We start from the raw sequence: 137,497 nt of genomic DNA on the forward strand, positions 1-137,497 counted from the left end.
AACAATGGGCAGAGGACATGAACAGACATTTCTCAAAAGAAGATATGAATATGGCCAATAGACACATGAAAAGATGTTCATCATCGCTAATCATCAGGGAAATGCAAATCAAAACTACACTAAGATATCACCTTACACCCGTTAGATTGGCAAAAACATCCAAAACCAAGAATGACAAATGTTGGAGAGGTTGTGGAGAAAAAGGAACACTCATACACTGTTGGTGGGAATGCAAACTGGTACAGCCACTATGGAAAACAGTATGGAGATTTCTCAAAAAGTTAAAAATAGAAATACCCTATGACCCAGCCATCCCATTACTGGGTATCTATCCTAAGAACCTGAAATCAGAAATCCCAAGAGTCCCTTGCACCCCTATGTTCATCGCAGCATTATTTACAATAGCCAAGACGTGGAACCAACCTACATGCCCAGAAACTGATGATTGGATAAAGAAGATATGGTATATATACACAATGGAATACTACTCAGCCATAAAAAAAGACAAAATTGGCCCACTCGCAGCAACGTGGATGGACCTCGAGGGTATTATGTTAAGCGAAATAAGCCAGTCAGAGAAAGACGAACTCTATATGACTCCACTCATAGGTGGAAGTTAATATATTGACAAGGAGATCTGATCGGTGGTTACCAGGGAAAAGGGGGGGTGGGGGGAGGGCACAAAGGGGGAAGTGGTGTACCCACAACATGACTAACAATAATGTACAACTGAAATCTCACAAGGTTGTAATCTATCATAACATTAATAAAAAAAAAAAAAATGCTGGGCTGCCGAAGCAGATCACATGATCTTAACCACTTGGTCACAGGACCGGGCCCCCTTCTTTCTTTCTTTCTTTCTTTTTTTTTTTTTGAGGAATATTAGTGTTCAGCTAACATCTGCTGCCAATCCTCCTCTCTTTGCTGAGGAAGACTGGCCCTGAACTAACATCCATGCCCATCTTCCTCTACTCTATATATGGGACACCTACCACAGCATGGCTTGCTGAGTGGTACCATGTCTGCTCCTGGGATCTGAACTGGTGAACCCTGGGCCACCGAAGTGGAATGTGCTCACTTAACTGCTGCACCACTGGGCTGGCCCCCTCCTTCTTTATTTCTAGTAATGCTTTTTGCCTTCAAGTCTACTATATCTGTCATTATATAATTTTCTTTTGGTTTATGTTTACATAGTATATCTTTTCCCACTCTTTTACTTTCAACCTTTTTGTACCCTTATGTTTTGGATAGCTTCCAGTATTTTATATTAATTATGATTGGCTATTAATCCATACGGAATTAATTTTGGTGAAGGGTATGATGTCAGGATCCAACATTTTCTCTTTGGATGTCTCTTCAGATGTTTCAACACCATTTACTAAATAATGCATATTCTTTCCACTGATCTAAGGTGGCACTTTTATCAATACAAAATTTCCATACGTATTTGGGTCTATCACCGGGCCTTCCATTCTGTTCCAACAATTTGTCTATTCACAGGGCATTACTCTACTGATTTAATCATTGCAGCTTTATAACAAATTCTTATTATCTGGTTGGGCTAGCTTCTATTCATCACTTTTCTTTTTCAGAATTTTCCTTTTAATTCTTCCTTATTTTTCCATGTGAACTTAAAATAAGCTTGTTTTATTTTTAAAAATCCTGCTGATATTTTGATCTAGATCATATAAATCTATAGACAACTTTGGAAATCAACATCATTATATTTTCTCTCTACCCAAGAACATGATGTTACTTTCCATTTGTTCAAGTTTTCTCTTATATGGGTAGCATTTAAAAATTTCATTCATACTGATCTTGCACATTCTTGTTAGGCTTATTATAAGGAATTTTGTTTTGTTGCTATTGGGTCTTCGATTTTATCTTTAACTTACAGTTTGTATATATAAAGGATATTCACTTCTGCATGTTACTTTCCCCCCACTTGACTAATTCCGTTATTATTTGTAATAATTTTTAAGTTGATGCTCATGAGTTATCTAGTTAAACAAGCTATCATCTGCAATAATGATAATTAGATTATTATTTTAGCTACATAAAAATGTATAAATAGCTAAAGCTTGGAAGAACACACGAAGAAATGAGGTAATGCAAGGAGTTAGGAAAATCCTTTTTGTTATAAGTTCATTAATGATTAAAATAGTAACAGGATTCTTAGCATTTTAAATGAGTTCAGGGCCTGAACACATGCTATTCTAGAAATAAAAAGTATAAGTAAAATTGTGTCCCCTTTAGGTAATCTGAGGAACTCACAATATGGCAAATGTCCACATTTTCAAAGAGGAAAATTCTAGATGGTGAACTCTGGGAACTAAAAACCTAAGATTATTAGGGGCCGGCCAGGTGGCACAGCAGTTAAGTGAGCACATTCCGCTTTGGTGGCCTGGGGTTCTCCGGTTCAGATCCCAGGTGTGGACATGGCACTGCTTATCCAGCCATGCTGTGGCAGGTATCCCACATATAAAGTAGAGGAAGATGGGCACGGATGTTAGCTCAGGGCCAGTCTTCCTCAGCAAAAAGAGGAGGATTGGCAGCAGATGTTAGCTGAGCGCTAATATTCCTCAAAACAACAACAAAAACCTAAGGTTATTAATTCTTAGTAAAACTATAGAACAGGTATTAAAGGGCGATGACAAAAGAAAGCAGCAATCCCCAGATGCTTACAGTGGTTCATCACTGTGATTCAGTCTCCCAAGGTGTCCGATCTTCATTGCCTCCCGGCCTTTTGCAGGTGTCTGCTTATCCTAGGGTACTCCTCCCCATTCTCCACAAGATGGCTGCCTCCTTCATGTCCTTTGGGTCTCAGCTTCCATGTCACCACCTCACAGAGGATTTCTGGATCATTCATTTTTCTGTCACAGCATTCTGTTCTTTTCCTTCATAGCACCTATCTCAATTTAGAATGATGTATTTATTTTTTCCTTAGTGTCTGTCTACCCACGTAGTGAGCTCCATGAAGACATGTCTGTTTTGTCCACCATTGTGTATCCTATCCTATATGTCTATCACAATACCTGACATTAGTAAATGCTTAACATACTAAGTAAACGACTGAATGACTTTCCTCACCAGTGTTACTAGATAAACAAACTAGAAGAACATTATAGAGACAGTATATCTTGATTGCAGGAAAACATAACAGTTTCCTGGTATGTTTTTTGAAAAAGATAGACAATGGGCTAGAATATAGAAGCATTTTTATTTGATTGAACAATCAACCAAAGAAGAACTGACTAATTTTCTAATTAACTGGTGTGGCTGGTGAGACAAGGCTGTTTTTGTCATGGCCTGCAGGATAACCAATGACTTGGAAAAAGTCATCCCCACGGGGGCAGCAGAGAGCATTGATAAAGGACCTGCTGAATTTCTGAAACCTGAAACATATATATCGTTATATACAAATACTAGGTAACATTTACCCAGCACTTACAATGAGTTAGGCCCTGTGTTAACAATTCATATATATTATTCAACATAATCATTAAAACAATGACCTATCATGTGGATGTTATATTTGCCCCTTTTACAGATAAGAAAACAAGCTCAGAGAAGCTAAGGAATTTGCCCAAAGTCATATTAGTGAGGGTCAGAGCTGGCAAATGAAGAAAAGGAAACAGGTTAAGGAGAATTTTGGATAGCAGATAGTTAGGATTCAGGGACTGATTGTGGTCCCTATTTTTCTATTCAGGAGCCAGGAGACATCAGAATTCCAGCTCAGGGCTTACAGCTAGGTCTGAAGCTCAATTGAAATTAGGATCCAGGATGATGCCTGGATGAAAATGAATAACTGGGGGGCCGGCCCCATGGCCGAGTGGTTAAGTTTTCACGCTCTGCTTCGGTAGCCCAGGGTTTCGCTGGTTCGGATCCTAGGCATAGACATGGCACAGCTCGTCAGGCCACATTGAGGTGGCATCCCACATACCACAACTAGAAGGACCCACAACTAAAATATACAACTATGTACTGGGGGGATTTGGGGAGAAAAAACAGGGAAGAAAAAAGAAGATTGGCAACAGTTGTTAGCTCAGGTGCCAATCTTAAAAAAAAAAAGAGGGGCCGGCCCAGTGGCGCAGCGGTTAAGTTTGCACCTTCCGCTGAGGCGGCCTGGGGTTCGCCAGTTTGGATCCTGGGTGTGGACATGGCATTGCTTATCCAGCCATGCTGTGGCAGGCGTCCCACGTGTAAAGTAGAGGAAGATGGGCACGGATGTTAGCTCAGGGCCAGTCTTCCTCAGCAAAAAGAGGAGGATTGACAGCAGTTAGCTCAGAGCTAATCTTCCTCAAAAAAAAAAGAAAGAAAATGATTAACTGGAGCAGCTTGAAGTTAATGGGGAGCCAAGAACTAGAGAGGCCTGTCAGGTCAATAAATCACTGTAGGATAAAGTTCAAGAATAAAGCTCAGGCAGGGACACAGGGATCAGACTGGGCCTGGAAGAATCAAAAGGATACTTGTGACAATAACTGCCAATAGGGTATGGACTTCTTTAAGGCAATGTCTGGTTTGAAAAGATCTTAATTTGGGCAGAGGTGTAGAACAGCATGAACTGGGAAAAGCAGCCTTAATAGAGTATTCAGATCAAGCAAGATAAGAGGTCTTCTATACTTTGAATTGGTACTACCATTGACCTGGAAAAAAAATATTTAGTAGGGACATAGTAGTTATCTGAAGGGTTGACATACAGCTATGATGTGGTGATCCAGAGAGAAAAAATAGGACCAATAAATGGAAGGTACAAAGAGATAGATTTTTCTAAAGTACAGAAAAAAGGCTTTTCTCTTTTGCTTTTTTTTGGTGAGGAAGATTGGCCCTGAGCTAACACTTGTTGCCAATCTTTCTCTTTTTTTTTTTGCTTGAGGAAGACTATCCCTGAGCTAACATCTGTGGCAATCTTCTTCTGTTTGGTATGTGGGATGCTGCCACAGCGTGGCCTGATGAGTGGTACGTAGGTCCGTGTCTGGGATCCAAACTGCGAACCCTGGGCCACCGAAACAGAGTATGTGAACTTAACTACTACGCCACCATGCTGGCCCCTAAAAAGGCTTTTCTAATCACTGAGAATTACAGTGAGTTGAGAACTATAGCACAGGACACACTAGAAACAGGAGAATGTGAAAGGTAGCTGAAGGATGTCAGGTTAGAGTCTAGTGAAGGAAGAGATAATGGTGGGAACAGTGTGTTGAGAAGCAGAAAAGAATGGGAATCAGGGTCAAGCTGAAGGGGCTGGTCTTTGAAAGCTAGAGGGAGTTTTCTTAGCAGAGGCTCCAAGGAAGAGACAGGAGCTGACGTAAAGGAAGGAATGTGAAAGACAGAGGACTCTGAGTAACAAAAGAATCGTACACAGGGTTCTCAGTCTTCTCAGTGGAGTTTTCTCAAGTTTTCAGTTGAAGCAACGAGAGGATGGAAAAAGAACAGAAGACAAAAGATGAAGTTTTTGCTATAACTATTGATGTATAGTTTAACCCAAGGGGGAACAGCTGTTTAGCTATGGCTAGTGAAAAATCTTTAAAGCGTTTGAAATATTTTTTCTCAGTGGTGGGCATGAGAGTGTCCATCTCCACACAGGTCTCCTTGGGTTAGCTGGCATTTATTCCATTTCACCTCAGGAAATCTGCTCAGCTCTCTTTATTGGCATTATGATCTCTTCAGCCCCTATTAAATCTCAAGTGAACATCCAGGGCCCCCCAAACAGAAAACATTCCTACAACTGCAACCATGAATGGACCAATTACCTTAGGAACAGTTGGCCAGACAATGTTTGTCCCAATTGTCTGGAATATGTAAAATTTAGTTGTTAAGGTTTGGTTCCAGGGAAAAGGACTGAGTCCTACGAGTCCTGTAGAGGAAGAGAGATTATTCTGGAAGGCTTAATGGAGACAAATCCCAGCCCTTCCTTTACCTTTCCATTCTGAGTGGAGAGGGCAATGTGTGTTTTTTCCCCATGGGCTGCAATGAGTGAGCTGGACATCACACTATTAGAAAAGGCAGTCTTCAGTATGGACTCTCCTCTCTAACCCTCTAAACGGGGTTGGGTTAGGTTTGGAGAGGAGAGGTGGGCTCACAGAAAGGAATTACTACCATGATGCCAAGACTGCTAGGTGTCAAACCGCTTCAGAATATGGATATGGAGAGAATATGATTCTATTTTAAGAAGTTGTGCCTGTGCCTGCCTCTTGTGTGGATTTACGTGGGTGGGGCACATCCCCCTTCCATACATCACAGCTACTTCTGTCCTGATGAGTCTTCCTCTAGGAAAAGCTAGGGAGCAATCTGTGAAGAAAATTAGGATATAGGGGAGGTTGTTTACAAAGGAACAGAGTTGCAGTGGGTCCAGATGGAAAGTTGGGTAGGGCTGACATTTTTGGCATTTTCTAACAGACACTTCTTCCTTCAACCTTCTAAAGTAGAGGCTGTTCATTCTCGCACTCCTGTAGGAAAGGGTGGCAGGCTATCATCCTTCTCTTTGCTATCCACTGGTACTTTCAGACTATGGTGCTTCCAACCTCTTGCAAAAACTCTTCGCTCTTTAAAGCTTCTGCTATTTGGTTCAACTACCCTTTAGCCCTCAAGTTTACTGAGGACTTTAGCACCTATTAAGTAACCTCTCTATGCCAACTCTTCCTATCTTTCAGGGTGGTTTTAGGAAAATCCATGCAATCCTTAGTTAGTTCTTGACCTTCTCAACTCCAGTTTATACTCCTACTTTCAAATCCTTAACTTCCATCATTTTGGCAACACAGGTTTTTCTTGATGGCAGCTTCAGGGCCATAGTATGGAATGGGAGAGGTAGCATTCTTGAGTGTGGAAACACTGGTGGTGCCAGAGCTGGCTGGTGCTGACTTCAAAACCCATTGAAAGACTAGGACTGCCAGTCATGATGCATAAGGGTAGAATAGCATGGGGGTCAGATTCCACATGATACTTGGGGGAAAGTTCAAAATCTCGATCTGACCTTTGTGCCAAGCTTCCAGGAAACCTGGGTCTGGAGCTAAAAGCACCTTTCCTGTTGGCTGTCTTTCTGGAGACATCTGACACTTTTAACAACTTCCACTCTCTTGAACTGCTCTCTTCCCTCTGATTCTGTGCCAATTACCACCCAGTTTTTGTTCTTCCTTATTGGCTGTTCCTTTTCAAAGATTCTCCAAGGGCTCTTCTACTTGTGCCTTAAATGTTGGAATTCTCCACAGCACTCTTCTTAGCCCTCTGCTGTTCTCTGGGGAGCTTCTAGAAATCTATGGCTTCAACTACCACTGAGATGTTCATGATTCAGAATTTCTGGCTATAGTCTAAGGCAGTATCACTCTGAATGCACCCAAACTCATCAGAATTTCTGGCTATATACACTGAAGTTTTTAAAAAGTACTTTTCTATAAAAGTAATCTATGTACACAGTAAAACAAATACCAACAGTAAAGATAGAGCTAAAATAAAAACGTATAAGTTTCATCCCTCCCAGGCCCACTCTTCATGGTTAATTTTTTAATGCCTGTGTAAATGTGCCATATGCATTCTTCTACACTAGCTTTTTTCCCATTTAATATATTTTTCTCCTACCTTTTAGATCTGTATAGTCAACTGCCATTAGGACATCTCCATCTGGCTGCCCCACAGGCACCTAAAACTCTTTCCCTTTCTTTGGAATTCTCCCTCATGCTACACCCTACTGCTAACCTCAACACCATTTAAAAATTCTTTTTTTTTTTTTGAGGAAGATTAGCACTGAGCTAACATCTGCTGACAGTTTTTTTTTTTTTTTTTTTTTTCCTGAGGAAGACTAGCCCTGAGCTAACATCCATGCCCATCTTCCCCTACTTTATATGTGGGATGCCTACCACAGCATGGCTTGCCAAGCGGTGCCATGTCCACACCGGGGATCCGAACCGGCGAACCCTGGGCCACTGAAGTGGAGCCTGAAACTTGATCTTGGCATCAGGGGTCCGGCCCCTAAAAAATTATCTTTATACATTGTGCCTTTCCAGTCACTCAATCTACCTCAGTCTGGTTTCCAGCCCACCATATATCTCTGAAACAGCTTTCTCCAAAATTACTAAATGACTTCCTTGTTGCAAAATCCATGGACACATTTTAGTCCACCTCTTACCTGATTTGTAACGTTTAACACTGTAACCAGTTTCCTTGATATTTCTCTCCTGGTTGCCTTCTTTCCTTTCTGTTTGCCCCTGCTCAATGTCCTCTTTTCAGCTTCTTTTCCTCATCTCATCCCTCAAACGCAGATATTCCTCTCACTAGGCCATCTTATCCACTTCTACAGCTTCAACAACCATCTATATTCACAGGCGCTTGAGAGCACACACCCCAAACGTTTCTTTTGCATTCCCAACCCACATTATCTAATATCCAGTTGTCTAATGGATATCCGACAGGCACCTAAAACTCATTCTCTCCCCCAAACAAAAAAGAAAATGGCATCATTATTCCTCAGTTGCCCAAGTCAGAACACGGAAATATGGATTCCTCCCTCTGCCTTATGCGCATTTCCCATCTATCTTTTCCCATCTGCACTTCCCTTTCTATAGGAGAGACCACTGTGTCTCTCACCCGGAAAAGATCTTACCAATTGTTCTCCACGCCTCTAACTGCGTCCTTTCTAATCCATTCTCCCCAATGCAACCAGTGATCTTTCTAAAATGCAAATATAATTAGTCACACCTCTGCTAAATCTCTTCAAAGTCTATTCGTTGCCCTTAGGATGAAATCAACTAAATTTGTAAGGCCTTGCGTAAACTGGCCCCTGTCAATCTCACAGGCCTCATCTATTACCTCTCTTAAAATCACATCAGGATACTAGCAGCTCCAGAAAGTACCCGGCCCCGACCCCCAATTCCCAAGAGTCCAGGATTCAGCTCAGGTGACACTTCCTTCATAAAGCGGGTGCTCAAAAGACAAATGCTCAAAGCATGAAATCCGAGAGGGCATCTCAGCAGCGCTTTCTGCTCCGGAGCCAGGTTTACGGAACGTCCGGGTTACCAGGAAGCTCAGAGCAAAGGTCAAATCCAGATCACGAACCTTCCCCAAAGGATGCGGGGCAATTTCACCCCCCATAATATTCCGCCCGTACGCGTCATGGCTGTCAGTCCCAGTCTTTCGGTGGGTCTTGAAGTCGACATCAGCCAGCCCTGGAGCCACCACTGTTTCCAAACTCAAGAATGCAACCCTCTCTCCTTACTTACTCCGGCCCTGAAGCCACCGTCAAGTAAAACTTGCGTTGCCAGCTTGCCCCAAAGCAAGATGGCTGCCATTCTCTAGCCTCTCCTCCCGACGTGAAGCTGTCCACTCCCCGTTTAATGCCGCTGCCAGGCTGCCCTCACCTAGCATGGCTCCTCCGGCTCATGCCTCACTATGGTCTCGAAGCCGCCACGAACCGGCCAGGTTCCGGGAGGCGCTGTTCAGGATGCAGCCACCCCCGCCCGCCTCTCCCCTCCCCCACGCCCGCGGCGGCGGCGGCGGCGGCGGCGGCGGCTGGAGCCCGGATGCGGCGCCGGGAGACAGGCCCGGGAGCGCGGCGCGGATGGATCCAACATGGCGGCGCCAAGCCTGAGCCGAGAGTGAGGCGGCGGGGCGGCCGGAGTGGGGAGGGGGAGTCGAGCGGGACGGGGCGGGGCCGGGCGGGGCCGCAAAGGGCTTGGGGAAGGAAAGTGGAGGGGGAGGCGGTGGCGACGTCCAGCTTGAAAACCTCAGGAGAGGGAGGTGACGGGACGCTGCGAGGTGGGGGAGGGGAGCGGCCGAGGGGGGCGTGCGGGGGAGGTGGCAACTGTGGCAGAGGGCAGGGGTCGAGGCGGGGGAGGGGACGTGGGGAGGGGCGTAAACAAGGGCCAAGGCTGGGCCGGGCTGGGGGTATTAGAGAGGCCGAGTTGGGGAGTGGGGCTGCCATCCCGCCGGGTTGAGGGGGCTTAGGAGCGGGAGGGAGAGGCTGAGCGTGAGAAGGGGAAGGGGCTGGTGGCTTGTCGTTGGGAGGAGGACTGGACTCTGAGGGGTGTTGGGAAGAGGTGAGAATTGGACTGAAGACGTTTGGGGGGAGGTTTTGAAAGTGTTAAATTTGAGGTGGGAGGGGGAAGGGCCTAGGGGAGATATTTGGGTGAAAAAGGAGAGAACGGAGGTTTGGGGAATGGAGAGCCTGTCGGTGTGACGAGGTAATGGAGAAAGTGAGAGACTAGGAGGAAAGTTTGGGAGGAAGGGGAATGGGATGGGAGATAGGACAGTGGAGCTGCACGGGTGATAGAGGTTCGGGGGTTTCCTTTTCCCCTGTGGAAAGGAAGAGAGAGCAGAGTTAAGCAGCATCAGTTGCAGCCAATTCCAATTGCCAGGCCTTTAGCTTTTAATAGGGTGGGAAGGGCAGAAGGGAATGGTCATGTGGGTTTGGAGAATTGGGGTTGGATGAGAGTTCAACTGGATTTGCCTTCCAAAGGCTCTCTAGCTTACTGCTCTCTTGTTTTTCCTGGTTACGAGAGGAAGGGAAAATGGGGAAGCTGGTGTCGCTGCCAGTGTGTGGAAGGACTTTTGTAGTTTTTAGCAATTAGCAATGCAAGAGTGAGGAAACAGCCATGCTATGTTGAAGCCCTATATACTAAGGTTGAGACTCTGGAAGCCTGAGAAAAGGAAAACAGGATGGCATCTAGGCAGCCAGGCTAATTAAATGAGTACTTTAGTTTCCAGACCGTTCTTTTGCTGCTTAAGTGCTGGGAGGGAGGGATCAGTATTCTTATACAGAAAACATTCCCTGGTGAAATGTAGATATATGAGTGGATGCTGCCCTCGTGGATATTTTGTTCTGACTGTGTGCTAGGTAAGGGAAAGGGGCGAAGGTGGAATTTGGAGGATGGTTCTGGTCTGAAAAGGAAAACAGTGAAAAGTGTCTCCTTTGGCTGTAACCACTTTCCTCCCACTTCTTCCTAAAGATGAAAGTCAAGGTTAATATTGTAACAAAATAGGTGAGTCTCATGAGAAATTGAGGAGTCAGGTGAGAAGTTGTCAGAGGATACTTGGTTTCCCACAAGTTGTTGAATTGGGGGCCTTTCGTGGTACCAGCCATTGAGGCTGGAAATTCTCAGAGTTGGTATTGTCTTGTGAATTGCCGAGTAGAGAGTTAGGGAAGCTTGGGCTTTGTTGGGGCGAGTTACCTCATTTAGCCTGGAGTGGATTATTTCAATCGAAATGGCTTTAGGCTTGTTTGTATTTTTGCAACTGAGATTGACTAACTCTTTGGGCCTGTGAGGTTTCAAAATAAAGCTTGAAAATTGACTCTCTTTTCCCCCTTGTTTGTTTTTGTTTTGCTGCTGGCTCTGAACCTTGTGCTAGGAAGAGACCTGGGAAATTAACTTTCTTGCAGAGGTAAGTCTGGAACTTTTTATTGTTTTCAAACAATGGCAGGGAATGGAAATGGCATGAGAAATGTATGGTGGGTCAGCTCAGTAATGGGGTAGATGCCAGGGAAAATGAGTTTCACCCACCCAACTGAGTACGTAAGATCTGTTGCTTGCAGTCACTGTCTCTTTGGGTAACTAGAGATTGGTGGGAGGGAAAGGAGAGCAAAAATTAGGTGTTTTGGGACAGGCCCCCAGCTTTGTTTTGTTATTATCTAGTCGTCTTGGTTAGCTCTGAGAGAAACATTTTTTTAAACATGTGCAACATTGTACTCTAGTACAGTGTCTACTAAATATTGCCCTTGGAGGGTTGCTGAGGCACCTTCCACGGGAGGGCTTTTCCTCTAGCTTATTCTTGCTTTTAGTTGTTCAGGGTTCCTGGAATCTTCCTTTTGAAAATACTATGTAATTCTGACTTTTCAGGTATTTAGTTACATTTTCCTCTCCCACCAGCGAGAAAGCTCTTTATGTGCTCTTAGCCATGTTTAAGTTTTCCACGTCGTTTCCAATTCAAGTTTCAAGACATCACTCTTTTTAGTTCTTCCACTGACTTTCCTCTCTAAGAGCTTCTGAGAGAGTCAGATACTTCTGGTTCTGTGAAAATACAAATATCATCCCTGTTGGGAGGAAACTAGACTATCCTTTTCATTTCAAGTTATCACTCTTTATTATTTCTTCCACAGGACTTTCCTCTCAGGGCTTCCAAAAGAGTCAAATACCTCAAAAAATACAGATATCATCCCTGATTGGGGTCAGACTAGATTTTGCTTGGAAATAGAAACCTAATAGAGAACGACCAATCAAGAGGAAATCCTGTAGATACATATGGACTGTCCATTGGCCCTTGACTTGTCTTGGAGCTCCCTAAAGAAAACAAACGAACTACAACTCTAGGAGATGCTGCAATTCATCAGAATAAAGAATTATTCTTGGGAAACGTAGGGGGGAACCCATGTTTTAGGATCTCAAATGGACTCAAACCAGCTAGCGGGATCAGGACTCTTGTTTACTGGAGTGTTTGTCTCTTGGTATCTGGCAATATTTCAGACACCAAGACTCAAGAGTTCTTTCTAATCTTCTGTATAGAGGGGGTCCATTCTTCTCACTACTCTGATACCTTTCATCTAGGATCACTGTATAATTTAAGCTGAGTTCCCTTGCTTCACTGCTGCAGAAAGCTGAGTATATTTTAGTTTCAGAGGAAGTTGGCCATGTTCTTTTAATGCTGAAGTTCAATAGATTCTTGGAACCCCCATCTGGGTTGCTGAGTGAGTAAACTCACCATCCTACATGAGAATTATGTGGAGAGGGCTGCTTATTAGCCTATATGCCAGCCTCCTCACATTTCTCCCAAGGACATGGACTTGGGAAACTTAAACCTCTTCAATGAATAAGTAGTATAAGTCTGATTAGCAGCCTAACAAGGGAGGGTCTGCTAGCAGTCTAGTTTCAAGACTTTAGAGATGGCTGGTGAGGGTTAAGTCCAGGATCCTTTTTGTCTGTCTTGCAGAGAATGGTATTTCTCTTATCTTCACAGAGATCCAGATTGAAGTAGGTCAAATTAGACCTCCTGGGATGGGGTAGAAGGGAGTGTAGGCCTACCACCTGCTGTTCACCTGAATGGCAACAGCAGGTGATAGAAAAGCCAAGGTTGGAGTGGGATGGAACTCCTTAGTGCTGGTTGGACTTAGAGGTTAAATGAGCCTCTGTCTGACTAGCTTTTCTTTTCTTCTGGAATATTGTTTGATAGTTTGGGTCGGAGGGAACAAATGGCTTCCTACTCCAGATATAGGGTAGAAAGTGACAATGTTGTCTCTATTCCTTTTGACCTTTCATCATGCTCCATGTAGAATAGAGTTTCTCATCCTTAGCATTATTGACATTTTGGGCTGGATAATTTTTTGTTGTGGGGGACTGTCTGTGTGTGATAGGATGTGTAGAGCAGCATCCATGGCTTCTACTCACTGTATGCCAGTAGCACTCCCCCTTACCCCCCTAGTCATGACAACCTAAAATGTCTCCAGACATTGTAAATGTCCCCTGGGGGACAAAGTTGCCCCTCGTTGAGAACCACTGACCTAGAAGCTCTGATAATTCCTGGCACCTTGAATGATCCAGCCTGGGAATCTAGGACTTAAAAGTGGCCTTTTTTTTCTCCTTCAAATGTAGGGAGTTAACCCTGAGAGGATTGAGGTCTATTGTAGAATTGCATCTGTTGATGAATAATTAGGACCATAGTGCTTTCCTGTGCTCTGCCTCATTTTCTAGTGGTCAGGTCTGTGAGGACAATATTTCTTCATTTCCTGGGCTTTATAGTCAGTACACTTTGAATTGAGGAGCTCTGGAGCAACCTGCTCTTCTGATTGGTTTAATTTGAAATCTGCCCATCTGCTTTTTCTGGGATCCTCATAATCAACAGCTGGCCAAAGGGAACAGGTGGGATAGGAAACAAGGAGAAGTTGTAGGGGTTGTAAGGAGGCTCAGTTTTCTCGTGTTGCTGGGTATGAGCAAGAAGGTATTTTCCTTCAGTCCCCTCTATTTGTACCCAGGGACTGTAGCAGGTGAAACAAGAAAGGAAGAGACGAGGAAAACTAGTCAATAGTTGAATAGCTATTTTCCCAGCTGTTTTCCATGCTTTGGGTGGGGCATTTGGGCTCTCTAACTAGATATGGGCTATATTTCCTGTCCACATATCAGAACCCATGGTATGGGGCTAAGTGATTCCAGGGTGGACCTCCCCTTAAGGCTACAAATCTCTCAGTGCTTCTATTTTAGGATTACTGAGGAAGAGAGGACCAGGTCCTACTTGCTCTTCAGTTTTCTGAGACCCCATCAGCTTTGTTCTTCTGAAGTAGCTTATCATTTTATTCCCTTTCTTAAGCTAGCCTCAGTTTCTTGGTGTATAAAATGGACAGAACAACCTGTCTCATTGTTGAGTAGGGTACTGTGGTACGGCACAGTGTAGGGGAGGCTATAGCTTGCTAGAATACAGTCATACGTCACTTAACAATAAGGATATGTTCTGAGAAATGGGTCATTAGGCGATTTTGTCATTGTGTGAACATCATAGGGTATACTTACATGAACCTAATGGTATAGCCTACTACCCACCAAGGCTATCTGGTACTAATCTTATGGGACCACCATTGCACGTGTGGTACATCATTGACCAAAATGTCATTATGTGGTGCATGACTGTATATGCATGGTAACTGAGTTGCAGGTATCTATTTTTAATGGGGTCCTCTCATTCTTGCACATATGTGAGTTAATTAAAGTATTGCTTGGACATTAAGTTCAGTTCGACAATATGTTGCTCCTACTATGTGCCAGCCTCTATCCATTGCTAGGCACTAGAGATATAAAGATGAATATGACTTAGTCCTTCTACATGAGTTGCTTAAGATCTAATGGGATAATAAATACAGAAATGATTTTAGTACACTTTGATAAATGATTTAAAGGGAAATATGCACAGTGTTCCATAGGCGCACAGAAGAGGACTACTTATCCCAGCATGGGGGTGTAGAGAATGAATTTGAAGATGGCATCTGAGCTGACTCTTAAAGGATGAGTAGGAGTTAGCCATCTGAAAAAGGGTGGTGATGGGGGTGCGCAACAGAGAAGGGAGAGGGGCATTCAGGCAAAGGAAGTAGCCTGAAGAAAGGTATAGAGAAATGAATTGCATGATGTATGTGAATGATAAACAAACTCATAAGGTTAGAGAATAAAAAGTGGGTTATGAGGTTGAAAGGTAGGCGGGAACCCAATCTTGGGATATTTGGTGTGTTGTGTAAGGAGTTTGGAGTGTTCTTATAGGTCTTAAGCAGAAAAGTGATGTGATCAGTTGTGCATTTTAGATAGCTAATTCAGCTGAATGTGGGGGATGGCTTTAGGTGGGCTAAGATTGGTGGTAAGGAGAGCCCTTAAAGAGGCTGTTGTAATAGACCAGGTGAGAGATTATTGGGATCTGAACCGTGGCAGTGGAGATGGAAAGGTGAGGCAGTTTAAGGGATATTTAGAAGTAGCATCAACAGGAATTTATAATTGATTGGGTGATTGGAGATTGTGGTCAGAGGGTAGAGCAGTATTGGGTGGTACTCTCTGGCAGGGCAGTAAGTATTAGTGACTATTTGTTAGTGCTGTCGAGTTGATTGAAACTCCTAGCGATCCTGTGTACAGCAGAGCAGAACTCTGCCTAGTCTTTTTGTGCTGCCCTCTCACCTTCTGGCGCTATGTCAGACAAATCTCCACTGCTATTCATAGGGCTTTCATGGCCAGTTGTTTTGGAAGTGGGTGGCCAGGTCCTTCCTCCTAGGCTGTCTTAGTCTGGAAGCTTCGCTGAAACCTGTCCACCATGGGTGATCCTGCTGGTATTTGAAATACCAGTGGCATAGCTTTCAGCATCAGAGCAACACGCAGCCGCCACAGTATGACAGCTGACAGACGGGAGGTTTGGTTCCCTAACTGGGAAATGAACCAGGGCCACAGCAGTGAGAGTGCTAAATCTTAACCACTAAACCACCAGGACTGGCTAGTATAAGTGACTAGAGTGGAGGTGAAAGTTGTTGGACTTCAGGATTGGATAGTGGCTGGGTCATTGATACTACCCAGGATGATGGAGGAACTTTGTGAATCAAGTGCCAAGTTATATAATGAATGTAGGGCTATGATTGGTCATGGACAGAATATTGGTAAATGACAACCATGAGGAAAGATTAGAAGGTGGTATATCCAAATGGTGTATGAACATCAAGGGTGTACAAGTCACATAGGAGGATTACAAGCATGCTCAGTGGAGGAGCTTAATAATATCTGATTTAAATCTATGAGTTTCGGTGAATATTATTAACCTTCTGAGTAGTTACGCTTCTGGACTTGGTTGGATTATAGGAAAAATGAGGATAGGCTTGTGGAGGGATGGGTCTGGCTTGCAGAGGTCAAGGATGCTTCTCTCTTTGAAATATCTTTCACCACCATTTATATAAGGTTTACAAAGTAATTTCACATGTATTTTCTCATTGGATTTTTAAGTCTGAGTAGTAGTTTGTTTCATTCCTGATGAGGGCAGTGAAACTTTGAAGTTAAGTGACTTATGGTCACACAGCTACACAGCTTGTTAATGATACAGACAAAATTGAAACTAGTTCTAATCCTAAAGATTTTCACTTTCCCTACTATCAGTCTCTAAGTTCACTTTCTGCAGCTTTCATATTAGAAGAGTGAATTCTCTACTATTCAAGTTTGCCTACATTTAAGAGGTGAACTGGTTGGGGAAAGCACAGTTCTCAAAAGCAGTGTTTCAGGGGCAGGAGGAACAACTGAGGTAATATCTAACAGCACTTTCTGCTGAGTATATAGCACTAAAATTGCATTATAACATCCTCACTTAGGGAAAGTGACTATATTTCTGCAGTAGGGTCTGGACTTAGAGCAGCATCTGCTGGGTATGGAGAGCTCTAGGCTTTTTTAAATGAACACTTTTTAAAATTTAATAAATACTTATTAAGCACTACACTGCCCGGGCATTGTGTTGGGCACTGGGAATACAGGAATGAACAAGACCACTTCTTGCCATTTAGTGGCTCAAAGGTTCTTGCCTTGTCCTTACAGTATAGTGAGGATTGCAGCTGCTGAGCAGGGATTCTGGAAAGCAGTGTGTACCTGAGCCCCCAGCATGGCGGGCCTAAAGCGGCGGGCAAGCCAGGTGTGGCCAGAAGAGCATGGTGAGCAGGAGCATGGGCTATATAGCCTGCACCGCATGTTTGACATCGTGGGCACCCACCTGACACACAGAGATGTGCGCGTTCTTTCCTTCCTCTTTGTTGATGTCATTGATGACCACGAGCGTGGCCTCATCCGAAATGGACGTGACTTCTTACTGGCACTGGAGCGCCAGGGCCGCTGTGATGAGAGTAACTTCCGCCAGGTGCTGCAGCTGCTGCGCATCATTACTCGCCATGACCTGCTGCCCTACGTCACCCTCAAGAGGAGACGGGCTGGTGAGGGTGCATTGGGGGCTGGGGACACAGGAATCAGGGAAGAGTTGTGGGAAGCCAGGAGTGAGCAGCATAGGAGTCCAAGCGGGAAGAGACCTTGATTCTGGGGAGTACCTAGGAGAATAAGTTATGAGGCCCCTTGGATGGTTGGACTAGAAGAAGGGAGGGGTATATCTTTTCTTGAATGACGCCCTTTTCCCCTACAGTGTGCCCTGATCTTGTAGACAAGTATCTGGAGGAGACATCAATTCGCTATGTGACCCCCAGAGCCCTCAGTGATCCAGAACCGAGGCCTCCCCAACCCCCTAAAACAGGTGAGAAGACATTAACTCCTCCTAATTTCCATAATCAAGAAAGAGGACACTGAACCCATCATATTCCCAGCTTTGCCAGCTTAAATGAAAGGACACCATCCCACCATATCTAACCTCATAAAAATTAGGTGAGGTGTTAATGCTTCACCTAGATCCTGTAATTGTTCCCACGTTGTGTCTTCCTTTAGGTCACATTATTGCTGTTGCTTTTAATGCTAAGTCTAAATGATTCCTCCTCATTCCAAGAGCAGTGTTTGAATTTCTGCATTTACCCTACTACATCTTCTCCCCTTGTACCCTCTGGTCAGTGCCTCCCCACTATCCTGTGGTGTGCTGCCCCACTTCGGGCCCTCAGATGTGTAGCAAGCGGCCAGCTCGAGGGAGAGCCACACTTGGGAGCCAGCGAAAACGCCGGAAGTCAGTGACACCAGATCCCAAGGAAAAGCAGACATGTGGTGAGGAAGTTCAGAGGTACCAGAGGTGGAGTAGACTTGAGGGGAAATAGAAAGAACTGCTAGGATACTGGGCAGTTTATGCTATTTAGTGCAAGGTTCACTTTGATTGCTATTTGCAAAGTGAGGTTGAATGGTTTAGTCTCTGGGGCTAGAATTCCTCTATCTTTGTGGCAGAGTACATTTCAACTCTTTGTTAGTTAATACTAGATCAGAAGAATGCTGTTATGACATCCTTATGGGAGGATGAACCAAGTCATGATAAAGTATAAAAATGAACTTCTGTGCCTGCTAATTGAGAAAACAACTGCTAGAAGCAAGGTGCTGTTTGTGAGTGATGGGAATAATCTGACCTGGGCGTGGCCCAGTTAAGGGAACCTGCTGCATTCAGGCAAGGATTTCAGAGGTACATAGAAAAGAACTAGTCCTGGGGAAGAGGTAGAAAAGGGGTCAGGTGATGTTCCTGACTTTGCTACTCTGCTGTTCAACCTTTCAAACTTGGATTGTAAACTCACCCCTCACTGCAACCTCCCTACATATCTTCTGTTCCCCACAGACATCAGACTGCGGGTTCGGGCTGAATACTGCCAGCACGAGACTGCTCTGCAGGGCAATGTCTTCTCTAACAAGCAGGACCCCCTTGAGCGCCAGTTTGAGCGCTTTAACCAGGCCAACACCATCCTCAAGTCCCGGGACCTGGGCTCCATCATCTGTGACATCAAGTTCTCTGAGCTCACCTACCTCGACGCATTCTGGCGCGACTACATCAATGGCTCATTACTAGAGGCACTTAAAGGTGTCTTCATCACAGACTCCCTCAAGCAGGCTGTGGGCCATGAAGCCATCAAGCTGCTGGTGAATGTGGACGAGGAGGACTATGAGCTGGGCCGACAGAAACTCCTGAGGAACTTGATGCTGCAAGCATTGCCCTGACCTTTTCCCCTTCTCACTTCTCTGGGGACTGTTCCCACCATCCACCTCTGGAGCTTACATACTGTTCTGGGGTTTATTCTCTACCCTTCCAACCAATCACACCCTGCCTTTTTTTTTTTTTTTTTAAAAGGAAAAGACAAAGGAAAATGGAAGTGGTGTTCCCCACCCCTCCCTGCACCCATGTGCCTGGGCTTCCCCTTTGTTCCCCCTTTCCACTTACCCCCCTAATGTGTGTCTCTACAGCCACCTTGCCACTGAGCCGTAAGACAAATGTATAGGGAGAAGCAAAGTCTATAGAACATAGTCTTTGTAAGGGATTGAAGTGAACACTGCTTTTGGGTGCACTGAGGGGTTATCAGTACTTCTGGCTTTATGAGGGCTCTTAAATTTTGTCTGAAAAACCAAAGGGCTGTGAGTAAGGGAGCTGTGTGGAAGGTGGGACTCTGAAATGTATTTTGGAATTTAATCACCACCCTCTCCCAAATTATAGAATTTTTAAAAAACAAAGAAGCTGTGGCCCTTTCCACTCTCTCCTGGCCTCTGGTGCTGCTCCTCTCTGCCTTGTTTCCTCCATTCCATGGCTTGAAACCTCTGCCTGGTGTAGCTCCTTCTCTTCCTTTGTCAAACCCTCTTCAAAGGAGTAATAGGTAAGAGGACTAGGTCAGCCTAGTCCTCTCTCCCAACCGTAGTGTGTGTGTGTGTACACACATACACAGGGTGGATGGAGAAGTTGTTGCTAATTAAAATACACTCCCCCTAAAAAGGGGAAGGGGGAGTGTGACACTTTCCTTCCATGTTCAAGTGAAAATAAATAATGTACCCTGCAGCCCTTTCCCCTTTGCTTTCTTATGATTTGGGCAAAGGGCATCATAGGTGAAAGTGAAATAATTCAATATCAACTCCTTTCTTCTTTTTCCTTCCCCATCCTCTACCCCTACTCCCACTCCCAAGCTTGGGAGCATGGGGCTGGGATATGCACTGAGTGTTGCACTTTTATTTAGGTAGGGAGGCAAATTGAATAAGCCAGGAACACTAAAACTGGAGCCTCGTCCAGATAGTACAATACCACCTCCCTTTCAGCTCCCAAAGGAGATGACCAGACACAGACTTTATGATTATTATATTTTTTCAATGCCAGTGCTGCTCAGCCCTCAGCATAACTTCAGTTTTCATGAAATAAACAGTAACTACATAAAATTCCACCTTTCTGAAACTGAAATCTGAGCTCAGGTGAAAGTTTCTTCTTTCCCAAGAAGCTGAGCCTGTGTTCCATCAAGAGAGTCGAGGTTCCCCAAGTGAGGGGAGCTGCGCCTGGGTCCTGCCAACAAGTCACAGCAACGCCAGCTCACAATGGGGGTCTCAACTCACAGAAGTCAAAAGTCTTAAGACAGTGGGTGACCCAGATTGCCATAGAGATCAGGCCTGCGGTGCTGGAATACAGGCAGGTGTTGGCGCAACTGTCGCAGATAACTGAGGTCAATTCGGGCAAGGCAGAGGCCTGGTCCCTCAGAGCAGCGGGCCACCACTGTTCCCCAGGGATCCACCACCATGCTGTGGCCATAACTTGCTCTCTTCTCATGGTGGCATCCATACTGTGCTGCTGCCACTACATAGCACTGGGTTTCAATGGCTCGTGCCCGCAGCAATACCTGGGGATGAGATATGTGTTCACTTAAGTACGTGTAGGTGGTCGTGGGGAAGTGATAGGCAATGGACTTTACAGGCCAATCTACCCATTGGGACCATTCTGATAAGTGCTTAGGAATGATTTATTGAGCTATTCTTTAACATATGAGTTAGGCAACAATCTGGAGAATGAGTTTTCTCACTAGGTGAGAAGGGGAAGAAAATCAACTGGTAGGGCCAAGGGAGGAGAATGCGGTTAAGACAAGGCCTTTATGTTTTGAAGAGGTGTCCTCTTACCTCCCAGTGGGCTGGGCCTGTTATAGATCCAAAAGCTGAAGGGTAGGTAAGTATTTCTGCTCCAGCCTGAGCCAATGCCAGAGAGAGTTCGGGGAACCGCATGTCATAGCAGATAGCGAGACCAACCTGGAAAGAAAATCAGCCTACTTAGCCCCCTAATCCTGTGTGTCACAGCATCTAGTTATACCCCCGCTACCTATTCCTTAGGGCTTTCTATCATCTACTACCACGTCAAAGTATTTCTAAATCCCCTCCCTCTTGTTGTTCTCCCACTTTCATCCTTTCACAACTCCCACCTTGCCTGCTGGTGTGCTGACAGGTGACTCGAGACTGGGCCCAGGCAGGGTAGAATTGCTTTCACGCATAGGCTCCTGCCCTGGAATCTCGACGTCACACAGGTGTGTCTTCCTGTAAGTGGCCACTACTGATCCTAAAATAACAGGGAGAAGGACTACTCAGTGCTGGTGTTCTAGAAGCCCAGCTTAGTTCCTCTCCTCCCAAGGAGGAAATAGTTTATAGGCTACGACAGAAGTACAAACACCCCTAAAACCCTTGGCCAAGGAAACAGAAACAAAATAGAATTCTGGAGAATCTTAGTTTAGGCAGAAAAGCCTGGGAAGAGGCAGGCTAAAGAGTTATGAAGTCTCACCCTTGCTGTTCAGAAGCACATGACAATTGTAGATTTTCTGAGTCTGCTCCCAGTCTTGGCCACGCTCATGGAAACCACCCAAGGACAGCCAGAGTCCACATTCCCTGGGGGGAGGGGACACTGACAACTCTTCTCAAGGCTCCACCCTCATATCTGGCAATCCAGGGACACTGCCCAACAAAGAAACTACTTCTCCCTCCCACTTTCCCTGATACCTGGCAAGCTGGGTATATTCTCCCAAAAGGTTCCCATCCAGTGGCTCAGACAGGCGTAGCGTCTCTGCAGGGTCTCGTGCAATGAAGTCAAATGCCTCAGGCAGAAAAGCCAGGCAAGCGCCCAGTCTGGCAGCCTCTCGAACCAGCTCAGCACATGTTTTAAAGTTCTGCTGTTTGTCTGGTGTTGATGTTACCTGGCACACAGCCACAAGGGGCAGTTCCCAGGAGGAAGAGGAGACAGCCATGGTTCTGGGTCTGTGAATGGCATAAGCAGGACTCAGATTTCCGAGCATGTGGAAATCCAAGTTTGATGATGAGGGGCTCAAATGGGGAGGCAGGAAGGCTGGACTTCCCTTTGATTCTGCTCTTACAAGGCAGAATGACCCACCAATCAAATGTTCTGTGGATGTTTGGTACCCCAGTGTTTCCCACCATTCATTCATTTAAAACATTTACTGAGCATCCACTATGCGCCAGGCATTGAGGACACAACAAAACACGTTACCTGGGCTGAGCACAAAGTACTGAAAGAGGAGGTATCCGGAGGCCAGGACACAAAAGAAGGGACAGGAACTGGTGAGGAGGCCTGATGATGAAGCCCAGCCTGAGGAAGATGAGAAATCAGGAAACCAACCCCTCCTTCAAGTAAAAAATCTCTCCGATTTTCTGACTTCTCTTTTCATACTGTGAGGCTAAATCAGGGCCCTGCCAGTAAAAACCCCAAGTCTTCAAAACACTCTTTACTATAAATAATTGTGGGCTACAGGGAGAGATCATAAAGTGGGAAGATGGAGGAAGGGGGTCTGCTGGGCACCTGAATACCGCGACTTCTAGTGATCTTACATTAGCCTGAAGCCCCGTTCCTCTGCCAAACGTTTCTGCAGTTCAAAAGTCATCTCCGAGAAACTTCCTTGGTTTTCCCAGCCTCTCTTCTTGACCCTGCACTTGCACAGCTTTACTGACTCAAAGCATATTTCCCTCCTTAGACCACAATCTCTGAGGGGAAGTTCACCCTCGTTCCCCACCACCCCATGGTGGGCAGGGGACACTGGCACCCGAATCCCAAGCCGCTCCCCCACTCTCTAGTTAACCCGTCCTTCCCCGCCTCTCAGGGGTAGCGTCTCTGTTGCACAAGTTAAAGCACCACAGGCGGAATTCACCGCGGCCAGCGGGATAGGGAGTAGGTCCTACATGAAGGAACAGCCAAAACCATCCGCAGGATCCGAACCGAAAAGCGGCGTGGAAGCAGAGGCCCGGGGGCGAGTGGGCGGTAACTCCGAGACCGGACGTGACGCAAGGCGGGGGCTGAGCTGCGCAGGCCGGAAGCCCAGCAGGCGGCGAAGATGGCGGAGAGCAGCGGTCGCGCCGGCAAGAGCAGCGGGAGCGGCGCCGGGAAGGGGGCGGTGTCTGCAGAGCAGGTGAGGCGCGGAGAACGCGAAGGAGGCCAACCCGGCTGGGTCCGGAGTCGATGCAAGAAGAGCGGGGAGTCCGGGGCTGGTGCAGGCCTTGACTCCAGTCCCACATTTGCGTGGCCGCCCAGAGAGGGGAGGGTCCTTGGAGAAGCTAGCCGAACCCCCGGGGAGAGAGTAGGCTGGTTGGTAGGCGAAAGCCACGCCCCCCTTGGGGTGGTGGCTGAGCGTCGGGGAGAGCAAAGCCCCAAGATGCAGGGTCTGGGAGGATGCACAGGTCTGAGGGGAGATGGGTGGTCGCTTTCTCCACCTCTCCACACCCTCACACAGGGTATGAATGGCTGGGCGAGGCAGCTCGTAACGAATCTCAGAGTATTAGTCAGCGGGCTGGTCGTGTAGTTTGCTACGTGACCCTGAAACCACGTTGACAATCGCGGGCACTCTGCAGAGCCACGTGACTCACATACTCGATCTGTCTAGTGTTCCATACTATTTTGATTTGGGAGTCATTATTAAATTGAATTTCTTTAGAGACCAGACACCCTTTTTTAATTTTTTACACCCGAGTTTGCATTTCCCCCAGTGCCTAGCATCGAGAAATGTTTGATAAATTAATTAGAAAGCCCTTTGTGGCTTGGGAAACCATGGTTTGCTAATAGTGGGGCTAGTGTTTAATAGAGGTGGGAAGAAATCTACGTAATAGAAAGAAAAACAGTTGAACAACAGCTCTTTTAGTTACAGTTTCATTTACCAGTTGTGACGGTTATTACGGGCAAAGGTATCTGCATAAAGATTTTTCACACTGACCTATGCAATCAAAGAGCTCATAGTCTGGTGGGGAAAATAAGACATACAAAGTGCTAATATGAGGCAGAAGATAAGTGTCCTAAGAGAGTTATAAAGTGCTGTGGGATTTGGGGGAGGGAGAAGAGAGAGTTTCTGACTTAAGGGAAAAAAGAGAAGTGAGAAGGAACCTAATACTTTTTGAGGGTCTACCATGTGCCAGGCACTCTGGTGGGTACAGGGAAATAGATAAATGAAATAGACTTTGTTTTCAAGTTGGCTCACAGACTCATTTGAGAAAAGACAAAGCAAACAATAAGCTGTATAGTGTTACACACAGGCCCTTTTATGGCAGCTAAAGGAGGAGCGCTTAACTAAGCCCGAGCTTATGAGATTTGGGGCATAGATGGGAAAGAAACCTGTGGTATAGTGGGGTGGCCAAGAGCATAAGTTCACTGGGGTCGGACAGACCTGTGTTTGAATCACATTTCTCCTGTTTACTATCTACAGATGACCTCCTGTGGGTTATTTGTTTTGGCCTTCCCCTCCTGTAAAAGCGTAATGGTACCTACCTCATCACTGCATTTGATTATTAGACAAGACAATGCATGCACAGTGTGTTGCACGGTGACTGGAATATACTATGTGTTTAATAAAGGCTAGTTAGTTTGTTTTCTAGAGGAAATAATCCTTCAGCTCAATTCTCAAGGATAAGAGAAGTTAGTCAAGCAAAGAGGGAAGTGAAGGATTTTCTAGCTGGAGAGAATAATGTGTTTAAAAGCACTAAGGCGTGAAACTGCCTGACATGTTTGGGCCACAGGTGGATGTAAAGTTTAGGATGGACTGCAAGACTTAAATCTGGAGAAAAACAGATAAAAGAGGAATCTAGGATCTCGCAGGTTTTTGTCTTTGATAGATGCTGGTGTCATAGGGAATGTAGGAATATGGGCAAGTTTAGGGGGAAAATAAGTTTATTTTAGGATTTTGAGTTAGGATTTCTTGTGGGACATCCAGGTAGAGACCTTGGTAGGCAGTTTGATTTATAAATCTTGAGTTACAGAAAGAAATCTGAGTTGGAGATACAGATTAGAGATTTATGAGTTTATGGCTGGTAGATGAAACCCTGGTTGTGGAGGAAATCATCTAGGATTTGTACAGAAAGTGAAAAAAGAAGCAGAACGAGGGTGGAACCAATATTTAAGGGGTTAAAGGAAGAGAGCCCTCAGAGAGACTGAGGAGATGTGATAATTGAGTTCTGAGGCTGTTCCTTGCTTAACATTCTCTGGCCTTTGTGTTTGTGTTCCAGAGAGAACACTGGATAAAAATACAAGATTTATCACTGCTGCAAATTTGAGCCACATATGTCCCTTATAAATAAGATGGAAGTGAGTAACACATTGTGCTAGGCACTTTACTTGTTTTATCTTCTGTTATTTAATTACTGCCATTTGAAGTAGGTTGTGTTGTCCTCCCTTTATAGATAAGGACATTTGAGTTTCAGAGGCTTTAGTTAATTTACCTAAAGTCAGTAACTGGAAGAGCAGGGCTTTTAATTGAGGGACTTGAGGATCAGACCTATTTTTTCCACTTATACTATGATCATATTAGAGATATTTGGGCTGAGCCTGAGGATTGGATAGATTTGAACAGGCGGCAATGGAAATAGAATGTAGGGAATAGGGTAGGAAGAGGAGAGCCAGGGAAAGCTTACCTTGACACGAAGTGCAGTGACTGTTAAATTTGTTTAGCTAAATCATGAGGTGTAAGTCAGAAAGATATGGTCCTTAAAGCAAGCTGAGTCTTTGTATAGCAGAGAATTTAGGACTTTTTAATGTAAGCAGTGAGGGAGTCACAGAAGGATATATATCATACTATGGATTTTTTCCCCATTACATACAATAATACGTGTTCATTGTAGACAATATGGAATACCCAGGAAAAAGTACAAAATAAAAAGTAAAAAACAAAAGAAATAAATTAGCCATGATGGTACTAGTAGTATCCAGAGATAGTATATCGTTTGAGAGGTTCCCCCCTCGTTTATGTTTGTGTGTGTGTGTGTGTGTGTGTGTAGATGGAAACAGAGGACATGTGTATTTTGTATATTTATATATTTTATAAAATTAGTATTATACGGTATGTACTGTTGTGTAATCTTTTTAAAGCTAATAATATATCATGAACACTTTTCTGTGTCATCCAAGTGTTAGGAAAATTAAATTAGCAGCAGTGTATAGGATGGATTTGGAGAGTCCAAAAATAGGGAGATAATTTAGAAGACTATTGCAGTAGCTCAGACAAGAGGTAATGAAGGCCTGAACTAGGGTGATGTCAGTGAGCCTAAGAAAAATTGCTGATGCAATCAGTTTGGTAGTTGATGGGATAAGGATGTGTTCAAAGATGAAACCAGGGTTTCCTACCGGGGGGCTAAAGTGGTGTCATTAGCAGAAATAGGGGAGACAAGAAGAGGAACAGTTAAAACAAGGTAAAAGATGATCAGTTCAGCTTTGAATGTCCTGAATTTAAGGTATCTATAGGACATTTAGGTGGAAATGTTCTGTAGTAATAGCAGCTACTATTTATTTATTGACAACTTGTTAAATGCTGGATGTTATCCTAAGCCCTTGATGTAATTAATTAATCCTCACAACATCCTATGAGACAGATATTATCTCTACTTTATTGGTAAAGAAACTTAGAGTCAAAAAAGAAGTAACTTGCTCATGGTCAGACTTTGAAGCCATTTCTGTCTGACTCTGAAGCTCCTTCCTCTAACTTGGAAATTGGGTTTAGAATTTCTGAGGAGGTTTGGGTTTGCAGGCAATTAGAATAAAGGCAATTGTTGAAACCATAGAAATAGCTAAGAATACCAATTGAAATAGTGTAGGTAGTAAAGGGAGAAATACTATGAACAGAATCTTAGATCCTGTCTCCACTGTAGAGGTGAGAGGAAGAACTTCCAGAAAAGAGAAAGGAGAGTTGAAAGGGTTAAGAGAACCAGAGAACTGAAGGGTCCTGGAAACTAAAGGAGGGTAGAGGACCTACACTGTATCAAGCACTTGACATATTATCTCAGTTTAGTTCTCATTGTTACCCTGTGGCAGTGGTTCTCAGCCTGGTGTGGTTTTGCCCCCTAGGAAACATTTGGCAATGCCTGGAGACACTTTGGTTGTCACAAGTAGGAGTTGTTACTGGCTTTTAGTGGGTAGAAGCCAGGGATGTTGCTAAACATCCTGTGATGCACAGGAACAGCCCCCCACAACAAAGAATTATCCAGCCCAAAATATCAGTGGTGCTGATGTCGAGAAACCCTCTCTATGGTATATTAGCTCCATTTCATAAATGAAGAAACCAAGAGAAGTTAAATAACTCAATTATATAGCAGGTAAATGGCAAAACTAGGGTTTGAACCCAGGTCAGACTCTAAAGTTTGGGCTCTTTCCCCCATACCATGTTGCTACTTAAAGGAAGAATATTTCAAGAAGTAGATTAGGGGCTGGCCCCCTGGCCGAGTGGTTAAGTTTGCGTGCTCCGCTGTAGGAGGCCCAGTGTTTCGTCAGTTCGAATCCTGGGTGCAGACATGGCACTGCTCATCAAACCACGCTGAGGCGGCATCCCACATGCCACAACTGGAAGGACCACAACTAAGAATATACAACTATGTACCAGGGGGCTTTGGGGAGAAAAAGGAAAAAAATAAAAAATCTTTAGAAAAAAAAAAAAGAAGTAGATTAAAGATTGAGAAAAGCTCGTTGGATTATGCAATTAGGTAGGAGGCCATTCATGATCCTTGAGAAATAGTTTAATAACTAATAATAGTTTAATAACTGGTATAGACAGAAGACAATTAGAAGGGAATTTAAAGTGGGTTGGGAGTCAATGAGAGGTAAGGAAGCAGACGCAGTGAGTATAGCTCAGTCCTAAAAACATTTGATGAAGAAAAGGGATGAGAACCATTGTTTGATGGAATACTGGATGGAGTAGTAAGGTCAAAGATTTTAGAGTGGAGTATGTTTGTCAGAAAGGGGGCACTGAGCTGAAAAGAAGATATTTAAGTGGAGCAATACCCCAGAAAGTCTTTTTCCAGATGCATCCTATCATAATTCTCTACCTCTTCTATTCTTCCATTGAACCCAATAAGAGTAAATATCATGTAGGTAAGAAGGCCAAAGGACGTTTTGGGGATCAAGGTAATAATTGTAGATTTTTCCTGAAGTTATCCAAACTATATGGTATAGATTAAACAAAAAAGGAAGAAAACAGGAAAATAAGTCAAATGGAAACAGTTTGACTTTTATAAGAGATTATCTATGACAGCCATGAGTAAGACATCAATAGAAGTGGATTCTTAGAGTTAGACAAACCTGGGTACCATTACCAGTGCTGCAGTTCACTGTTATTTTACTCCCCAACCCCACAACCAGCCTTGGTCTCCCAATGTATAAAATGAAGTGACGTGTCTTATAATAATGTTTGTTTGTTTTAGAATTAAATGAGATAGAGTCTAACACAGTGCCTGGCACATAAAGTGTTCCTTTACTATACAAACTATGGAAGAAAGGCAGATTATTGTAGGACTATGAAAGAAACAGGTAGTTAAAAAGAGGTTGTATTTGCATATTTAAAATTTTCAAAGATTAGAAGGCAGGCTGCATGATGGAAAATAAGGAACACAATATAAGTAGAAAAGATTTTCTATCAAAAAATTTAAGGAATTGCTAGGCATTTATATGTGAGCACATAGAAGGGGATAACATATGGGAGTAGGGGATGGCTAGAACTGCTTTCTAGAAGAATCTGAGTTGAAACCTGAGGAAGGAAATAGAGTTAGGCAGAGAAGAATGGAATGAGAGAGGTTTGGAAAAATGTACTGGGTGGCATGAAGATTGTATGCAAATGCATGATGATTAGGGGAATTATAAGTGGTTTAAGACAGCAGGAGTGCTGAGAGTAAGAGGTGGAGGGAAGGCCTGATCGGGAGAAGTCATCAGGGACCAGGTCTTTACAGGACTTTGTTCTGCTGTGTTGAGTTTGGATTTTATCCTTATGTGAACGGTAGGAACCACTGAAGTTTCAGGCATAGGAATAATATGGTTAGATTTCAGTTTTAAGTCACTTGTGCCACAGTGTTGGGAATGGATTGAAGGAGGCAGATCTGGAGGCAGTGTGGACCTCAGCTAGGAGGACATAATAGTAAAGGGGAGAAAGGAGAGTGAGATAGAAGTGGGTGGTTTGAGGTATTTAGCAGATGTGACTTAAAGATTAATTGGATGTGGATAGTGAGTCAAGAATGATTCCAAGGTTTCTGGAGTTAAGATCTCTCCCAACTCTAAAAATGATTAAATTAACAAAAATAATAAAAGCTGTCATTAGGGCTCTGGGGAAACAGGTACAATCATGACATTGCTGGTAGCACTGTAAATTCATCTGGTCATCTTGGAGAGCTTTATAGCAACCTGCAATAGAAGCTATAATAATAAACTTTGACTCATTAATCTCACTTTTGAAAATATGATTCAAGAAATATGGCTATCATTTTTGTACTGTTCTTCCAGATACTAAAAATCAGTGCTATTTATTACAGAAAAGTTGGAAACAGCCTAAATGTCCCAATAACAGAGGAATAGTTAGACAGTTTTAAAAAATATATGAATAGCGTATGAATATTATAGCCTTAAAAATAAGAAAACTGGGGCCAGCCCTGTGGCATAGTGGTTCAGTTCAGCGTGCTCCACTTCATTGGCCTGGGTGCACAGGTTTGGATCCCAGGTGTGGACCTATACCACTCGTCAGCCATGCTGAGGTGGTCACCCACATAGAAAGTGGAGGAAGATTGGCATAGATGTTAGCTCAGGGCTAATCTTCCTCAGCAAAGAAAGAAAGAAAACCATGTCTTGCAGATGAATTGATAAAGCAAATGTGACACACACACACACACACACACACACACACACACACAGGAATATTATTCAGCCATAGAAGAGGAAATCTTGCCACTTGTGACAACCTGGATGAGCCTTGAGGGCATTATGTTAAGTGAAAATAAGTGAGAGAAAGACAAATACTATATTCTCTCATTTATATATGGACTCTAAAAACTGGATTCATAGAAACAGAGAGTAGATTGGTGGTTGCTTGGGCAGGGGTGAGGGGGATGAGTGATGGTGGTCAAAGGGTACAATCTTGCAGTTATAAGATGAATAAGCCCTGGGGACCTAATGTACATCATGGTGAGTATAGTTAACAATACTGTGTTGTATACTTGAAAGTTGCCAAGAGAATAGATCTTAAAAGTTCTCCCCACAAAAAAAACAGTTAACTGTGAGGTGCTGGATGTGTTAACTAACTTTATTGTGGTAATCATTTTGCACTTTATACATATATCAAATTGTAACATTGTATACCTTAAACTTATACAATGTCTTATGTCAATTATATATCTCAATAAAGCTGGAAAAAAAAATGTCCTGTATAAAATTGTTTGTATATGCCATTTATGAGAATGTAAAGAGCTCTGTATAAGTTGCACGGATTGAAGTTACTTTCGAATAGGGTAAATAGTTGGTATTTTAATCTAGTTGAATTCTTTTTCAATAGGGATGTTTACATGTAAGATGATGATTTAATAGGGGCTGAGAGAATCAACACTGTCTGGCCATCCGTGCTCACGCCAGACAACTTTAGGAGAACAAGGAATAAGGGAAAGGGAAAGAAAGTTGGGTCTAGCTGTGGGGGAGAAGACCATTAGAAAAGTTGTATTTTAAGAGGAAAAATGTGGGAATAGATCACAGCCTCTTTGTCTTTATTACCTGGCAGACTTCAGACATGACAGGTGTTAATATCAGATTATTTTGCATTTAACTTAGTTAGGTTGCAGTTAGCTGCTAAGAGATTTCATTTCCTTTAAGTGCATGAGTGGCTGAAATTTTCCATGATAACTGTGGATAGTTCATACATTTCACTAGATTTATTTTAGTTTGGTATTTGATTAAAAGTTCCTAAACCAAACTAAGAGGAAATAGGGGTTGTTAATTAGCAAGAATGTTTGAAGAAAAGTTGGAATTTAAAGAAAATCTCTTTTTGCCTTTAGTTGTGTTAAATTGGTGGTTGAAAAGTAGATTCCTACTAATTACTAAGGAAAATAAGTTCAGGCCTCAGAAATTTTAGACAGTTAAACTCATCTCACTGACGTATTTAATAACATACATCCAGAGAGTGAGTGGGTCATCTGGGCTCTAGAAGAACATCTAGAATCTGGTTTATTCATGGAATTTTCTCAGATGAAATTATTTTGATCAGTAACATTGACAGTGGAGAAAAAGCTAACTATAAATGGAATAGCTTTGGTATAGGCAATGAACGTGAAAGAAAAACAGCCTGTAGATGACTGAGATTTCCGAGGCATTTGTGGAAATGAGTGGGTGAGATTCCCAAGGCATTTGTTGAAATGAGTAGGTGAAAGTACATTGAAAAGATGATGGATGGGAGAAGGAAGCAAGTTGCTAGAATGAGAAGTTCCTAGCCAAGTTTATTCTTTGGTTTATTGGGCTGTAGAATGGATATCGGGGTGGTACACATCAGCCATTTGGGTTATATTAGCTATATATGAACCTTGCAGAGAGAGAGCTAGAGATAAGGGACCCTGGTAAAGATGAGGTGGTTAGTCGTCAATGGCAGTGAGACTGGAGATGATGTAAATGAGAGAGAGAGATTTGGCCTGGTTTGGATGGATGGGCCCACTGCTCTCAGCTGACCAGGAGGGTCCAAAGGGGCACTTCTGGGTTTGGAGAGAAGGCCATGATAGTAATTAATGTACTTCACTCCTTACAAAGCTGTTTCACACTAATTAGTTCAAGTGATACAACAGCCCTATGAAGTAGGTATCATTATCTGCTTTTCACAGGTGAGAAAAAATCTGAGGCCTGGCCCTCACTCCAGTGAGCATGTAATTGTTCTGAGGCTCCACTATTTGTGTTCAAAATGCTCCCTTGGTGATTCTAACATGTAGCCAGGGTTGAGAACCATACGGTTAAATGTCTGTCCAAGGCCATAAAGCCAATATGTGGCAGAGACAAAACTTGAAACTTGGTCTTTCGTCTCTGAGCCTTATGTTTTTCTTTCCTTTTTACCCCCAACCCCCTACCCCCCAATTTTCTTTCCTCATTATATCTCCTACCTTTCATCTGATACTTCTTTCCAAATACAGTCATCAGGGCCTTACACTGGAAGTGATGGTGGTGGTCATATTTGTACCCAGTCTGGTTTTCACACGGTGTTCTCTGCTCAGTTTCTGGGGAACAAGAAGCTGGTAGTAATCACTTCTCTGGGCCTTTACATATGTTATTTCTTAAAGATTTTATTTTTATTTTTCTCCCCAAAGCCCCCCGGTACATAGTTGTGTATTTTTAGTTGTGGGTCCTTCTAGTTGTGGCATGTGGGATGCTGCCTCGGCATGGCTTGATGAGTGGTGCCATGTCCGCACCCAGGGTTCGATCTGGCGAAACCCTAGACCACCGAAGCAGAGCGTGTGAACTTAACCACTCAGCCACGGGGCCGGCCCCAACATATGTTATTTCTTGTGCCTCTTGCACACCACTCGCCTGCCCCCAGTTTTTCATCCTTCAGTCTTCATTTAAAGCATTATCTCTGAGAGAGGCTCTATCAGTTAGGTTTTATAGGCTATAGAAACTGACTCTGGGCAACTTATTATTTTTTTAAAGGAGTGTTTTAGAAGGATAGTCGGTAGGTCACAGAATTGAACACAATGAAAAGAAAAATAACTAGGCCACACAAAGTTCAAGAACTGGGGTAGCTTTAGGGATTTCAGCGATAGGAATGGAGGATTGTCTCTATAGGACGACTAGGCATCTTACCTCCAACCACCTTCTGTACCTGTTTATCTCTACCCAAAATTCAGTTCCTGTAGAAAGACTATAGTACAGAATAGGTCACCGCCCCTGTGGTCCAGGAGCAAGGGTCCTGTGATTAGTCGCTCCACAAGAACGCTACTGAGTTAAGGAGGGGCAGTTCCCCAATGGAGGGATGCTGGGCAGACCCAAACAAGAGTTACTTATTACAAAACCTTTCCTGACAGCCCTCTTTACCTGCAAGTCTAAGCTCCCCGTAGGTGCTCCGGGAGCTCTCCACACCCATCCCTATATTACAAATGCCTGTTTCTCACCAAACTAAGCTGCAAGATGGCCTAGCAAGTATCTCACCACCTAGAAGGCACTCTGTTGGGTGAATGGAATTCCAGACAGATGTAAGTTAGAAATTGCAAACTTGTAGGTGTCCACCTACTGCATCTTTGTAAAGCCTGCCATCCTATGTCATATCTTGACTTTCTGCCATTTCCACTGTCCCCTCTCTCACCTCATCTCTTTCTCACTTTCTTAGGTAATCGCTGGCTTCAACCGCCTTCGGCAGGAACAACGGGGCCTGGCATCCAAAGCAGCTGAGCTGGAGATGGAGTTGAATGAGCACAGGTGAGGAAGCCAGGAGACGCAGACAACAGGAGAGTTGGATGGGCCATTTTGTAAGGGAGGGTTGCAGTAGTGTGGGACTGAACTCTCAGATCCTGCCTTGTCCTGCTACCCCAGCCTAGTGATCGATACGCTGAAGGAGGTAGATGAAACCCGCAAGTGCTACCGCATGGTTGGAGGAGTGCTGGTGGAGCGGACTGTCAAAGAGGTGCTGCCTGCCTTGGAGAACAACAAGGAGCAGGTGAGCAAGAATCCCCGCATGGAAGCTCTGAGCAACAAAGGGGTAAGGAGGCCATGGATTTAGGGAATATGGTGGAGGAAAGTCTGCGTAGGAACTCACGTTGAAGACAGCGTAAATAGTCTGTTAGCTTATGTTCTTTATGCTATGCTAAACCTAACTCCTTAGACAAGAGGTATTGCTGGCTGTATGCCTCTTTCCATGGGCTCTGTGACTGGCTGATTTGGGGGAGGGGAGGTGCTTAAAGCAGTGTTTCTCATGGTGTAGTCCTTGGATACTTGCATCCAAGTCACCTGGAGGACTAATTTAAAATGCAGCTTCTTGGACCCACTGATTCAGAACCTTTGTGGACGGGGCCCATGAACTAGCAGTAAAATAAGCAGCCCAGGTGATTCTTACGTACACTAAAGGTTATAAACTATTGTGTTTGACAAAGGAATAATTTTAGTCTGGGCTCTACTATTAATACTTGGTTAAGGGTGAGGTTGGAGGTATCGTCTGTCCTTCACTTCCCCCATCTGTAGTCCATACCAGGTTGGGGGAGGGAGTCCTGAAATCCTTACATAATCCCTGTCGCTTGCCCTCTAGATACAGAAGATCATTGAGACACTGACACAGCAGCTTCAGGCAAAGGGAAAAGAACTAAATGAATTCCGGGAAAAGCACAACATTCGTCTCATGGGGGAAGACGAGAAGCCAGCAGCCAAGGAAAACTCAGAAGGGGCTGGGGCTAAGGCCGGCTCAGCTGGAGTGTTGGTCTCCTAGGGACCAAGGCCTTTGCATTTTTTTTACCCCGACTCCCATTTCTTCTAATTTCTCTTTATTGTTATTATTATTTTCTCTGCTATTGTAATATTTTTTTGTTAATTAAATGTTTTGGTCAGAATGCTTAGCTCTAGCCTGAAGCTTTCTCCCAATATTAGGGGTGGTATTTGCATGAAGCAAGGAAAAGAATATGATTTGTGGGTTTTGGTTCCATCAGTTTAATGGCTCACAATATCAGAGGAGGTCCCAGGTTTTTTACTTACCCTTGCAAATAAAAATGTGTCTACTTATTTATTGCCCTCCCCCAAAAAGATTCAAAGACAAATGTTAACTCTCAGACTGAAATTTAATAAGCATTTGAAATGAGGCAGATAGCTCTGGTGATAATACCTTATGAGTTTGCAAGAAAATAGAGACTTGGCAGTGTGTCTTGGCACCATTCTTTAGATAAAGAGGTCCAGGATGCAAACCTGTGGACTCGCTGTCCTGCCATCCTCACCAAACCCCCCAACCAGGTAAAGCTGATCATTCCAAAGGCAGGTCCGATGGCCCACGCGTTTCAGCCCATGGTCTGCACAGGGGAAGTGGAACCACAGAGAAGGAGACTTGCCTGTTGGGTAAGGGCAAAGGGTAGTTATTGAGGTAGTATCACATCGGCACCCGTGGGGCTCTTATTTTCTCATTTGATTTGTGGGCCTGATCAAAATTTAATATTCTGCATATTCCTTTCACTTGTCAACTAATTCTTCCTCCTCTCTACCCCATCACTCCATTCTCTTTCTGTCTGTAGTCTTCTATCTTCCCACCTTTTCCCCTCCTCAACCATTAAGCCGGCTCTCACGGGTATCATAGATGTAGAGGTCATTGCAGATGGTGTCTCTAGCTCTGGTCAGAGTTTCTCCACCAAACAGCACAGCAAATGGCCCCACCACAGAACATGAGTGATGCCGTAGTCCCCGAGGCCCCTGCTGGGACCCCTGCCCACTGCTCACAAGCCTTGCAAGCTGTTCCACCAAACGGGGGGCAACAGGTGGTTCCTCCTTGGGGGAGAAAGAAGGGATCGTCTGGATGGATTTGGGCATCACAAGTTTAGCCCCCTTCCCACCCTTAAGCAAGATGCGAGTAGATCATACCTTAATCTTCCCGTGACTCCAATGCCCAGCTACTTCTGGTTCCCCTGAGTCGCAACCCCCAAAAAGCAATAGCTGGTGACCTGCGTGGGGCCCAGGAGTTTGGAGCAGGGCAGCACAATGACCTGAGCGTGAGACTGTGTGGCAGCCTTCTTCCTTGTAGCTGTGGATATGCAGAAATTCAGGCCTGAGTTGGGTTTTCTGGAAAATGTAAGTGCTGTCCTACTTCCCTCGCTCCCCTAACAAGGCTAGAGAGGACGCATGGGACAGTGCGATAAGTCAGATGAGATGGAGGGTAATATTGGTAGAGAGTTCAGCTATCTTAGACATGGTAGATTCCCAGGGTAAGAGGATGCTAGGGTGACGAAGTGGATAAATGGCCTGCGAAATTGTTTAGCCTTTGCTTTTCCAGAATGTAGATGAAGGGAGGGTGAAAAGTTTTGGGCAGGGGATGCCATACCAATAGGTGCGGGCGCTGGGGTCCAGCCTTAACGTGTAGATGCTTCCATAGCGACGCTGAGTTCGGGTCCCTCCCTCCCGGCCTGCCACCCGCAGCTCTCGGTCGGAGAGGCGGGTACAAGTGTGACTACTGAGGCCGGCAGGGGGGCAGTTGCCAGGGGCTGCGGTCCACGCCTCCCACACCCCGCGGTCCGTGTCCAGGGCAGCCACTGTGGCCACGCGCCGCGACCCGTCCCAGCCGCCCACCACGCAGAGCCAGCGCCCGCCCACGGGCACCGAGTCGTGATGGCTGCGCCTCAGGCCGCCACGGACTCCCACCTGCACCGCCTGGCCCGCAGCCGGATCGAAGACCACCGTATCACTGCTTGGCTCTCTCGCCCCTCCGGCTAGGATACCCCCCACCAGATAGAACTGTCCCCGCAGTTCGGTGCAGGAGTGGAAGGCCCGGGCAAGAAGCGCGTCCCGAGCCACCGGCCGCCAGGTCCAGCCCGAGGCCCCCGCCCCACCGGGGGACGCCGCCACCGCCATGGGGCGGGCAACCCGGGGCGCGCCCCTACACGGGGGCCAGGCCCCGCCCCTTCCGCAGGCCGCCCTGGGAACCGCCCCTCGCGGAAGCCTGCCCCGGTCCCCACCTCAAGCCACCGCTTCGCTCCACCGTCGCCCGGCAACCACTGCAGCGGCTGCCGCGCGACCGCTGCAAACTGCAGGTCGCAAAGCACCGGTTACCGTGGAGACAGGAGACCTGGATAGCTACCAGAATCGTAAAATGTTGTCACCGGAGGCAGGAGCTGTGCGAGGTCAACAAAAATACTGAAAGATTGTTAACCTCGCAAAGTCCGATGACAGCCAGTTCCTCAGAAGGGTCCCTTCTAAGCTGGGAACTGTTTTAGAATGATGACGTTTGAGGTGCAGATGTTGCTCTGCTGGGGGAGGTGAGGGACCTTGTCCTTTGGCTTCGGCGGCGTTTCTAATTCGTACTGACCTCCCCAGGGATGAGCTAGGAAGGAGAGACGATAGGCAGAGTGAAAGTTGACGGAGAACTGGCCTTGGGGTTTTGCTCCCAACTATACTCCTGACTCTCAAAGTGACTGTTTCTCTAGGCCTCCTCAGCTTTCTCATTTATAAAATGTGCTGTTGGTTTATCCCTAGGTGTCTTCCAGACGGTCATTCCGTGAAAGGCTTTGAAGGTCCTGATTGATTGGGTGGGAAGGTCCTTTCCGCTCTGGCCACTAGAGGGTGGTAGAACCCAGTCTCTCGGGGCACATTGTAATTGTGCGTGTGGTTGGGTTGGGGGTGAGGGGAAATACCTAAGGCGAACCTTGGAGAACTTTCCACTACTGAGTCCTAGGAAGAGTAATTCCTTATTTCGTCTGCCTTATAGGCTCACACAACAAGGAAACTGAGGAATTGTGGCACCTGGAACTCAGGATTAAAGGCAGGGAGTTTCTCCTGATAAGATCCAGGGCAGATGCTGCCCAGCCTTAGAAGCTGGATAGGGGTGAAGTGGGGGAGGAGTGAGAAAAACAGACTCCTGCCCCTCCCTGATAGCTTCTTTTTATTCAAGCCTGGTCCCTGAGCTTCTTCTTAACTCTATCCCTGCAGGACCTAGTGAAGAATGAAGAGGCCCAGATCCAAGTTGACTAGTTTCAGCTATAGAAGGAAATGCAGACAGATTTCCACTCCCAGCACAACTGATGTGGGACAAAAACAAGACTTGTGTCCTCCAGGGCTGGGCTGTAAATGGCAGTGATGACTGCTACTTTTGCCTTTGGTTTCTACACATCGACTTGATCCCCATCATACCCAGAAATTGAGGCCATATAGAGAGGCCAGGGTTACGGTGCACATGGACATGTAATTCAGGGATCTGATAGTACAGCAGGGCTTTCTCACTCCTAATCCTAACTCTTGGTCCTCAGAGACAACAGCATGGGGGGGGCCAACCCCATGGCGGAGTGATTAAGTTCATGCACTGGCTTTGGCAGCCAGGGTTTTGCGGGTTAGGATGCTGGGTGCGGACATGCCACTGCTCATCAAGCAATGCTGAGGCAGCATCCCACATAGCACGACCAGAGGCGCTCACAACTACAATATGCAACTATGCACTGGGGGGATTTGGGAAGAAGAAGAAGAAAAGAAGATTGGTAACATGTTAGTTCAGGTGCCCATTAAAAAAAAAAAATTATGGGGGGTATGGGCAGGAAGGCACAGTTAGAGAGGCTGGAAGATAACTAAGACCTGTTCCCTACCTGTACTTAATGCTGAGATCCAATAATAATTTTGAAAGTCTCTGCCAACTCAACTTTAGCTCTCCCTGAGTCTGACAAGGAAGATCCTCAGTTTTCCCAGATCATTGTAAAAAATCTCTAAAAAGTCACTAACTTCTAATGCCAAGCCAAGATTTTGGAGAAGGCAGAAAAGAATCCAGGAAAAAAAAAAAGAAGAAGAAGAAAAGGAAGAGAAAAGAAAACAAGCTGATCTGCACTTGGATGACACATACTTTAGATGCCCCAGGACAGCATCTAAAGTGGTCTATCATGACCCTGTCAATGATACAAAAACTGGAAGGGCATTAAGATAAAGTGAAGGGTAGACCTGAGAGAGAATTGTGAGAGGTAAGGAGAAGGGCAGCCAGGGCTCCTCCTTTTCTGGATCTGCTTTCACCAGCTAATAATATCCAGGGACAACCTCTGTCTAGGAAGGGGCTGGGGGCAGATCATCCTGAAAGTCTCATAGTCCTGACATGATCCTATGAGTTTGGTCTCAGTTGGCCATTTCTGGCAAGCAAGGATCCCTACAGCCCAGCTTCCCAGACTCATGTCCAAATTTTTACCTCCTTGTCTCAAACTTTCACAAAACTCTTAGTCTATTTTCTCCTTCCCTAAACCCCATTTTCTGACCCTGGGACCATCCCTGGTTCTCAGCATTGGTCAGTACACACAGAAAGCCAATAAGTGGACCCTAGGGGTGTTAGTCACACTCTCAAGACTCCATCAGTTCCCTCTGCTTATATCTCCTAGGCTTTCCCACCCTTCAGGCCCTCTCTCTTGCCCTTCCTCTATTGTCCTCTGACCCTTCTACATTTTTCCCACAGCTCATTCTGGCCAGTTGACTTCCTGGCCCCATGCCTTCCTGATCCCAATTCTGGCTCTTTGCTCTCAGCTCAGCCAGAATAAGGACATGGACAAACAGAGGGACAGAGGAATGACCAGAGAAGGGCTGCAGGAGGCCATATCTTGAGTTCCTGTGACTGAGATGTGAGCTGGAAGGAGCTTGGGGTGAGGAGAGTGGGAATCAGGTGAGTTAGAGAATGATGGAGAGGTGGCGTTAGCGTGGGGAAGAACTTGAACTTTTGAGGGACTTGGCACTATTCAGTAGGAAAGTATCATTGGGCTGTTGCTGAGTGGTGGAAATTGAGGGCAGGAGAGGGAAGTACCTGAGTGACCCTAGCAGTGGGCAAGTAGGCATCCAGAAATTTCTCTAGGTCTTCCTGTCTCTGTTTCAGATTTTGTCTCTTTGAATTACTTCTCTTCAGTAACTGTGTGTCTGTGTCTGTGTGTGTCCTTCCTCCTCTCTCTCTCTGTGTCTTTCTTTTTCTGGGTTTCCACTTGTCTCATTGTGCCTTGAGATCTGTCTCTCATCATTTCTGCTCTTGTGTTTCTCTCTCTGGGTCTGCCCTTTTCTCTGTCTCTTTCTGTACTGCTGAACAGAGCCAACTGTCTGACTTTCCTGAAAGGAGATTTGGAAATTTCCAGGAGTGACCAGGCTTCTCCCCTTTGGCTGTATTCTAAACTGTAAAACCAGTTTGGGGTCCCTGGGCACAGTCATAGAGTATTGATTACTGATGAGCGCCTGAGTGAGTGTCAACATATGGGGGCCTTTTCAGGGAGTGGAATTTCCCCACAGAAGACCTTAGAGCATGGAGGCCTGGGCTCAGGGAGGGAAGCAGGCTGGCAAGGGGAGATTAGACTGCAGTCTTTGTTCCACTACCCTTTCCTTATAGCTCATGGACCAGTGCTTCCTAATCTTGCTAATTATCACAGGCAAGGGACTCTTGCTCTGTTTCTTGATCCCTAGCTCTTCTTTTACGCCACTTCTAGAATTGAAAGAGAAATTGAAGTTCAAAAAGATTTCAAGGTGAGGCTGGAGGAAGGTTACGAGGGGTTTCTGCAAGGAAGGTATGACGTACATCTTGGGGGGTGTGGTAGAAGATGCTCAGAAGGGAGTCAGGGGGATGCTCTATGTGGCTTCCACCCTGCCTCTCCCACAGTCTGGGGCTTCCCTCCTCCATCCTCATCTCAAAGGCTCCCAACCTCACTGTCTCTGGGACTGAAAACTGATGCAGAACAGGGTCCAAGTTTCCAGGTGTAGTGAAAGCAAGGCCAAGAACTAGTCCTGCTGCCGTGGGGCCTCTGGGGTGTCTTAAAATTGGAAGACCTAGCCCCTCCTTTCCAAGACCAGGCAGAGATAGAGCCTGGGGCACCTGAGACAAGGGCTCCTCTGCAGCTGCACCACATCCTGGCCTCTGACCAGGGCAACCACACCTGAGCGCTGACGGGTGCTGAGCACTGACGATGGAGACAGGTGGAGCTGCAGGTCTGATGTGACTTTGGGTCCCGGTGGGGAGAGAAAGGAGGGAATTAGGGTTTACAAAAGGGTTTACAGAAGTGAATACTTCGGGCCATACAGAAGGAGGATTATACTAACAAACTTCAAAAGAAAATCTGCCCTCAAATTAGGAATCCCCATGGGGCTAGCCCAGTGGTGCAATGGTTAAGTTCACATGTTCCTCTTCGGCAGCCCGGGGTTTGCTGGTTTGGATCCCGGGTGCGGACATGGCACTGCTTGTCAAGCCATGCTGTGGTAGCGTCCCTCATATACAGTGGAGGAAGATGGGCACGGATGTTAGCTCAGGGCCAATCTTCCTCAGCAAAAAGAGGAGGCTTGGCAGCAGATGTTAGCTCAGAGCTAATCTTCCTCAAAAAAATAAAAATAAAAAAATTTAGGAATCCCCAGTTCCTACCAGTTCTCCTAATTCCCACCTCCCCCTTGTGTCCTCTCAGCACGTGCCCTCTCCTCGAATGTCTTCCCTCAGGGACCGTTCAACACTTGCCCTCTCCTCTCAGGGTCTTCCCTACTCTCTTCCCTATGCTCCCACCTCTTCTAGGCTTCTCACAGCCCCTGTGTCTCATGGTATTTTCTTTGATCTGCAGCCCCATTTTCTGCTCTGCCACTGTCCTGCCACCCCCAGTGCCAAGTCCAAGGGTGATACTAGGTTGTAGGGCCCCAGGAGGCTTTCCCCTGGGGAAGCGGAGTTGGGTGGTAGCAAGAGCTCAGGCTGATGGCCAGGAAGGAGTAGTCTTTGGTTCAGAGAGGAACCACACCCTCAGCATCCCAGCTGAGAAGCTAAAGAGGCCAGGTGTTACCTGAGGATGCCCCTGGTGGTGCAGGGTGCCCCCAGCCCTGGGGGCTGCCTCGATGTTCCCCAACAGGTGGGTTCCCTGGGAGAAACCTGGTCCTTTCTGTGGTCAGGATGGAGATGGGAGAATGCAGGGGAGCACAGCTTGGGGTCCTTACTAGAATCCATTCTCTTACCAAATTCTCAGGACTCCACCTAACCTTTGCTCCTACCTCCTCTTTGCTGCTGCATCTTCTGCTGCTGTTGTCACCACCTGGAAGACTGATTTCCATGATGGCTTTTACTCTTGTCCTAGACCAGCCAGGACCTATTTCTAGACCCTCCTAAAACTGCTAGCCTATCCAGGACACTGGGTCAAAGGATAAAGGCATCTGCCTCTTAACGCATGCCCTAGTCCCTGATTTCATGGCTGTGTATTTACAGAAGCTTGGTGAGTTCATGGGGTGAGAATAAGAGGTAGGGAGCTCTGCACCCAATGGCCTACTGAGAATCAGGGCCCAAATGTGCCTTATGTTCAGCTGCTTCCTCCCCGGGGTGGTTCACTCCAGCTTGGACTCTTTAGGAACAAGCTCGGGGGACTCCAAGGGATGTTATTAGGCAACCAGGAGGTGTGGTTGTCATTAAAGGATGGGGCTGGGTACTGGGGATCAGTGGGCCTCTGGATAGGCAGATAGGAACAGCACAGCAGAGGAAAGTTTAGACGGCATCTCTTGGAAAACAGGATGCCTCCATCCTAATACTGGGCACAGTGAAGCTCCAGCTGGAGGGGAGCAAGGTGTTTTTCAGTGCAGCAAACCCTGCTGGAGCCCCTGTTTTCTTTATGGGGCTCCCTCCCCACCTCTCCATGGGTGAGGATCATGCTAGAGAGGAGCAGGAGTGACCTTGAAGCTTCTACTTGAAATAGCCTTGGTCCTAGGGATGGAATCAAGTCCCATATCAGTAATCTTCCACCACCACATCAACCAGCCTCCCAACACCTTTTCTTTACAAACTACAGAAACCAAGGCAACGAGCAGATCAGGAATAGCTTAATATCACACAGAGAAACAAAGCTGTGTAGAAATGAATTTCAGGCATTTTGTCCACACCCTTGCTTCCAACTAGTTCCACTCTGATTTATTATCCACTCTCATCTCTCCCAAAGCCTGAGGGTCTCCCCCCACCCTCTGACTCCTCTCTGACCTGAGATCTCACTGCAAACAAACAGGATGTTACTCACTAAAGAGCTCTCTCATCTACTCCTTCCCCGATCCCATCCTCCTGACACACCACCTCCAGCCCTTCACACCACTCCCCCCTTCCCCCCTCACTCAGTCTGACCCTCACTCTCACTCTTCTTCTCCTCCACACCACCCCACCCATCCTTGTCCCTCCCTGACTCACCTCCAAGTCCCATTGACACAAACAAAAATTTCAGCACAACCCACTCCAACCGGTTTGGCTTAGGTGTGCAGCCTGCCATGGGGACAGACACGGGCTACACACAGATGCTTGGACACATGGAGGTAATGAACATCTGCAGTTATGCACAGAGACAGTCCTGAGTATGGGCATGGCATGTGTATACATACAGAGACACATAGGGAGTGTGTGATGGTGGCATACAGACTGTTATAATTGTTTATGTTTGTCTCTCCTAATTGAGGGCTCCTTGAGGGCAGGGACCATGCATTTCTGTCCCCTCCCTGGAAGCTGGTACAAAATGGTGCTCACTAAATGTCTGTTGAATGAACTAAGGCATGCAGGCATGCACACAGTGATGTTGCTCAAATATACATACTAAAGATGCCACCTTGGCTCAAATTGTTCCCATTCTTAGGGCCCAGAATTTGGATGGGAAGAGGGTAGGTAGTGAGGAATGAGGGGAATGGGGGTTCAATGAAGAAGAAAGTCTTCCCCAACCAAGTACTTTCTTCCAGCCCCAGCCCTGGAATCTGCCTTCCACAGGACTCATCCTAAAAGCAGGGGGGAAAGGCCTAAGTACAAGGGCATATTCCCCAAGAGCACAGCCCTTGTGAGACATATAAGACTGAGGGCACGATGGGACAGAGGGACTTGGAGATAGATATTGTTAGATGAGAAGGAGAAAGATTCCTACTTCAAGCAAAGGCCTGAAGTGGGCTGCCTGGCTCAGGTGCTCCCTCTCAGGTCCAATGGTGCGCGTGGCCATCAAGGCCACCTCTGGTGTTTATGAGCACCTGAACATACCCATGAAAAAATGTTGGGTAAATCATAAAAAAGTCCTGACTTTAGCATCCCCTGGAAAGTCCTGCCTCCCTCAGTGCTCCATATGCCTGGAGCTGGGGGTGAGTGAGTGAGTGTCCCAACTAGGGGCTCACAGACTTCCTGACTGGTAGTGCTGTGGAGAGGTAGGGGTATATTGTGAATGGGATGGCCAAAGAAGACTTAGGGACTAACTGCTTTCCCACCCCCATGCCTCAGTTTCTCCTGTGGTCTCCTGGACGGGGAGGGGTGAATCCGTGGGAAGGAAAAGAGCTCCTCTGAAGCCATGCGATAGGATCCAAGGTGTGATAATTATAATTATAATACAGGATGCTCCCTCCCCATTCCCCCTGGCCCTACCCCACCCCTGCCACAGTGGATCTCAAAGAAGCATCGGGGTGGGGCTGCTCCCCTGGCACAGGTGGGGACCTGAGTCCTGAAGAGGAGAAGGGGTTTGCCATGATGGAGACTGAGAGAAATTGGGGAGTTTTGGCATCCAGCCTGGCCCTTGAGGCCACAACCCTGACCTATGGGAAATAGCCTGCAAAGAAGAGGTCACAACCATGGTAATGGCTGGGGGTTGGGATCTAGAGCCAGAGCTGGAGTCATGGTCCAGAGGCAGAGTTAAAGTCTGGATCACAAACCAGGTTCAGGAGAGTCAGGATTTCTGCTTCACTGACCCTCCCTGTCCACCTTTTCCATACTGACATCCATTCATTCACAAATTCCTGTCTTCAACAAAAATGTAGTCAGTCCCCGTTAGGTTCCATGGATTGTCCTAGCATGGATGACTGAGACGAGATCATAAAACAAGCCCAACTTTCAGGAAGTTCACAGACTACAGCTCTCGTCCTGTCCCTCAATTTAACACATTTTCCGAATCCCTGGCACACGTCAGACTTCAATCAATGTTTCTTAAATCGAAGCTTACAATTTAGTTAAGGAGATAAGATGTGCACAAATTATGAGTACAGAAGCTATAATAAAGGGACTAGGAGAGGCTGAGGAAGAACAGAAGGGAGAAAGATTAATTTTGGGTGGGAGGTGCTGAGAAGGCTTCTTGGAAGATGTGGCCTTTGAGGTCAGCTTTTAAAGATGAATAAGGTTTTGACAGGTAGAGTTGTGTGTGTGTGTGTGTGGAGAATATTCTACATGAAATGATTGCCCTTACTGCTCTTGATTCCTCCTTCCTGCCTCTTGCCAGACAAAAGGGTCCTGCTGCAAGATTTTAACCTATATTTTTTTTCTTCTCTTATGTCTATCTCTATATTTACCATTCTTTTAAGCCCCAGCCTGTCGGTTGTCTTGCCTCTCCCCTTCGCTCAGTTTTCAGGGAGTTCAGAGTCAGGCCCCTTCCTCTGGCTGTCCCAGAGAGGCCAGAAAGGTTTTGTGTAACTTGGTGGTTACATATTATGCATCCAAAATAGAAACACATGATCTTGCAAGTCTAAGTCTGCTTACAGGAATACAGGGACAGAGTATTTGAAATCAAGATTGTTCCTGCAAAGTCCAGACATATGGTCTTGCTCCAGGACCATGGATAAATCAGTAAAATGACTGTGGAGGTGGTGGAAAGGAACCCCTTTCCACTCAAGTAGTGCTGATGCACGTTCGGGACTCCTGGTCAGGTAACGAGAAGGTGCTGACGCTGAGAGAGGGCCCTGCCAGGGAGGCCAGGAATCTATAGGGCTAATTCCTTGGTCAATCCCTTGGCTTCCTATGTATGGCTGGGGTCCAGGGGGTCACTTAAGCTCTTTCTCAGGGGTCTTTGAACTAGCCTCAAGGCTAGTTCCTCAAGGATAGAGGTGTCTGAGCAAACCGTGATACTACCTAAGTTGTGTGTCCTCCAGTAAGCCCCTTCCCCTCGCTGAGCCTGTTTTCTCATCCGAAGGATGAGGTATATGAGCCAGCACTGTTCTCACTTCTGGTCTTCTCTGACTCTATGGTTCCAAAGCTGAGCCGTCCAGGAGATTGGGGAACAAGGCCTTGGAGGGGCAACAAGGCTGGCTGGGATGTGGGATGCTTGGGTTCTTTTCCACCCACAAAGGCCTTGCCCCTGTTCCTCCTGGCCTGGTGCCTCCCTCTTTGAACCACCCCGGGCCTTCTCTTACCCTGCACCCCCACCCCTCCCACCTTGCCTCTCCCTTCACAGCCCCTTCCTCACACTGCCAGGTAAAGCCTGGAGCTGACGATGAGATCCCACCCCGCCCCCCCCAGGTCCTTCCCTCCTTCCCTCCCTCCCTGGCGCCCATTAGCTAGCCCAGGCCGTGGGGGCGGCGGCTGCTGAGTCTCTGTGCCAGGCCCAGCCCCCGGAGACGCACCTGTTCTGACCTGCTGAGCAGGTTCCCAGGTTTCTGCCGTCGTTGTTGGCCACGGCGTGGGAAGCAGCTCTGGGGGAGCTCGGAGCTCCCAATCACAGTTTCTTGGGGGTAGCTACAGCTGAGTGGGCAGAACGGGGCCGGGTCCCCTAGTGGAGACCCCAGTGGGATAGACAGGTGCGTCGGTGCCTGAGGACTCTGTGACTTCCTGCCTTCTGGGTCGGTGCCCTATCCAGCTCTAGAGCCGGCTCCCAGGGAGAACTCGGTGGAACTTCAGAAACACTGGGCAGCTCTGCCTTTCGACCAATGCCCCTGTCCCTGGGAGCCGAGATGTGGGGGCCTGAGGCCTGGCTGCTGCTGCTGCTCCTGGCATCATTTACAGGTAGGACTGGCCTGAACAATCAGGCCCCTTACTTCTGAGCCCAAGCCGGCACAAACACACACACAGACACATACACACGCACACGCGCACGCGCACGCATACACATTCTCTTTCCTTTGAGTCTGGACTGAAGAACCAATCTCTCTCTCCCACTCCCAGCTGCCAGCAGTGCCCCAGAAGAGCCAGCATAGCTCTTCCCCTTCATGTCCCCTTCCAGCCCCAGGCCAGGTCACTATGTCTGGGGTCCATGACTACCTCTGCCAGAGCCTTGCCCTGGCTGGAGCTGCCTCTGGGGGACGAGAGATGGTGACCCAGTGCAGGTGGGCAGGGAGGTGGAACTGGTGGGGACCCTTTCATACCTGGAGGCTCCTTCACCTACTCCCTGGGCTCCAGAACTGCTGACTGCAGCTGAGGCTGACTCAGGGGCTGAGCTGGTTTCAGCAGTCATCAAGGTGTAGGAATCTTGGTGCCCAGAGAGTGGACACAGAATTTCTGTCTCCTTCTCCTCCCTCCATGACGCCTTGGAGTACCAGGACTGGAGCACCTGTTGAGGGACCATCAGGGAGCTGGAAGCCCCTCTCACTCTGGCCCCTCTCTTTGCTGGGCACACTATTAGATGCAAGAGTGGGAATGAGGTAGTTACTTAGGTGAGCGGGAGTCTAGGGTAGGGTACCTTCTAGGTAGGGTGTGGTTCCCTTTTGTTTACCACCTGTCCTTCCATTTTCTCAACTAAATGCCTTATATTACGCCTATCTAATGTATAAATAGCAGATATAAATAATAGGAATTTATCATCTGCACAGTTGGGGAGAGAATATGTATGTGTGTGTCTGTGTGTGTATAAGGGTGTGTGCGCACAATGAGACCACAGTGGGATTCCATAGGCTGTTTCCAGAGTAATAGGTGGGAAATCTTTCTCCTTGGAAAGACAGAGCCCTATCTGGACAGGACAGTTTGATTCCAGTCCCAGGAGCAATAGCAAGGGAGCCTCAGTTGTCCAGCGGGGCCCAGAAGTGACTTCCCCCAACCTCATCCCCAGCTGAAGCTGTCAGGAGGAGAGCAAGGCCCAGGTGTGTGCATGAGTGGGGGCTGCTCTCGCTCTGATCTTATAATGGAAGGGTCGTTGGCCCAGCCTCCAATCACAGGACAGTAAGCTCTAACCCTTGCCATCCCCCTGTCCTCCCCACCCTCATCTTAGTTCCCATCTTCCAGACAACCCTTCTTGCTTGCTCAGGCCAAGAGGGTGGAGCCTGGTTGCTGGGCCAGGGAACTCTGCAGTCACTTTCCTGTAGGATCTACCCACACCTAAAGAATGGAGCCATGATGTCTCAGGACTTGGAAGGGATCAAAGAGATCACCGCTCCAACTCCCTCATTTTACAGATGGGAAAACTGAGAGAAATAGATAGTGAGATCTCAAGATTACTCAGTGTTAGAAACACAACCGGGTTAGTGTCTTGATTTTCCAACTCCTAGTTCGTTAAAGGATAGTACATCTGAGTGTACACTGGGTACAGCCAAGGCACTAGATGCTGGAGACGCAGTGATGAACAGGACATGGTCCCTGCCTTCTTTTTCCATAACACAAAGCTATTCTTTCTAAGGGAAGCCCAGGGAAGGAGAGAGGAGACCCCTTCCAATTAGGGCGTACCCCGAAATTGCCCAATGCCCAATGGACAGGTGTTGTGGCAAGGGAGGCAGCCTGGCTTCAGGTTTGCCCTGGGAACTTGTGCCCAGTGAGCCACCTTGCTGCTGCCACTGCTGCTATAACCTGCACAGTTCTGGAGGGTGTTCTGAGGGCTGGAAGTCAGCCCCAGGTTCTCAGCCCGAGGATAAGATGGGCCCACCTCCACTGCCACCCCCATTCTGGTTCCTCTGTGTGTAGACATCTCCTCAATGGCCCCCAGGAAGCTGGAGTGTTTCTTGTCTCTGAAAATATCTTGGACTGGAAAGTCAGGAGTCTAGAGTTCTGGCCACATTTCTGCTATTAATTTGCTAGGTGACCTTGGACAACTAAGAGACTAGACTTCAGTAGACCAAGAAGTAGGGCCAGGTGATGTCTTTGAGCCTTCCTGCTCTGAGATTCTATGGCTGTGTGACTGTCCATCCCTTGACTGAAGGGGGGTGCTAGGTGCTGGAAGAAGTAGTCTGGGTGTGGTGATAGAAGGGGGAAAGGTCCTGGCCCCATCTCTAAGTGGGTTAGCTTTCCTTCTGTCCCTGCCCTACTGCAAATTAGTGCCCCCCCCAACCCCCCTACTCCTGGGCCATTAGAGCTCTGAGCCCGAGGGCCCTGCCCCACCCCTGACAGGGAGAGGAGCCCAGGCTTGGGAGGCGCCTTGACACCACAGCTCTTTGTCTGTCTTTAATGGGATGAGTTTCCGGGTGAGGTCCCCTCCCTTCTGCCTCCCCCATCTCCTGCCCTGGGGCTGATGGGCCCAAATCTACAGATACCCCTCCAATAGAATCCTAGTTCCTAGCTCTTTGTCTGGGCCCAGCTGGGCCCTGCAGGAGAGTAGGGTGAGGGGTTCTCTGAATTCTGAGGTCTGTCCTCTGAGGGTTAGGATCAGCTTTCCTGCAAGGTTAGTTTCCTAGAAAGGGAGGGGCCCCATCCCTGCTTTTCTACTTCTATTTACAGAGGGGGACAGGCTCTTTCCTGTAGGACCTACCCAAACCCAGGGAAGCCAGAAAGTGAGGCTACTTCCCCCTCCAAGGTGGGGAGACCTAGGGAATCCCAGGGAAGCCCTGTGGCCCTAGTGACCCTGGTCCCACCCCAGTGTTTCAAGGGGCTGGGCTAAGGGGACCCCAGCCACAGCCACTGCATTGAGGAGCTCACAGCAGGGTCCACGGCCCCGGCCTCTAGACCACAGTCTCAGGATCCTGGGGTCCTCCAGGCAGAGTGAAGGGGGCCAGCCACCAGGCCGAGCGAGCCTGGTGAGGAAGGAATGCCTGGGCTTTCTGGCCTCCAAAACTTGCCCTTGTGCTGACGGAAGTCTAGGCAGAGAGAAGCAATGGGAGTGGGGTGGGGAGCTGAGTCAGGAGGGAAGGGAGTAGAGAAGCCTAGGGGCTGGATCTGGAACAGAATCTACAATGCAAAGGTCAAGTTCAGAGCTGGGGGCCAGCCACCAAGCCTCCAGAAAGAGGGCAGTGAAGGAGGTGGTTGGGATCACTCCACTGGGACTGAGAGCCCCTGGCCTCAGGAGCTTTTCCCATACTTTTCTGGCTACCCTCCTCCGCTCTTGCCTTTAAAACTTGTGTGTCCTGAGAGCTGGGTTGAGGCTGTGATTTGGGGTGGGGCTGATCTGGCCACACTTGACGGGGGTTAGCTGGTAGGATTTGGGGTGGGGGTGGAGGCTAGGATCTCAGGAGTTTGGGAGAAGCAGAATTCTGGGTCTCCCACCCACTGTGTGGCTGTTGTGGTGACTTAGCAGGGCTCAGACTCTGGCTCCGGGGGGGTTTAGGGGACTTATCTGTGCTGGGAGCTGTGTCTGGGCCAGAGCCGGGGCTGCCTTAAGGCCTGTCCTCCCCCATTGTTCTCATCTCTCTTTGTGATTGGTGTGGCCCCCCCACCCCAGACGCTAATCTGTGGGTGGGCGCTTTGCCCGGGTTGGGAAGCTCTCACTAAGCTGGGGGGCTTAGGACAATGGGGGATAAGTGAGGGAGGTGGATGAAGGCAGAGGGAGAATCTCCTAGTTTTCAAAGTTCCTTGGCAGTCCAAGGCCAAGGTTATGGGGGGAAGGGTAGAAGGAAAAGGGCTTGCTGGGTTGTTTATGTCACTTGTCTTGAATGGGGGGCTTCAGGGCTCCCCTCCCAGGTCCTTTCTTGTCCCAGACTCACCCACATATTCCAGCTCTCTCTGGCAGAGGCTGCTGCTGTGGGGTGAGGGGAGGTAAGAGTTAACAAAGGAGAATGAGACCCTAGACAGGACCCCTCCCCCTAGCCCCAGGCAGGATCCCCCCCCTTCCCACCAAACCCACACCAGACAACCCTTACCCCAGGCCTGGAGCTAGAGCTGGTTTTTCTGGTGGTGGCTGACAGAGATTCCCAGGGAAAGGCCTCCTTGGGGGGCCAGAGGTGCTGGGGGGCCCAGGGGAGTGGCTGAGGGAGTGAGAAGGGTGGGAGTCCTTCTAGTAGGAACCTGAGGAGCAAGGGTAGAGAGAGTTTTTGTTTTGTTCTGTTGGGGAGCCCTTGATGGCAATTTCCCATCACCTGGAGGAACAGTGACCTCATCTTTGGGTCCCTCCACCTGAGATGAATCTGCCCTCAAGTCTCAGGGTGAGGTGGGGAGGGGTGCCTGGGCGATACTCCAGGCGCAGAAGCAAAGGCGCAGAGCCACACACCACTGACCAAGGGTGCCTGGGACAGACAGACATGCGGAAGCCAAGAGAAACCGACATCAAAATATTTACTATGTGTGCAGAGTTCCGCAGGACAGGAATGCATGCCATGTGTACAGATGTGTGAGATGCACATGGAATGGGGTGTGCACACATGTTCACACACACCATTCCACAGCTCTTCTCTCCGGACACAGACAAGGACACATACTCTCCTGAAGAAAAGGCATAAACACAGATATGTGCCAAACATCCCCAAGTTCATGCAAGAAGACAGCCTCACATGCACGTGAACCAGCACTGAGTCAGGCCGTAGCCCAAAGATACACATTCAGAAACAAAAGAATCACATCTGCTCCTTTCCTTTTCCTCACAGACCCAGCTCTAGGACCCCTTAATGTACTCCTATATGCACCAGCAGGGGATGCTGACAGAAAAAGGCCCCTGATAAAGAAAAGCCTCCTTCCCCAGACATGCGTTATCTGCAGCTGCCAGCCTCAGTTTCCCCTCCTGATCAGAGGCCAGGCGTCCCATAGATAGGAAAGCTGAGACCCAGGCACAATGTGGGGAGCAGCCCAAGCCAGGAATGGAGGGCCTGTCTGGGAGCGGGCGGGGTACACAGAAGGCAGGGCCCCAAAGAGGCCCGTGGGGGCCTGGCCAGGGGTGGGGGAGGCCGAGGGCAGGGATCCCGTCCGGCCAGTTGGGCCTGTTCTCTCCCTTGCGCAAGGTGGTGGCTGGTGGCGGCTGTGGCTAGGCCTGCCGCTGTGCAGCAGCTGCTGAATCACCAAGGCTCCTGACCAGCGTCCTGGTGCTCCCGGGAGGAGGGTGGGGAGGGTCAGAGGCAGGAGTGCCCAGCCAGCAGAGTCCACCAGCCTCAGCAAACAATTTGCAGCAGGAGGGTCTGTGGGCTTGGCCTGGCCTGGCCACTACATGCCCGCAGGGTGACCTCACCAGGCAAGGCAGTGTGTCTCCTTTGCTTTGGTGACATCACCATGCTGACGCCAGGCGGGCACTGGGTGGGGGAGAGAAGGAGGAGGCAGTCCTGGCCTGCCCTGGTCTGGGCTTCTGGGTCCATTTACCTGAAGACAGGGATTCTAGAGCCTGAGTTCTCTTTCACTTTTCCTTGTCTTGCAGCCTCTGTGTGTGTGTGTGTGTGTGTGTTCGAACTGGAGAAGGGTGTTGCCCCAAGCTGAGATGCTCCCATGATTAAATAGTGGATTTAGGACACTAGGGGCTGTGCGGGAGCTCCAGAAGGGACTTTCCTGTTTTACTGGGTTCCTCATCCTGCAAAGCTTGGGCTTGTTGCTTGGTTGTGGGGATCTGGGACTCACAGGTAGGGCCATGAAGGATTGGGACTCAGGCATGCGCTCGGTGGTCAATGCCTATTGTGCCCTAAGAAGGTATTTTTTTGGGGAAATATGGGCAATTAGTGGTAGGGACAGGGCAGATGGTTGGCAAGTGTAGGGATGGGGATGGAAAATATGCCATCTGACATTGTCCCAGAAATAGTCTTTAGAAAGGTTTGAGTGTCCCAGTGGAGCAGGGCTTAGGATCTCTGTGGCCTGCACAGACACCGGCATTGGAAGCAGAGGATGTGCTGGGAAACCTCTATCTCAAGCCCACCTCCAGCCCTTCTTGGCAACCCTGCTCCCTCTGGGGCTGGGAGGAGGTGCCTGGGAGGGGTGAGGTGGTTAGCTGGACTCCCAGGCTGGGCTGGGTGGGACCAACACCAGCCTCGGCAGGTCAGGGCCCTGGTATCTGGCCCTGCAAGTCTGTCCCGTCCTGATCAGGCCCTCCCAGCTCCCAACAGCATCCTCCGTCCCTCTGCCCCTGCTAGCAGGGCCACAGGACCCTCTTCCTCTGCCTCATGCCCTGCCTCGCTGGAACCCTCTGGTCCACTCTAGCAGGGCTTCACTTTCTCCCTCCATGCCTGCCCTGCTCCATCCCCTTCTTTCTCCCTATGTCCAGTCTGGAGGTGCACCCTTTGGCAGTGAACTCAGCTAGCCAGCATATCCTGCCTCCACCCCAAGGTTGCCATGCCGACCCATTCCTGCCCAGCCCAACCAGAGACTTCTCATTCTTCCTCGTTCCACCCTTTCCTTCTTCTGCCCATCTCTCATTCATTCAGTAAGTCAGTCAATAAATATTAATTGAGCACCAGTGGTGTGCCAGGAATGCAGACCACATGCCACTGAGCACTAAATCAGAAACCATGTTTCCACATGCCATATGAGACCCAGTTTCTACTCTTGAAGAGCTCGGGCTGGTGGGAGAGGCAGACAAGAAAACAGCGAATATAATCTTTGGGAGCAAGTACTATGATGGGGTAAAAGCAGGGTGCTGGGGGAAACAGAGGAAGGGCACATAACCCTGCCTGAGGTGGGGCAGGGAGGAGGGAGGACTCCAGGAGGAAGTGATGTCTAAGCGGAATCTTAAAGGATGAGTAGGAGTTATCCAGACAGTGATGAGTAGGAGCTCCCAGACACAGGGCGGAGGGCGTTCCAGGCAAGGGCACAGTGTGAGCAAGGTGAGGGACAGCAGGTGTGCGAAGTGCTGTCCAGAGGCAGGGGCTGTGAACTTTTGGGAGTTGCTGGATACACATTCCAAGGCAAGGAGCTCTTGTATCCCAGAGAGCCTACCCCTAGTCCCCAGCCCCTAGCCCTACAGTTCACATGGTTTATTCCACAACTCCAAATTTATTTCTTCCCAACCATGAGTTTCCCCAGGCTCTGCCTCCCTCATTATGAGCTGTCTTTGAGTCTTTCCTCTCCTTATCTCTCTTTCTGGTCTGTGGTCAAATCCTAACAAGTTTCTCCCAGGAAGTGTCCCCTCCTTCGCGCCCTGGTGGCACCACACAGGGCAGCAGCTGCAGGTCCCTGGTGAGTCTCCTGTCTTCAGTCTTCCTACTTTCTAGTCGGAGGGCACATCACCACTGGCCTCACACTTTACTGACTCGCCATTTCCCCTGGACCAACTCTGATTTCCTTTGCCTAGTGAGGAAGGTCCTGGGTGATTTAGTCCCAACCCTGTCCACTCCTGCTCAACACATACTCCCTGCCTTAGTTGTGTCCTCTCCTCTCTGCTTCCTAAGCCAGCCAGCCTCTCCATCCTCTTGGGATTTGCCCACGTTGGTCCCTCACCTGGCATCCCTTTCCAGGTCTCTCCTCCTCCTGATCCTACCCAATTCGTGCATGAGGCCCTCCCATATGACTCGGGTCCACAGTGACTGTCCCATCCCACATCTGGCCTGCAGCACACCACTGAGCCCTAAATCAGAAACCATCACACACGTTTCCATATCTGTCTCCATGTGTATCTCTTCTTCCTGAACAGATCTCAGGTTCCATGAGGGCAGGAAATGGATCCTTCTTTGCAGATAAAGTTACATGATAGATACCCCTGAGTGCTTCATACTGTTCCTCGTCAATGCAGAAAAAAACGCTAGCCTTTTGTCGCTGGTCCCCATCTCTGGTCCTCTGATTCTGGCTCACTGTCCTGACCCTGTTGCTGTGGGTCTGCCCTGACCTCATCTCTCTGGGCCTCTGACCTGGGGCCTTTCTGTCTTTAGTGACTTGCTCATTCCTGCCTCTGAGCCTTGATTCGTGCCATTCCTCCCACATAGAATACCTTCTTCTCTCTGGGAATCCAGGTCTCTCATCTTCAAGCCATGAAAAGAATGTTTTGAAGGGCCTACTGGGATGGACCTTTCCCACACTACGTGCCACATCCTAGACACCAACTGTTCTCGACCCTTGCCTTGGCTCCTGGCCACACTTCCTGAAAGCATTCACTTTTACCCTCTTGGTAGGTTGAGCCTTCTGTGAAAGTTTGTCGGTGCCTTTTCCTGTCTGTGCGCATAAAATCCACTTTCCTGAGAAGACTGTGAGCTCCCTGAGGGCAGAGGCTGGGCCTCTCCTCCTGTTATAGCTGCCCATCTTGCAATTGCTCAGGATACAATCCTGGGCTGGGAGAGGGTGTGACTCTTCCATGTATCTTCTGTGTGGCCTTAGGAAAGTGACTTCCTCTCTTTGGGTCTCAGTTTCCTCATCTGTTAAATGGCGATGATAACGTCCACCTCTTGGGAATGCTTTGTGGATCTAATGAGGTAATGGGCTGAACGCGCTTTGCAAGCATAAAATGTCCAGGAGTTCCGCCTGCCTTTGCTATCATTATCATTATGAATAAATGTTCCCCTGGCTCTGGCCCTAATCCTGGCTGCTTCTGTCTGCCCCCTGCAGGGAGGTGCCTGGCGGGCGAGCTGGAGACCTCGGACCTGGTGACCGTGGTGCTGGGCCAGGACGCAAAGCTGCCCTGCTTCTACCGAGGGGACCCCGACGAGCAGGTGGGGCAGGTGGCGTGGGCTCGGGTGGATGCGGGCGAGGGCGCCCGGGAGCTGGCGCTACTGCACTCCAAGTACGGGCTGCACGTGAGCTCGGCCTACGAGGGCCGCGTGGAACAGCCGCCACCCCCACGGAACCCCCTGGACGGCTCCGTGCTCCTTCGCAACGCTGTGCAGGCCGATGAGGGCGAGTACGAGTGCCGCGTCAGCACCTTCCCTGCTGGCAGCTTCCAGGCTCGGCTGCGGCTCCGCGTGCTGGGTAAGTGGGGTCGGCTGCGCACGGTGCGGGGGACAGGGTACTGCGTGTGTGCGGAGGCACCAGGACCTCAGGCCCTGGATGTCAGAGGGCAGAAGCTGGAGGCAGGAGCATGCGGACACGGGGACTGCAGAGATGGGTGGGGCAGAGGCAGAACCGGAACAGGAGGTGTGGTCCTGTAGGGATGAGGGAGCCTCATCAGCCCATCCTCCCACCCTATCCAGAAATTCTCTCCAAGTGACCCCAACAGCTGATACAACTTGGTCAGCCTTGGGAAGAATCCATTTATTAGGAAGTTCTTCCTTCCGTTGACCTGAAATCTCCCTCTTGCTTACTTTTGCCCTCTGGAGCAATAGGGAACAGCCAAGAGAGAATGAGCCTGTGCCCTATTGCTCCATATGCTTCCTGAGCCAGCCAGCCTCTCCACTTCCACCCTGGCCTGTGCCCACCTTGGTCCTCACCTGGAATGCCTTTCTGGATCTTTTCCTCTCCTGATCCTACCCAACTCGTGCATAAGGCCCTCCTACATGACTCCAGTCTACAGTGACTGTCCCACAACAGTCTTTCAAAGAGCTGAGGACCTTTGTCAGGCCCCACCCAAATCTCTTCTCTGAGCGGAACTACTGGTTTTCTGCAGCAGATCTGCCAAAGACGCTCATTCGGAGCCTCCCTCGCCATCCCAGGCTCCATGGTCTTAAAATGCGGGGCCTTGATGTGGACACGCAGGTCCAGCCATGCTCAGTGTAGCTGTGCCTGACCAGTGGGGCTAATGCCTTCTTTGATCCGCACCTTCAGTGAATGTGGTTAGAGACCACAGTCATTTTTTAAACCACCACTTTGCATTGTGGGCACCCGTGGTCAATGGCTGCCCTCAATCTATGGTCAAGTTAAGTCTTTTCCATTCTGTACTGGGGCTGTTAATGCTATAAAGATAATAATAAAGACCTTTGTAGTTTCCCTTTATCCACATGGAAGTCAGTAACACCAGCCTTGGAGTAGAAAAACCTGAGTGTGAATCTAGTCGCTGATGACCCAAGACGAATCGTCTAACCTCCCTGAGCTTCAGTTTCCCTAGCTGTAGAACAGGGATAATAATATGCACCTCACTGGTTTGTTGACAGGATTAAATGAGATAACGTTTTAAAGTGCTTAGCATAATACTTGGCACATAGTAAGTGCTTAATAAATGGTGGCTATTATCATTATATACATATCTGTTTTTTTAATTACCATTGTATAGTAATTACATATACTATATAATAAATATATAGTAAAAAAATATATATATACAGCTTATATAGATATCTGGTTAGTTTTTTAATTAAAAAAATTCATTATATTTATTAAAAAATGACCCATGCTGGGGCCAGACTGGTGGCGTAGTGGTTAAGTTTGTGCGTTCCACTTTAGCGGCCGAGAGTTCGCAGGTTTGGATCCTGGGCACAGACACATCAAGCCACACTGTGGTGGCATCCCACATAAAATAGAGGAAGACTGGCAGAGATGTTAGCTCAGCAACAATCTTCCTCAAGCAAAAAGAGGAGGACTGGCAACAGATGTTAGCTCAGGGCCAATCTTCGTCACACACATACACAAAATAAAATAAATAAAATAAGGAATTCATGTATTAATAAAGGAGACAAGTTGTTTTTAAAAAATGACCCATGCTCATTGTAAATAATTCAAACAATGGGGGCCAGCCTGGTGGCACAGCGATTAAGTGCACACGTTCTGCTTCAGCAGCCTGGGGTTCGCCAGTTTGGATCCCGGGTGTGGACATGGCACTGCTTGGCAAGCCATGCTGTGGTAGGTGTCCCACACATAAAGTAGAGGAAGATGGGCACGGATGTTAGCTCAGGGCCAGTCTTCCTCAGCAAAAAAGAGGAGGATTGGTGGCAGATGTTAGCTCACGGCCAATTTTCCTCAAAAAAAAAAAAAAAAGAATTAGAACAATGGAGAAAGGTATAAAGTCAGCTGAAATTCTATTCTCCCACTCATCTGGTATCTTTGTTGGTGAAATAAGAGAAGAAAAAGGGGCCTGAAATTTTGCACTTGTGCAAGACTGAACTGGGACAGGGTGGGGCCTCCTGACAGGGGTTGTGCAGACTGTGACCCCTGCCTCCCCCGATCTGCAGTGCCTCCCCTGCCCTCACTGAATCCTGGTCCAGCACTAGAAGAGGGCCAGGGCCTGACACTGGCAGCCTCCTGCACAGCAGAAGGCAGCCCGGCCCCCAACGTGACCTGGGACACAGAGGTCAAGGGCACAACATCCAGCCGCTCCTTTACACATTCCCGCTCAGCTGCTGTCACTTCAGAGTTCCATCTGGTACCAAGCCGCAGCATGAATGGGCAGCCACTTACCTGCGTGGTGTCTCACCCTGGCCTGCTCCAGGACCAAAGGATCACCCACATCCTCCAAGTGGCCTGTGAGTACTTGGATCTTGGGTAGGGAGCCCGCATGGGCTCTGAGAGGATTGGTGAGATGCCAAGAGACCCTGAGCTACACCAGCTGGCCAGCCTGGGTGCTGGAGGCCACCTTGTGTGGCTGAAAGAGCACTAGTCCAAAGGTAGAAGACTGGGAGCTCATCCCAGATGACCTTGGCAAATCACTTAGACCTCTCTGACCTTCAGTGTCCTCCTCTTTACAGTGGAGATTGTCCTGCTTCACAGGGTTGTTGGGAGAATCAAATATAAACATGGAATTCAAAGCGCTTTGTAAAATATACGGTTTAGGATTTGGAGACAGATAAACTTGAGACAAGACCTACTGCTATTTACCAGCTGTTATTCAACTCATTAGGCTTCATTTTCTTCATCAGCAGAATGAGGATAATTATACCAACTTTCCAGGGTTCTGATGGGAATTAGAAACCATGAATGCAAAGCATCTTGCACAGTGCTTAGTGCATAGAAGGTGCTCAGTAAACAGTAGATACTGTTTTCCTAGCGTTAGACTTTTGAACCTCTGGGGAAATAGGACTGTTTTCTACTCATGCTAACCCAGCATTTGGCGCAAAGTAGGTCCTCAACAAATCATAAAGAAGCGAATGAAATAGTAGGACTCTTAAGCTTTTGAAGAATCTGGGAGCATTTACTGTGCACCTGCTCTGTGACTAGCACTAAGCTAGGAACACAAGGGATTCAGAAAAAGTGTCACACATCGCTATGCCGAGGGACTGATAGGCTCATTGCACAGGTGAACCATTAAGGACTCTCTGAGTTTAGAGAGGGGAGGGAACCATCAGCCAGGTGGGGCCGGGCCAAGTTTGGCAGCGGATGAGTAGGATGGAGATGGGCAGGGGGAGGTTACTCCAGGCAGGGTGGGGCATGGGGCGGGGGCCCTTTGAGGAACAGCATGATCAAAGGCATCATTTCCATTCTTTCTCCTCCCACCTTCCATTCCAGTCCTGGCTGAGGCCTCTGTGAGGGGCCTTGAGGACCAAAAGCTGTGGCAGGTTGGCAGGGAAGGAGCTATGCTCAAGTGCCTGAGTGAAGGGCAGCCTCCACCCTCATACAACTGGACACGGTAAGGGCCCGGGCCTGGGGGAGGGCCTACCTTGGGAGCAGCGTCCTCCCCCCTTGGGCCAGCATGGACTCATTATGGGCTGGGACAATATATTCTGAACCCCACATAAATTGGGGCACCTGTTCAGACCAATACAAGAATATGCCTGGTCACCACATATTATTCTTGGCTTGTACCAGAGTCTAGGACACATAGTCATTGGTAGGGAATAAGCTAATAAGTCCGTGGCTTTTTTTCCTCTAATTTTTAAATTATGAAATATCATACAGTATTTAAATAATATTTTATATATTTGTGCAAGTGCCTAAAGTGCACAAGACAAAAGGTTACAGCTGACTATAACTGCTGTTAAACCAACACTCCTTATAAACACCGCAGTGTTGCCAGCACCTCAGAAGCACCCACCCGCCTCCACCAGTTCCCTCAAGGAGTCCTTGGCCTTTTTCCAGGGTCTGAGATGTCCAGGGAATCAGGGAGGGGTAAGGTGCACATGTGTGTGAGCCCATGACAGGCATGTTTTCACATGTGAGCAGATGAGCCACGCATGTGGCCTGTGCCTGGGGCTCTGTGCGTGTGCCCTGCCGCAACATCAGAGTTGTCAGGGCAGGCAGTCACGTTTTCCAAGTACATCTGAGCCAGATAGGAATGGAGTGTCCTGTTGTGTGGACTTTATACCACGTGTACCTGGTACCCAGTGCCGGATGACGTGATGCCTGTGGGAGCATGTGGGATGGCACACGTGTGGATCTTCCTTGGGTGTGTGTGGGGGGTGTCCGGGTCAAGCTGGGCGGTAGGGAGAAGGGGCCCCTGCCTAGACCTGCCTAGTGGAGGGAGGGGCACCGTGGGAACAGTCAGTGGCTCCGGGTGACGTCATGGGGAAGGCGGTGGAGAGCTGCCTGGGCACGTTGGGTGGTGGCAGCCTCAGTCCGCCCCAGCCGGCACCCATCAGCTTCCCTGTCCTCCAGGCTGGACGGGCCTCTGCCCAGTGGGGTACGAGTGGAAGGGGACACTCTGGGCTTTCCCCCACTGACGCCTGAGCACAGTGGCGTCTACGTCTGCCACGTCAGCAATGAGCTCTCTTCAAGGGATTCTCAGGTCACTGTGAATGTTCTTGGTAAGCACCGGGGCAGGGGCAGGGACCTGGTGGGAGCAACAGGAAGCAAGACAGAGAGAGCGAATTGGGAGAGTGTTTATGGGGGTGGGTACTGCGTGTATTTTGCAGAGGGTCAGGGTGAGGGGATGGTTTTGGATGTGTCTGTGAGGACACTGTGGGGGGCTGTGGGGTCTAGGGGTGGGTCAGGGATCTGGGCATCCACCTCAGACATTGGCCTGTCTCAGCAGACCCTCAGGATGCCCCAGGGAAGCAGGTGGACCTGGTGTCAGCCTCCGTGGTGGTGGTGGGAGTGATTGCTGCGCTCCTGTTCTGCCTTCTGGTAGTGGTGGTGGTGCTCATGTCCCGATACCATCGGCGCAAGGCCCAGCAGATGACCCAGAAATAGTGAGTACTGGCCGCTCCTGGGCAGGTAGAGCTAAGCTGGGAACAGAGGAGGTGGGCCAGGACCCAGGAGCAAGAAAACACTGGGTGGCCGGACATCTGGGAGCTTATGGATCAGAGGTGGGCAGAGTCTTTCGGGAGGTGAGAAGGAGCTTGGGGCTTGAACCGCAGCTGAAGGAGGGGGACCATACTGCTTGAGTGAAGGTCAGATCCACGTGCCCGGGTATCACCAAGTACACATACTCGGCACACACACACTCTGGAGCCACACCGCCACCTGCAGCCACTCACTCGCACTGCAGGGACAGCACCCACACCCTCCAGTCCCATCTCACATAGACTGGGCCAGGCTGGGTTCACCTTGGGAGGCCACTACTACCCTCAGCTCCTGACAAGGGGGTGTCTTTCCCAGCGAGGAGGAGCTGACCTTGACCAGGGAGAACTCCATCAGGAGGCTGCATTCTCATCACGCGGACCCCAGGAATCAGGTGTGTGCCAAGGTTGGGTGCATTCAGGGGGCCAGGGCCCCTCTGCAGAGCAGGAGCACACACTCCACCAGTCTGGCCGCTGACTCATAGCTAGGGCTGGGCTGGGGGCAGAGTTGGGGGGGCATAGATGCTTTGGGTCTACTGGACTCCTCTGGTAGGCCCCTTTCAGCACTGGCCTGGGGGCTGCTCTGGGAAGCCCCTATCAGCACTGATTTCAGGGTGGGGTGGGAGTGGGGGAATGAACATGTTTATATCAAGGAAAGAGTGGACCTGTCGGGTTGGGGGAAAGGTGATTAGGGAGGAGGCTGGTGGAGGACAGGGGTGAAGAGGCTGAGGGGAGGAGGCGGAGCCCTGTTCTGACTCCTCCCCCATGTCCGGGCCCTGCAGCCGGAGGAGAGTGTAGGGCTGAGAGCCGAGGGCCACCCTGATAGTCTCAAGGACAACAGTAGCTGCTCTGTGATGGTGAGGCCCCCGGCCCCACCGGTGTCCCCACCACTCTCCTCAGGCCCCTCTCCTGATCCCAGATGTGGTGCGTCAGCAGCCCCTTCACCAGTCCCTCTCGCCTCAGCCCTGGCTCACACTGACTGCCCAGCCCCGCGCCTCTGCTATGCCTTTGTCCCCATCTCCCCTTCCCCAGGCCTAACACTCCTTCCTTCCCGCCATCTCTGAGCCCCTATGCCTCTGAGACAACCCTAACCCCTGCTGTGCCTGACCTCTGACCCCACCATCCCCCAACCAGCGGCCCCACCCCCCATGTCTGGCTGCCCTGCCTTTGTTTCTGACTTGCCCTCTGTCCTTGGTTTCCAGAGTGAAGAGCCAGAGGGCCGCAGTTACTCCACGCTGACCACAGTGAGGGAGATTGAAACACAGACTGAACTGCTGTCTCCAGGCTCTGGGCGGGCAGAGGAGGAGGAAGATCGGGATGAAGGCATCAAACAGGCCATGAACCATTTTGTTCAGGAGAATGGGACCCTGCGGGCCAAGCCCACGGGCAATGGCATCTACATCAACGGGCGGGGGCACCTGGTCTGACCCAGGCCTGCCTCCTTCCCCTGAGCCTGACTCCTTCTGCTGATATGGGGGATTTCAGCTCACCTTGGGGGCCTCCCTAAACACCCCATTTCTTGGGGAAGATGCTCCCTACCCCACCGACTGCTCAACCTTTTCCTCCAACCCTTCTGTTCGATGACGGGAGGGCTCCACTGGTTGAGTCCCTCCCACCGTGTGTCCAGGTCACTGTGTGTACATTTGTGAGTGTTCACTGAAAAGTGTGTGCGTGGAGGGCTGACTGTGCCCGTGGTGTGCATCATGTTGTCGTGTAAGAGTCCAAGTAAACCTTGGTGTGTGAGCCACAGGATTCCAGAGGCTGCGTGGGAAACGCTGTGGGGTTTGGTTTGTGTGTTGTGTGGCTGCGTGACCTTTACCTGTAAACGCAGGTGTTTTCCTCAGACCCCAGAGCAGTATTAATGATGCAGAGGTTGGAGGCGAGAGGTAGAGACTGGGGGCCAGATCCAGGTGTGCGGGCATAGCTGGAGCTGGAGTCTGGCCTCCTGAGTGGGGGAGCTGGGCTCCTACCACTTGGGAGCTGTTGGGGCAAGCATGAAGCAGGCCCCTTAGGGGTCGGCTAGAGGCTTGAACTGTTACAGAAGAAGCCCTCTGCCCTCTGGTGGCCTCTGGGCCTGCTGCATGTATATATTTTCTGTAAATAAACCTTCCCAGGGGAGCTTCTTTAAGGAATACTGCTCCAAACTCTTTAATAAGAGAAAAGACTTTTTAACAAACTTTTGGTTTATCTGGATGTCTGTTGTTACCAGGATTGCTTAAAATGAGACTAGACTATACAGGAATTCAGCAAAGCTAGATCTTGCTCCACCCCACTCCAGGGAGTGAATTCTTGTGTTTCTGAAAGGTGCTCCTTCGAAGGCATCTTAATCTAGGCAGCCTCTTGGGAGGGATCCTGAGGCTGGTGGAGTCTGAATTAGAGGCCCGAGCCCTGGGTTAGTGGCTACTGGAGGACAGGGTCGGGTCCTTGGCCCTCATGGCTCTTTAGCTCTTCCCCTAGCCTCATCTCTTTTCTTACTTGTATCCACAGTTGTTTGTGGTCCCTTGGGGGGTTGCTGGGACTTGGTGACAAGGGCTCCTGGTTCAGTTGTTGGGGAGGGGAGAGAGGGTGGTGATTATAGATCAAGGGAGGGTGGGAGTTGGGGCAAGGTGAAAGAGCTGTGGGGGGCAAGAATGTCTCCTTTCCCCCAGGGGGCTCGGGGTCACTAACTCGGGCTCTTCTGGCAGTTTCTCTGGGTGGGGACTGGGGTTGGATAAGGTCCATTTTTGCCAGGCCACCCAAATGCACTCAGCCTGAATATCTAGATTTAGCCCCCAAACCCTGTGTGGCCTGAAATCTGCTGGATTTCTGGACCAAAGGAGAGACTCCCATCTCCCACTCCCCAGCCAGCCCAGGACTTTGGATGTGGTACCCGAAGATCTGGGATCCCAGTATGTACATTTTGTGTAAATATGTGCATATTTGTACATAAAATATTCTGTTTTTAAATAAACAGATAAAACCTGTTCTGTCTGGTTCCTGTCTTGCCTCCTGAACTGTGTAAGCCCCAAGCTCCTATACTCTCTGTCTCAGCATCTTCCTCCCTGTGGTCCCAGGTAGGGGAGGAGTTAGGATGCCTGCAGCTGGGAGAGCGATGGGGAAGAAATGGCCTCCACAAGACCTTCAGCCATCTCTGAGAGTCTCTGGGTAGGACACTGGAGCTAAGAGCCCCTTCCAGGATAGGCAGTGCCTTTGTGTGCTGTGTTCTAAATCCCGCACTGCATTGGAGTCTCCCCCGACAGGCCTGGGAGGTAGACAGCAGTGCACACATTTTACAGACAAACTGAAACTTGAGTGAGTTCCACAGAATGTTAGGGTTGGAAGGATTTAAAGATCATCTAATCCACTCCCTTTATTTTCACATGTGTGGAAACTGAGGCTTAGCAAAGCCACGTAACTTGACTGAGGCCCATCAGGGGCAGAGTCTGGGCATTCCTCCTCCTGGGTGTACTTGGCACAGCCATGTGCCACCATGGTCCCAAGCCAGCTTCAGGTATCCACCTCAAACCCCTGAATTCTGGTCTCTAAGGGTGTCAGTCACCTGCTCACGCCCCAGGCGCCACCACCCCACCCCAAGGCTCTGACATCATCTCCCCTTGACCAATGAGTGAAGTCCCAGCCATGAGTGAGGATGTGAATGTCAGCTACCTCCCCCACCCCAGGTCCTGTGGTTGCAAAGATGCTCTAACAGGAAGCGGGTTTGAGGAGCTGCACAGCTTCCTGCCCCCCCCCAGGGCTGAGTGGGGCGAGAAGGGCGAGTGCCACGAGACACAGCTTCTTGCCAGGGTCCTGGCAGCTTCCTCTTCCACAGCCACTTCCGTGTGGCCGGGGCCCCAGAGGCAGGAGCTGCTGCCTGTTGCCCAGGCCACCCTCCACCCCCAGTTCGGAGCCCTGCCCCCCTGGGGCCAGGCCAAGCCCATAGGCTGGCTTGGGATCCCATGGGGGACTGGTAGGGCAAAGGTCTTGGGGGACAGAGGTGGCTGGGCCAGACCCCTGGGGCTCCGGCCATGAAGTCTCGGCAGAAAGGAAAGAAGAAGGGCAGCTCGAAGGAGCGGGTGTTTGGGTGCGACCTGCAGGAGCACCTGCAGCACTCAGGCCAGGAGGGTAAGGAGGCCCCTCAGAGCTGCTGCTGGGGGTGGGGAACAGGGAGCTTTTCCTGCCTGGTCTAGTCCGAGGGGCAGAATCAGCTTCTGGGTGCTCCTGGGAAAGGGGCAGTGGCTTGGGGTCACCACCCGGGAGGCTGATGAACAGGCAAGGCAGGACATGTGGCTTGGTGAAGAAGGCAGGGTAGCTCCCTGTGTAACTGCCTGTGGATGGGGAGGCTGAGGGCATGAGAATGGGGGCAGCGATGGAGCACTGAGGAGAGAGGATGGAGAGACTGGAGACCCAGGAAAGGTAGAAGAAATAGAGGTGAAGGGTGACTACTGGGGACAGGAGAGGGAGGCTGGGGGGACAGGGTCAGGAGATGAGTGGCAAGAGGGGCATGGACAGTCCTTGGGTCTGAGTGAAAGGGGACAGGACAAGGGCTCCGGAGAGTCTGAGGATGGCACTTGGGGGACAGGGATTTCCTGGTTGATGGAGAGGCAGGGACAGGGTTACCGGGGCTCTGGCACCTCTGCAGCCTTGCTGGGCCACAGGTGAGGATGTGGGTGGGGATAGCCCCCTTTCCCAGTCTCTGTGATTCTCCTGTTCTCCCTGTGCAAAGGAGAAACAAGTTGAAAGCGGAGGGCCAGGGGAGAAGCTGCTGAAATGGGGAACACCCAAAAATTACGAGAGATGGCTTCAGGCTTGGTCTGAAGACGAGGGTGGAGGGTGCATATGAGAGTGGGTGTGGGGGCTGTCTGTGGGGCTCACCCAGCTCCTTCCTGAGTTACCTTGGAGGAGGCTTGGAAACCAGCAGGACCAGGGACAAGATTGGGCTCAGCCTTGCATAGAGTAGCCACTCAACAAATTTCTTGATTTGATTTGACATTGAATGCAGGTATCCCGGCTGCCCAACACAGCTTGGTTTTGGCACTTCAAGCTCCTCCCAGAGAAGGCACGATTCTACCCCCACCCCAACCCTCCCCACCCCAATCTGTCATTTCCTCTTTGTCCTCTCCTTTGCTCTGGGTTGTGGCGCCTGCCATAGAGGGAGGGTGATGGTGGTTCCCAGCTCATTTCCTGCTCTTAGCCCCGCCCCCAGGTCCCCAGACACCTCCTTCCCCTTTTCTCCTCCCCCAGAGGCCCCCATCCCCAGTGGCCTCTGTTAAGGGAAAGCCCAGGTCCCAAGGAAGAGTGTTAAACATCTGAAGTGGCTTCTCTGTGCCTTTCTCTTCTCTCTGAGCAGAGCCCAGCTGCCAGGGCAGGGCTCACTCCTTTACAAGGAATTCCTCTTGAGAATGATGACTCTTGGCCAAGACCCATTTGATTTAACTGGGGCCGATCTACTTCTCCCAGTTCTCTGCAAACCCTCAGTTGAGCCTCCTCATCCTGGCCCTGCCCTTCCCTGTGGCCCCCTGCCCACCCCATGTTGAAACATTGAACCCATAGCCAGCCCAGACACCACTCCTGTAACCCTTCATGGCTCCTGTCTGCATTCCCAGGCATGTTCTCTGGAAGGGATAGACAGCTGGTTGCTGGGTCCTGATCCTGGTGAATCCCAGAGTGGGAGAGAAGCATCTCCTGGCCCTCATCAGATCCTCATGGGAGCCCAAGGGTGGTGTAATCTGGGGCACCAGAGCAGCAATGGCTGCTGTCTCCCCATCCCCCAGCTCCTCCTGGCACAGACAGGTGGAGAGTGGAAGGACAAAGAGAGGCTGGTGATGGTTTCTCTCTTTAATCCAAGATCCAGCAAAAATGAAAGCCCAGGCCAGGGGAGCTCTGTCTTTCTGGTCAATTTATCCTCCCTGATTATCTTGGTTTCCCCCATCCTGTCACCCTTGCTCCATCTCAGTGCCCTCTCCCAGCTCTTTGCCCTAGGCAGGTCTCCTCCTTCCCCAAGTCCTGTTTGTATTGAGTTCTTCCTTTTCCTAATCTTTATCTCTTTGACATTTTGTTCAGGCTTCTGATTCTCCAGGTCCCCAAGCTTTGAGCCCTCTTCCCTGACCCACTCCCATTTCCTTGATGACTCCATCCCTTTGACTCCACCACTCCAATCCTGTCTCTTTTCCCTCTGAGCCCATCTCTCTGATCTTTATCTCCTAGACTCCCCTATCTCTCTGACCCTGTTGTCTCTTCCCTCATCTCCTTGACTTATTTCCTCTATGGCTCTGACTCCTTAGGCTCTCAATCCCTTCTTTAAGGACACTTTCTGGAGGTTCAAAATCAACAGAGAAGGACAAGATGGGGAAGATCTGTCTTGGTTGCAGTTCACGTGAAAAGGAACTGGGGTTTAGGTGACAGCTGACTATTTATGAGTCAACTGACTAATGTGGTGGCCAAGAGAGTTGGTATAGCATTAGACACCTAAGAGTAGAGCAGCAAGGAGGACCTGCCCCGTCTCTGCATTCAGTGTTGGGAACCTGAGGTCAGGGGACCTTGGCAAATGGGCACAGGTCCTGAAGGGATGGATGGAGAACAAAGATGACTAAGGGCCAGGACTAAGGTGAGGCAAGAGGAGTTGACTGGGGTGCAAATTTAAGGAAGCTGTCGTTGTCAGGGCTGGGCAATTGCCTAGGTGCCTCTTTCTCAAGGAGACATTCACTCTCAAGGTTGTGCATGTGCACAGTTGCCACTTGTGCAACCCTAAGAGTGAGTGCTTCCTTAAATTTTGCACCCTTGATGCCGTCCTTGTCTCACCCCAGTCCTGTCTCTGGGGTGCAGGAGGGCAAAGGATGTGGACACCAGGTCATATGAGGAGGGTTTTAAATAGTGGTTGGTAGATTTATTGATTACTTCCTTCATTCTATATTTCTATCTTACTTAATTCCACAAAGAGCTTGGGATGGATGACTTCCAAAACCCAAAACTCTACAAAAAGATAGAATAAATGACTGAAGGAATTGTGGTGAAGGGAAAGCAATCAGTACCCGGAAATGCATATCAGGGGGTTCTCTGTGGTTCCTAGATGTGGGCTCTGAGCTTCCTACCGATTAAAGTAAAGAAGTAAACACAATTAGGCAGAAGACTTATAAAGCCCAGAGGGAAAAGAAAAGATGGCCTAGGAGAAACGTAGCTTTTTCTGACACTGACACGTGATGGGGATTTCTCTGGTGAGTCCCAGTTAATAGGATTCAATGTTTTGTCTTAGGCAATATTGTCTATTAAATCTCCAAGGGATGTCACCAATCCTCATAATTGATTGGTTAATTCATTGAGTCATTTAATAAACATTTATTGGGCACCTGCTCTGTTTCAACACTGTGCTAGATGCTGGGGAGGATGTTACTATGTCAGAAGGTATAGGTACAAAAGAAATTAATCATAACAAAATGTAATAAGTACTATAACAGATATAAACAAAGGACTGTGGGAACCATAAGACAGATATAAGCAAAGAGTTCAGAATTGGAGGTGATATTTGAGGTGTGTTTTGAGGAATGCATAGGAGTTTACCAAGCAGAGACAGAGGGAGGGGCATTTCCAGGCAAGGGAATAACATGAGTGATGGTATCAAGGCTTGTTCTTGTAGCACAGTGCTGGATCACAGGATTTGTCAGGGGATTGGCTGGAGCTGAGGCTGGAATGGCAGGTGGACTAGATTTGTGAAGGGTCTTATATACCACACTGAAGAGATTATATTCTGTATCTGTAAGGTAAGAAATGAAGATCGGAGTGGACTGGGTGTATATGCAATAAAGGATTGAAAGCAGGGAAGTGCTTAGAAATAACTATGTGGCCTTGTGGAGTTGGGTTTCCACACATGGTTTTTGAGAGTTTCCCACATCTGAGACATCATGTCAGATAATATGAGGAATATCAAAATGGGTCACACTTTGATCTTGTCCTTAAGGAGCTTACAGGCGAGTCATAAGGGGCGGGGTCTGGGGTTGGGAGACGTAGTACAGCTTTTTGCACTCTTGGATTTGAATCCTGGACCTAGCTGGGTGATACTAGGCACTTGTTACTTCTTTGATCCTCAGTCTTCTTGCCTGTAAAATGGGGACTAGAATACCTAATGCACAGTGCTTGGCACATAGGTGTTTCTCTCCTGAAGTGACCTGTTTGAAGGTCTGCCACAATTTTGTGTACCTTCCTATGACAGATCTAATATCCATACACTTGCTTAGTAGCCCGGTTCCATTTTGGTTGGGACAACTAATGTTCCTTTATCTTACATGAAGTAGTATGTAAACTCACTTTTAAGACCAGTCCTTTCCCCTGAGCCCCCTTCTAACCAGACTGCTGCCCCTTTAAAAATCCTGGAGCCTCTCCTGATGTCCTAGAGGTTAAAGTTCAGTGTGCTCTGCTTTGTTGGCCCTTCTATGGTGGCGGCTCACATAGAAGAACTAGAAGGACTCACAACTGAAATATACAACTATGTACTGGGGCTTTGGGGATGGAGGAAAAAAAGAGAGAGAGGAAGATTGGCAACAGATGTTAGCTCAGGGTGAATCCTTCCTACGGAAAAAAAAAATCTGGAGTAGCAACTAATAATTACAGAGAGCAAATCTCGGTTCAACAAAAGCAGAACTTTCTAACAGGAGTGGACAGTCTGGGGAGGCAGTGAGCTCCTCCTCCCTGGGAGCGTTTATGCAGAGGCTCCAGATCTAATGGGCAGAGATATTGTAGAGGGGTTGGCAGGCTGGAGCTGACGTCCTGTAAGGATCTTTCTGACAAGTTTTTATTCTATGAGCTTTGTCCTCAATCTCCCCAAACCTCCTTCCCTGATGCTTCCATTTCTCAGACCCCCTGCAGTCTCTGACCTCCTAGACCTTATGATTTCTCTTTCTCTGCCCCATCTGTGTCCCCAGTGCCCCAGGTGCTAAGGAGCTGCGCAGAGTTTGTGGAGGAATATGGAGTGGTGGACGGGATCTACCGCCTCTCAGGGGTCTCCTCCAACATCCAGAAGCTTCGGTGAGTCAGGCAGTGCGGGGAAGGCTCTACGGCCAGGTGGCCAGGGAGCCAGGGGGGTGAGGGGACATGGGGAGAAGGAAACATAGATGCTAAGTACTAAGGGAGGAGCTCTAGAGTCTCCTCAGGCAAGACTGCGACCATGCACCCCACTCCCCCAGGCTAGGGCATGCGCACTGACACACACACAGACACACAGACACACACACACACACACACACCCCTCTATTCCTACGTACACCACTCTCACATATACCCACTCAGCTTTTAAAAAATTTAGATATAATTCTCATACCATACAATTCACCATTTAAAAATGTACAATTCAGTGGTTTTTACTGTATTCACGAGGTGGTGCAACCATCACTATTATCTAATTCTCTGTGTCTATTCTGAACATTTCACACAAATGGACTCATCTAATTGTAACCTTTTGTGCCTGGCTTTTTTCACTTAGTGTTTTTTTCAAGGTTGCTGCACAGTTGTTGTATGTATCGGTTGTTGTATGTACCAGTACTTCATTTCTTTTTATGGCTGAATAATATTTCATTGTGTCTATACCACGTTTTTTTTATCCATTCATCAGTTGATGGCTATTTGAGTTGTTTCCACCTTTTGGCTACTATGAATAATGTTGCTGTAAACATTCATATACAAGTATTTGTGTGGACACATGGTTTCAATTCTCTTGAGTCTATACCTAGGAGTGGAATTGCTGGGTCATATGGTAACTCTGTGTTGAACCTTTTAAGGAACTGCCCAACTGTTTTCCACAGCAGTTGTATCATTTTACATTCTCATCAGCAATGTATGAGCGTTTCAATTTCTTCACATCCCTGCCAACACTTGTAAGTGTGTGTTTTTTTAATTATAGTCATCCTAGTAGGTATGAAGTGATATCTCCTCTATATCTGCATTTCCCTGACAACTAATAACATTGAACATCTTTTGGTGTGCTTATCGGCCATTTGTATATCTTCTTTGGAGAAATGCTGTTCAAATTCTTTGTCTTTTTTTTTTTTTTTTTTTAAGATTGGCACCTGGGCTAACAACTGTTGCCAATCATTTTTTTTTTTCTGCTTTATCTCCCCAACCCGCCCCTGTACACAGTTGTATATCTTAGTGGCAGGTCCTTCTAGTTGTGGGATGTGGGACGCCGCCTCAAGGTGACCTGACGAGCGGTGCCATGTCCGCGCCCAGGATCCGAACCCTGGGCCGCCGCAGCGGAGCACGCGAACTTAACCACTTGGCCACGGAGCCGGCCCCATCTTTGCCTATTTTTTAATTGGGTTGTCTTTTTTGCGTTATGAGTTCTTCGTATATTCTGCATATTAGACCCATATTAGATCTATGATTTGCAACTATTTTCTCCCATTCTGTGGGTTGTCTTCATTTTCTTGATAGTATCCTTTGACACACACAAGTTTTTAATGTTGCTGTTCAGTTTGTCTACGTTTTCTTTGTTTGCTTGTGCTTTTGATGTCATATCTAAGAAACTGTTGTCTAATCCAAGATCATGAAGATTTACACTTACGTTTCCTTCTAAGAATTACACTCATCCATCTTTACACATACCCAGAAACAAACGCACATTTAGGCTCATCTCCCCCACTTCTACTGACCCCTACATTGCTTCTCACATCTGCAGCTACATCTCTGATATGTATCCCTGTTCATGCACAGGTCCACTTACCCATCCTCACATCCACTCTACACACCGACATATACAACGTCTTAGACTTGCTGCCTTGTATATATACATGCCCCAACGTTCTCCTTCAAAGTCCCACACACACTGACCTTAGACCCTGCCTGGAGCCCATCTCTACAGCTCCCACCTCTCCCCACATTTCCTCTGACCCCCACCACTCCTGACCACTCTGCACCTCCCCAGGCAGGAGTTTGAGGCAGAGCGGAAGCCAGACCTGCGGCGAGATGTTTACCTCCAGGACATTCACTGCGTCTCTTCCTTGTGCAAGGCCTATTTCCGAGAACTGCCAGATCCCCTGCTCACTTACCGGCTCTATGACAAGTTTGCTGTGAGTTGAGAGGCAGTGGTGTGGAAAAGAAGGCTGAGGGGGTGGCTGCTGTGGTTGGGACATCCCGAGTGTGTCTAATGCCAGACAGAGTCCTCGAGATCCTGAATGACAGAGACCACATGGAAATGAAAAGACCCCCCCTCCCCAAATCTCCTACCTCTCCCCTCCCCTGTCCCTCTTCTTCATTCTCCCTCCTTTCCCTAAGGTCTGTGGATCACACACAGCATGGGGTGAGACAGGGAGAGTAGAGGCCAGGTGGTCAGAGCTGGAAGGCCGTTGGAAGTCACCTAGACCAGAGCTTCTCTATAGTTAAGAGAATTAAAACCCTTTTCAGAAATCAAAACTTCTCCAAGCATGCCCCTCCATGAGCTGTGATTGTACATTGAACATCTTTTGAGTAAGAAAACACATGACAAAAATACTATCCTGAACTGAGTAACACTTTTTTTTTTTGAGGAAGATTAGCCCTGAGCTAACTACTGCCAATCCTCCTCTTTTTGCTGAGGAAGACTGGCCCTGAGCTGACATCCATGCCCATCTTCCTCTACTTTATACTTGGGACGCCTGCCACAGCATGGCCTGTCAAGCGGTGCCATGTCCGCAGCCGGGATCCGAACCGGTGAACCCCGGGCCGCCGAAGTGGAACGTGTGCACTTAACCGCTGTGCCACCAGGCTGGCCCCTGAGTAACACTTTTTAAATAAGCTACATTTTATTGAGCACAACAGCATTTAGAGATCCTGAGCAGCAGCGGCATGCCATTCAGCCCACATAAGCTACATTGGATGGGTGTAGGCCTTCCTGAACCTTTGGAATAACTCCACGGCCCCTGGGGCATCCATAGGGTAGGGCCACTGATGTATTCCAGTACCAGAGGGTTACCAATGAGGATGCTAAGGCAGAGTGTTGCTCAAGGTCACAAAACTATCAACTGGTATAGCCAAGATTCAGCTGTAGGTCTTGTGGGCCCCAAGTTCTGAGCCCTCTCTGTCAGCGTGCTTTGGAAGACCTGGGGTTGTGGAGGTGTGGGGTACCGCACAGATTGTTCCTGAGAGTTTGGCTCAGAGCTCTGGGGAGCAAGCAGGGGCAGTGCTGGGTCACTGACTCCTGCTTCTTGAACTCTTCCCCCTAATCAGGAGGCTGTGGCAGTGCAATTGGAGCCAGAGCGCTTGGTCAAGATCTTAGAGGTGCTTCGAGAACTCCCTGTCCCAAACTACAGGTGTGTGGGGTTCCTTCCCACCCAGAGCCCTGACTCCTCACACAGCCCAGGCTCTCTCTCTACCTGGGGCCTTGACTTGTCCCCTCTATTCCAGCTCCCAGGCCCTAGCCCTACTCCTGCCCTGGGTGTTCCCTTTGTGACCCCTGCCCCATGACACCTCCTTTCTGCAGGACCCTGGAGTTCCTCATGAGGCACTTGGTGCACATGGCCTCATTCAGTGCCCAGACCAACATGCACGCCCGCAACCTGGCCATCGTGTGGGCCCCCAACCTGCTGAGGTAGGTGTGTGCGTGAGCAGTGTGGGGATTCTATCAGAGACTAGCCACTGGGAGGCTACCCCAGGATGGGGTATGGCTGTGTGAGTGCAATGGAGAGGGGCATGGGGTCTCACGGAGCCCAGTGAGAAAGAGGAAGGGTTATGGTCACATTGGCTGGGATGGGGCTCACTCACTTGAGCGCCTTCTCTGAGTTTGAGTAAAGACCCTAAGGGCAGGGCCTTTGTGTTTTCTTACATTGTATATGAGCTCAGGGACTGGAACAGGACAGGTCCTTGTCAAATGTTTCTTGAGCAAATGTCTTGCAGTCTATTGGAGAACTGGCCTGCATATTACTTCCTGTGGTGCAAGGTAGACTATGAGAAGTCCTGATATTCATTATAAACAAGGCACCCTGGTGTGCAATGGAAGTAGAGCTTAATCCTGAGGAGGGTTAAGTCCTGGAGGCTTCCTGGAGGAAGTGGCATTTGAGACTTGAATCATGCATATGGTTTAAGAGGTGGAGGTGGAGTTAAGGGCATGCAGGGGAAAGGGTATAAGGTATTTTTAGGGAGAATTCAGATGGGGAAGTATGGTGGGTCTGGGGGTAGAATAACTCCACATCTCCACAGGTCTAAGGACATAGAGGCCTCAGGCTTCAATGGGACAGCAGCCTTCATGGAGGTGCGTGTGCAGTCCATCGTTGTCGAGTTCATCCTCACACATGTGGAGCAGCTCTTTGGGGGTGCTGCCCTCTCTGGTCAGTATCCTTCCCACCCACCACATCACCACTCTCTGGGGAGTCATATCAGAGTTATAGGGGGCCTCAAAGATCATCTAGTTCAGTCTTCCCATTTTGTAAATGAGAAAACTGAGTCTCATAGAGAGATGTTGCTTCTGGTCGTATGGAGAAGACCCTGGAGAGACAATGTCGCAGTCAGAACTTGAGCGGGCCTCTTCTGCTCTCAGTCCAGGGCATAGCTTGACCTCTGAATCACCGTCCTGGCTCTCAAGGCTAGCGACTGATCATTCCCACCCCCAGCCCACCAGGCTAATGTCCTGGGAGCTCCCGGCCATCTTTGTCCTTGAGGACTCTCCTCTGAGGAGCTAGACATGGATCTCCAGGGGTCTGGGAGTATATCCCTAACAGGGTAGTTGGTGAGTGGGAGGGTACAATGAGGAGCCGGGTACCTGAGGGCCCTCTGTCATCTCTGTTCCTGGCTGGTCAATTCTTCTTCTTTTCCTAGGTGGTGAGGTGGAGAGTGTATGGCGATCAATTCCAGGGGCCCGGGCATCAGGCAGCCCCGATGACCTTATGCCCAGGTCCCTGCCCTACAACCTGCCTAGCAGCCTGCAGGCTGGAGATGGCCCCCCACAGATACGGCCCTACCACACTATCATTGAGATTGGAGAGCACAAGTAAGGCCTCCTTCCTGGGCCCTCTTCCCCTGCGCTGACCCCCCGGCCCCAACCCCAGTGATTTCTCCATTTCCTCCAGGAGGAAGGGGTCTTTGAAGGTCAGGAAGTGGAGATCTATCTTCAACCTGGGTCGCTCTGGCCATGAGACTAAGCGTAAAGTTCTGCGGGGGGCTGAAGATAGGGGTAAGTCTGGGGAGATGGATGGGGGGGAGCTCTGCCAAGGGCGTGTCAGGCCCTGGCTCTATGCACATCCCTCTCTTGCAGAGGACAAATCTGATAAGGGGACTCTGCGGCCAGCCAAGAGCATGGACTCCCTGAGTGCTGCAGCTGGGGCCTGTGATGGTGAGTATAGGTGTGCACTCCTGTGTGTGTGTGTGTGGGGGGGGGGGGTGTGGGTGCGCGCGCACGCGCATGCTGCATGACAAACAGCATGGACCTGTGAGCACCTGTGTGGAAACATGTTTGTGAATGGGTCTGTGAGGAACCAACAGTATTATAGAGGAGACCACTGTGTGTGCATTTCTGTGTGTGTGTCTGTACATGTGGCCAAGTGTGCTCACTAATTTCAAAAATATGTAATGAGTGCCTATTATACACCAGCCACAGTGCAGGATGCTGGGTTTACAGTGGTGAGCTTATTGTTTAATCTATGGGTGTGTTCATGAGTGTACATAGAGGGAAAAGGTGGTGTGTGTGTGGTGGCAGTGATGGCCAGTGACTGTGTCTGCAGGGAGGGAAGGGGGTTTCTAGGTACGTGCAGGTGCAATGGTCTTTGACTTATTGGCTATGGAGAGTGTGCAGCAGTGGCCAAGGGAAGCTGGGCCTGGTGCCTTCCAAGCCGTCCTGCCTCTCATGCTTGAGGAAGCAGGGGTCACTCTCCAAAGCCTTCCTGAAGTATCCAGGCCCCTTGCAGCTGAGGCTATTGCCTACCTCTCGTTCCTCCACAGAGCCAGAGGGGCTGGTAGGACCCAGTAGTCCTCGGCCAAACCCACTGCTGCAAGAGAGCTTGGAGAATTATTCTGTGGAGGTGGCAGAGGGTGAACAGGAGCCTGAGGGAGAGGCACTGGGTGGCACAAACTCTGAGCCAGGCACACCACGAGCTGGGCGGTCAGCGATCCGTGTTGGGGCCAGCAGCCGTGCAGAGCGCTGTGCTGGCGTCCACATCTCAGATCCCTACAATGTCAACCTCCCACTACACATCACCTCTATCCTCAACGTGCCCCCAAACATCATCTCTAACGTCGCCTTGGCCAGACTCACTCGTGGCCTTGAGTGCCCGGCCCTACAGCCTCGGACAAGCCCTGCCTTTGGCCCTGGCCCTGGCCCTGGCCTTGGCCCCGGTCCCCCAGGTGAGCCTCAGCCCTTGGGCTTTGGGTGGTTACCTTCAACAGCCTCCCTGGATTCGAGGTTGGGGGAATCCAGTAATATTATCAGATTGTGTGAGATTCATGGAAAGAAGATTTCTGGCAGCCTTCAGATCACTGATATAACCAAGAATGGGGGCCTGTGTCAGATATATATAGCAGGGATTACTAAGTACAAGGTGGGAATATATAATAGATGATGGTAACAATAATAGTAACATTAATACTAATAGCTAACAATTATCGAGGGCTAAGTATGAGCCAAGTGTTGTGTTAGGGACTTTGCAGACGTTAGCTTATTTCATTTTCTCGTAATCTCATGACACAGGTATGGTTGTCATCCTTATGTTACAGCAGTGGAAACTGAGACGTAGGTTAAGCAATTTGCTATTAATTTAGGTAGGAGGTGATAGAGTTGGGATCTGATCTTTTCTCTGACTCCAGTTCCTGAAGTGTCGCTGACAAGAAGTACTGAGGCAGCACAGGCTAGTGGTAAGGACATGGGCTACAGGGTTAAGTAGACTTGGGTTGAAATTTTGGCTGTGCTGCTTACTTTTTGTGACCTTAGACAAATCTCTCTGAGTCTCAGTTTTCTCAAACGTAACATGGGGATAAACACCCTATATTATAGGGTTGTTTTGTGGGAAAAGTAAGATATTGCACTGTAAAATATATAGCACTGTGCTTGGCACCTGGTGGGAGCTCGATCAAGGCAGCTATAAGCCAATAGTTAGGGATATTGGTCTGAGAGGATCAGCCACATGGAATATCTTTTCTGGGATTGTTGTGTCCATACTGCAGCAATGCTAGGAAGACCCAGACTGGGAAGAGTCAGGGCTGGTCTTGACCTTTGTATTCCTGGGACTACCTCTCTCCCAACAGATGAGAAGTTGGAGGCAAGTCCAGCCCCAGGTCCCCTGACTGACTCAGGCCCAGCGGATGTGGCCCCTGCCCTGGAGGACTGCCTGTCCCAGGAGGTGCAGGATTCCTTCTCCTTCCTAGAGGACTCAAGCAGCTCAGAACCTGAGTGGGTGGGGGCGGAGGATGGGGAGGTGGCCAAGGCAGGAGCAGCAGGAGCAGCCTTCTCCCCTGGGGAGGACGACCCTGGGATGGGCTACATGGAGGAGCTCCTGGGAGATGGGCATCAGGTAAGGAGTGGCTGTGCTGGGTTTGGGGGTGGTAAGGAATCCAGAGGGTGGACAGGGCCACCTAGTCCTGAGCCATAATGCTGTGCCTACAGGTGGAGGAGTTCTCTGTGGAGCCACCCCTGGATGACCTGTCTCTGGATGAGGCGCAGTTTGTCCTAGCTCCCAGCTGCTGTTCCCTGGACTCTGCTGACCCCAGGCCTGAAGCAGAGGACGAAAGTGGGGAGGAAGTCTTCCTGAGTGCCTACGATGACCTAAGTCCCATTCTGGGGCCCAAATCCCCAAGCTGGGAGGGTCCAGGCAGTCTGGAAGAAGAGGCAGCAAGGTGTGGAAATCAGGAGGCTCCAGGACAGACTGAGGGAGAGCAGGCATGCTGGGAAATTGGAGAGGACAAGGAAGCTGAGCCTGGAAGCAGATGGGACATCAGGGAGGAGGCTGAGGGGAGTCCAGAGAGTGAGGTAGAGGCTGGAGAGGCTGATGAGAAAGAAGGGGAGGTTGGGGGAAACCAAGAGATGATGGTCTGTTTGAGAAAAGATAGTGGGGAAGAGACAGAGGCCAAGGGAGAGGAGTCCATGGGTCCACAGGAGGATGAGTGTATGGAAGAAGCTAAGGTTATGGAGGAAGGAGGAGGAGAGCAGGGAAAAGACAAGGAGAAGAAAAGAAAGACTGAGAGAGAGGAAGAGGCTAAGGAAGGAGAGGAAGCCCAGGTAGAACCTGGAAGGGACCCAGAGCACAGGGCCCAGGAAAACCAAGTTGCTGAGGAGAGCTGGGAAGTTGTACACAAACAAGAGGCTGAGGAAGGCAGAGAGGATGAGGTCAAAGGACAGAGCAAGGAAGGGGACCAAGAGGCAAGAGAAGAACAAGGAGATGGTGAAGATAGCAGAAGCCCAGAAGCAGCAGCTGAAGGAAGAGTAGGGGAGGTGAGCAAGGAACGAGAGAGTGGGGATGGAGAGGCTGAGGGAGACCAGGGGGCTGGAGGTGACCATTTAGAAGAGGGCTCCCTCCCTGAAGGGTCACATGTAGAGTCCCTGGAGGTTGACAGTGCCAAAGAGGGCAATGCTCACTCCTCTGAGACAGAACAGGCAGTCCCACAGCCGCCCCGGCCAGAGGAGATGGAGCCTGAGGGGCAGCCCAGTCCAGAGGGCTGCAATCTGTGCCCCTGTCCATTTGGCTCAGCTGGCAGTGTGGGCATGCGCCTGGCTTCCACCTTGGTTCAGGTCCAACAGGTCCGCTCTGTGCCTGTGGTGCCCCCCAAACCACAGTTTGCCAAGATGCCCAGTGCAATGTGTGGCAAGATCCATGTGGCACCTGCAAACCCATGCCCGAGGCCTGGTCGGCTTGATGGGACTCCTGGGGAAAGGGCTTGGGGGTCCCGAGCCTCCCGCTCCTCTTGGAGGAATGGGGGCAGTCTTTCCTTTGATGCTGCTGTGGCCATGGCCCGGGACCGCCAGAAGACTGAGGCTCAGGGTGTTCGGCGGACGCTGACCTGTACTGGGGGTGTGGATTACAGCCTCATCCCCAGAACCTCCCCCTGTAGCATGATCCCTGCTCATTCTTTCCGACCCTTTAGCTGCTTGGAGCTCCAATCTGAAGGCACAGAAGGGTCTGGATCCCGGAGTCGGCTTAGTTTGCCCCCCAGAGAACCCCAGCCCCCTGACCCTCTTATGCCCCCCCAGCGCCGATCATATGCATTTGAAACACAGGCTAACCCTGAGAAAGGTGAAGGACTGTGATTAGGACCAGAGAGCACTGGGCAAAAGGGACAGTAAGTTGTCTTGAATCTCCGGGATCCCTGACTAGCAGTCTCTTCTGCAGCCTGAGCAGCTGTAGTGCCCAACTCTATAGGCTTTGGCCCTCTGGCACTGCCTTGGTTGGTTTACCTGAGTTTGTCTCAGACACAAAGAACTTATCCCTTAGGAGATTCCCAAGAAAGTCAACAAGATCCTGTTCCCAGAGAGCAAGGTCATTGGTCAAGGGGAACAAAGAGTAGGCAGAAAACTTAGAGGTTTCTCAAAGTGAAGAAAGAGGGGGAACTCCAGCCAAGTTCCTGCCCTCCTCTGAGGCTGTGAACTTCTCTTCATGGAAGCCCAGGGTGGAGGTGGGGAGGACAGGGCCAGGTCAAAGCCTTTCACACAAACACTTCTAGAGCTGCCCATCCCTGTTCTGCTCTTGGGCTCTTGGATACCTCCTGACCCTTTTAGCTCCAGCTTAGGAGGAACATGTCTAGGAAGCTCTTTGAAGGCCTCAACGTTTGTTGGAGGGACTGCCCCCCTTTCTAGCTCCTCCACCCTCTGCCTCCAGTCATCTTAGGGAAGAGAGGTCCTGTCCAGATCTCTCTGGCCTCTCCTTTTTCCTTTGGAATAACTTCCTCTTATTTCAGGGAAGGGAAATGGTGTCACTCAGGCTCTGGGACTGCTTCTCCAGATAGTCTGGGGCCACAGGTCCCATTCTAATAAGGGGTGATGTCTCAGAATAAAATTGTATTTTTACATGTAAATAGTGTGAAGTCTCATTATTCTTTTAAAGTCCCAGGTGATAGGTATCATATTTTCCTACGTTTGGCCAAACGTTGTCTTTTATTTTTGTTGTTTGCGTGTTCTTCCTCAGTTGTTGTCATGGAGACTGTGGCTAGAAACTAGAGCTGGGTTCGTGGTGGTCAGGAAATGGGGAAGAGAAACTGGTATTTACATAACGCTCATTATGTGCCAGTAAAGCCTAGGTGCTCAACGTGTATAGAACCTATGCCCTTGACCTTATTTAGTCCATCTAATAATTCTGTAAGGTTGGTACTGGCATCTCCACTTTACAGATGAGGAAACTGAAGCTAATTAACTCAAAAGGTTGGCCCAAGATCTCAGAGGTAAGAAACGGCAGAGAATAGTTTGAGACCCGAGTTTGTCTGGCTCCAGAGTCTGAATTCTCCCCATTCCACCATGCTACTCCAAATCCATTAACAGTAGGTCCTGACTGAGAAGAATGGGAATAAAGATCCCTCTCACAGAAAGTGAGTCTCAGAAAAACTGGAGGCCTGGGAGGTCCCTGGGAGAGCGATTGCTGATGCTAATACAAAAAGAGTATGCCCAGATATGTCCTAATCTCCAACAGGAAACACTTCAAAAGGGTGTCCTGATCCAAGATGGCCTCCCAAAGAGCCCTTGTTAAAGATGGCGCCTCCGTCCGACGTCCCACCCTTGATCTAGGCCGGCCTCTCTCACTCCCTCTTCTGTGAACTACAAAGGCCCTGTCCAGCAGAAAGATAGTAGCACAACTTAGTCGTCTTTCTCCCGTTCTTGCCGAAAGCGATTAGGACTTCAGCACCATCCTCCCAGGAATCCGTAAATAGCTTCTTCCCGGCCCCAGAGAGGCCCCCAAAGTCCGCACCTTCAGCCCTCACTCAGCAAGATGGAGCGAACGGAAGTGGGGAGGCTCAGAGGCTGAGAAGGCAGGGAGGTCGACAGAGACACTTCCGCCCCTCATCAACATGGCCGCGGGCTGGGAGTGCGCATGAGCAGCTGTCCATGGAGATACCCGAGCCCGGAGAGGGAGAACACGGTCGGGGAAAATCGGCAGCTGGGGCGGCCTTGGCGGGTGAGCGCAGGACCGGACGGGGTCTGGAGACTGGATGGGCCGGCAGGGCGGGGCGGGGCCGCCTTGATTTCGTTTCAGTTTTTCAGGTTCGGGCACTCCTGGGGAGGGAGCCTTTGTTTTGAGGGAGGGGGCCGTGCCTGGTCCTTCACCTCCTAACCCCCTTTGTGGGCCGAACTCACTCCCCGCCCCCGAGCGCGCACGTCCCCGCCCTCCTGCGCTGCCAGCCGCGGGCCGGGGACCGCGGGGCCGCCGAGCCGAGCTGGCTTTCCTGAGTCCTCTGCGGAGCAGCGGGGGCGCGGGCGGGCGCGGCGGGGCTGGCCGGGTCACGGCACGGGCTCCGGGGATCGCGCCTGGCCGCGCTCGGCTGCTAAGCGCCAGCTGGTTAGTGGGCCTGCAGGGAGACGCCGCGTTCTCAGGCAAGGGCTAAGGCGCCTGACTTTTTTCGGGACTTGATTATTTTTCTCTTTGTGTCCAGACTTAGCAAGGGCTCTTCCTGGGCCCTACCTTAGCCTGAGCGTGCACGCCACAACATCCTATCCCGGTTTCCGTGTCGCATACCCCTAATGCTCAGGAAATGCTTCCGGATGTCCAACTAAGATTTGAATAAGTAGCCTGACCCCATTGCGGGGTGTCCTCAGAGGCTGCTCCTGGCTGACAGCTGTGGGCGATAGAGACGCCTCCTGTGCCCTGCCCTCTCTTTCATTGCCTCCTTCTGCAGGCAGCGCATGGAACCTGGAGGGGCACTTCCTCCGCAGGTTTGGGGGTGGAGAGGTAGGTGGTCTCGAAACACTAGTGCTACTTCCCCTTAGGGACTGAGATCTTGCAGCGCTACTTCCTCCGGACAGTTTCACTTTCAGTTCCTTTCTGGGTTAACACTTTCCTTGGATACGGGCTTTTCAAGGCTTATCTGCTGACGATTTTCCTTGAATCGGAAAGGTTTGGGGGATCTTGTGGGTAGAGAATTCACAACAATCTCACCCCTTTCGTGTCGAGATTAGCTTATTGCTTTGTACTATGTAGCTGTTTCTTTCCGGGGGCGTATCTGCTCGGCTCTTTGTTTTTCCTGTCCTCTGGCTGGGTGTCAGGGGCCTAAGGCAGGCACCTTGTAGATGGAATCCTCCCCCATTGTCTCTTCTTCGAAACCGTGAGCCTGGAGGTTTTTCCCTTCTCGCTGAAGCTCAGTTGATTTGGAGTTGTCATGGCAACATTTTAGCAACTATGTTGTTCTACGGGAAGCCTCCCTCGGTGAATAAAATAGAAGGGGCTTGAAGATGATACACTTGGGCTTTAGGGTCTTTAACAAATAACATAAATTTGGACACCACAAAACTAGAGCCCTGTCAGTACAATGGGGCCCCGAGGGCCGTCTGGTCTTTATGGTTCTGGAGGGTTTTCCACTGGCAACGGATTTCAGGTTTCCCCTTACTGGATTTGAGAACCGAAATTTCTTAATGTACAGTTTGTGGCTGAGAAGCTGGAAGCTTCTCACAGCATCCATGGCCCTGTATTTTTTGATAGTGGTGGTCTAAACATGGCCCTTCCTAATCCCTATGTCATGGCAGATCATAATAGCTTTAATAATAATCCATGCAGAAATATGTTGTTTCTTGGTCTTCCAGTATAATTATCCCCTCTCCACCAGGAGTTGGGGTGATAATGGAGGGTAGACGAGCACGGTTTGTAGAGTTGCTTTTTTAGTCACTGTAGGCCAGTCCTCAGCATCAGAATGGAGGAAGCTGACCCTGCAGATGATTGGGTTATGTTCCTGGCTGTGTCTTTGTGGAGCCTAGGTTCTAGAAACAGGGGCGCTGTTCAGTTTCCTAGACTCACTGCAGACTCCTTGATTTCTACCAGGACTTAGCACTCAGGCCTGTGAGGCAGGAGACACGAAGACTTCCAAAGAAGGACCAGTTCCTCGGATGTACCCCCTCACAGAGAGATGAAGGGGTGAGTGAAGAAGTGGTAGGGTCTGGGATGGGAGATGGGAGGCCTGGGAGGATGCAAAATGCCTAAGAGCACTGGCTCTGGAGTGAGGGAGACCTAGATTCAGGTCCCAGCTCCATCACTTACTAGCTGTGTGATTTGGTTTCCCATCCATAGAATGCAAGTAGCGCTACCTACCTCTTGGTGCTGTTCCTGGTATTCAATAAGGTAGTGCCTGTTAAGTGCTTAGCTAGTGCTTAGCTAGTTTACTGAGTAAACACTCAGTAAATACTAGCTGTTGTTACTCTAACCTAACCTACATCTGTTGGGAATGCCACTGAGTTTGGGAGCCATATGTTACTGGCCTGGTGAGCTTTTCATTCACGTCTTCCCTTATTCTTTCTTTTGTCCGTTCACAAACAGGCAGCAGAAAACAGCTGAAACGGAAGAGGGGACAGTGCAGATTCAGGAAGGTGGGTGGTAGAAACAGACCTGAGACCAAGAACCCATCATGGGCTCTTCCCCTCCCCCATCGGCCCGTCTCTTGTGAGCCCTTCTCCTTCTGAATGCCATGCAAGTGGAACAGAGGGAGAAAGGAAGTAACTCACAGACTTTTCCTTTGTTCTTTTAATTCAGGTGCAGTGGCAACTGGGGAGGACCCAACCAGCGTGGCTATCGCCAGCATCCAGTCAGCTGCCACTTTCCCTGACCCCAACGTCAAGTACGTCTTCCGAACTGAGAATGGGGGCCAGGTAAGGGAGGGGGCCAGGTGGCTGCAGGTGTTCCCTGTGGTTGGGTTGAGGGAGGTAATTGAACCTGTCAAGGGGAGACCTGGCTTGGAGGATGAGGTGAAGATGTGGACTCCTGGGGTGGGTGGTGGGATTAGAGAATGAGGTTTGGAGTAGAGATTGGGGTGGGGTAGGGGCTATGCTGAAACCTCTGTATGGGGAAGGAAGGGGGAATGGCTGAATCTGTGTCTCTGAAGGACTCTTGTTTTGGGGTTCTATTCAAGAGAAGCTTTATGAGGGGCCCTGAGATCCCCAGCACTTACTCTCTTATTCTCTCTTCCCTTCCCTCCCCTTTCCTCCCTGCTTCTAGGTGATGTACAGAGTGATCCAGGTGTCTGAGGGGCAGCTAGATGGCCAGACTGAGGGGACTGGCGCCATCAGTGGCTACCCTGCCACTCAATCTATGACCCAGGTACAGGAGTATGGGCTGGGGAGGGGACTAGAGCTCTGAGTAGTAAGATGAAGAAGGGAACCAATAGGATGGGGGTGAGGCTAGGGGTGGTGAGGCATCTGGGCTGCCTTGTCCCAAGGCACTAGGCTCTCCCTTTCTGGATGTTTCTCCCTCCTCCCCCAAGGGATAGAAGCTGCAGAGTAGTTCAGTGGGAAGTATCTGACTGTCGCTGGACTCTGTTCTCTTGCCCCCTTCCCAGGCGGTGATCCAGGGTGCGTTCACCAGTGATGATGCAGTTGACACAGAGGGGACAGCTGCTGAGACGCACTATACTTACTTCCCCAGCACTGCAGTGGGAGATGGGACAGGGGGTACCACATCGGGGAGTACAGCAGCTGTTGTTACTACCCAGGGCTCAGAGGCACTACTGGGGCAGGCGAACACTCCCAGCACGGGTGAGATACTGTGTGAGGATGCTGGCTGGCGGGGCTAGGGCAGGCTGTGGGACATGGCTGGTGGGCAGTGGGCCTTTACTCATGACCCCTTAATGATCACTAAGACCCGAGCAGGCAGTGAGTCCGGGGCTGCCTTTCCAGCAGGAGGAAGTATGACCTTTTTAGAGGAGGGTCCCAGGGCACTGGCCTCAGAGCTTGGTGAGGTTCCTGGTCCCATATCCTGACAGAATCTGCCCTGCACCTTCACAGGTCAATTCTTTGTGATGATGTCCCCACAAGAAGTGTTGCAAGGAGGCAGCCAGCGCTCCATTGCCCCCAGGACCCACCCTTATTCCCCGTGAGTAACCCTTGTTTCTTCTCAGTTACCATGAGTGGTCTTGATCCCTGCCAAATCTTGTGTAATTCCTTATCCCAAACTCCAGTCTTATCTTCTGTCCTTCCCTCACTCTGGCCACCTTGGGCTCTGTTGTTAGGAAGTCAGAAGCTCCCCGGACAACTCGGGATGAGAAACGCAGGGCTCAGCATAATGAAGGTAGGTGTGATCGGAGTGTGAAGCCAGCAGCTGTGTGGTGGGACTGGGGACAGCAGTGATGTGTGAGGCTGGGAGAGGTAGGTATTTTATATGGGGCCTGTGGTGAGTTGTCACTGAGTCACCTGGTCCTCCGCTTTGCCCCACAGTGGAGCGTCGCCGCCGAGACAAGATTAACAACTGGATTGTGCAGCTGTCCAAGATCATCCCAGACTGCTCCATGGAGAGCACCAAGTCTGGCCAGGTCATGGAAAGACCCTGGTAGTGGGCAGGATGCCTGAATTCTGTCTCCTGGTATTGTTGCCAGAAATGGTAGAGAGTGGGCACACATGGCAGTAGTCTCTTCTCATCTCTCTGAGGCTCCTGTTTCCCTGGGAGATGTTATACCACCACCCTTAGGGGAAAGTGAAGTCCAAAATGTGAATGTGCTTTTGGAGAGCAAGCCAGGTATCTTATATCTGAGTCCTCATTTTGCTGGCTTTCTCCTGCAGAGTAAAGGTGGAATTCTATCCAAAGCCTGTGATTATATCCAGGAGCTTCGGCAGAGTAACCACCGGTTGTCTGAAGAACTGCAGGGGCTTGACCAGCTGCAGCTGGACAATGATGTGCTTCGACAGCAGGTCAGACTCCTATCCTCAGTATGGCCCTCCTCCACCCCACGGCCACTGCCCCACTTTGGGACTCCCTACTTCATTTTCCACAGAGAAGCCTTCACCTTTTTCCTCTCACCAGTGGATGTCTGAATAAGTTCAGGGACTTGGCTGGGCCCACTTTTCTACCCATTCCCTTTACTGCCTCCTTCCCATGTCAGGTGGAAGATCTTAAAAACAAGAATCTGCTGCTGCGAGCTCAGTTACGGCACCACGGAGTAGAAGTCGTCATCAAGAATGACAGCAACTAATGATGGGGATTGAGGGGCTTTGGGCCCCACAGCCCCTTTCTGAGAACTGCAGATAGCCCAGGAGCAACAGGCTAACCCCGTGCCCCTTTCCTTCACTGCCCACCTCTGGCATGGGACTGGGGGGAGCTCAGAAGGCGTGTCTTTGAACTGAGGCCCTGTGATAGAGCAGCCTGCAGTGGTGTGAAACACACATGTGGACGTGCACTGACAGCCTTGCCCAACCCCACCATGCAGCCCCTGGGCCCCTTGTGCTCCTCTTGCACAATGCATGTGCTGTCTCCACGCTGGATGCTGGACACACTAAACTGGGGGGCTTGCCCTGTGCTTGCTTAGGGTGCCAGCAGAGGGTCTGCTGACAAGGCTTGCCCCGGGACTCTGGCGCTTCCACTGGTTCTTCCTTTCCCTGGAGCTCAGATGTGCACCTGAGGACTCTGGGGAACAGGCTTTAGCAAGAAGTGGGGGAAAGGATGCTTAGCAGTGTTTGCTGCCCCAGGAAGAGGAGATTGGCCAGAGAGCAGCTAAGGCCTATGCAGAAGTCTCCAGCCAGGGAGAACAACAGGCAGGGGCCCACTTGGGGCCTTCCCCCTTGTGGGGATGGTTTCTTCTCTTTTCTTTCTTTCTTTTCCTTTTTTTTTTTTTTTAAGATAAAATGTTCAGAGCCACAGTTGTCTCCTGTTTTTCCTCCTTTTGTGGGCCCCAGGGCGGAAGGGAGGGGGCACATTGCACTTTGACCATAGGGTTGGGCCGAGATTAGGTTGGGGTGCTCCTCCTATACTCGTTACTCTACGTGCTAGAGCCTGGGCCGGACCAATGTACGGTTGCCCGCCCACACCCGGCAACCGCGGAGATTTCCCTAGCTGGCCAGTGTTAGCTGCACCTCTAACAGGTGCTGCGGGGGCCGTGCGGGAGGCGGTGCCTTTTCTTCCGGTTCCGGTCTCGGCTTCGGGAGGGCGGGAGAGATGCTGCAGTCTCCGAGGGGGCGGGCCGGGACCGCATTCCTGCAACTCGCAATCGCGGCGCGCACCATGGCTGGAGGTACCTGCCCCGGAGACCTGGGGCCACATCCTGTCCTACATGTGGCCCCCAGGAGCGCGTGGAGCCCCCTGGGTGGAGGTGTCTGCGGAGGGTGGCGCCGAGGGGCGTGGCTGAGAGGTTCTCCCGTACGCCCCCCACCGGGTTGGGATGCTGCCACGTGAGGTCCCGCTCCCCTCAGGTCTCTCGTGCTCCGTTCCTCAGCGCCCGCCGTCTCGCTCCCTGAACTCCGTTCGCTCCTAGCCTTGGGCCGGGCCCGACTCATCGATGTGAGATCTCGGGAGGAGGCGGCCGCTGGGACCATCCCTGGGGCGCTCAACATCCCGGGTATGGGATTGAGAGGGGATGCCCCGGTGGTGGAGTAGAGACAGTCCAGGAGGTTCTTAGCTAAGGGGACCTCACGTAGGATGGCGTGGGAGAGGCACTGTTACGGGTGTTCTGCGTTTGCTTAAGCCCCTACCCTGCTAAGCTTCCCTAGAGAAGGGCTGATTGGAGGCGGATCCTGGCAGCAGAGCTGGCCCTTCCAGTTTGAGGGGATAACAGGCGGTGAGGAAGGGGCAGACCAGTTTCTCTATGGTTGACCTCCCGAGACTTGAGTCGGCCTGCTCCTCCTCACAACTCGGGAAATGGCTCTTATTCAAAGGTAGTTTGACTGACTTCCTGTGAGACTAGGCTGTATCTTGACCTTGAGGTTGGGGAGTGGTGCCCACCATGTGTTGTTTTGGCCCCCCCTGGAGATTTGTTCGACCACCAGCACCCAGTCCTTCCAGGCCTAACCTCACCTGAGATTGCCAAACTGCCGGCTTTCCATTCTGTCCTCTCAAATCCTCCCAGTGTCTGAGTTGGAAAGTGCCCTGCAGATGGAGCCAGCTGCTTTCCAGGCCTTGTACTCCACCCAGAAGCCAAAGCTGGAAGATGAGAATCTGATTTTCTTCTGTCAGATGGGCAAGCGGGGCTTGCAGGCCACCCAGTTGGCCCAGGGCCTTGGATACACCGGGTATGGTATAGTGTGTATGCGGAAGGTGTGAATTGCTAGCTGGGGAGTGAGTGGGGACTGCTTCCCGGGCCTGTCCTTCCCTCACCCTTCTTTGTCTCCACAGGGCTCGAAATTACACAGGGGCCTATAGAGAATGGCTCCAGCAAGAAGGTTAGGTAGAAGATGGTTTACTGATTGCCCCCTTCTCGCCTGCCCATGGCCACCTTGACTAAGGGTGATGAAGGGGCTGACTTGTTGGGTTGGGCAATGCCTTGTAGCGCTGTGCATGCAAAAGCATCAAATAAAGAGCATTTAATCAAAGTATCGGAAGCACTAAATTTGTCAGGTGGACTGAAAACTGTTCTGATCTTAATCTAGACCTCAATTCAGCCCCGGGTCCTTCTCCTTCCACCATTCATCTACTCCCCGACTCACCAAATAAATAAATAAATAAATCCAGCAGTTTCCTGAGACTACAGTTCTCTTTCTAGAACAATTGTTTTCAGCCCAGGATGCACATTAGAATCACCTGGTAGCTTAAAAAAAAAAAAACAACAAAAAACAAAAACAGCTTGGGACCCATCCCAGATTTGGAATCTCAAGGGTGGGATCTGTGCATTAGTGGTTTTATGAGCCCCTCGAGTTATTCTATTATGCAGTCAGGAGCTAGAACCACTGCTCTAGAGCAGAGGTCAGCAAACTATGGCCCCGTTTGGCCCTGCTGCCATGACCATTCATAGACCATTGTCTATGGCTACTTTTGTGCAAAAATGGCAGAATAGTTGCAACAGAGACTATATGTCCTTCCAAGACTAAAATTTTTACTCTAGTCCTTTGTAGAAAAAGTTGGCCTACCCTTGCTCTAGATCTTCAGGTCTGCAGCCCCAAACTCACTTCCCTCAGACTTTGTCACTGGGTTGAGCAAATGAAAGGGCTGTCAGTCCCAGGCTGTTGGTTGAGGGAACAGATGCCACTCTTCATCCCTACAGATGTGTCAAACACAGATTATAGGTATCAGGGACTCCTCTTGTGCCACCAAAAACAGGTCCCAGTTTTTATCAACACTGCTTTCTGATCCCACACTGGATTTAACAAAATTTAATTGGTTAAAAAAAACTGCACATACTTACTGAGACAAAATTCAACACTACACAGAAGGTATAAAACTTCCCTCTAGCGTGGCGCATAGTTTGATGCATATCCTTCCAGAACTTTAAAAAATTTTAACAGCAGAATTTTGACTTAAGTTTGACTTGTAAAAATTTTATTGCTTTATTTGTGGAAGAGAAATTTGGGTGAGAGATGGACCCAATTTTCTGATTTCTGAAGTTTCTAAAGAAATTCCTTCTGACTTTTCCTATATTCCTTCCCCTTGTCTCACCTCCTCTTCCTCTTCCCTTCTGCCTTCCGCACTATACCACTCCTCCATCTCTTAGCTCATCATCTATGCTGTCACTCTACAAAACCTTCCATTCATCTGGGCTCTTTACCTTCTCACAGAGCTATCCCCCTCTCTCCCTGGGCTAAGCACAATACCTTACTGCCGGAGCTTAGCTGGACATTGGGTCTGGAGATAAAGTTGAAATATATGAGAGACTCTAGCTCAGGGTCTGGCAAATAGTGTCAATTACTCTTTCCCCAAATACCCAAATCCCTTTGGTTCTCAGACTGGTTGGGAAATTTTTCCTGGGGTCTAATGTCCCTCTTTGAGTCTTAACTGTTCTAGTCTTTTTTTTTTCCCCCTCTGCAAGTTTTAAAATTTGATTATAGCATTTCCTTTCTTTTTATTGAAGCATAACTTATCTACAATAAAATGCACAGTTCTAAGGTGTCCCGGTTAGTGAGTCCTTCCTGGCCTGCCAACCTACACTGTTTGCTTTCTCCAGTTTGGCTGTTGAGGGTTAGGGAGGATCCTGCAAGTAAGCTGAGCTGACCCACTACGTGACCATGCCCTTTGGCTTGATGATTGCTAAGAGAACATTCCTCTTTCTCCCTCATTAACTATTTGGTTCATAATCTTGATAGGCTGTTCCAACCCATTACCTTGCCCTTGAAAGTTCTCTTTCCGTTTCCTCATAGCTAACTATTTCAGTAGGGGAGGCTGAAGAGCTAGAGTTTAGACCAGCTCTATGTCCTTCCCTTGCCTTCTGCATTCCTTTCCATGCTACACTGGACTCTTCCCTCTCACCATACTTTATCTACCCCAGGTTTCTGTTGACCTTATACCTGTGTCATCACATCTACTCCACTACATTTTTCTTGTTTATCTCTTCCAATTGATTGTGAGCTCCTCAAAGGCAGGAACTGGCTTTCATTTCCTTACCTCCAGTGTCTGGAATGAATGTGAATTCTCAGGAGGTGTTTGTTGAGCCTCACTAGCCTCCTGACTTTCAGAGTCTTCTAATATCAGCTTTTCTGAAACATTGCCGTCTGAGCAATCTTAAAATAACATTTTTATCTTATCAGTCAGAGTTGATAATTTACAGCAGGTCCTTGTTGCCTGGTGGCTCAAGCACACGTCTTGGCCGGCCTCTCAAGCAGTCTGTAGTCTGGATCTAGCAGCACCCCGCCTTTCCAAACTTACCTTTCAGTGCCAGCTCCCATCAGGCTGGTTTCTTTAGTGGCCTGAGTAGACCCTACTCCTTCCTAACCCTGGCCTTTACTCACCATTTCCCCTGTTTGGGAAACTTCCAGTCTCTTTTGTACCACGCTGAATTTCACAAGAATTAGAGGAATGTATCTGGCAGTACACTCGCTGTCCTCATCCAGAGGGCTTTTAAACTGAAGGAGAAGGGAGAAAAATAACCAGATAAAATTATATAACTGAATTCCATGAAGGACACAAGAAACAGGAGAACAGTGGGTAAGATACACACCTCTGTTGTGGCACTTATCACACTGTATTATAACTTGCATGGCTCTTCACTTTTCAACTGAGCTCCTTAAGGGGAGGGACTATTTATTTCATTTTTGTATGGCCCACAATTAAACCACAACCTGGCACATAGGAGGTATTCAGCGGATGTTGAATTTTTATTGAGCTGTTTAGTAATTCCCAAGGGAAAAAATGCAAGAGGAGAAAGTTGGGAAGAATACTCATGAATGGTAGCACGTTATTATATAAAGAGGAAAACCTGTGAATCAGAGTTCTGAGTTCCAGTTCTGACTTTGTGCGACTTAGTGGTCACCGCAAGTTACTTTTTAACTATTCCAACTCTCACTTTCCTTATCTATAAATGGGGGTTAAAAGGCTTATCTCTTTGCATAGTTGTGAAAATTTACCGCGACAATATGTGTAAAGTGCCTGCCACATAGAACATGTGGATTTAGAGATGTATATACAAGTGTGAATAATAAACACAAGAAGGTAAATAAAATAGTATCAATATTATAGAAACTTGATGGAAGGGAACTTATGACTGGCAGTGGAAAAGCATGTCATATTAAAAAGAAAATACATTTAATAGAAGAGTCAGACATCAGAAGTGTGCAGCTTGATGAATTTTTACAAAGTGGACACACTTATTTACCACCACTGTGGTCAGAGAACTACACTGTTTGATTTGAATCATTTAAACTATGTTGAGACTTGCTTTATGGGCAAGTTTAGGTCAATTTCTGTAAGTGTTCCATGAACACTTAAAAAGGAGGTATATTCTGTAGTTTTTGGGTACAGTGTTCTAAATATATGTCAATTAGGTCCAGTTTATTAATTATGTTGTTCACATCTGTATTTCTACTAATTTGTTTTGTCTGCTTGTTCTATCAGCTACTTACAGAGGTATGTTTAAATCTCTCACTATGATTTGGATTTGTCTTTTCTCTTTTTAGTTCTGGCATTTTACTTTATATATTTGGAGACTATGTTATTAGAGTGTGCAAATTTAAAATTGTTATGCTTCCTCCTGAATGGATTCTTTCTCATTATGTTCCTCTTTATCTCTGGTGATGCTTCTTATCTTTGTTTGCTATCAGTATAATGATACCAGCTTCATTTTGGTTACTGTTTACATGGGAATAATAGACCATGTCTCCTCAAATTCATGTTAACCAAAGAAGAAGACACTAAGCAAATTAGACACAAGAAGTGAACTACAGGAAAGCAGAGTTTTAAAATTAAAAGAAAATATAGGTTAAGCTTATGGCCAGAGATGCAAAAGAGAATATGAATCAAGAAAGTAGAAAGTCCTCAGAAACTAGACTTGATAGTATTTCTCAATGCAAAATCCTTCCCGCTCATTCATTCCACTAGTATTCCCATTCCTAATCATAGTCCTCAACTATCAAGTCCTCCAATTAATTGACCTTTCCAAAACTTTGCTATTCATTATTTTCCTTATGCCTCTGTTTTCCTCCTAATCCAGTAGATTCCATGCATGGCTCATCATTATCATCATTCCTTTGCATCACTAGGTATAAACTTACCAAGAAAGTTTAAGTTGAAGGAAATATTAAAATACAGTGAAGGGGCCGGCCCAGTGGTGCAGCAGTTAAGTTTGCATGTTCTGCTTTGGCGGCCTGGGGTTCACCAGTTCAGATCCCGGGTGCGGACCTGGCACCGCTTGGCAAGCTATGCTGTGGTAGGCGTTCCACATATAAAGTGGAGGAAGATGGGCATGGATATTAGCTCAGGGCCAATCTTCCTCAGCAAAAAGGGGAGGATTAGCGGCAGATGTTAGCTAAGAGCTAATCTTCCTCAAAAAAAAAAAAAAAAAAAAGAACACGATGAAAAGACCTTAAAAAAAAGACTTGTACAAAAGAAAAGACTTAGGAGATTCTTGGAGAGGAAGACTCAACTTCATAAATATATCAATTTAGTTGAAATTAAGAATAGCCAGAAAAGCTATAAAAAGAACATCAATGAGGGGGAGGAAGCCCTACCAGCTTTTAACATATGTAATAAATTGCTAGTAACTAAAACAATGTGCATAGATAGAGAGATGGGTTCCATATCCCATACTATACACCAAGATCAATTTCAAATGGATGAAAGATTTAAAGTAAAAATGGAAACTATCAAGACGAATTCTTTCATTATCTTAAAGTGGGGAAGATATTTCTAACTTTGAGTCAGAATGTAGAAGCCATAAAAGAAAAGACTGATAAATTAAAGTACAAAACAAGAAATTGAAAGCCTTCTGCATGGCAAAAACTAAGAAACAAACACCACACAAGTCAAGTCAAAAGACAAACAGCAAACTAGGGGAAAAATTCAACTCATAGCATACATAAAGTGCTAATTCCTGGAATAGATAAAGAGCCCTTACAAATGGATAAGAAAAAGACAACTGTCCCAATAAAAAAATGAGCAAAACATATGAAGAGACAGCTCACAGAATACACCTGACTTTTAAATCTATGGGGATGCTCAGCTCACTCATAATAAGAGATATGCAAATTAAAACTAAACTGAGGTTTCACTTTACATTTATCTGATTAGCAAAAATTCTAATGTTTGAGAAAACACTCTTTTGGCAAGACTGGGGAAAATAGATATGCTAATATATTATGTAAATATAATTGGTACAACCTCATGGAGGGGAATTTGTCAATATCAACCAAAATAATAACTGCATATAGCCTGTTTTCCCACTATTCACATTTCTGATGAGATTTATCCTACAAATATGCCTGCTTCCATGTAAAATGACATGTATGAGTTTATTCATTACCTTATTTATATTAGCAAAAGACTGGAAGAAATCTAGGTGTCTAGAAGTTAAAATTGGCTAAATAAACATCATAAACATACAATAGAATATTACATAGCTGTAAAAAAGAACGAGGAAGCTCTCAGTGTACTCATGAAGGAGCTCTAAGATATACTGTCAGGTAAAAAAAAATGTAGTAGGCTATCTTTTGTGTAAAAAAAAAGTAATATGGATATATACTTATTAGCAAAAAGAAACTTGAAGGACACAGAGAGAATTAGTAAAAGGTAACTCCCTTGCAGACCTCTTTAGCATCCTTGCTGCTCTCTCTATCCACATGCTTAGGAAAATCCCAACTATGGTCAAACCCACCTAACTATTTACTCTTTCCCTGCAGTCCAACAGCTGGAGTAAAATTCACACCAGTTTGACGGGTCTCTTTAAATTATGTCCAAAATATCTAGTAGGCACTTAACATGCTCACCAGTCCTAATAAACTTCCCTAGTGTGTTCAGTTTCTGTCTCCACTTCTCCCCACTCTTTAGATCTTCTAAACTTCCTTTCTCTTCTGCTAATGACTTTACCTCATATTCCACTGAGAACAGAAGAAATCGTACTGAATTTCCATCATCTTCCCACTAACAAATGTACCAACTGTATCATATACTTCCCTCTTGTTACAGTGGATGGTTGTCTCTGCTCCCTTTGACCCTCAACTTGAGCTCTGGATCCTGTCTCCTCTCTCCTCAAGAATTTGTACTGCAACTATCCCCTCTTTTTCATACACCATTAATTTTTTCCTTTCTACTGGATCATTGCCATTAGCATACAAGCATTTCCACGTAAACAAAATACCTACTCTGCCTTCATCCAACACCCCTCCAGCTGCCGCTCCTTTTCCTGCTGCCCTTCTCAGTAACATCTCTATTGAAGTGTCTATAGTCACAGTTTTTTTGTTTTTTGTTTTTTTTTGAGGAAGGCTGGCCCTGAGCTAACATCCGTGCCCATCTTCCTCCACTTTATATGTGGGACGCCAGCCACAGCATGGCTTGCCAAGCAGTGCCATGTCTGCACCTGGGATCCAAACCGGCCAACCCCGGGCCACCGAAGTGGAACGTGCGCACTTAACCGCTGTGCCACCAGGCTGGCTATAGTCACAGTTTTTATTTCCTCAATTTACACTCTCTCCTCATCTACTCCGTGCAGTTTTTTTTTTTTTAATTGAGGTATTATTGACATACCATACAGGTTTTATTGCCTACCCTACTACTCCAATGAAACTTCTTTCAAGGTGACCCTTGAATGACACACACTGATTAGTCACTAGATGTAGGTCACCCTGGGAAGGGATTGCGTCCTAGGCCTAGGTGCCTCTCTGCAGTGGATGCCATTCCCAAAAAGGCCAACAGCTAGGGGAATAAGTCGATCATTCCTGAAGGGGAGTCTGGGTAGCACATCGCAGCACCCACTCAGTATGTTTGTATGTGCACAAAACCCTACAGCCAAAAAGGATAAAAGAATTTTAAAAAATACGTCAGGGCTAAGGGAAAATTGAATAACATAGTCAGGTGAAGTCAGGACACAGACAAATGAAGTTAGGGATGCATGTCAATTTTTGGACTTGGATTGCAGATTTGGATTTGGTCTTCCTAGAGATCAAAGCGAAATGACCAATAGAATCTAATATAAAATTCAAGGTATCCATCAGACAAATATATGAGAGAAGCACAGCATCTCTCAACAGAAACATCTGAAAATATCAATACCTAGGGTGCTGTTAGTGTACTATGCCAGCTTGGAAAGAGGTCACTTCAGGATTTTTTTGTTTTTTGGTTTTTTTTGAGGAAGATTAGCCCTGAGCTAACATCTGCTGCCAATCCTCCTCTTTTTGCTGGGGAAGACTGGCCCTGAACTAAAATCCGTGCCCATCTTCCTCTACTTTCTATGTGGGACACCTACCACAGCATGGCTTGCCAAGCGGTGCCATGTCCGCACCTGGGATCTGAACTGGCAAACCCTGGGCTGCCGAAGCGGAATGTGCGAACTTAACCACTGTGCCACCAGGCCAGCCCTGGGGGATTTTGTTTTCAAGTCCATGCTTGTTCAATATTTTTATTAACCTACTGGATTAGGTAATAGCGTGTTTATGAAACATGCATATAATACAAATTCCAGTGTGACTGCTAATATATTGGATGACAGAATCAAGATATATATATATATTTTTTAAGATTTCATTTTTCCTTTTTCTCCCCGAAGCCCCCCGGTACATAGTTGTATATTTTTTTTACTTGTGGGTCCTTCTAGTTGTGGCACATGGGATGCTGCCTCAGCATGGCTTGACGAGTGGTGCCATGTCTGCACCTAGGATCCGAACCGGTGAAACCCTGGGTTGCTGCAGCGGAGCGCACAAACTTAACGACTCGGCCACAGGGCTGGCCCCAGATTTATGTTTAATAAGCCCTTCCAGAACTTTCTATTTTGCAGACAAACTCACCAGCCTGAAGTTTACAAACTCTGCTCTTCTTTTGAAAGTCTACAGGAAACAAATGTCAATGACAATACAATTTAAAAGTTTATTATTCATTTAAGCAACTATATGGGAAAAGGAACTTGGTGAATATAAAATTATTTGCATACTCTAAAATTACTTTCATGCTTTGTAAATGTATGCACAAATGTTTTACCTAAAAATAACTGGGATACATACTATTTGTAATTACTTTTTCATTTAATATTAATTATTAACATTTCATGTATACTTTTCTACATATTAATATTTCATTTTCAAAACAAAAAGATATAAAATGGAATAGGTATACATGCAAAATGTACTTTGGTTAAGAAACAACTGCACAAGTATAGGATGTAAGAGACCTGATTTGATAGTTGTCCAGAGGGGCTGGCCTGATGGCGCAGCGGTCAAGTTTGAATCTTCCTCATCTCAGCAGCCTGAGGTTCGCTGGTGCTGACATGGCACCGCTTGGCAAACCCTGCTGTGGTAGGCATCCCACATATAAAGTAGAGGAAGATGGGCATGGATGTTAGCTCAGGACCAGTCTTCCTCAGCAAAAAGAGGAGGACTGGCAGTAGTTAGCTCAGGGCTAACCTTCCTAAAAAAAAAAAAAAAAAAAAAAAGATAGTTGTCCGAGTGAAAATAAAAGGCTTATGGGTTTTAGTTTGCTACAAATTGACTATAACTCAATAGTGTAATATGGCTATTATATTTGCAAATGTGTTCTTAGGCTGTAAATAAGGGTGATGCAAGTAGATACCATTTCATTTCTTAAAATGTACCTTGCCCTGTACTAAGCATATGATGTCTATTATATTATTTAATCCTGTTTTGCCATAAGGTAAATGATATTACCATCATCATAACTACCTTCTGGATGCAGAAAATTTCAGAGAGATGTGAACTGGCTGAAGACACATAGCTAGATATTGGGGACCTGGGTCTGAACTGAGATGTGTCCATCCCATAGAGAGATGGCTTCTTCAATGCCTAGTTTATGAACAAACAAGGAACTATCTAAAGGAGGGAGACTCATTATGGGGGTGGAAGGCTTGCGAAATCATGCCATATGAAGACTATCTGAAGGATATACGGATGTTTAGCTTGGAGAAGGAAAGACTCAGAAGGCTTATAATAAGTATCTTAAAATACTTGAAGGAAGGGCTGGCTGTCATTGGCAAAGAATAATGAGACATTTTGTGTAATGCCAGAGAACAGTGGCTGGAAGTTACCAGGAGGCAGATTTCAATTTGTTGAAAGGATATTTTAATAATTAAGAATTGTACAAAAAGCAGAATGGTCTGCCTTAAGAATTTTAAGAAGAGTTTAAGCAGAGGATGTCTAATTTCTGGGTGGTTGTATGGGCCTTCCTGTGAAGGGTGCGAGGATGAGCTAAATGACCTCTAAGATGACCCTTCTACCTAAAGACTAGATCAGTCTTAGAGTTCCTTTAAACCCCTGCTCAAGTGCTCCCATCTTAAAGTTTTCTCTGACAATCACAGTCCACAGTGATTGGTCCCTGCTCTAAGCTCTTCCCTTGATCCTCTTTACTCTCATACTTTAACATCCTGTATATGTCTCTCTCTCCAAGACTAATTCCTTTGAAGGAAAAGAACAGAGCTTTACACATGGCTGCCACCCAAGTATTTGTTTCGATTTAGTAATACGAAGTTTCTCTTTTGGTTACATATTGTCTTGTTTCCTGCATTAGTCTAGGAAGTAGATTGCAAATCATCTGAAGGCAGGGATTGTGGTTTATATTTGCTTGTATTTTCCTTCAGCACCCAGTAGGTGCTTGATAAATATTGCTTGATAAACTTTGCTTCTGGTGGAACCGGAAGTGGACCTTTGGCCCAAGAGATGTGGACAAAGGAATGAGACCAAAGGTGAAATGCTTGAAGCAAAAGGTCAAAGAACACCACTGTTTTGGATAAATGTGGATTTTACTTGCAATGAGATAATGTCCTGAAAGTCTTCCCACAGGTAACCTGGATACACTAAGTTCAGTTAAAATTAATCATTGTAAATTAGAAACTAGAACTTTGATTGGGATTGCATTGAATCTATAGATTGCTTTAGGAAGTTATGGACATTTTAACGATGTTAATTTTTCCAATCCAAGAGCATGGAATTCTTTCCATTTCTTTCTTCTTTTAAAGATTTTATTTTTCCTTTTCCTCCTAAAGTCCCCTGGTACATAGTTCTGTATTTCTAGTTGTGGGTCCTTCTAGTTGTGGTATTTTGGATGCCGCCTCAGCATCGCTTGACCAGCAGTGCCATGTCCGCGCCCAGGATTTGAACGGGCGAAACCTTGGGCTGCTGAAGCAGAGCGCATGAACTTAACCACTCGGCCATGGGCCAGCCCCTATCTTTCCATTTCTTTGCGTCTTCTTCGATTTCTTTCAACAATGTTTTATAGTGTTCGGTGTGATCCCTATCAAAGTTCCAACAACATTTTTCACAGAAATAGAACAAAGAATCCCAAAATTTATATGGAACAACAGAAGACCACGAATAGCCAAAGGATTCCTGAGAAAAAAGAACAAAGCTGGAGATATCACACTCTGTGATTTCCAAATATACTACAAAGCCATAATAACCAAAACAGCATGGTACTGGCATAAAAACAGACACACAGACCAATGGAACAGAATCGAGAGACCAGAAACAAACCCACACACTTACAGACAATTAATATTCAACAAAGGAACCAAGAGCATACGATGGAGGAAGGATAGTCTTTTCAATAAATGGTGTTGGGAGAATTGGGCAGCCACATGCAAAAGAATGAAAGTAGACCGTTCCCTTACACCATGCACAAAAATCAACTCAAAGTGGATTAAAGACTTCAATGTAAGACCCGACACCATGAAACTTCTAGAAGAAAACATAGGCAGTACGCTCTCTGATATCAGGCTTAGCAGCATGTTTTCAAGTCCCATGTCTGACTGGGCAAGGGAAACAAAAGAAAAAATGAACAAACGGGACTACATCAAGCTAAAAAGCTTCTGCACGGCAAAGGAAACCATCAACAAAACGAAAAGGCAACCTAACAATTGGGAGAAGACCTTTGCAAACCACATATCAGATAAGGGGTTAATATCCAAAATATACAAAGAACTGATACAGCTCAACAACAAGAAAACCAACAACCCAATTAAAAAATGGGCAAAAGATCTGAACAGAGATTTCTCCAAAGAAGATATACAGATGGCCAACAGGCAGATGAAAAGATGTTCAACATCATTAGCTATCAGGGAAATGCAAATCAAAACCACAATGAGGTATCGCCTCACTCTGGTCAGAATGGCTATAATTAACAAGACAGGAAACAACAAGTGTTGGAGAGGATATGGAGAGAAGGGAACCCTCGTACACTGCTGGTGGGAGTGCAAACTGGTGTAGCCACTATGGAAAGCAGTATGGAGTATCCTCAGAAAATTAAGAATAGATCTACCATATGATCCAGCTATCCTACTGCTGGGTATTTATCCAAAGAACTTGAAAACACAAAGTCATAAAGATACATGCACCCCTATGTTCACTGCAGCATTATACACAACAGCCAAGACTTGGAAGCAACATAGGTGCCCATCAAGGGACGAATGGATAAAGAAGATGTGGTATTTATACACAATGGAATACTACTCAGCCATAAGAAATGATGAAATCCGGCCATTTGTGACAACATGGATGGACCTTGAGGGTATTATGCTGAGTGAAATAAGTCAGAGGGAGAAAGTCAAATACCATATGATCTCACTCATAAGTGGAAGATAAAAACAAACAAACACATGGCAATAGAGATTGGATTGGTGGTTGCCATAGGGGAAGGGTGGGGGAGGGCAAAAGGGGTGATTAGGCTCACATGTGAGGGGATGGACTATAATTAGTTTTTGGGCAGTGAACATGATGTAATCTACACAGAATTCAAAATATATTACAATGTACATCTGAAAGCTCTATATTGTTGTAATCCAATGTTACTACAATTAACAAAATAAAAATTTTTTAAAAAGAAACTAGAAATAGGAAAGGTGTTGAGCATGAGTTTCAATTTAAAAAGATGTAACAATGTAAATATTAACAGAAAGCTTGAGTATCAACAGTCTATAGAAAGAGGGTCTTAGTCATCACCCAACTATTAGTCACAGTGAGAAGATAAAATAATTCTAAAATGTAGGGCTCTGCTGGCAGATCTAACGCGTAAAGGACATACCCGCGATCACTCACAATGATGTTTATAGAGCATCTGTAGGTCAGTTTGTATTATCTGGGTGTGTGTGGCGCACATGTGTATTAAAGTTCTTTCTGAGATACTCTAATTCTGCTTTTCCCACTTTTGAGTTGAGCACTCCCTTCCCCTCTTTTCTTTTTTCCTCCTCTCTGCGCAGCCCAACTCTCAAAGCCTGTGAACGCTGCGAACCAGGTCGACAGAGGAACACAGTTGGGGGTTGTGTTAAGGTATCATTCCACTTCTCTCCTGGTCCTCTCCCCCAACTCTCGCATATGAATATGTGATTTTCACTTGCCAAAGGGACCAAGGTTTCTGCAACACCCAGCAATTTACATACCAACAAACGACAAAAAACAAAATCAAGCCCATCCCCGCGAACCCCGCAGTACGACTACCTTCCCTGCCTCCTCCTTTCAGCGATTCCTCTAGTCCTCCAGCTCAAACTCAGAACCCAGCCAGTCAGAAAATCGCTACTTCAAGAACGCCGCCCAATCAGGATGTCCTCACCTGCAGAAGGTGAGGAATTGGCTCCTTACGCCACAGTCTCACCGGCCAATAAGGGCGGCTCGGGCTTGGAGAGGCGCCAATCCGCCCGGGTGGGGAGTAGTGGGCGGAGTTGCACCTGGCGACGGTGAGTCACTCAACGGAGCGGCGGCTGCCTCCACCAATCGGAATGTGCAGGGGCGGGGCGCCGACCAATCGGGCGTGGAGGGAAGAGCCGGGCGGGGCTCAACCTGGCGGCTGGAGTTTAGTCCCCGCTCTGCTGTGGGTGAAGCTGTGTCTGTTCCCAGGGCTTCGGGGGCCCCTGTCGTTTCGGGATCCTCATCATGATGGGGACAAAGGCGAAAGACGGGAGAAAACAGTTGCTTCTCTTCATATCGGTGATCCTGTGTAAGTTCCCGGAGTTTCGGGAGAAATCGGTGGGTCGGGTCAGAGGTTGGAGGGAGGCGCTCCCCACGCCCTTTGCCCGCGTGGGGAGGAGTTCAGAAACCTGCCTGCCTCTCTCTCCTGGTCCTGTTTTCCACCTCTGGCTCAGTTCTCTTCTTTCTCCTTCCCCTCCCCTGGTGAGTGGCTGGCTCCCCTCCCCCATACCAGTGAGTTGTGACCTTTTCCCTTACACCCACCGGGAGGGAGCTGCCTCTTCCGCATATACACCAAAAATAACGGGGAGGGGTTGGCTCCCCTTTTCCCCATCCTCACATACTGGTGAGGGTCGATAGGCGCGAGGACCCTGCCCACAAACGTCTACCCAGCCCTCCTCCTCCACACGCACCTGGGAAGGGCATTCCTCCCCTCCAGTACGCATCCGACACCCGCGAGCAACCCAAGAGAAGCCATGAGCCTCTCACCCCCTGACTCCCTTGGCCCGTGGATGCTCTGCTCTTGAAGGTTCTCAGAGAAAATCTAAAGGAGGTGGGGTGAGGTGGTATGTTTCCCTGGCTGTTGCTGAAGGGGTCTCTTTAGCTGCCCTGGATCTTTGGGTTGCGGTGGTTGCTCTGGGAAAAGCGGGCGCAAACTCTCAAGACGAAATAAGACTGGAATCTGAAATTTCTCAGAGCACAGAATTCAGAGTTTTTCTCTAGGCTACCCGAAAAGTCCTTAACAAATGTTGTTGACTGAGTGACTATTCCCAGGGGGAGGTCCAGTCTGTTGGTTGGCTGGATCCTTCTCTAAGCCAGAACTCTGCCCTCCCCCTGGCCGTGTATGAGAGGGTTTGTTTCCTTTGTAAACTCCCTTTGCTGTGGAACAATGAGGCTGGCTTGCTGGGGCATGCCTCTGTCTATAGATGTGTTTGTACCGGGCTGAGTGAAAGGTTTGTGCCTTCGTCAGTCAACCTGTGTCAGCACCTGTATATGTATCTGTCTGATTCTTGAGTGTGCGTGTGCTTATGTGGATAGTTGTGTCAGTATGTGTTCTGCATGAATCTCTGTTTTTCTCTCAAGGTCCATGTTTTAGGAAGTGTAAAAGAAATGAACATTTACACTCAGTATCCGTGGTTATGAGGTATTTCATTTTGCTCAGTTTTGAAGGATGGAAATAGATTCCCTGCCCTGAGACAGATGGATTGACTAGTCCTTTGTCCCTTATCACAAAAACATAAACCCTGTGGGTGGAGTGGACCAGAGGCAAGTCTAATCCTCTCTCTATTGTACACATAAGGAAACAGGTCCAAAGACAGGAAATGACTTTTCCAGATTGACACAAGTTCCTGGGAATGGATCCAAAGTCCCCTGATTCCCTTCTCCTTTTCCACTCCTGAATCCTGCATCTCAGGCAGCCTGTGGCACAGGAACCATTATCACAGACATCAGTTTGGGATACTGTCCACTATCTTACTTCTTTTTTCCGTTTTTCTTTCCCACCAGATTCTTTATTCTCCCACTTCTCCCTTTCATTCTATTCTTCCATTCTCCCCTTCCTTTTTTTTTTTTTTTCAATTTTCATTCTTTTCCTACCCTCACCTATTTACTTCTGCATTTATCTTAGAACTGCTAACACTCATGGTCATTTTTTGGTTCTGTGTGACTCAGTACTAAAGACTTTCCCAACCCTTGTACTGTGATAGTACTTTTCCCCCCAAACCTAGAAGTTTCTGAGTCAGTGACTTTATTTGTGACAGTATTTGTCAGGCTTGTAAGCTTCCTGGAACTGTGCGCTGCTCCCCTTCCCTCTTCTTTTCTCTCCCTCTAATTTTCTATATTGTGATAATCACACAGTGATATACTGGCTCTGACAGGGTTGTGATGGCACCATTCTGACCTTGGGGATGTTCAGGGAATCAAGAAACAGCGGTTCAGAGGGAGCCTGAGATGATATTATGTAAGCTTGACAGGACAGTGGGTCCTGGGTAGTAAGGTGTTGGAGGGGGGCAGGGTGGGGGTGTGAGGAACTGACTTTGTCACATTTAAATCAGGCTAGAGCTGGGGGGAGTGATTTGATTAGTACAATGAAGATGGGACTAGAGGCAAGGTCATCCTCCCAGGGTTCTAGCTTGGCTTTCTGCCTTCTTTGTGATCTTAGGCTAAGTAGCTCAGTGTTTTCATCTGTAAAAAGGAGTAATAATACTTGTCCCAAGCCTGTCCTGAGGATCAACTGGGCTAATGGCTACATTACATATATGTGAAGGGATTATTTGTTATTGGGCAGCTGATATCCCCTTTGGATTTTATGAGGATGAAAGAATGCTGCCCCTCGTAGAGTAGGTCAAAGAAAGCAGAGAGACCCTGATAGACCCAAATGGCAGGGGTTCTTTCTTGGGCATCTAATCTGTCCTTTGCCCCTGGGACGTCAGAAGCAAATACAAGATTCCCATGTGTTCTCCCTCCCTCCAGGGCTGCTGCTCATTGTGGGCTCTGCCATCAGGGAGGAAGAGGAAAGGGCAAGACATGATCAAGTCAAGCAGAGGCCCTACTGCAGGCTGGGGAAGCTAGCGGAGAGGAAGGCCTGAGGCTGCTCGGGCGGGGATGGGAGGTGAAGCACTGGGAGCACTGGGCTTGGGAAAAGCAAAACTCGTGTCTAAAAGAGTACCAGTCTCCCTCTCTCTAGAGAGCCTGTACTTAGAAAAGTTCCCAGCTACCTCCCAGGTAGGGAAAGGCATTTCCGCTCAGTGGGGTGCCGTGTGGTCAGGATGACGTTTGGGGTAACCACAGGGGAGAGAGGGGAACCTAGGTTGGAACCCTGGTGTTTGCCCCCCACCCCTGTAGTGTCCCCACTGAGGCATTCCAGGAGGGAGGAACTGCGGCCTGTGAGCCTGAGTCGTGGTGTTTCCTGCTGATGTTTCCAACTCGAGCCCTTCTAGCTTTGCCATTCAGGGTTAGACATACCTCGAAACTGTAGATTGGTGAGTCACTCCTCCTCCCCTCCCTCTCCCAGCTGAATTTACTCCCAGGAAAGAGCTGTTCCCTCGAAACCAGGCTAGAAACCGGTGACTGGCAGTAGCCGGAACTAGGAAATTTGTGGTAGTGGAATTCCAGAACCTTTGTCTTTTCCTAGCTCCAGGACACTTTCACCTCCTGCTGTTTCTCTTCAGTTTCTTTGTGATCTGGGCTTGTCTGGGGTCTCCAGCCTAATTTTGGCTTGAGGTGGAGCTGCTGTAATTAAAAAGAAAAAGTTCCTTTATTTAGAATAGGTTAATACATTGACGTGGTTTGAGAATCCAGATGATATTAAAGGAGTTATCTTGCTCCCAGCCTGTTCCTGTTCCCTCCCTATCTCTCTGTAGTTTCTTATGTACCTTTCCAGTGTTTTGTTAAGCAGATACTAGTGTATATAAATACAAATTTGTTTCTTCTTCTGTTTCTTACACAAAAAGACGCACACTATGTACGTTCTACTGCGACCTGCATCTTGTTTATTTAACTTAATATACCCTGGAGATCTTTTCATATTGGTATTACAGGTGTTGTGGGCTTGGCCATTAGGATCGCCCTCCTCCCCACCCCCCCTCACAAGTCAACTGGCCCCAGGGGCACCTATTCTATGGACACAGAAATGGCTGACACCTCTGCTCAAAGAGATTTAAAAGCTACACACATTTTATGTGATAGATCAGGAAATAATGGAGCTGGTTTTTCACATCTGTTAGCATCGGGGAGAGACCTTGGGGATCTCTAAACTCAGACCTGCTTCCTTTTTTTCAGAGGTTCATGAAATACCTGGATCACCACTCGTCAAATGTAGTTATGGAAGAGGTTTCCGCGTTGTGAGGGGGTTGTGGAAGGCAGTGTGAGTGGATGCATCCTGGGGTTTTCCAGGCGCTGAAGACTCAGAGTTCATCTGCCTGGGACTCCCTGATAAGCAGGGTTTCTGTCTAAAGTCCAGCTCATGTCGTTTGTTTCACAGTGTGTGGGTTGGACAGGAGGAAGCAGCTGGTTGGCAGGAAGTTGGATGCCAGGCCCCTGGAGTGAGCCCTGGGCAGGCGGGTGTGCGCCACCTTCCCTTGTAATGGGGAGATGGGTGGGGGAGGGGAGGAGCTGAGCAGGTAGAACTGGAAATTCTGCTGAGAGAAGGCAGCAGGGAGCAGTGTAGTGAAAACTCCTGCCCTACACTGCCGCTGCCACTTTCTGCCATCCTCAGAGGGCTGTGCCAGCTGACCCACGTCACTGAAAGTGCGGCCAAGGGTGGCTGTTGGGGCCTAGCCTGACCTCTTGGGCTCACAAAGCCTTCCTCTTGCCCAAGCATTCCTTATCTGTCCCACGCAAGCTCCAGGAGGGAGTTCAGTCTCTACAGGGTGATTGGTGGGCAGGAAAGGACACCCTAGGGGTGGAAGCCCTAGGTCCAGATTCTAATTGTATTGCAACATCAAATTCATTTGTTTTGTTTTTGAGGAAGATTAGCCCTGAGGTAACTACTGCCAATCCTCCTCTTTTTGCTGAGGAAGACTGGCCTTGAGCTAACATCCATGCCCATCTTCTTCTACTCTATATGTGGGGCACCTACCACAGCATGGCTTTTGCCAAGTGGTGCCATGTCCGCACCCGGGATCTGAACCAGTGGATCTGAGGCCGCTGAGAAGCGGAACATGCGCAGTTAACTGCTGCGCCGGGCCAGCCCGAAATGTATTTGTTAATCTAACAAACATTGGTGTTTACTATGTTCTGAGCACTGTGCTGGAGATTAGGGATAAAAAAATGAATAGCACCTGCTATCGAAAAGCTCTGAGGGAGCCAAGGGTATTGGTAACGGTTAGCCTCCATTAGGTAAACTGAGTGCGCTGTAGCTGGTGGCTTTCGGAGCCTCTGGCTCATCCTGCCTGTTCAGCAGCTCTAGCTCTCGTGTAGCTGGAGGGTCCTATGAGGGTCAGATGCCTAAAGGGGAAGTTTGGTTGAAACCTTAGAGAAAACCAGAGACGCTGGCTGGCTGGCTGGCTTCCTTCATTTTCTTTCCTTTTTTAAAAAAATGAATTCAAACAAACTCGTGGCACGAAAGCGGCTTGAGTGAGATTCTAATAATTAACAGAACATACAGAGAAAACAACGTTCTCTTAATGATGCAGTTGTAGGAGGTAGCTTTTCTGTTGTGGGTTTGACCTGCCGGGACAAGGGCTGGTTGTTGGTCACCCTCTGTGACCACCTTCCCATCGCAGCATTGCTTCTGTGCGGCTCATCGAGCACCTTCTCTAGGCAAAGCCCAGTGCTAGGAGTGGGGAGGATACGAACATAACTTGGTCTCTGTTCCCAAGGACCTAGACATATACTGACTAAGTAGAATGTGGAGCAGAGTGTGCCAGGGGCTGTCATCAAAGTACAAAATGTTTTGGGAGCATAGAAGAGAAGAGAGTTACTTTTTAAAAAGATAAATTTTTTTAATTAAGAAATGATACATGCTCAGCGTAGAAAAATGGGAAAACAGGAATATAGAGAAAATAAAATCACACGTAATCCTGCTATATAGAGATAAACACATTGCTAGTGTTTCATTCTAGTTGTTCCTGTATGAATGTGTGTGTGTGTGTGTATGTATGTGTGTGTGTGTTTTTAAGCAAAATCCATCCTGTAGTATTCTGCTCTATGGCTATACCACAGTTTACCTAACTGTTCTCCTTTTGTTGAGCATTTAGTTGGTTTTCTTTTTCTTTGCTGTACTAAATAACATTAAATTGTCCTTGTACACAAATCTTTAAGCTTACCATTGGTTATTTTCCTAGGCTAAATTTCTAGAAGTTGGGGAGATTAATTTTGATTGGAGAAGGGCATAATGGATCAAGGGACATTTGAACAGGACCTTGAAGGATGGGTGGGATTTCCTTGCTTGTCCGATGTAGATGCTGTGTAGCATAATAGTTTTGGAAGCTCAGAAATAGGCAGGCTTGGGTTAAGATTCCCACCTTGCTATATGTAGCTGTGTGATTTGGGGCAACTCTTCTAAGCTTCAGTGTTCTCATCTGTAAAAAAGGATAATAACAATAGTACTTGTTTCATAGGGTTTTTGGGAGAATTTAATGAGAAAATCCATCTAAGGCACTAACCCGAATGTGAGGGCTCAATGTATCCCTTTTGCTGTGACTCCATTGATCAGGGCAGTCACAGGACCTCGCCCGGACTCAAGAGGAGGGAACTGAGGCTCTACTTCAGTCTCACTGTAGGAAAAGCATGTGGGATGAGATAAATATACAGATAAGTGTGTCCCTTTTGGAAACTACACTTTGCCACAGTTGGTTTATTATTCAGATATGTAGTGATCTTCGGGAATTATATCATCAGTCTTACAGATTTATATACCACCAACTCTTCTGATGTGTATGAAAATGTGTGGGAATTGATTTAGGTATTAATGCCTGAATCACTGCCTCCCCTTCTCTGCCTCACTCACCTTCTCTTCCACTTCCTACCCCTGTGCCTTTCCACCTGCCTCCTTTCCTCTTCTCCATCCACCGCAGCATTTCCACATTGCCTCTGCTCTCTTTCCTCCTGCCCCTTTCCTCTCCTCAACATTTATCGGACTCACATATGCTGTCTAGGGTCTTGATGGCGTCATAATCTCCTATTTCATATGTTTGACTCATCTGTACTTCGTTTTACCTTTAAAGTTTTGTTTAATCATTCTGGGCTTCCTGGTGTGCCACTATTTGAGTATTTCCTGTTATTCTTTATCATCTTTCCTTTTTTTTTGACTTTGTTTTGCCCTTCCTTTCTGGCTTAGTTTTATTTTTCTTGTGATCTGTCTGATTTTTTTTTCTTTTTTATTCCCCTTTCCTACTCCCTTTTCTCTAAATTAAAACACTTAATACATACTTACTTGCTTTTTACAGAAATGCAGAACATAGAGAAGAAAAGCTCCCTGTGGTCTCATCTCTCAGATAATATGTACTGTCAAGTGTTTGGAGTTTATTCTTAGAGACCTTTTTATGCATATACTCAGGTTATTTTTATAATTTATAAAAATAGGATCATATTCTACATATTGTTTATGTGTTTTGGATGTATTTCTATGTCAGTACAAACTGATTTAGCTTGACTTTTGGGATGGCAATATCTATTTTACATAGTTGTGTGATGTCTCCTGTACTGGAGCCAGATTACTTGGGTTAGAATCCTAGGGGCTGGCCCTGCGGCTGAGTGGTTAAGTTTGTGCACTCTCCTTCAGCAGCCTGGAGTTCACTGGTTCGGATCCTGGGCACGGACCTTCAAACTGCTCATCAAACCATGCTGTGGTGGCATCCCACATAGAAGAACTAGGATGACCTCCAACTATGAGCTACAACTACGTACTGGGACTTTGGGGAGAAAAACAAAGGGAAGATTGGCAACAGATGTTAGCTCAGGGCCAGTCTTCCTCACGAAAAAAATAGAAAAAGTGTACAAAGAATCCTAGCTTTGCCACCTACTAGCTTTGTGACCTTGAGCAAATTACTTAATTTCTGTGTCCCAGTTAACTCATATGTAAGATGAGAGCAACAATACTATTTGTCTCATAGCATTATTGCAAGGATTACATGAATTAATCCTGTAAAGGGCTCAGAACAATACCTGGCACATAGTAGATATTCAAGAAATGTTAACTGCTATTATTATTTTATTCATGCTATTATTTTTTTCATTTGGTCATGCTCAGTAATATGTGTCTAGAATTCAGATATGATTAGTTAAAAGTATAGGACAAGCCTTGTAAAGGTCTTCAGGAGTTCTGTTGGTTCTTTCATTGTGCGTAAACGTCATCACGCTTACTTAAGTCAAGGCTGAGGTCTCTGGGGATTCAACCAGAATGCCCACTGCTGATACCCAGCTTAAACCTTTGTATTGGTCTGTTCGGGGGGTTGCCATAACAAAATACCACAGACCGGGGGGCTTAAATAATAGTAATTTATTTTCTCACAGTTCTGGAGGCTGGAAGTCCAAAATCACCAGGCTAGTAGAGTTGTTTTCCTCTGCGGCCTCTCTCCTCGGCTTGCAGATGCCCGCCCTCTTGCTGCCTCTTCACGTGGTTGTCCCCTCTGGGACGAGCTCCCTGGTATCTCTTTGTATAAGGGCACTGGTCAGGATTGGATTAAGGCACGTCCTAAGGGCCTCATTTTAACTTAATCCCCTCTTTATTAAAGGCCGTGTCTCCAAGTACAGTCACATTTTGAGGTACTGGGGGTTAGGGCTTCAATATGTGAATTTTGAGAGACCACAATTCAGTCCCTAACAACCATAAACCATTTTGAAGATTTTGTTCTACAAAAAGCAATACTGTGGCCAAGGGTCTCCTCCTCAGCTGACTTGGGCCTCCTTGGAGTTTCTTGGTTGCTTTTGTGATCATGAAGAAAATGGGGATGTTTTAAATGGATTCACACCTTTCCCCTACTTCCTACTGCTATTTTAGACCTTGCATGAGAAGACTTCCTGGTACTTCTTCCACTTTTGGCTCTGCACACTTTCCCTGGATGCAGGAAACCAGCCGTACTGCAGCCCAGGTGCAGATCTGTCTCAGCCCCATGGCCAACTGGTTAAGTTCGTGTGCTCCACATTGGCGGCCCGAGGTTCACCAGTTCGGACCCTGGGCACAGACCTATGCACCACCCATCAAGCCATGCTGAGATGGTGTCCCATATAGAAGAACTAGAATGACCTTCAACTAGGATATACAACTATGTACTGAGGCTTTGGGGAGAAAAAAAAAAAGAGGGAGATTGGCAACAGGTGTTAGCTCAAGGCCAATCTTCCTCACCAAAAAGCATACTTAAAAAAAACCTTTGCTGGTATTAAAATTTTAAAAAGGTTGAGCTTTAAGTTTGTTTTTTCTCCATTTGGGCATGCCCCCATCCACCAGTTTGAAAAGTATGTCTTATCTTTGTAGATAAACCTTAACAAGTAGTTGTTATGGCGTATGGTCTGCTATGACCTAATTCGTTAAGGCTCTGTGTTGTTCAATGTCAGCTGGTACCAGGCGTTATGCTAAGTGCTGAGTACTCAGGATAATAAATAACACTGTCCCTTCTCCCTGGGGATTTACTGTCTGGTAGGGGAGCCATACGTGTACGAAGATGATGTCATTATAACTTGGGAATCTCTTTGATGGTGTTTTGCATGGGGTAAGGGGAGCCTAGGAAAGAGGCCTTAACCTGGCTCTGGTGAGGCTTAAGGGTGGGGTAGGTCATTTCTCAGAAAATAGTGTGGATGAGCAGCTGCTGGCCAGATGAAGAAAGAGGGGAACGGGTGTTTCACATAGCAGGAATAGCATAAGCAAAGGCAGAGCTTGTGAAACGGCCTGTCTTTGCTGGGAACTGTGAGTAGTTTTGTATTGTTAAAGGGTAAATTGCAAGAGCAGAGCGGGTGATGAAGGTGATAAACTTATCACAAAGTCAGATAGATAGTGCTGGAGCTTTTTTGCCTTGCTGGAGAATTTGGATTTTGTCTTATAGGCAATGAGGAGTCATTGAAAGTTTGAAGTGAGTGTCAGATTTGCATTTTTAGGAAGGTTGTATAGTTAGGTGCAGCACAGCCTCTGGAACTGCCTTGATTTCAATCTGCACCATCCCTTAACTGCTCTGGGCCTCAGTTTCCCCATGTAGAAAATGATGATAACAGTATCACCCACCTCCTAAGGTTGTTGTGGGGGTTGAGTGATGGTCCATGTAACGTGCTTACAGCGTTGCCTAGGCTATAGTTAGTGCTTAATAAGTGTTAGCTGTTCCTCCAGTGGTGGGATGGAGGGTGGATTTCAGTGGGTAGAGATTAAACAAGGCAGGGAGAGCAATCGCAATTCTTCAGATGATGATGGTACTAAAAAGTGGCAGTGGGTATGGAGAGGAGGGGCCAAAGCTGAGAGAGGTTTGGGAGATGACACTGTAATGCTTGGTGTTTGACTCGAGTGAAGGAGAGATAGTGACGGCTTGAAGGCTTCTGGTTTAAGTGACCAAGTCAGTGGTGATCCCATCAAGCTGGAGAGAGGAGCAGCAAGAGAGAAGTTGGGAGAGATCATGAGCAGAGTGAGATGGCAGGAGGGGGTGTGTGCAGTCCAAGTGGAGATGTCAGAAAGCACAGCGATAGGAGTCTGCAGTTTGGGTGAGAAGCAGTGGCTGGAGCTGGCTGTACATGGGGCTGGACGAATTTTGGGCTGTGTTTGAGATTTCCTAGAGAGAATATGGGGAGAAGAAAAGGCCCAGGATGGAATGCTGGGGATCACTAATATCAAGGGCTCGACAGAGGAAGCAAAAAGTTCAAGAAGGAGAATAAGATAAAACTCTGAGGTAGGAGGAGGACCAGAAGGGCTGTACGCAGGGACCAGGGGGTGGGGTGACCTCCGAGGAGGGGAGTGATCCGCAGGGCCAGACGTCTTCCAGAAGCCACAGAAGGCAGCTGAAAAGGCAAGTGCTGGATACCCTTAATCCTAAGAGTACTTGAATGTTCTGAAAACTGGGATGTGACTTACAGCCTATGCATCCATTTAATATAATTTTCCCCCAAGAAGCTATTATTAAATCGATGTTATGTCTCATAATCAGGGCATCTTAGAGTTGAGGAATATGATGATTGGTGACCTTAGTAAAAACAATTGTAACGGGGCTGGCCCCGTGGCCGAGTGGTTAAGTTCACGTGCTCCGCTGCAGGCGGCCCAGTGTTTCATTGGTTCGAATCCTGGGCGCGGACATGGCACTGCTCATCAGACCACGCTGAGGCAGCATCCCACATGCCACAACTAGAAGGACCCACAACGAAGAATATACAACTATGTACCGGGGGGCTTTGGGGAGAAAAAGGAAAAAAATAAAATCTTTAAAAAAAAAAACAAAAAAAAAACAAAAAACAATTTTAACTCCAAGGTGAGAGCCAAAGACAGTGCAGTAGGTTGAGCAGTGAGTGGGTATTTTGGGCTGGAAATAGTGTGTGTAGACCAGTTCTTTAAGAAGTTTGGAGAGGAAGGGAGGAGAGGATAACAGCTAGAGAGGTGTGCAAGACTGTGAAGGTTTTCTGTACAGAAAAGGGACAAAAATCTATTGATGCCTTTGACTCTGTGGCTTTTTTTTTTTTTTGGTGAATTTAGAATAAATTAAACTTCATAATGGAAAGGATGAAATTTCCTTCTATTTTGGGCTACCAGTGTGCATTGCAAGACATTTGTATGTGTGTACAATATGCCAAGTATAGGTCCAAGGTTAAGTACAAAAGGGGGCCATGATGAGGTGAGGAAAATAGAAAATGGATCAGGAGAAGGGGAGGGAAACTGGGGGTGTCCTGGTGTAGACAGGTTGTCATGAGGGAAAGCCCTCAGCTCTGCTGGTCTCTCTGTGAAGCTTCTAGAGATGAGTTAGGCTTTCCAAGGCAGTTATAAGGATAGAGAGAGATGGTTTGGTGGGCTGGAGTGTAAGCATTTTTCAGGCAGTACTTATATTTATTTATATGTCTTATTGAAGAAAATTTTGAAGTCAGAAAAAAAAGTGTGGGGGCCAGCTCTGTGGCCTAGTAGTTAAGTTTGGCTCACTCCGCATTGGTGGTCTGTGTGATTCCCAGACATGGATCTACACCACTCATTGGTAACCATGCTGTGGCGGCAACCTGCATACAAAATAGAGGAAGATTGGCACAGATGTTAGCTCAGGGCAAATCTTCCTCAGCAAAAAAAAAAAAAGAAAAAAGAAAAGAAGAATGTACAGAAGGGCCTAAGGGCTGTTGATGAGGATAATAAGATATAATACTTATTTGGTGCTTCCTGTTGGTCAGACACTGTTGTAAGCACTTTTTTTGTATTAGCTTCTCTAACTCTCAACAACAGCCCTTTGATGTAGAAACTGTTATTATCCTCATTTTACAAATGGGCAAACTGAGGTTCCAGGTGACTAAGTGGCTTGCCCAGGTCGCACAGCCTAGGAGGTAACAGAGCTGGGATTTGAATGCAGGCTGTCTGGTTCCAGAGGCATCCTCAGGAATGAGAAGGGGATTGCGGACCAGGGCGACTGAGGTATCCTGTGGCGACTAGGGAGGGCACGGTGGTGAGGCTGGACTAACTCATGGTGCGATATGCTGTCCCAGTAGAGTTTTGAGCATTGGCAGACATCAGCAGTCCCACATCAGAGGGAGGTGGGAAGGCATTGAGGTGAAGGCTCTGTATTTAAACAAGAGAAGAGAAGCCTGGACGAGGTCATGGAATCAGGATTAATGAGGAGAAGGAGAAGACGCCTGTAGCCCAATATGTCTGTGTATCTATAGGGGTGGAATTCCTGAATGTGTTTTACATGCGATGATCTGAGAGGACTCAAAAAAGAACTTTAGCTAACATCAGAAGTGATGCAGAAATAATCACCAAATTCATATGCTGTGATTTTTTTTTTTGGTTGCCCTTTATTTCAAAGGCTAGCTTTTAGTGTAATTAGAAGCTGTTCTTTATTTGGGTGGCGTCATAGTTTGGGTTCTTGGGAAGCTGACTCCGAGATGTCAATTATTGTACCAAGACCTTTATTAGGGAGAGCTCTCGGGATCCACACCTATGGAAAGGAGGGGGCGGAACAGGATTGGGCAGAGGGAGAAGCTCAGTGGCACTGTAGTCCCGATAAGGCCTCAGCCTGCTCCACAAGGAACTTTGGAGCAGGAATAGCCCTGCAGTGTTGTCCCGAGTTGGGGTCATGGAGCTGGGCTTCATACTCCCGCCTCCTCTCATTGATCAGGCATTGGATGCTGGCTGCCCCTGCCCCTCGCCCTTTCCCTGTGGGAGGCATGCCCCTGGGCAAGGGGCTTTTCTGGTTACCCTCAAAGATGGCTGATAGCTGGAGGCCTTCCCCTGGGAGCTCCCCCAGCAGCTGGGACAAGGGGTCCTTCATTCCTGAGGAGAGATCCGCTTCAAGCATCACAGTGCACTTTGCAGGTACCTAACTGTAAAATTTGAGAATCTTAACAAAATTCCCACCATCAAAGCAGAACAAGCTGACTTGGGCAAAAATCAAAGCATTTTATTAGCAGCATTCTTGATGAGAGCTGAGTAAGGGACTTCCATGTCCTCAGTTTTCAATTTAGTAAAGGCTATTTAATTTCTGTATCTGTTATTACAATTCATTATAGATTTGACAGTAAAGTGTAATGCCATATATTCGTATACAAGGTAATATTAGAAATAATTTGTAGGTAAAATGGACCTGACTTCTAAAAGAATGACATTTTATTACATACTCTGCCTCCATTAAACTGATGGCTTTTCTGAGAAACAGCATGGTTTATAAAAGTATAGTGTACTAAGGGAAAAAAGGGGGTATAGGAGTAACCTGTAAGCTCATCTCAGCTCTGCCGTATTCTAGCTGTGAAAACGTGGGCCAACCCCTCAACCTTTTTTTTTTTCTGCTCGAGGAAGATTGGCCCTGAGCTAACATCTGTGCCAGTCTTCCTCTATTTTGTATGTGGGACGCTGCCACAGTGTGGCTTGACAAGTGATGTGTAGGTCTGTGCCAGGATCTGAACCCATGAACCCTGGGCTCCAGAAGCGGGTGTGTGAACTTAACCACTTGGCCACTGGGCCAGCCCTCACTTAACCTTTTAGATACTTAATTTTCTCATCTTTAAAATGAGGGAGAGAATACTTATTTCGACTTATACACAGTGTTATTCTGTCAAGTACTCTCTAAATGTTAATGCCAAAACAAACAAACAAACAAACACAAAGAACCTCGAGGACTTTAGAGAACATGTAGTTCAAACCCTTCCTGTTTCAGATGAGAAAAGGGGGCCTCAGAGGTCAAGAGCCTATATTCAGTTGTGAGTAATTAAATAAAGGAAAAGTGCACTTGCATTTATCTAAGGAAGACAGAGCTCTGACTTAAAGCTATAAATAAAGCACATGCCATGAGTTTGAGCTTTGAAAACATGAATGAGAGTAATTGTGTAAGAGCAGGTTTGTAACAGTACTATTCCAGAATCCTCCGTCACGGGCTTCTTTTGGAATGTTGGGCCCCTCCTGTGAACCTGTGGCTGCCCTCCCACTGTTATTTAATTAGCCTTGTCTCTCCTCTTCCCCCTCTCCCCACCCCACCACACACCACCTTGTTTCCCTTCTCCATTGGGCGGGAGATTCTAATGAGATGGTCTGAGGCCAGTTCTGGTCCTGACTCCGTCTCAGAACGAGCTATGTGATCTGAGGCACTTTACTTCCCTGTCATCTCGGTTCCTCATGTAAAACTGGGATAACGATACTTGCCCTGCTGACCTGTCATGCTTGTTTCAAGGATCAAATGACAGAAGGTATGTGAAAACACTTGAAAAAGCACAAAATGCCCCACAAACGTCGAGTGTTATTATTATCCTCATTATTGCTCCTTCTCTCCCTTCCCTCTCTTGCCTCCAGCTTTGCTGGCTTCCTGCCAGGAGTGTCTGACAAGTGGCTGCAATTATTTGTTGAGAAGCTTTCTGTGAACCATGAAATGTCATTTGGGAAGCTGCTGTCGGACTAGCAGGAATCTAATTAGATTATTGGGAGTCACAGAGGGGAAAAAAACATGGAAGAAATGGTACTTGAAGGACATAGTTTATTTCCATTGGTAAAAGAAGCATTGGCCTGCAATTGTAGCAAAAAGCTTTTAGAGAAGGTATTAGGATATTGGTGAGAGGATGGAAACCCCGGGAGGAGCTTGAATCTCTAGAATCCCTTCACCTTGGGATCCCAGGCTGAAGAAGCCGCTGGGGAGCCGCGGTCTTTGATGCTCCATCGGCCGGGACTGCTCCTCCCTCTTCACTGCATTTCTCGTCCACTCCTGATGGGCCCACCTCTCTCCTCCTCAGGCTCCCTGGCGTTGACCAAAGGTACAGTCTACACTTCTGAACCTGTAGTCAGAGTCGCTGAGAATAAACGTGAGTTGGGAAGGGCTGTGGAGCGTGGCAGGGGTGGGTGGGCAGGTGCAGACCCCTGGGGACCTGGGGACGATTCAGCCCTACTGTGGTTTGGGGCCATTTCCCCATCTTCTCCATTTGCCACTGCTCTTTCCTCCCGCTCATGTGGATTCTGCCTGCAGCCGCCAAGTTGTCCTGCACCTACTCGGGCTTCAACTCTCCCCGTGTGGAGTGGAAGTTTGCCCAAGGCGACACCACCAGCCTTGTTTGCTATAACAACAAGATCACAGGTGAGTGGCTCTGCCTCCTTTCTGATTGCCCAGCTTGTGGAGGGATGATCAGTGCCTGGATTCCAGGGTAGGGGCACACCCTGGGGCTCCAGTCTCTGCGGCCTTCCCAGAGCCCTTCCTGGGGGACGAAGAGGGCCCTTCGTGCCTTGAGTGCCACCAGCTTCTCTTAGCTTTCTGGCTCACTCTGCTCCTGTCTCCGCTCTCCTGGTAGCTTCCTATGAGGACCGAGTTACCTTCTCGCCTAGCGGCATCACCTTCCATTCAGTGACCCGGAAAGACACGGGGACATATACTTGTATGGTCTCTGATGATGGCGGCAACACCTACGGGGAGGTCAGCATCGAGCTCATTGTGCTTGGTATGTGCCACATGTCTTCTGTGTGCGCTTAGAATCAATTGCTTCCCTAAACCCTTAGGAGGCTCTGCTAAGCTTTGGAGCTCGTTGATGGTAAGAATGCTCGCAGGTGAGGGGATTCAGAGTCGCAGTGCTGCCAGAGAGGGGATGAGCCCCTGGTTAAGGGGAAACTCAGGGCATGGTAAGGGAGGGGGGGCTACTGGATGGTGGTGTCATCCTTGTCAGCTACTTAGCCTCCAGGCAACCCTCCCTGCCCTTGTGATCAGCGCTTTCTCTCCCTTCCCAGTGCCTCCATCCAAACCTACAGTCAACATCCCCTCCTCTGCCACCATCGGGAACCGGGCAGTGCTGACCTGCTCAGAGAAAGATGGTTCCCCACCCTCTGAATACACCTGGTACAGGGACGGGGTGCTGATGCCTACGGAGCCCAAGAGCAACCGTGCCTTCAGCAACTCTTCCTATAGCCTGAATCAGAAGACAGGGGAGCTGGTATGGATCAGCTGGGAATGAAAGGTGGGGAGTGGGGGACACGGTTATAGAACCCCTGAAGGTGGGGAGGAAGAACAAGCAACAAGGTGAACTTGGCATTAGGGTCAGGAGACGTAAAAGATAGGTACTTAGCTTCTTCAAGCAGAAAGCCAATTTCTTTTCTGCTCTCCAGGTCTTTGATCCGGTGTCGGCCTTTGATACTGGAGAATACACTTGTCAGGCGCAGAATGGGTATGGGACACCCATGAGGTCGGACGCTGTGCGCATGGAAGCTAGTGAGTGAGGGTGTGGCAGGGGCTGGAGTTGGGACCTAGGGTGGGGAGAGGATCTGCTTTTCATCCTGGCCTTGGCGGGATGGTTAGTACCGTGAGTGAACATCAGGTGCCTGACCTCTCATTTGTGTCTCATAGCCGAGTTGAATGTGGGGGGCATCGTGGCAGCTGTCCTTGTAACACTCATTCTCCTTGGATTCTTGATTTTTGGCATCTGGTTCGCCTATAGCCGAGGCTACTTTGACAGTAAGTATTTACCCTGAAAGACTCTCCTTTGCATCGCCCCCATTTCAGGGCGCAGTTGTTGGGTGCCATCTGAGTACTGACCCTGATGCTGAGCCAGTGTATGCGAGGGTTCCCTCCCAGGGAGCACAATTACCCACATCTCAGAGCTGCATGCTAGTCCCCCCATCTCCCCACACCTTGCTGTCTTCTATCTTGCCAACACTCATGGTCCCATTTCTTCTCTTTCAGGAGTGAAGAAAGGGTGAGTGAGGTGCTGTCCAGGGGCTCTCTGAGGTTGAGAACATGGATGCATGTGGTTTGAAGCTGAGATGGGCCTAGGGGAAGGGGTTGGAGCTGGAGGCAACCAGCCTGGTAGGGAAGACATCTGGATCTCTACCCCTGCTTACCGTGGCCCCCGCGCCTGTCCTTTCTCCCTCCACTGTTGCCTCCTTACTGAGAGCTCTGTGCTTCTGTAAACTTCTCACTTCTGGCCTCTGAAGTTGGCAAGCAGAGGTTAAGGAGAGGTTAAGACACCGAGCATCTCCGTCTTCTGGCTTGTCTACAGGACCTCGAGTTCGAATAAGAAGGTGATTTACAGCCAGCCCACCGCTCGAAGTGAAGTGAGTCTACCTGCCCTGGGATGGGGAGGGCCCCCCGGCTGGAGGGAGGGGTTTCTAGCCTGTGTTTGTGTTGGGGGGGTTATCAGCCAAAGAAGATGATAGAGAACTGACTTGGACGTTTTATTTTCCAGGGGGAATTCAGACAGACCTCGTCATTCCTGGTGTGACCTGGTCCGGCTCATCTCCTGTCCTCTGTGCTTGCCTTGCTCAGGTGCTACCAGACTCTGGCCCCTAATGTCTGTAGTTTCACAGGATGCCTTATTTGTCTTCTAGCCCCACAGGGGCCCCCACTTTTACCTTAGTTAGGATGTGTTTGTAATAATGCCAGCTATGTGCCCCATCCTCCTTCCCCCCTCCCTTCCTTTCCCACCGCTGTGGAGTGGCCTGGGACTTGTTTAAAGCTTTCACTCCCCATCCCTATGTGGGATTGGGCATGAGTCCCGAGTGATGTCTATGGACTTCCCTTCCAACCAGACGGCGAGAATGGCAGGCAGTCCCTACCCTCCTGCGTGTGGAGGCCCTCCAGAAGGGGTCTTGAGCCCATCCTGTTCCTGCTCTTTCCTCCTGTACTGAGAACTGGTCCCAGCTCTTTGGGAGTGGGAACTGGAGACCGGAGCAGCTGAAATGGTTGTTTGGTGTCGACGTCAAGTCCCTTTCGCCTCTGCAGCCCACTTCCTTCTGTCTTCCCATGGGAAGCGCCCCTGGGATCAATCCTCCTGCATCCTCTTCCTCCTGAACACAAGCAGACTGATACCAACTGTGTCTGTAGGAAAATGGGGGTCTTTTGTCATGGAGAGCATAGTGAGCTTTCAGGGGACGTGGAACAGAAGAGTTTTAAAATCACTGATCTAAAGAAAAAAAGCTGGAGCTGGTAGAACGAGCCGTCACCCCTCCCTTGGCTGGAACAACTGGATGGACCCTTTTAAGACATGTCTACAAGGCTGTGGGGATGTGTGTAGCAGTCTTAGCTCTTTGCTGAGCCTGTGTGTGTGTGCGTGCGCGCGCGTGTGCGTGTGGTCTTAGCTCTATGCTAAAACTGAGTGTGTGCTGAAGGGCGTCTTAGTTCTTTGGTGAGATTGTCTTTGAGTGTGTTTGTGTGTAGCTGGATGTTGCTGGAAATAAAAACTTGGTTTCTTAAAGTTTCTTGTTGGGGAGGGGGTGGGGTTCGGAATGAGGTCCCTTGGCTCCTTGTTTGTACGAACAGGAAAATTGCCGAAAGCCCTGCTTCCCAGCAAGCTGGGCTGGTCCCCGGCTCCCTGTCGCACCCCTTCCTCCTTCCTGTCTCAAGGGGGAGCTTCTGAACATTGGACCCTCATTCCAGAGCCCTCTTGTGGCAGGCCTTCCCCTGCGGGAGGAGGGCACCCCGGGCCAAGCTGATGCTGTGCTCTGGGCTTCTACTTGGTCTGTCCCACCAAGTGAGAGGAGAGAGTGCCCATCCTCCCACCTCTGCCAACAGATGCATTAAAAGACTTTTCTAAAGCTAAGGAAAAACTCCCGAGCCTGAGGAAGGAGGAGTTCGCGAATCATTTGGAGAACTCCTTTAGTAGTAGTGTAAAGTAGTAACTACTACTTTATTTAGTGGGGTAGACGTTTAAAGAGGAGATAATTTGAGACTGGGTCATGAAGCGATCTGCATTTCAGTGGGAACAGGAGTCATCAGGGTAGGCCTGCCTGTCATAGCTCTCCTCTTCCCATTGGGACCCTTCTTCGCCCTTAAATTCCTGTTTCCCCGTCCACCACAGTCCTCAGGTCTATTTATGAACTAGCAAGAGGGTAAATAAGGAGTCTTTTAGGGTAGATTTTCCGTGGAGGATACTAAGCGCCATGTTGCCATATTCTGTTCCCTTATCTGGAAATCCTTAACAGAACTGAGGTTTCTTTTCTATCAAGGATCCAAAAGGAAAAACAAAAACCAAATCAAACCGTCAGTTAAGGGTCATGCACCAATAAAAAATAAGTTTTCCAGATGGAAATAAAATCTAATTCGACAATAAAAGTAGAGATTATGAAATGGTCCAGTAAGAATGAGATTTTTAAAGTATGTTTCAGTTCTGTATCATGGTTGGGAGACAGGGTGGGAGGGTTGTGGAGGAAAGGCCACAGAGAAGCAGAGGTGATTCACTGCTCCTGTAGGTCTGAGGCGGATGGTTCCTCCCTCCCAAGGTCACTCGAGATGGGTATGAGTCAGTTCTTATCAGCCTTGGAATTTACCTCCAGCTTACAACAGTCCCTGGGAGTTGGAAAACACCTTGTCTGCTTTCATTTTAGAATGTCAAAACTAATTTTTGTAATAAAGGTTTATTTTTCACATCGAGTTTGTTTAAATCCTGGAGTTCTACATTAAGAGTTGGGACTCCCAGCGTGACTTGGACTTTCAGAATCTCCCTGATAGTCTTACTGCTTAAGAGATTAGGGATATCCTTCCCCAGAGCCTGAGAGTTACCTTGTCATTTAACTTGGCCTGTGCTTGAAAGGGAATGCCTCAGATGGACGTTTCCTGCGTTAAAGGGAGACCTGGGGGAGGGGAATGGGGAAATTCCCTGGAGACTGGCAACTGGGATGGAATGAGTGTTAAGGATGTGTTTGCTCCTGTCTTTACACATCAAGGCCAGGACAGAGGACGTGGAGGGAAATAGAGTTGGTCCATTTCTGAATGAGGGGACAGTATGGGGCATAGGGACAGCTTAATAAAGGATAAATGAAGGAAAAGTACAATTTACATTAAAAAGTATCTCTAATTTTGTAACTACTCCAATTCATTGTCCCTTCTCCAGTACTAGCTATAAAAGTCTAATAGGAAATGGAACTTTTTGGGGCAGTAACTTGTTGAATGATTACTATCATCCATTAGCTTATTTACTAGGTATTATTACTATCCCTATTTCACAGATGGGGGAAAAGAGGCACAGAAATGCTAAGGAACTTGCTCGAGTTCACACAACCCATACAAGTAGATCTGGGATGCAAGGCAGCTGGGGAGGTGAGGTTGGGTGGCCTGTGTCCTGCTCACAGTGATCCTGAAAGGGAAAGAATGCAGGAAGAGGAGGAGCTGAAACAAGTTAGCTTTCTCTGTAGAGGTGGCTACGTGGGTGTTAGGAGAGAGGACATTGAAAGTGATGATGTCCACCTGGAGTTTCTCCTGAACTGTGACTATCGCTTGAGTCTGCCCTCCCAACGGGATCAACAGGACAGAGTCAGACAACTTAGGAAGCTCTTGATAAAACAGAGGGCCCATGAGTGCCACCTTCTGGAATGAAGGATAAACCTCACTGCATTTTTTGCCAGTGACCCAGACAAAAAACAAGCATGGCTATGGTATGTGGATGGAAAGGAGTTAGATGGAACAGCAACTTCATCAGGTGGCAGAATGAGAATTCAAAAAGATCTCAATGGACAGGAATAATAAACTTCGTCTTACAAAGTGAAATTCAGTAGTAATAAGTGTAAGACTTTGCCTTTGGGTCCTAAAAGTCAACTCTTCATGGATAAAGTTGGAACGATGTAGAAGATCTAGAACTAGAGAGGCATTCTTTGCTGATGGCTCTATAGTCTATCCCTGTATCCAGTTCTGTGCTTTTTTTTTTTTTTTTTTTGAGGAAGATTATCCCTGAGCTAACATCTGCTGCCAATCTCCTTTTTTGCTGAGGAAGGCTGGCCCTGAGCTAACATCTGTGCTAACATCTGTGCCCACCTTCCTCTACTTTATATGTGGGACACCTGCCACAGCATGGCTTGGCCATCAGTGTGTAGGTCCACACCCAGGATCCAAACTGGTGAACCCTGGGCTGCCCGATGCAGAGCATACACACTTAACCACTGTGCCACCAGGCTGGCCCCTCTGGTTCTGTTTTAGGGGCCACACTTTAAGGTGATTATAGACAAACTGGAATATGTTCATAGGAAGTAATCTGGACAGTGAAGGGACTTAAAACCATGCCATATAGAAATTCGTAAAAGAATCAATGTCGAGTCCAGAGAATCAAAGACTCAATATCTTTAGATATTTGAAGATTACCGTGTGGATGGCCTCAAGGGAGAAGATTAGGACCAACGGGTGGAGGTCCAAAGAAGACTAGTTATAATTCAGAACGTGTCCTCCAGAGCTTTGCGGAGTGCGTGCTGTACAGTGGAAAGAATATTAGTTTTGGAATCATGCAGACCTTGTTTGATTCCAGCCTCTTCTGTGACATTGCCAAAGTTTTCTTTCTCAGTTTTGTCATCTAAAAAGTGGTAATAATGCTTACCCTATAAAACTTTTAGAAGCAAATGAGGTAAGATCTGTAAAGCACTTTACAGTACCTCGCATAATGACAGCTGTCCACGGTCGCTTCCAAACTGATTATTTTAGGCCAGGGGTTGGCAAACTTTCAGTAGATGGCCAGGGAATTTTTTTTTTTTTTTTTAACTGTTACAAAGGTTTGTCTCACAAAAAACTTCAATAAGAAAATGTATAGCACCTGATTCTTTCATTGTAGTAAAACATGCTGTGGAGAGGGAGCCTGTGGAAGCAATTGAGTTCGCTGGTCATCACAGCTGTTGTTGATAGTCCTTTGAAGGCTTCGAACACGATGATACTATTTCCTCATTCCACCATTGATGGTGATGATGCTATTACCACCATTCCAGTATTGTTCTGTTGCCCACTAGTTGCCATCTCCACACATTCATCCATCACAAGATTCATAAAGGGATCACACCTCCGCCATATTCCTTGGCCGTGCCTGCCACCATTTAATTCCAATGATAACTTCTAGTCTATAAATATTTTTGAGAGGGTGAGCTTTGCTCATGGTGTCTACCTGGCCCGCTCAAAGATGCCTCCAGAGAATAAATTTTTTCGACTTTGCAGACCATACAGTCTCTATACAACTCTGCAGTTGTAGCAAGAAAGCACCCATAGACAATGAATGAGCGTGGCTGTGTTCCAATAAAACTTCATTTATGGACACTGAAATGTGAATTTCATAAGTTTCACATGTCATGTAATAATTGATTTTTGAAAATCCTTTAAAAATGTAAAAACCAAGTCAGTCCTGATGGCCTAGTGGGTAAAGTTCGGTGCTCATTGCTTTGGTGGCCCGGGTTCATTTCCCGTCTCAGAACCACACCACCCGTCTGTCAGTTACCATGCTGTGGGGGCTCACGTAGAAGAACTAGGAGGACTTAAAATATACAACCACGCACTGGGGCTTTGGGGAGAAAAACAAAGAGGAAGATTGGCAACAGATGTTAACTCAGGGCGAATCTTTCCTCGCAAAAAAACCCCATAAAAACCATTCTTAGATTCCAGGCAGCACAAAAACAAGTGATGGGCTGGCAGTTGGTATTTTAGTCAGAGTTGAAGTCAAAAGAAGCAGCTAACCCCATTTGTTTCTGATGCAGACTTTAAGATTCCTTTGGTCCAGGTCTGTAACATCCCTGGGGAGAAAGGAACTCAGAAGACAGAGTGGATGGGAGCAACTGGACAAGAATGAGGGCTAAATCCTCAGCGCCTGCAGGAGAGAAGGGTGTAAATGGAAAACCAGCATGTTAGCGAGAAGTGATGGGGAGGAGAGTGTAACTGGTGGGGATAGCCATACCTGTGGAGTCATTTCAGAACAACACTTAAATCCAATTTCTGTTTCTAGTTGTTTCTTAAACTATGTGGAATAATAATACAATAGCTTTCAATAATAAACCTATTATTATTTATTCCTCCTCAACTGGAGTCACCAACTTCCTTGGGGGTGGAGAGCTTGTGTTCATTGTATGTGCCTAATGTCTGGCACATCCTGCCAATCAATAAATGGTGAATGAATAAGGATCGAGTTTCAAAACCTGAATGAGATACGTCGAGATAACTGAGGCGAGATAACTGAGGCGCTGCCATGTTGGCTGTCACCAGCATTATCACCTCTTGTTATCTGTGTGCAAGCCAAATGAAAATAAGCAGAAGGGAGATGGGGGACAGAGGATCCCAGGCCTTGAATGGTTGGCATCACAAACATTTTATTGTTGGTGTGTAGACGGCAGCATCAGCGGAGCAGGCTGCAGGGCTAAGAAGAGAAGGAACTGGTCTCATTTACTTGTCTCTGGTATGCTGAGTCCTTCCCAGGGGCCTGGGCTCCTGGGTTCAATGCCGTTCCTACCTCTGAGCCCAGCTCAAGGTTTAAGGTGTTGAGACAGCCCATAGGGACCACATTGAAACTTCCCCCAGGGAGACATCAACCTACACAAAAAAGGCTAAATGCTGAGAACAGGTCCCTTTATCCCCACTGGATAGGAGCCTGGCTAGGGCAGTGTAGCTAGGAGGATAAATGAGAAGCAAGGACCACTCCCGGGGCCCCAGGCCTTTCTCTCTCACCTTTTCACCAATGTTTTGGCAACGTTCCTAACAGGCTTGTGACCTCTAGTTCTGTTTGCACACAGAACACCTAAAGTCTGTGTGTGTTGTAGGGTAAGAAAAATCTTTTCTCCTCTACCCTCCTAAATTCTCCAGTTGGGGCCCTGTAAATGAGACTGACAAAAGACAGATTAACAAGAGACTCATAGAAGTTTATTAACATGTGCATCACGCTTACACGTGGGAGCACTCAGAGATCAGTAACTCAAAGGAGTGGTCAGAACTTGGGCTTACAGAGCATCTTAACAAAAGAATGAGAAATTTTTAGAGAAGTGATGAGATAAAAGAAAAGAACTTTGAGTTTCTAGAGTGGCAAATTTTGGGAAAGTAAATATTTGGGGGAAACTATTGAAAGATAAGGACTAGTCAGTAAGGTTTGTTACGTAGATTCTTCTGGTGCCATCTCTGGCTTAAGGGTCTGGAGTTGTTGTCTCTGGTGATTAACTTCTGTCCTTCCTGGTAGAGGGGAGAGGGACACCTTTACAAATTTATGTCCCACTTTTAGGCAAAGAGGAGAAGGGCGGAGAACTTTTCTTGTATCTACTTCTCAATTGCTTTCAGCTCAAAATAATCAATATGCCAAGGTGGCATATTTTGGGATGGCTTATTCTGCTACCCTTCACTGTCTTTTTTTGGAGGGGGTATCCCACCCAGGACAGGTTGAAATCCTTAAAGATGTCCAGGCTCAGAAGGGGTGGCATTAATGTTAGTTAAAATCTTCTCAGATAAAAAGGTGTTAGAAAGATGGGCACTCTTTAGAGCTTGAGATAAGCAGATTTAGGTGAAAAACAGCCTTGTGTTTTCCCTCATGGAGCTACAAATTTAGGAACCACAGAAGAGCTGACATGGCGGAAGTGGCTCCATAGGGAGCAACAATCTTGTTGGAAGGCGGGAGCTTGAAGCTGTTTTTGCATAGTGCTTTACATAATAATAGTCAACCTGAAGTACTCATTAGTGCTACACACTGTTCTAAAGGCTTTAAACGCATTAACTCATTTAACCCTCACACCTAAGAGGAAAATACTATTATTATCGCCATCTTGAGATGAGGAATTGAGACATGAAGAGGGTAAATGCCTTGACCAAGGTCGTATAGCTGTGAGTACTGGAGCCAGAATGCCAACCCAGGTAGACAGGCTTGAGGTAGAATTCTAAAGACCACTCTTTATACTGCCTCTACCGAGGTCTAGAAACATAATTATCCGTATGGAAAAGAGCTATTGGAAAGCTTCACTAAACCACCCTAGCACTGTCACTCTGTACAACACTCCAGCAGGCTTTTTGTTAAATTCTTAACTAAGAGACCCCCTTGTTGGTGAAGCCAGGCACCTGAGGGTTACTGTAGATGTTCAATAAGAATCTGATTGCCTTTCACAATTTGCTGTTTTCTTGTTTAACCTGAGGGGTGACCCAGGGGGAGGGACAATTTGTGAGCTTGTTTTGCAGAAGAAAGACAATGCTTTCAGGGAAGGTGCGATCACCTGACAACCAGTCCCCAGCTGCCATTGACCCCAGAAGTCAGACTGTCCAGATTGACTGGGGTGAAAGAAACACGGATTACCCCTTTGTTTCTCCAAAACCCCTCCTGCCAAGCCCCTAAGCTCTATAAAGCCCCCTGCTTTCTTCTCTTGTTAAGGTGGATTTGGGAGAACCCATTCTCCCACCTTCGCGTTTTGGCTAGTTTGACTAAAACCTGTCTCCATCTCCTAGTACCCATGGCTCAGTGATTGGTTTACTGTGCACTAGGCACGTGAACTTAAGATTAAGAGGCTCAGTATCATTAGGAGGCATAGCAGGCCAGTGCTCAAACTCACCTGAGGCCCGAGGTGCCATTCTCATGGAATTCCATGTAAGAGGTGTCAGGAGGAGTGCAACTTGGGGCTCCTGCCTGTGGCTCCCCCTGGTGCCTTCAGAATCCTGGGGTAGACCTGAGGTCAGTTTTCAGAAAGCATTTCTTATGGATGCAGGGGAAATTTCCCCATTTACTGAAAACTTTTTTAGTCCTGAGACAGGGCCTGATGGTGTGTCATCTTTAGGTCTTGGGAATGTGGAAGAGAGAAAGAAAAAGGCAGAAGAAAAAATAAAGGGAAAATAGGATGAGGATAAAGAACCTGGCTAATAGGGGAAGCAGCTGCTGACAACCTCTAGCCCCCAACATCAGAATTGAGTCTAAGTTCCAGGTGGTCGATAGGTTGTCCTCCGCTTTGGTCTGAATGTTTGTCTTCCCCCAAATTGATATGTTGAAATCCTAACCCTCAAAGGTGATGGTATTAGGAGGTGGGGACTTTGGGAGGTGCTTAAGTCATGAGAGTGGAATCCTGGTAATGGGATTAGTGCTTTGTAAAAGAGGCTCCAGAGACCTCCTAGCCCCTTCGGCCATATGAGGACACAACAAGAAGTCTGCTACCCAGAAGACAGCCCTTGTCCAACCATTCTGCACCCTGATCTCAGACTTACAGCCTCTGAAACTGTGAGAAATAAACTTCTGTTGTTTATAAGCCACTCAGTCTAGTATTTTGTCATAGCAGTCCAAGTGAACTAAGACATCCTCCAATATTTAAAAGTCCCAATGGGCAAAAGGACTAAACTCCAGGTGAAACTGTGAATTAAGGTTGGCAAGAGGGTGCAGCCCAATATCTGGAACGTAGTGACAGAGGCAGTGCTCTCTGTCTTATATGGAATGCTGGCTCCCCCAAAATACCATCAAGAGAACCTGTCAGTAAGGCGAACTTGGGCATATTGATTACTGTAGGAAGGGAGCGAATGACACTGACAAAGTCTTTGTAGAGTCTCAGAATGGAGGAGGGCAAAGCAGGGTATTGAGTTTTCTGAGTCTGGTTTAAGGTAGGTGTTTCAAAGTGGCGGGAGGCAGCAGTTGCTGATTGAGACGAGACAGACTTTGTGGCATAGTAATTTAGGGTTGGTGGGAAACCACTGGGGGAGGGTTTCCTACCTACTCTTGTTTGATGAGCCATTTTACTCTAATGACGCTTAGGTGGGATGTCTAGTTACCTGCAGTCATCTTCCTGGGTAGCAGTTTCCTGGAATAGTAAGGTCTTGTTAACGCGGACCTTCAAATACTGTAGTAAAGTCACGTTGGTGTAGACAGTAAACTGTGTGAGTGTGGATTGTTTTAGTACTTAACTCAAAAGGTTTGGAGTGTGGCACGTGCTCAGCCCAAAGGAAAGCGTTAGAATGCAGGTTTTTTTCATTAGGGAAGAAAGGGCAGGAAACTTAGGTAAGGAAAAGTCAGTGCCAAGGCACAAATCGCTGTGGGGGGGGACATTTCCTGCAACTAGATATGCTACCACCAGGTGGCGCTAGACCCTTCTGGCACAGAGCTTTTTCCAGACGTGCTGTGTCACAGCATGATTTCCTGGAGATCGAGTTAAGAATGAGGGGTTAAAAATAATTAACCTCACCTATCAGACTGGTGAAAATTAAAAAGCTTGTGTAGAGGAGGAAAAATAATTTTCCCTAACCCTTCTAGGTTCTTGTCTGAGACCTCTCTTTAATAAAAGACAGATGAACAGGAGAAAAACAAACAGAAGTTTAATAACTTGTGTCTTTCCTGTGTAGGTGGGAGACACCCAGGAAAACTGAATGACTCCCGGAAATGGCCCAAGCCATCACCTTATATACCATCTCCAGCTACAGACAAAAGAAAGATGTTGAGGGTGGGGGGAGCCAGTTATGGGAGGTCACCAGGAAAAGCACAGTAAACCAGGGTAAGGTCGTTATGCAGATTTAAGCACATGCCTTCTCCATTGATAACAGGTTTCTAGAGATTTAGTCATCCTCCTCTTCCTGGTACAGAGAGGGAGACACCCTTACAAATGGAGATTTCTCTTAGGAATGTAAATTTTTCTTGCAAAGGGTAACTTCTGCTCAGTTTTCAGAGCTTTATCTGTGTCTGTTGTTTCTTAAAAATAATCAGCTCAAGATAATGCTTATGCCGCAGAGGCATATTTTGGGGTGACATATTCTGCTCCCCTTCGCTTGGTAATACACTGATTGGCAAGGCTGTGGGGAGACAAACACTCATACATTGTTGGTGGGAATACAAAAAGGCATAACTCTGAAGAAGGCAAATGGGCAATATTGTAACAAAACTACATATACATTTAACATCAGACCTGCAACCTATATCTAGGCATTTACTCTGAAGATATACCTCTAACAATATGAAAATACATGTACACAAGGTTATTTGATTACAGCATTACTTGTAATTGCAAAATATATTGGAAACTACCTGCAAATGCCCAAACATAGGGAATTGGTTCAATAAACCATGGCATATTTACACAATGAAATACTGAGCAACTGTAAAAAAAACAATGAGGAAGATCTCCGTAAACTAATTTGAAGTATTTCCCAGTGTTAAGAACAAAATTGGAGTCAGCCCCAGTGGTCTAGTGGTTAAGATTTGACACTCTCACTGCCTCAGCCTGGGTTCATTTCCCGGTCATGGAACTACGCCACCGGTCTGTCAGTCGTCATCCTGTGACAGAGGCTCACTAGAGAACTAAAAACCGACACCTAGGACACACTGAAGCTTTAAAATAAATAAATAAATAAATAAAATTCAACTGAGTAAATTTGAAGATCTAATTGGCCTTATTGAACGACTGATGAATTGAACAGCATCCCATTTAGCAAGTAGAGACGAGATCCAAAAAATGGAAGGATTTCATAGGCAGAAGAAGAGACAAAAGAAAGAATTATTTCAGGCAAGCTCACTTTCCCTTAGGGGCGGGGGGGCAGAGGTCTTATCAGGCAGATTACCTCACAAGTGTTGATCCAGAAATTCAAGACCGGTTGGTTTAAAATTCCACTCCTGGGAGAGGCTGAACCACTGTTAGGTTAGGGGTTAAGTCTTGGTTTGCCAGGCGTGGGGCTCAGTACAAGTGATTCCATTTTGGACCTGTTATCTCCTTTTCAACACCAGGATATGAAAAATGAAAAAAAGCAAGGCCACCTTTTTGGTAAGAAAGGAGGGGAAATAAGAAAGCATTCTATGTTTACTTATTTTTATGGAAAGAAACACAGGAAGGGAAATTAATGAAATTAGCTACAAGAGGTGGGCAAGAGCAGGGTAAACGAGAGGGAGGAGGGACCGTCATTTCTCAGAGTATACCATTTTGTCTCGTTTTGACTTTTGGAACCATGTTAATGTTTTGCACATAAAAAAATAAAATAAATCAACAAGGAAAAATATGAATTACATGATAGTGCTTGCCGAAGAGACTCCCATAGCAGTACAAAGGAGTTGGGGGTTGATCATGCTTGAGCTATGATAGTACTGAAATAGCGAAGGAAACACAAATAGAACATCACATGGCGAAGCCTCTCAGGTCAGCGCTGCACATTTTGGGAGAAGGTACTTAAAGGGATGTTGAATGTGCTAAGTGGAGACAAACCCAAGGACCACTAGGTGATTGACAAAAGGAAAAGGTTTCTGGAGGCAGTGACGGGGAGTGGAATATGTCACCCAAAAATATGCCTCTTTGGCGTAATGATTAGCTTGAGCTGATTGTTTTTAAAAAACAGCAGACACAGGGGGCTGGCCCCGTGGCCGAGTGGTTAAGTTCGCGCGCTCCGCTGCAGGCGGCCCAGTGTTTCGTTGGTTCGAATCCTGGGCGCGGACATGACACTGCTCGTCGAACCACACTGAGGCAGCATCCCACATGCCACAACTAGAAGAACCCACAACAAAGAATACACAACTATGTACCGGGGGGCTTTGGGGAGAAAAAGGAAAAAATAAAATCTTTAAAAAAAAAACCAAAAAAAAACCAAAAAAAAAAAACCAGCAGACACAGGAGAAGCTCTGAAAACCAAGTAGAAGTTATCCTTTTATAAAAGTGATTTACATTTATAAGGGAGATTTCCACTTATAAGGATGGGGAGGAGGATGACCAAATCTCTAGAAACTCTTATTGTCACCCAGGAAAGTCCCTAAAATATTTTCCGTGTCTAATGCTTTGTTGTAAGTTGTGTGTCCTCATAGGAACCACTGTAGAACATTGCCAGATGGCCAAACCACAGAACCAGTCCAAACCAGGAAGGTCCAAGACAGCGATGGGGCGCCGTGCTCAAAGGGAAATGTGTGCAAAAGGTGCAGTGTGTTGCGGCTGGCCCTGTGGCCGAGTGGTTCACATGCCCCACTTTGGCCGCCCCAGGTTTCACCGGTTTGGATCCAGTGCAGACATGGCACTGCTTGTCAGGCCACGTTGAAGTAGTGTTCCACATGCTACAACTAGAAGGACCCACAAATAAAACATACAACTATGTACTGAGGGGATTGGGGGAGAAAAAGCAGGAAAGAAAAATAAATAAAATTCTTAAAAAAAAAAAAAAAAAGGTTGGCTGGCCCGGTGGCGCAGTCGTTAAGTTCGCACATTACAATTCAGTGGCCCGGGGTCCACTTCAGCACCGGGGCCCAGGTGCAGACATGGCACCACTCAGCAACCATACTGTGGTAGGCATCCCACATATAAAGTAGAAGAAGATGGGCATGGATGTTAGCTCAGAGCCAGTCTTCCTCAGCAAAAAGAGGAGGATTGGCAGCAGATGTTAGCTGAGAGCTGATCTTCCTAAAAAAAAAAAAAAAGGTTCAGTGTGCAAGAAGGGACGATCTTCACATTCCCCAAATGCCCCCACTCTGGGCAATGACTCGGGACCCCTCCCCCTTCACATCCCATAAAAATCCTGCTCATCTTCCCTTCAGGAAGGTGTTTTAGACATGAGTTCTGCCTCTTCCATTTACTGACCAATGAATAAAGTTTCTGCTCTGCTATTCCAAGCCTGGTCTTGTTCTATTGGTGCAAGTGGCTCTGGGCAAAAGGACCCACTTGTCAGTCACCGGTCCCTTTGTGCTTGGTAACATTATCAACGGAGAAGGCATGGACTTAAATCTGCATAATGACCTTACCCTTGTTTAGTGTGCATCTCCTAGTAACCTCCAATAACTGGCCTCCCTCTGCCCCCCAACACTTTTCTTTTGTCTTTAGCTGGAGATGGTATATAAGGTGGTGGCTTGGGTCATTTCAGGGAGTTACTCAGTTGTCCTAGGTCTCTCTCATGCATGCAGGAGGTATACATGTTATTAAACTTCTGTTTGTTTTTCTCCTGCTAATCTGTCTTTTATTACAGGGGGTCTCAACCAAGAATCCGGAAGGGTAGAGGGAAGATTATTTTTCCTCCCCTATAGCAGAAAACTAGAAAGTAAGGAGTGTCAAATAACAAAAATAATACAATTCAGTAACGAGTTTGATGTCCTTTATTCAACGGAAACACTCTGTGGACTGGGAGAGTACCACACCTCACAAGCAGTGGAGCATAGTTCCCAGGGGATTTTGGGCAAGAGCGAGTTTTATGGAGTGTTAGAAGAGGCAACGCATGATTGGCTAGGAGGTTGGGGTTTTCCTTATATGGCTGGTGGGTCCTTTTTCTAGGGAAAAGTAAGCTGGCTAAGTTGAGTTGGCGCCCTCGGACTGGGGTACATCGTTTCCTTAATAAGTGTTTCCTGTACGTACGTATAGGCTGACTTAGGTTTTGTGGGGCTCAGAATTTGCCACCCCAAAATGTGTCACTTTGGCTTGATTGTCTTTAAGAACAAAGACTCAGAAAGAAACTTTGACCTTCCCCCTAAAATAATTGCCTAAAAGAATTTAAGATAGAAGGCCTGTTCCAGGAGGGAGCCAACACCATGTATAATATAGTGGTAGACAGGGAGGAACCTAGCAAGGCCCGTTTGATCTAAGTCCTCCCCACATCCCATTGTCTCAGCCAGGTAAGGCAAACATTTATGTACCAAACATTTGCTTTTCCATCTGTATGTGAATTGCCTTCCTCCCGTTTGAATTCCAAAACCTCTACCTCCAACATCCTCCTTTGTCTTTAGCTGAGGATGGTATTTAAGGCAAGGCTTTGGCCATTTTGGTGAGTTACCGAGTTTTCCTGGGTTTCTCCCATGTATACATGTTATTAAACTTTGTTTGATTTTCTCCTGTTATTGTGTCTCATGTCAAGTTAAATCTTAGACCAGCCAGAAGAACCTAGAGGGTAGAAGAATATTTCTTCGTCCCCTGCAGTTTAGATTTGTGACATGGGCTGGGCCCCTGGGGTGGCCTCCATTTTGTGGGTCCTGATATGTGAGTTAACTTTGTCAGGAGGCTTGGCACAAGCTGGGTTCCTGAGAAATTAAGGGGAAATAATAAGACAGGGCTGAAGGGTCACTGAAGTGATCTTAAAGTGAATCACAGAAATGGTGGGGAGAAGTGAGGTTGTCTCAGGTGAATTTAGAGGGCCCCGCCCTACAACTATTTGTGGACTCCACAAAACCTGTGTCAAAGATAAACAAAGCCGACACTAGTTAAAGCAATAAGAGTAGATTTTATTCAGTTATAACTATTGAAATAAGGAAGAGGGTCCAGCAGCAATTGAACTCAACTTTGTCAAAACAAAAGTCTAGAGACCTTTTCAAGGTCTCTAAAGACCTTTTAAAAGCACTGAGGGATGTTAAAGGGGTTGGTCCATGGGACTAGGCCATCTCAGTTTGTTAATTAGCACTTATCCAGAGGAGAAACAAACTTTTCATATCTCCCCAGTTTTTTGTTTTTGTTTTATTTGTGAGGAAGATTGGCCCTGAGCTAACATCTGTTGCCAATCTTCCTCTTTTTACTTGAGGAAGATTGTCGCTGATCTAACACCTGTACCAATCTTCCTCTATTTTGTATGTGGGTCACCGCCACAGCATGGTTTAATGAGTGGTGTGTAGGTCCATGCTGGGGATCCAAACCAGTGAACCCTGGGCTGCTGCCAAAGCGGAGCAAACGAACTTAACCACTATGCTGCTGGACTGGCCCCAAACTTTTCGTGTCTTTATGAATGAAAGCAGTTATGTGAGTTAGGAGGGAGGCAAGAGTTCTCTCTTGGAACATATACATTTCAGGTCGCTGAGAAGACAGTTCTGGGTGGTAGAAGATTTAATCTCAAAGGAAGGATTTTTAATTGCAAACTCTCTAAAGTAATTGCTCTAAGAGGGGATGCAGGGGCCTAAGTCTTATTACCAGTTTTGGCTAGAACAAGCAGTACATATTCCTGGCAGTGTTGAGCTTTTTTTTTTTTTTTTTTTTTTTTTAAGGGAGGCTGGGGTCATCCTAGGGATAGGATCTTAAATTGCTAGAAGACCACACTAGAATTTGTCACCTGGCACTTCTGGGCAATGCTATCTCCATACTCTCAAACAAGTGTCTGGTGGGTAGACAGTGATAGTGATTTATGAGTCTGTAGGGGAGGAAGGAATATTCCTTTATCCTCTAGGTCCTTCTGGCTGTCCTAAGAATTAAATCAACATGAGACAGAATAACAGGAGAAAATCAAACAAAGTTTAATAATATGTATACATGGGAGAAACCCAGGAAAACTCGGTAACTCACCAAAATGGCCAACGCCACCACCTTAAATACCATCTTCAGCTAAAGACAAAAGAGGATGTTTGGGGTAGTGGTTTTGGAATTCAAAGGGGAGGAAGGCAATTCACATACAGATGGAAAAGCAAATGTTTGATAAATAAACCTTTGCCTTACCTTGCTGAGACAATGGGATGTGGGGAGGACTTAGATCAAATGGGCCTTGCTAGGTTCCTCCCTGTCTACCACTATATTATACATGGTGATAGTTCCTTCCTGGGACAGGCCTTCTATCTTAAATTCTTTTAGGCAGTTAGGGGGAAGGACAAAGTTTCTTTCTGAGTCTTTGTTCTTAAAGACAATCAAGCCAAAGAGACACATTTTGGGATGGTGAATTCTGATCCCCACAGGCCCAATTCATATCTTTTTTTTTTTTAAAGATTTTATTTTTCCTTTTTCTCCCCAAAGCCCCCTGGTACATAGTTAGTTATATATATTTAGTTGTGGGTCCTTCCAGTCGTGGCATGTGGGATACTGCCCCTGCATGGCTCGATGAGTGGTGCCATGTCCACGCCCAGGATTCAAACCGGTGAAACCCTAGGCGGCTGAAGCGGAGACTGCAAACTTAACCACTCGGCCATGGGGCCAGCCCCCCCAGTTCATATCTTGCATCAGCAACCAGCCAAAGGCAAGCATTGCTTTCCAGGCCTTGGGCATAATGTCCATAAGTTGCTGGCCACCAGGAAATGGGAACAGGGCTGGGATGGAGGCTCAGTGGAAAACAATAACTTAGAAAATAACAAAAAACGTGTTGACTTTTTGCTACCCAAATTCCTGCTGTTAATTAAGGAAAAATTGTGAAAGATTTTGAAATGGGCAAGTACTGAGCATCACTTCAATGGAATATGAGGATTTGTCTAGACTAGGAGACTCTTCTTGAGTTTTCTGATTCTATGGGGGTCTGCATCGTTCATTGTCTTTGACTATTTTGCAACTCTGTAGAGAGTTGCATGAAACTCATGGAAGCCTGATGGTGATGCAAATGATCCCTGTTCATAGAAACGCAAACGAATTTTTCCTGATAGAGATATAATTGATTTCCTCTCTATAGAAAGGATAATTCCAGAAATTACATTTTTGCGCTACAAGATTAATTAAGGAGCTAATTAATCGTTAATGTGTTCATTTTATATTTCTATGGGAGTCATGATTTTACATTTTAAAAAATCAGCTACCTACCGGAGTCTGAGGGAGCCGACCGTCAGCAGCAGGGGGAGGGGATGCAGGTTTGGTGGGCCTGAAGTTTGTACTGTTTGGGGGTCTCCTTAAGAAAAATAATACTACACTGGGTACAGGGACTTTGAAGAGGCCCTGAAGCTTAAGTTTCTTTAATATTACAGTGAATTTGCCTCTCACTGATGAGGATCAAGGCTGCCCCAGGGAGAAAACCTGAGGCATCCCGGCCTACGTCCTGATCTATATCATCCTCCAGGAAGCATAGGACGTCCTGACCTGATCTGACCTGACTCTTATCTAAAGTTATGGGATCACCCAGTAACCAGACCCCACCTACACTGATACCATTTTAACAACTTTTTTACATAATCTTTCCTTTGTCTTATAAAAAGATAACTCACATACCTATGCCTTATAAATTTAGCCCAATCCTCAACCCATGTTTGCAGCTCTACTGCCTGTGGGTCCTGTCCCCAAGCTGCTCTCTGAATAAAGGAGCGCCACTACCAGACATTGAGAGTCCAAGAAATCTTTCTTTCGACTCCTCTGCTTGCCGAGCCCGCATCATAACCATTGTTAAAAGATAATTTTCAGAAAAACATAAAATCACAAATCTCATAAGGATATAAAAACGATCCCAGGTTAAAGATTTTATATTACCCATCTGGGAGAATCAGGCAGGCATTATAACTGCTTCAAAGGAGCCTAGAAAAACCACAGATTTATATGGGGGGTAAAAGAATGTTGAAATGAATTGCAAATAGGTGCAAAATTGATTTTTTTGGGAGAGGGAGGAAGTCATAAAATTTACCTAAATCCCAAAATTTACATGTCTGTCGATTGCCTCCAATTTAAAATACCTCAAAGAAGGAAAGGCTAGAATCTGATAACCTAGAAGAAGCAGACAACACAAAGTCTTTTCTACGTCAGCTTGAGACCACCCTCCTCCCCGGGGTGTGTGTGTGTCTTTGGGAACCTGGGAAAGACGCAGGCCTGACTCGATCCCCCAAAAGATGAAGCATCCTAACGTGAGGTCGCTGCCGGTGAATTAAAGGGAGTTCTCCAGATCTCACTGGGGCCACTTCTGTGGGGCTAGCCGAGGGCTCAGGCTGGAGGCCATGTACCCTAATTTGCTTCCACTGGGGCGAGTAGGGCACAGGGGAACCGCTCTGGCTGCGAAGCCTGTCGCAAGGAGCCTCAGGGGCGAAGGATGAATACCAAGACTTCTGGGCCGGGCCCAACCCTGCGTTGCTGTGGATGAGGCAAAGGGGGACATCTAGTGGCTGCTTGTTCTCTTTTCCTTCCAGTGGCGAAGACAATAATTTTGGAGGGGATTAATTCGCAGGCTGCGTGGATTCTGAGAAGGCGCAGTTCCCAGCTTTGCGCAGAGAACCTCCGATTCCCGGGCAGGAATCGCGCGCTCTGGGTAGAAAGGGTCGGCGGGGAAGCGGCCGGGGGCGCCCTGGGATATTCAGGGTCTCTTTGTAGGGCCCCAAAAGATTACGGCGGGGGGTGGAGGTGGGGGTGGGGGCGGGTGAGTGCAAAAGCGTGACAGTTATTCACACCTCCAGTCACCCAGCCCGGCGGGGGAACTCAGTCTTCGCAGCCCGATTTTCGCCCCCGTTTCTGACAGCTGACCCCGCCCTCAATCCGACCTCCCTCCGAGGAGAGCGGATCCCGGCCAGACCGGTTCTGAACTTTTGTGATGCAGAATTATAGAAAGGGCTGAACGGGAAAGGCAGCGTAAGGTAGTACAGGGCAGATTACTAAATCTACATTACAAGCGTCGGGGCAGGGAAGCTGCCCTGGAACTCGGGTGCGCAGCGAGGTTCGTGTGGGCTGGGGAGCGGGCGGGAGAAGGTAAGGGAGAAGAGAAAGGGGCTTATGGAAAGTGTTCCTGAGATTAAGCATTTATTCCCTTTCTCTGTCCTTCAGGGGGCAATGTAAAAAGGGATTTTTTTCCCTTAATTATTTTGCGTCTGTTTGGATTGTAATTTTCTAAATATGATTCCTCCAGGGGCCTTAACCTTACCAATTTTTTAAGCTTGTATGTCTACAAAGTTGTGGCAACTATTATTGCTAACACTACTGTTATGGGCCTAATTCCCACCTGCTCCCCATCCCATTCATAAATTGAAGGTCTAACCCCTGTGGATTCTGAGAATATGACTATATTTGGAGATAGGGCCTTTAAAGAGGTAATTAAGGTTAAATGAACTCAGTGGGGTGGACCCTAATCCAATGTGACTGGTGTCCTTATAAGAAGAGGAGATAAGGGGCCGGCCAGTGGCGCAGTGGTGAAGTTCGCACGTTCCGTTTCTCGGCGGCCCCGGGGTTCGCTGGTTCGGATCTCGGGTGCGGACATGGCACTGCTTGGCACACCATGCTGTGGTAGGCGTCCCACGTATAAAGTAGAGGAAGATGGGTGTTAGCTCAGGGCCAGGCTTCCTCAGCAAAAAGAAGAGGACTGGCAGTAGTTAGCTGAGGGCTAATCTTCCTCAAAAAAAAAAAAAAAAAAAAAAAAAAAAAAA

General features: G+C 47.6%; 9 protein-coding genes across 26 annotated transcripts; 7 read left to right on the top strand and 2 right to left on the bottom strand.

The window, feature by feature from the left end:
* Positions 1-9,455: 9,455 nt before the first annotated feature.
* DEDD (death effector domain containing) lies at positions 9,456-19,222 on the top strand. 2 transcript variants are annotated; one of them, XM_046683717.1, is made up of 6 exons: positions 9,456-9,584; positions 11,335-11,367; positions 17,013-17,401; positions 17,605-17,712; positions 18,021-18,167; positions 18,721-19,222. In XM_046683717.1, the coding sequence occupies exons 3-6, from the start codon at positions 17,077-17,079 to the stop codon at positions 19,095-19,097; spliced, it is 957 nt and encodes a 318-aa protein (XP_046539673.1). In that variant the 5' UTR covers positions 9,456-9,584; positions 11,335-11,367; positions 17,013-17,076; the 3' UTR covers positions 19,098-19,222. The 2 variants fall into 2 exon arrangements, with proteins under 2 accessions (XP_046539673.1, XP_046539674.1); XM_046683718.1 differs by lacking the exon at positions 9,456-9,584 and adding an exon at positions 9,686-9,744.
* Positions 19,223-20,200: 978 nt separating this feature from the next.
* Positions 20,201-23,226, bottom strand: NIT1 (nitrilase 1). 4 transcript variants are annotated; one of them, XM_046683715.1, is made up of 7 exons: positions 23,113-23,226; positions 22,390-22,488; positions 21,885-22,139; positions 21,670-21,773; positions 21,317-21,450; positions 21,021-21,146; positions 20,201-20,746 (listed from the first exon to the last, which is right to left on the bottom strand). In XM_046683715.1, exons 3-7 carry the CDS (start codon positions 22,127-22,129, stop codon positions 20,480-20,482), a joined length of 876 nt encoding a protein of 291 aa, XP_046539671.1. In that variant the 5' UTR covers positions 22,130-22,139; positions 22,390-22,488; positions 23,113-23,226; the 3' UTR covers positions 20,201-20,479. The 4 variants fall into 4 exon arrangements, with proteins under 4 accessions (XP_046539671.1, XP_046539672.1, XP_046539670.1 ...); XM_046683716.1 differs by having other exon boundaries at positions 23,076-23,199; XM_046683714.1 differs by having other exon boundaries at positions 23,045-23,128.
* PFDN2 (prefoldin subunit 2) lies at positions 23,184-34,688 on the top strand. 2 transcript variants are annotated; one of them, XM_046683720.1, is made up of 5 exons: positions 23,235-23,302; positions 25,383-25,461; positions 33,473-33,561; positions 33,676-33,799; positions 34,385-34,688. In XM_046683720.1, exons 2-5 carry the CDS (start codon positions 25,438-25,440, stop codon positions 34,559-34,561), a joined length of 414 nt encoding a protein of 137 aa, XP_046539676.1. In that variant the 5' UTR covers positions 23,235-23,302; positions 25,383-25,437; the 3' UTR covers positions 34,562-34,688. The 2 variants fall into 2 exon arrangements, with proteins under 2 accessions (XP_046539675.1, XP_046539676.1); XM_046683719.1 differs by lacking the exon at positions 25,383-25,461 and having other exon boundaries at positions 23,184-23,302.
* A 200-nt stretch (positions 34,689-34,888) lies between these two features.
* Positions 34,889-36,796, bottom strand: KLHDC9 (kelch domain containing 9). The gene is made up of 4 exons (XM_046683712.1): positions 36,152-36,796; positions 35,695-35,854; positions 35,403-35,601; positions 34,889-35,171 (listed from the first exon to the last, which is right to left on the bottom strand). The coding sequence occupies exons 1-4, from the start codon at positions 36,676-36,678 to the stop codon at positions 35,005-35,007; spliced, it is 1,053 nt and encodes a 350-aa protein (XP_046539668.1). The 5' UTR covers positions 36,679-36,796; the 3' UTR covers positions 34,889-35,004.
* A 9,329-nt stretch (positions 36,797-46,125) lies between these two features.
* On the top strand, positions 46,126-63,497 carry NECTIN4 (nectin cell adhesion molecule 4). 7 transcript variants are annotated; one of them, XM_046683711.1, is made up of 10 exons: positions 46,409-46,492; positions 54,475-54,629; positions 55,064-55,423; positions 57,556-57,846; positions 58,826-58,946; positions 59,912-60,060; positions 60,285-60,444; positions 60,854-60,929; positions 61,317-61,458; positions 61,737-61,838. In XM_046683711.1, the coding sequence occupies exons 2-10, from the start codon at positions 54,524-54,526 to the stop codon at positions 61,739-61,741; spliced, it is 1,410 nt and encodes a 469-aa protein (XP_046539667.1). In that variant the 5' UTR covers positions 46,409-46,492; positions 54,475-54,523; the 3' UTR covers positions 61,742-61,838. The 7 variants fall into 7 exon arrangements, with proteins under 7 accessions (XP_046539663.1, XP_046539666.1, XP_046539664.1 ...); XM_046683705.1 differs by having other exon boundaries at positions 46,420-46,492; positions 61,317-61,391; positions 61,737-63,497; XM_046683706.1 differs by having other exon boundaries at positions 46,423-46,492; positions 60,288-60,444; positions 61,317-61,391; positions 61,737-63,497.
* An 807-nt stretch (positions 63,498-64,304) lies between these two features.
* ARHGAP30 (Rho GTPase activating protein 30) lies at positions 64,305-79,455 on the top strand. 3 transcript variants are annotated; one of them, XM_046683837.1, is made up of 12 exons: positions 64,305-64,635; positions 69,426-69,528; positions 71,420-71,564; positions 72,700-72,782; positions 72,953-73,060; positions 73,669-73,796; positions 74,284-74,455; positions 74,535-74,638; positions 74,720-74,797; positions 75,403-75,804; positions 76,702-76,967; positions 77,060-79,455. In XM_046683837.1, the coding sequence occupies exons 1-12, from the start codon at positions 64,539-64,541 to the stop codon at positions 78,695-78,697; spliced, it is 3,324 nt and encodes a 1,107-aa protein (XP_046539793.1). In that variant the 5' UTR covers positions 64,305-64,538; the 3' UTR covers positions 78,698-79,455. The 3 variants fall into 3 exon arrangements, with proteins under 3 accessions (XP_046539793.1, XP_046539794.1, XP_046539795.1); XM_046683838.1 differs by having other exon boundaries at positions 76,702-76,796; XM_046683839.1 differs by having other exon boundaries at positions 64,603-64,635; positions 71,424-71,564.
* A 949-nt stretch (positions 79,456-80,404) lies between these two features.
* Positions 80,405-86,203, top strand: USF1 (upstream transcription factor 1). 5 transcript variants are annotated; one of them, XM_046683397.1, is made up of 11 exons: positions 80,405-80,552; positions 82,407-82,499; positions 82,899-82,948; positions 83,112-83,227; positions 83,574-83,675; positions 83,914-84,109; positions 84,359-84,446; positions 84,583-84,641; positions 84,788-84,882; positions 85,130-85,258; positions 85,450-86,203. In XM_046683397.1, the coding sequence occupies exons 2-11, from the start codon at positions 82,492-82,494 to the stop codon at positions 85,537-85,539; spliced, it is 933 nt and encodes a 310-aa protein (XP_046539353.1). In that variant the 5' UTR covers positions 80,405-80,552; positions 82,407-82,491; the 3' UTR covers positions 85,540-86,203. The 5 variants fall into 5 exon arrangements, with proteins under 5 accessions (XP_046539353.1, XP_046539356.1, XP_046539354.1 ...); XM_046683400.1 differs by lacking the exon at positions 80,405-80,552 and adding an exon at positions 80,577-80,968; XM_046683398.1 differs by lacking the exon at positions 80,405-80,552 and adding an exon at positions 80,997-81,323.
* Positions 86,204-86,349: 146 nt separating this feature from the next.
* Positions 86,350-87,868, top strand: TSTD1 (thiosulfate sulfurtransferase like domain containing 1). The gene is made up of 4 exons (XM_046683403.1): positions 86,350-86,574; positions 86,776-86,898; positions 87,406-87,568; positions 87,672-87,868. The coding sequence occupies exons 1-4, from the start codon at positions 86,499-86,501 to the stop codon at positions 87,721-87,723; spliced, it is 414 nt and encodes a 137-aa protein (XP_046539359.1). The 5' UTR covers positions 86,350-86,498; the 3' UTR covers positions 87,724-87,868.
* A 12,812-nt stretch (positions 87,869-100,680) lies between these two features.
* On the top strand, positions 100,681-120,243 carry F11R (F11 receptor). Its single transcript, XM_046681985.1, has 10 exons — positions 100,681-100,841; positions 115,631-115,699; positions 115,861-115,968; positions 116,180-116,326; positions 116,610-116,812; positions 116,985-117,087; positions 117,223-117,330; positions 117,559-117,571; positions 117,875-117,929; positions 118,061-120,243. Exons 1-10 carry the CDS (start codon positions 100,778-100,780, stop codon positions 118,094-118,096), a joined length of 906 nt encoding a protein of 301 aa, XP_046537941.1. The 5' UTR covers positions 100,681-100,777; the 3' UTR covers positions 118,097-120,243.
* The last annotated feature ends 17,254 nt before the right edge of the window (positions 120,244-137,497 follow it).

Source organism: Equus quagga, chromosome 13 (genome assembly GCF_021613505.1).
Source record: "Equus quagga isolate Etosha38 chromosome 13, UCLA_HA_Equagga_1.0, whole genome shotgun sequence".
Lineage (NCBI taxonomy): Eukaryota > Metazoa > Chordata > Mammalia > Perissodactyla > Equidae > Equus > Equus quagga.

What these genes read in the sequence shown, in the direction of transcription:
- ARHGAP30 (XM_046683837.1), top strand. Translation starts at nt 64,539, where the DNA reads ATGAAGTCTCGGCAGAAAGGAAAGAAGAAGGGCAGCTCGAAGGAGCGG. An exon ending in TGGGGGTGCTGCCCTCTCTG is followed by an intron (nt 73,797 to 74,283) that starts GTCAGTATCCTT and finishes TTCTTTTCCTAG; the next exon opens with GTGGTGAGGTGGAGAGTGTA. An exon ending in GCGGGGGGCTGAAGATAGGG is followed by an intron (nt 74,639 to 74,719) that starts GTAAGTCTGGGG and finishes CCTCTCTTGCAG; the next exon opens with AGGACAAATCTGATAAGGGG.
- KLHDC9 (XM_046683712.1), bottom strand. Translation starts at nt 36,678, where the DNA reads ATGGCGGTGGCGGCGTCCCCCGGTGGGGCGGGGGCCTCGGGCTGGACC. An exon ending in CCCAGCGCCCGCACCTATTG is followed by an intron (nt 35,855 to 36,151) that starts GTATGGCATCCC and finishes GCATATCCACAG; the next exon opens with CTACAAGGAAGAAGGCTGCC. An exon ending in CCTCTACATCTATGATACCC is followed by an intron (nt 35,172 to 35,402) that starts GTGAGAGCCGGC and finishes CTTACCCAACAG; the next exon opens with GCAAGTCTCCTTCTCTGTGG.
- DEDD (XM_046683717.1), top strand. Translation starts at nt 17,077, where the DNA reads ATGGCGGGCCTAAAGCGGCGGGCAAGCCAGGTGTGGCCAGAAGAGCAT. An exon ending in CCTCAAGAGGAGACGGGCTG is followed by an intron (nt 17,402 to 17,604) that starts GTGAGGGTGCAT and finishes TTTCCCCTACAG; the next exon opens with TGTGCCCTGATCTTGTAGAC. An exon ending in CAAGGAAAAGCAGACATGTG is followed by an intron (nt 18,168 to 18,720) that starts GTGAGGAAGTTC and finishes TGTTCCCCACAG; the next exon opens with ACATCAGACTGCGGGTTCGG.
- NIT1 (XM_046683714.1), bottom strand. Translation starts at nt 23,097, where the DNA reads ATGGTTTTGGCTGTTCCTTCATGTAGGACCTACTCCCTATCCCGCTGG. An exon ending in TCCCTATCCCGCTGGCCGCG is followed by an intron (nt 22,489 to 23,044) that starts GTGAATTCCGCC and finishes CATCTTCCTCAG; the next exon opens with GCTGGGCTTCATCATCAGGC. An exon ending in TGTGCTTCTGAACAGCAAGG is followed by an intron (nt 21,451 to 21,669) that starts GTGAGACTTCAT and finishes CTGTTATTTTAG; the next exon opens with GATCAGTAGTGGCCACTTAC.
- USF1 (XM_046683397.1), top strand. An exon ending in GAACTGAGAATGGGGGCCAG is followed by an intron (nt 83,228 to 83,573) that starts GTAAGGGAGGGG and finishes CCCTGCTTCTAG; the next exon opens with GTGATGTACAGAGTGATCCA. An exon ending in ATGATGTGCTTCGACAGCAG is followed by an intron (nt 85,259 to 85,449) that starts GTCAGACTCCTA and finishes TTCCCATGTCAG; the next exon opens with GTGGAAGATCTTAAAAACAA.
- TSTD1 (XM_046683403.1), top strand. Translation starts at nt 86,499, where the DNA reads ATGCTGCAGTCTCCGAGGGGGCGGGCCGGGACCGCATTCCTGCAACTC. An exon ending in TGGGGCGCTCAACATCCCGG is followed by an intron (nt 86,899 to 87,405) that starts GTATGGGATTGA and finishes AAATCCTCCCAG; the next exon opens with TGTCTGAGTTGGAAAGTGCC. An exon ending in CAGGGCCTTGGATACACCGG is followed by an intron (nt 87,569 to 87,671) that starts GTATGGTATAGT and finishes TTGTCTCCACAG; the next exon opens with GGCTCGAAATTACACAGGGG.
- NECTIN4 (XM_046683705.1), top strand. Translation starts at nt 54,524, where the DNA reads ATGGACCTTTCCCACACTACGTGCCACATCCTAGACACCAACTGTTCT. An exon ending in CCACATCCTCCAAGTGGCCT is followed by an intron (nt 57,847 to 58,825) that starts GTGAGTACTTGG and finishes CTTCCATTCCAG; the next exon opens with TCCTGGCTGAGGCCTCTGTG. An exon ending in GGTCACTGTGAATGTTCTTG is followed by an intron (nt 60,061 to 60,284) that starts GTAAGCACCGGG and finishes GGCCTGTCTCAG; the next exon opens with CAGACCCTCAGGATGCCCCA.
- F11R (XM_046681985.1), top strand. Translation starts at nt 100,778, where the DNA reads ATGATGGGGACAAAGGCGAAAGACGGGAGAAAACAGTTGCTTCTCTTC. An exon ending in CAGAGTCGCTGAGAATAAAC is followed by an intron (nt 115,700 to 115,860) that starts GTGAGTTGGGAA and finishes TTCTGCCTGCAG; the next exon opens with CCGCCAAGTTGTCCTGCACC. An exon ending in AGCCCACCGCTCGAAGTGAA is followed by an intron (nt 117,930 to 118,060) that starts GTGAGTCTACCT and finishes TTTATTTTCCAG; the next exon opens with GGGGAATTCAGACAGACCTC.
- PFDN2 (XM_046683719.1), top strand. Translation starts at nt 23,228, where the DNA reads ATGGCGGAGAGCAGCGGTCGCGCCGGCAAGAGCAGCGGGAGCGGCGCC. An exon ending in ATGGAGTTGAATGAGCACAG is followed by an intron (nt 33,562 to 33,675) that starts GTGAGGAAGCCA and finishes CTGCTACCCCAG; the next exon opens with CCTAGTGATCGATACGCTGA. An exon ending in TGGAGAACAACAAGGAGCAG is followed by an intron (nt 33,800 to 34,384) that starts GTGAGCAAGAAT and finishes CTTGCCCTCTAG; the next exon opens with ATACAGAAGATCATTGAGAC.